The sequence below is a fragment of the Myotis nattereri genome (assembly GCF_964212035.1).
Source record: "Myotis nattereri genome assembly, chromosome: 12".
NCBI lineage: Eukaryota > Metazoa > Chordata > Mammalia > Chiroptera > Vespertilionidae > Myotis > Myotis nattereri.
The window spans coordinates 52,186,171-52,330,349 of NC_138087.1; the positions used below are offsets into that span (position 1 = coordinate 52,186,171).

At 41.8% G+C, this 144,179-nt stretch overlaps 4 protein-coding genes across 4 annotated transcripts; 1 reads left to right on the top strand and 3 right to left on the bottom strand.

The window, feature by feature from the left end:
• Nucleotides 1–4,266: 4,266 nt before the first annotated feature.
• On the bottom strand, nt 4,267–49,265 carry RIGI (RNA sensor RIG-I). Its single transcript, XM_081102915.1, has 18 exons — nt 49,012–49,265; nt 43,279–43,413; nt 37,910–38,091; nt 36,341–36,488; nt 34,915–35,034; nt 32,056–32,157; nt 31,497–31,650; nt 30,754–31,012; nt 28,263–28,425; nt 26,703–26,822; nt 23,917–24,074; nt 22,474–22,609; nt 21,477–21,625; nt 18,429–18,519; nt 15,588–15,758; nt 14,087–14,238; nt 5,621–5,764; nt 4,267–4,933 (listed from the first exon to the last, which is right to left on the bottom strand). The coding sequence occupies exons 1-18, from the start codon at nt 49,115–49,117 to the stop codon at nt 4,637–4,639; spliced, it is 2,787 nt and encodes a 928-aa protein (XP_080959041.1). The 5' UTR covers nt 49,118–49,265; the 3' UTR covers nt 4,267–4,636.
• Nucleotides 14,179–63,368, bottom strand: TOPORS (TOP1 binding arginine/serine rich protein, E3 ubiquitin ligase). The gene is made up of 17 exons (XM_081102914.1): nt 63,184–63,368; nt 61,173–61,367; nt 54,712–57,609; nt 43,279–43,413; nt 37,910–38,091; nt 34,915–35,034; nt 32,056–32,157; nt 31,497–31,650; nt 30,754–31,012; nt 28,263–28,425; nt 26,703–26,822; nt 23,917–24,074; nt 22,474–22,609; nt 21,477–21,625; nt 18,429–18,519; nt 15,588–15,758; nt 14,179–14,238 (listed from the first exon to the last, which is right to left on the bottom strand). Exons 1-4 carry the CDS (start codon nt 63,184–63,186, stop codon nt 43,369–43,371), a joined length of 3,141 nt encoding a protein of 1,046 aa, XP_080959040.1. The 5' UTR covers nt 63,187–63,368; the 3' UTR covers nt 14,179–14,238; nt 15,588–15,758; nt 18,429–18,519; nt 21,477–21,625; nt 22,474–22,609; nt 23,917–24,074; nt 26,703–26,822; nt 28,263–28,425; nt 30,754–31,012; nt 31,497–31,650; nt 32,056–32,157; nt 34,915–35,034; nt 37,910–38,091; nt 43,279–43,368.
• SMIM27 (small integral membrane protein 27) lies at nt 63,073–63,863 on the top strand. The gene is made up of 2 exons (XM_081102917.1): nt 63,073–63,229; nt 63,593–63,863. Exons 1-2 carry the CDS (start codon nt 63,185–63,187, stop codon nt 63,704–63,706), a joined length of 159 nt encoding a protein of 52 aa, XP_080959043.1. The 5' UTR covers nt 63,073–63,184; the 3' UTR covers nt 63,707–63,863.
• A 412-nt stretch (nt 63,864–64,275) lies between these two features.
• NDUFB6 (NADH:ubiquinone oxidoreductase subunit B6) lies at nt 64,276–77,205 on the bottom strand. Its single transcript, XM_081102916.1, has 4 exons — nt 76,909–77,205; nt 74,486–74,578; nt 68,064–68,108; nt 64,276–64,454 (listed from the first exon to the last, which is right to left on the bottom strand). Exons 1-4 carry the CDS (start codon nt 77,086–77,088, stop codon nt 64,386–64,388), a joined length of 387 nt encoding a protein of 128 aa, XP_080959042.1. The 5' UTR covers nt 77,089–77,205; the 3' UTR covers nt 64,276–64,385.
• Between the last annotated feature and the right edge of the window lie 66,974 nt (nt 77,206–144,179).

A 144,179-nucleotide genomic window follows, 5' to 3' on the forward strand; every position in this document is an offset into this window, starting at 1 on the left:
AAAAAAAAAAGTGTACCAGGGTCAGGCCCTGGTGGGGTAGCTCAGCTGGTTAGAGCTTCTGCTTAATATGCCAGGGCTGCAGGTTCGATCCCCAGTCAGGGCACATACAAGAAGCAACCAATGAACGCATGAATAAGTGGAATAACAAATCAGTGTTTTTCTCTCCCTTCCTCTCTCTGTGCCTTCCTCTATCTCTAAAATCAATATTTTTTTTAATTAAAAAAATAAATGAATAAAAGGGTTCCAGGGTCAGTGTACTTGGGAACTACTGGATTAAATGAGTCTTATTACCACAGAACTGACGCAGTGACACACAATCACACATCTGAGGGGAGAGGTGGCAGCATATAGAGACCTGCTTGACCACAGAGCGCTTGCTTTCTTTGGAGCAGCTCACAGCACCTGTGCTCCACAGGACACACTTGAGGAAATGCTGATGGTCTGATTATTTGCTTTTTAAATTCAAATAATATCAGATTTAAGGGCAAGGATCAAAATTCACTGACCTGTTGTACAAGCAGGTATTTGCTTGAAGGTGACTTTTCATTTCAGGTGAAAATATCGCAATGTCAGCACTGACAGGGACCACAGATAATAAGATCTGAGATTGTAAAATGAATTGTATAATAAACCACCTGAGGATTCTAATACCGTAATTTTGTGAACTAATATCTAGGCCCGTTGGCAATCTGGTCTCTGACCCTGCATGAGTAACTGGGCCATTTTCCAGTTTAACCTGTCTACCTGACCAACTGCATTCCCTGCATTGTTTATGCCACCACAAGACTTGCTTTATCAGTTTACTTTATAGACTCCAAGGGCAACTGAGGCACTGGCCGTATCTTGTGACTCTACCTGCTGATCATGAGTCAACTGAAACTACCCATTCATCTTATCTCACAACCCCACTAGCTGAGACCACTGGGCCAGGAGACCCTGGAGAGTCCAGTTGCCCGGGCAATCAGAAAATGGATGATGTAAGTTTATGGTCTTGTTTACCTAGCAACCCTCCCTTTGATTCTTGTTTTTAAAACCCTTGCCTATTCTTCCCACCTTAGAGAGTGTCTCTGGTTCATGCTGAAGGCTATGTTCTCTGATGTGCAAATCATGTAAGAATCAAACTCTCTTAACTCCTGTGGACTTTCAAGTCCTGAGGAACTTGAAGAAATACACACAGTTGGACACCCTGCCAGGATGTTCTAATGAGGGCTGGGCACATGCCCATGAAAAAGACTCCCAGTTGGTTCTGAAATGCAGCCTCTGATCCAGAAATCCAATGACTGCTATTGGGACATCAGTCAAGAGTTTTCTTTCTTAAAATCTTACGTACTGGTTTCTTTCATTCAATGAATATTAATCAAGTGCCTTCTCTGTTCCAGGCTCTATGCCTGGCAATGGCTTGACTCCATGCTAAAATCAAACAGGAAAGTTGTTCTTGTTTCAGCTTTAGTTTGTCTTCTGTTTGCGGAAGAGAAAAGAGACTATTCACCTTCATCTAGAAAGACTATTTAAAAAAAAAAGACATTATATATATACTAGAGGCCCGGTGCACAAAAATTTGTGCACTCGGGGGGGAGGGGGGGGGGTCCCTCAGCCTGGCCTGTGCCCTCTCACAGTCTGGGACCCCTCGGGAGATAACGACCTGCTGGCTTAGGCCTGCTCCCGGGTGGCAGAGGGCAGGCCCAATCCCTAGGTGCAGGCCCTGGTCGGGCTCAGAGCAGGGCTGATTGGGGAGTTGGGGCGCCGCCCCCTGTCATGCGCAGAGCAGGGCAGATTGGGAGGTTGTGATGCCACCCCTAGTCACGCTCAGGGTAGGGTCAATTGGGGGGTTGGGGCACCGTCCCCTGTCACACTCAAGGCAGGGTCGATGGGGAGGTTGCGGCGCCACCCCGTCACGCACAGAGCAGGGCCAATCAGGGGGTTGGGGCGCTGCCCCCGTCACACACAGAGCAGGGCTGATCAGGGGGTTGGGGCGCCGCCACTCTCACACTCAGGGCAGGGCCGATGGGGAGGTTATGGCTATACCCCATCACACACAGAGCAGGGCCCATGGGGGGGGGGGGGTGGTGGTTGGGGAGCTCCCCCCTATCAGGCACAGAGCAGGGCTGCTCAGGGGGTTGGGGCCCCGCCCCCTGTCACACACAGAGCCGCAGGGCAATCAGGGGGTTTGGGCGCTGCCCCCTGTCACGCTGATCCCGGTGCCGGGAGGCATATTACCCTTTTACTATATAGGGTAGAGGCCTGGTGCATGGGTGGGGCAGGCTGGTTTGCCCTGAAGGGTGTCCTGGATCAGGGTGGGGGTCCCCACTGGGGTGCCTGGCCAGTCTGGGTGAGGGGCTGAGGGCTGTTTTCAGGCTGGGAGTGACTGAAGTTCCCAACCGCTCCTTTTTTTCTTTTTTTTTTTTACTCTGGGCCAGCTTTACCTTGAGGCTTGGCTCCAGCTCTTAGGCCTCCCACCGCAGCTGAAAGTAGGTTTCTGGCCTTTGCTTACAATGTTGCAAATCTACTGGCTGAAGTCTGGTGGTATTTGTTACAATGTTTCTTTTTCTTTTTTTTTTTTAAATATATTTTATTGATATTTTACAGAGAGGAAGGGAGAGAGACAGAGAGTTAGAAACATCGACGAGAAACATCGATCAGCCGCCTCCTGCACATCTCCCACTGGGGATGTGCCCGCAACTCAGGCACATGCCCTTGACCGGAATCGAACCCGGGACCCTTGAGTCCGCAGGCCGACGCTCTATCCACTGAGCCAAACCGGTTTCGGCTGTTACAATGTTTCTTAAACTGCCCGCTCAGAGGCCTGCAGCCGCAGGCGGGGAACATTGGTTTCCTCCGTCACTGAGGCAAGCAAGCCTCATGTTAGTTTCAAGCTGCCTGGCTGCCTGCCGCCATCTTGGCTGTCAGTTAATTTGCATATCTCCCTGATTAGCCAATGAAAAGGGTAGCAGTCGTACGCCAATTACCATGTTTCTCTTTTATTAGTATATATATATATATATTTCAGAGAGGAAGGGAGAGGAAGAGAAACATTAATGATGAGAATCATTGATTGGCAGCCTTCTGCACACCACCTAATGGGGATCAAGCCCGCAACCCAGCATGTGCCCTTGACCGGAATTGAACTGGATCCTTCAGTCCACAGGCCAATGCTCTACCCACTGAGCCAAACCATCTAGGGCTAGAAAGACCCTTTGGAATCTTGAAAGAACTATTCTCAAACAGATTTCTAGCATATGTTTTATATGTCCTATTGGAGTTCTTGAACAGCAGCATCCAAAAAGGCAATTCTATAGTAAAAGAGATACTTGTGAGATTGTGGTTTATAATAATATGTATATTTGGTCTACACACACACACATACACACCTTTCTGGCAGAGTTCCTAAAACACTTGAACAAAGATGTCTCTTATTATGTTAATGAGATGATTTTTGGAACACCAACATGAATTACAACTAATCTGAATCTGTTTTAGGAAGAGCTTAAATTACTATAGAGCCTACCCTGAATTAAATACAAAATACTCTGGCCTGGATAGAAACAGCAAGACAGTTGTCTCCATGTCTGAAAAACCTCAAGCTAAGCTCTGGAGCAACAGCAAATCTTGTTAAATGGCAGGAGTGCCATTTGGATATGCACTCTGATTTTTTAAATAGAAACAAGAGCCAAATTAAACTGCTCATCAGTATCAGCCAAGGGAGCTAATTGAGAACAGAGTCCTGAAGTGATGACCATCAACTATTACTGGGAAATGGCTTGGGATGACCAATGAAAGGGAACAGTGGCACAGGTTATGAAAATAATAGGGCAAGATGTACAATAAACTAAAGAGAAATCAACTTTTCAAGAAATGCTGTATCATTTACATACCCCATTACTAACAGTTGCCTACTATAGAATTTTAAGGTTACATGCCATATATTGCTACATAGAGAACATGATTATATGTAACCATCATCAATGTACATATATGTGTGTGTGTGTGTTGAACCCTTGGAATTATCAACATTTAAGGAACTAGCAAAGAGGAACCAATTGAAAAGAGTGGGATAGAACTAGAAAAGACAGAAGCCAAGAAAGAGTTCCAAGAAAGGAATACTCAACAAGGCCCAAAGCAGCAAAGAGTTCAGAGAGAAGTACTAAGAAGTGGCCAATAAATTTGGCAACCAGAGTCTCTAGTGACCTTGACAAGAACAATTTCAGTAGATTGTTAAAGGCAAAAGCTGGTTTACAGTCGGTTAAGGAAAGAAAGGGAAGTATGGAAAACATTTCATCCATTCATTTATTTATTCTAATGTATACTGAGTGGCTACTGGGTATACACTGACAGTTGGTTCCAAAGGGAAGAATAGAAAGAGAACAAGGTGAGGCTTTAAAATTTGTTCCAAGTACTTAGAGCTCTATTGGCCTAGGAATCATTGAGGGTCTGATTCACCCCTATGTGCTTTACGTATATGATATCATACAAACTGTTGAAAACTATGAACAGAAGGTGAGTAAAGTGATAAATATTTAGTACAGTGCAAGCCTTAGGTAAATATCTTCATGTGGTACAAGCGATCTGCCTACTAGGGATAATTTCTTCTTCACTCACGATCACCCATTCGCTATAGTCGAAGCTTGTGGTCCTGAGGTCATTTGGGCATTTCTGCAGGATCAAATGGTAGCTTCTCAAAATGAAAGTCCCTCCACTTTGCATACAGTCTCTGCTCTCCAGTTGCAACATCCTCCACCACAAAACTTTCAATTTTTATGATTGGGATCTCAAATGTCTTATACTTCACTTGGATGCCCCAGTCATGGCTGCAGTTCTGTCTGGCACAGAATACCTTTGCTTTCTTCTCAAAAATCCCCACACTCTTTGGTCTGGGGTGTGCCTTAGTCACAAAGCACTCCTTGAAAGCATCTCCAACCACAGTGTAATGGCATTCCTATGGATAAAGGGATCAAACATAAAAAAAAAAAAAGAACAATAGAACCAGTTCACAGGACAGCGGTTTGCTGCTATTATTTCACACATTGATAATTATAGCATATTTATAATTTTGTATCCTGATTATTTTTCCGCTTTACCTTTAGTTTATAAGGAGCTTTTCATTATTCTATATAAATTTCATAATCATTTTGTTTAATAAACCTAACTTTAGAATAATTTCAGATTAACAGATAAGTTACAAATGTAGTCCAGAGAATTCCTGAATTCACCTTTCCTGAATGCTAACTAACACCTTACATAACATAGTACATTTGTCCAAATTAAGAAGTTAATGTCAGCAAATTACTATTAACTATAGATTTTACCTTTTTCCTAGTAAAACCTTTTATCTGTTCTCAGATTTAATCCAGGGAACCACACCGAATTTAGCATATCCATATTTCTAATGGCTACATAATATTTAATTAAGTGGCTAGACAGCAATTTTTAAAATGATTTCTTTATTGTTAAAATTAAGGTGTTGTGTGTGTGTGTTTTTAACTTTTTAGCTTTTGTAAAATACATGGACCATGACATTAGTTATAAAGAAAGTATGACATTCTTATAAATATCTCACCAGTAGTGAGTAAGTTTTAATTAGTGCTAAAAAATGACCCAGTATTCTTTGGAAAAGGCTGCTCACCTCTATCACCCTTATATCTGCTGTATGACAAGCAAAGGCTTTGCACTTTCTGCAGAGCAGTTTTTTATTTTTCTTATCAAGTGCAGGTTCCGCTTTTCCTTGACTATCCCTGATGAACTTTTCATGAATCTGGATCTGGTGAATCTACATGAGAAAAAAGAAATACCTCATAAGTGTAATTAAAGTATATATATATCATTCATTTTGCATACACTTCCATGAACATGTCGTGCCTGGTGACTTTGTAAAAATCCCATAGGTAATTTTATTGGCTCTCCTAACTCTTTGTTAGTCAATGTTTAACTGTGGCCCCCAATTAGTCTTTTAATTTCCTCATTGAAGTTGCCCATAGAGCACTAAAGATGTCCATAAAATAGTCATATGAACCATGCTTTCTACTTTAGTAGCCGGCAAAACTTAAAATGTCCTTCACAAATAGATATGTGATACACATGGACTGTTTCAGACATATTTACACCCACTTCCAAGGCATAAACCCAACTGAATGAAACAGCAGGCACAAGAGCCCTCACCATCCAAATTGGTTTTCTCCTCTTTTCTCTTCCAACCACAGAGAGCACTGTCAAATTACAGTAAAGTTAAATGTATGTATGGTATGACTGCATTGTATTTCAAAATTTAGGCCTTGGCTAAGTACAACTTATGTTTATTATTTTTTTAAAATATATTTTATTGATTTCTTACAGAGAGGAAGGGAGAGGGATAGAGAGCCAGAAACATCAATGAGAGAGAAACATTGATCAGCTGCCTCCTGCACGCCCCTCACTGGGGATGTGCCCGCAACCAAGGTACATGACCTTGACCGGAATCGAACCCGGGACCCTTGAGTCCGCAGGCCGATGCTCTATCCACTGAGCCAAACCGGTTCTGGCTATTTTTTAAAAAAATTTTTTAAAATATATTTTTATTGGTTTCAGAGAGGAAGGGAGAGGGAGAGAGAGATAGAAACATCAATGATGAGAGATAATCATTGATCAGCTGCCCCTTACTGGGGATCAAGCCTGCAACCTGGGCATGTGCCCATGGTTGGAACTGAACCTGGGATCCTTCAGTCCGCAGGCTAACGCTCTATCCACTGAGCCAAACCGGCTAGGGCCATGTTTATTTAAAATAAACATAAGGAGTTCAGCTGGCATGGCTCAGTGGTTAAGCTTCAACCTAGAACCAGGAGGTCATGGTTCAATTCCCGGTCAGGGCACATTCCCAAGTTGCAGGCTCGATCCCCAACATGGGGCATGCAGAAGGCAGCCTATCAGTGATTCTCTCTCATCACTGGTGTTTCTCTCTCTCCCTCTCCCTTCCTTTCTGAAGTCAATAAAAATATTTTAAAAATAAATAAATAAAATAAACATAAGGAGATTTAGATTTAAAATCTAAAGGGTGAAGAGAGGAAGGCAGACTAGCTAGGAACCTTGGGACCCTATGATAGTAAGTTCTCTGTTTGTTTGTTGTTGTTGTTTTTCACCTCATATATCCTAGACTGGAGCTGAAGAAACTGGCAACCAGAAATACCTATGGGCACAGGTAAAAAAAGTTTCAATGGCCAGACCAGTGTGGCTCAGTGGTTGAACATCAACCTATGAACCAGGAAGTCACGGTTCGAGTCCTGGTCAGGGCACATGCCCGGGTTGTGGGCTCAATCCCCAGTGGAGGTGTGCAGGAGGCAGCTGATCAAGAGTCTCTCTCATCATTGACGTTTCTGTCTCTCTCTCCTTCTCCCTTCTCTCTGAAATCAATAAAAAAATATATGTTTTTTAAAAGTCTCAACAAAAGCTTATTCTCTCAAGCCAAAAGGCTAGGAAAGGGGCAGCCTAGAAAGAAAGAAAACTTTTAGCCAAGAAATATTCTACTCCAGCCAAGTACCAAAGAATAAAACAAAACAAATAAAAAAAACTGTGACCCAATTTCCACCCATGGCAGCAAAGGCTGAGTGGGGAACCTAGATTTCCACTTTGTGGGGCTGTAATGAAATGCCCCAGCCCACTCACCTGGTGGTGTCAGAGAAGGCCAAGTAGGGAGCTAGGACTTTCATCCCTGCTTAATGGTAGCCGCCCCTCCCCCTTGCCTATGGTGTCACTGGAGACCATGTGGGAGCACGAACTCCCACCTCCACCCAGCAGTAACAAGAAGCCTCCCCCGCATTGGTATCAACAGAAGCTGAGTAGGGAACTGTAGAGAGCGCCTGGGAAGGCCCATGAGCTGATTGTTGGCTGAGTCCAGTGGTGTCAGCAGAGCCACATCCTGGAAATATATCTTGCCAGAGGCAGGTATGTTGTCAGCCTGACCTTTAGCTCAGGTGCCAGGGGGTGGGTTTCATTATCTAAGTTTAGCCAGGGCCAGGAACAGAGCAATTATCCGGGCTCAGCCAGGAATGACAATTACAAAGAAGCCAAAAGAATGAAGAATTGCAGCTTGATCTTTAACCATGACTTCACATAATTTCCTTTGTCTTAAACTCTAGTAAAACTTCCTGGTATCATGCTGTATATAGTAAACGCGTTGCTCTAGCTCTGGGTCACTGTCTCTCCATCTGAGGGCAGCGTCCCACCTGGCCCCAGCTTTACTTAAAGTCTTTGTGTCTGTTTCTTTTTTTCCTTTTCTCAATCCCCAGCCGCCCCTACTCAGGACTCGTTCGCTCTCTAGACGTGCTGGTCGAGGCCCAAGAGAGAAAACTTATAGGGAACCTGGACTTCTATTTCCACCTCGCAGTGATGAGATAATGTCCCTGTCTACTCTGCCAGGAAGGTGCCAGAAAAAGCCAGCTAACACAGAAGGTTAAATAAGATCCCAAACCTCTTAATATAATATGAAAATGTCTGGGTTTCAATAAAAAAATCACTCTTCATACCAAAAAACAGAAAAATCTCAAACTGAATGAAAAAAAAGTTAATCAATGGATACCACCACTTGAAGACAGAAGTTATCAGAGAAAGATTTTAAAGCAGCCACGATAAAAATGCTTCAATGAGTATTCAGAAACACTCTTGAAACGTGAGCAACTATAAAGGCTCAACGAAGAAATGGAAGTCATAAAAATCCAAATGGATGTATTAGAATTGAAAGATGTAATAACCAAAATAAAAAGCTCAGTGTATGGGCTCAACAGCAAAATAGAGGAGACAAAGGAAAGAATCAGTGAACTGGAACATAAAATGATAGAAATTACTCAATTGGAACAACAGAAATAATATAGAGCACAAAAAAAAAATAAATAAATAAAGAACAGAGCCCCAGGGACCTTTAGGAGAGTCCTGGAAGGAGAGGAGAAAGAGAGCAGAGCTAAAAAGTACTGGAAGAAATAATGGCTGAATACTCCCCAAATTGAACATAACATAATATAAACTTACAGATTCAAAAAGCTGAACAAAAACCAAACATGATAGGAGAAAAAAACCAAGATGGCGGCATAGGTAAACACCGGAGTTAGCTGCCTCGAACAACCATTTCACAAATACAAGTAAAAGACGGAACGGACATCACCCAGAAACACGGGAAAGCTGGCTGAGGGGAAATTCTTCAACTAGAAGGAAAGAGAACAGCGTACGAGACTCAGAGGAGGCGCAGTGCGGAAATACAAAGGTGTGGAGGTACTCGTGAAGCGGGCTGGCGGCGGAGGGCACGGTTGTCCGTTTCAACCGGGAGGGAGTCTCAGGTTCTGAGCTCCAGATCTGGGCGAGTCTCTAGGGACCCAGACTCAAACGGAAGAAGCGGGGCTGTCTAGCATCGGTCGGAACGCGAGGGCAGCTTTCTCTCTGAGGTTTGCAGCGGTTGCTGGGACTCTGAGAGGCAGAGCCTCTGGGTATGGGACTGAGAGCAGCCATAACTGCTCCCTCCGCACACTCTGTTGATCCCGTGCGACCCGTCCCACCCAAGCCCTGCACAGAGCCATTTGCCAGATAGCCTCAGGCAAAGGCTAGATTAGCACCTCCCTAGAGGACAGAAGTTCTCCCACTGCAGACACAGCTGATTCTCACAGCCAGTTGGCCTGGAGGTCAAATCCCCCTAGTATTAACTACAACAATCAAGGCTTAACTACAACAAGACTGCGAACAAAGACCACTAGGGGGTGCACCAAGAAAGCATAAAAATGTGGAGACAAAGAAACAGGACAAAACTGTCAATGGAGGATACTGAGTTCAGAACCACACTTTTAAGGTCTCTCAAGAACTGTCTAGAAGCCGCTGATAAACTTAATGAGATCCTCAAGAAATCGAATGAGACCCTCGATGTTATGATAAAGAACCAACTAGAAATTAAGCATATACGGACTGAAATAACGAATAATATACAGACTCCCAACAGCAGACCAGAGGAGCGCAAGAATCAAGGCAAAGATTTGAAATGCGAAGAAGCAAAAAACACCCAACCAGAAAAGCAAAATGAAAAAAGAATCCGAAAATACGAAGATAGTGTAAGGAGCCTCTGGGACAGCTTCAAGCGTACCAACATCAGAATTATAGGGGTGCCAGAAGATGAGAGAGAGCAAGATATTGAAAACCTATTTGAAGAAATAATGACAGAAAACTTCCCCCACCTGGTGAAAGAAATAGACTTACAAGTCCAGAAAGCACAGAGAACCCCAAACAAAAGGAATCCAAAGAGGACCACACCAAGACACATCATAATTAAAATGCCAAGGGCAAAAGACAAAGAGAGAATCTTAAAAGCAGCAAGAGAAAGAAACTCAGTTACCTACAAGGGAATACCCATACGACTGTCAGCTGATTTCTCAACAGAAACTTTGCAGGCCAGAAGGGAGTGGCAAGAAATATTCAAAGTGATGAATACCAAGAACCTACAACCAAGATTACTTTATCCAGCAAAGCTATCATTCAGAATTGAAGGTCAGATAAAGAGCTTCACAGATAAGGAAAAGCTAAAGGAGTTCATCACCACCAAACCAGTATTATATGAAATGCTGAAAGGTATCCTTTAAGAAGAGGAAGAAGAAAAAGGTAAAGATACTAATTATGAACAACAAATATGCATCTATCAACAAGTGAATCTAAGAATCAAGTGAATAAATAATCTGATGAACAGAATGAACTGGTGATTATAATAGAATCAGGGACATAGAAAGGGAATGGACTCACTATTCTTGGTGGGGAAAGGGGTGTGGGAGATGCGGGAAGAGACTGGACAAAAATTGTGCACCTAGGGATGAGGACTGTGGGGGGGTAAGGGCAGAGGGTGGGGTGGGAACTGGGTGGAGGGGAGTTATGGGGGGGAAAAAAGAGGAACAAATGTAATAATCTGAACAATAAAGATTTACTAAAATAAAAAATATATATATAATAGTATGTACGAAATGTTTTAATAAAAATTTCATTACTTAAAAAAAAACACAAAAAAACCCAAACATGATAAATCCAAAGAAATTCACACCAAAGCACATTATAATTAAAGTTCTGAAGACTAAAGACATAGAAAAAAAATCTTAAAAGTAGCCTGAAAAAAGTGACACCTTACTTATAGAAGAAAAACAATCTGAATGACAGCAGATTCCTCATCAGAGACCATGAAGGCCAATATGTTCTTCAAAAATAAAGGGGAGCTGTAGCTGGTTTGGCTCAGTGGATAGAGCTTCAACCTGCTGACTGAAGGGTCCCAGGCTCGATTCTGGTCAAGGGCACATGCTCAGGTTGCGGGTTCAATCTCCAGTGGTGGTAGGGGGGAGGGTGTGGGCAGGAGGCAGCCGATCAATGATTCTCTATCATCACTGATGGTTCTATCTCTCTCTCCTTCTCCTGAAATAAATAAGAATTAAAAATTAAATAAAAATAAAGGGAAATCAAGACGATCTGAGATGAACAGAAACTAAGAAATTTGTTTACCAGTGGAATTTCCCTAAAAAAAAAATGGTAAAAGGAAGTTCTCTCTAAACAGAAGGAAATGATAAAAGAAGGAGTCTTAGGACATCATGAAGAAAGAACATGGTGATTTCCACAATATCAGCTATAAAATCAAGCATCCAATTTTTAAAAATGCACTTATATCTAATTATACTCAGTTATATACTAAAATTCAGTTAAATACTAATAATCCCAAATATTTTAAATGTTACTATGGGCAATAAACCCCAGTAAGTTAAAACTATTACTGCTATACTTAAACTCAACAGGTAAAGAGGCTCAACCAATATCACAAATTAAGTTTATAGCTCACTGCCTCTCCCTCCCACCCGTTGTAGAAGAAGCTTAATTCCGTGCACTAAGGTGGAAAAAGCAAAACCATAAAACCCTGATTGTGTGCTGTCCTGGGTACACATCATGTTGGAAGTTCTTTTTGACATTTTATTCTCTACTCCATGAGGAAGAAAAGTGGGCTTCTCATTTTAATTTCAAACTAGCAACTGGGAAAAATGCCCTTTATACCTTATTTCTCCAGAATTAAACACTCCCAAATCCTGAAGCTTCCCCTCATGGAAATCAGTCCTTGGATACCTCTGGACCATCTACATGTTAAAATGGCTGCAGAGTCACCAGAGATTCCCTGGGGGCCACAGTGCTCTAAGGAAGGTCGGCCGAAGGCAGACAATGGACAAGGTAACTGTGGGACCAAGCTTACAGTCTCCATCTCCATCTACTTGGTGTCGCCCTAAGGAGTTTCTTCCCTCTCTTCTGCAGGGTTTCTTCCTCCACTAAAGCCAATATGCAGGGACCAGGGTGCTCAGATCCCAAGCCCTTATCAAAACAACACAAAATCTGTAATACTGTCAACAATAAAATAAAATAAAAAACAACACAGAAAGGGGCCTCACCTCAAGAAACATAATTCCTTTTAGTTTTAAGAATGTACGGTTGTTCCTACCTTGTTATACTTCCACTAAGCCTCTGAAAGTAAAGCCTTCCTCTAGGATAGCATAGGGGTGATGCCAAGACTCCATGCTCCTAGCTGCCACATAATGACTATCAGCTACATTTGTTCCGAATTCCCTCTCATTCTTTACCATCTCTGCCCATTTGCATTCTATGGGTGTTAGGCGGATCCCAAATGCTATGCAATAGCCCAATTCGACAGATATGTTGCCCGTTTTCTCCTTACTCCACTGCTTGACCTGATGTTCTGGCTACAAAAGAATGTTCATGCCTGGTCCAGCCTTCATCTTCCTTATTAGACTTTTACTCTACTGTTTCTGCCACATATGAATCTAATAAGTAGCTTGTCACCTGTGGGGGGGGATAAAAATTATTTCATATTAACGCTAATATGATTTTAAGGCCTTTATTGGCAACATCCTTATGTCCTACATAGGTGGCTCAGTTAAAAACCCCTATCTCTCAGTAAAATTATGGGAAAAAAATTAAGAGAAACTAAGAAATTTCCCTGTAATTCTTCCTGAAAATATGGAAGAGGGGTTTTTAAAATATCTTGGTTTCCAAACTTTAGGAATAAATGTTTATTAAAAATGAGTAAACACCAACATAAAATTGTATTTTTGTCCTAAAATAAGTGTTAATTTGCTTTACATCACTGATTCTCAGTACTTTTTGAGCATAGAGATTATGACTTTTTAAAAATTGTGGCCACTGTGCAGTTGGCCTACTGAAGTGGAAGGTTCATCTTTCTGAAGTTACAGTATGCCTTTCACCTGTGTCCAATGACTCATTTTTTAGCACTTATTTTATACTAGGCACTGTGCTAAGTAATGCATACATTTTATTTTAGCCCCAAAACTACTGTGAGTTTAATACTTTACAAATTTCCCCAACTTTAAAATGAGGAAACTGATGATTTTAAAAACAGAGTAATGACCTGAGGTTATACATCTTGGAAGTGGCAGAACTGGAACCGGAACCACTGATTCTAATGTGAAAGCTCTCCCCCGGCCCTGCAGTGCTTGATGCTTCCAGAGGTTCTGAGATGAAAATCTCTGCAGAGTCTGGAGAAAGTCTGAGTGTGCATGTGCATGTGTGTCTATTTTCCCTCATCTGGTTCCATGCTTCTGAGTTATAAAGGAAATTACAATAAAATGAAGGTTTCTACCAAGAGGCTGAACTGAACAGGTGATCCACTCCAAAGTATACATTATTATCCACCTCTACAATTAGGCACCCAACACTTGCACAGGGCAATGGGAGCTTTTCTCTGGGGACTCCAGATGTTGGAAAGAGATCTGAGAAAAAGACCAAGAAAGACTATGTCTTGCAGTGTTAGGTTATTGTCCTCAAGATAAACTCAAAGGAAGAACGATTCTAGCTCAGTTTGCCTTTTAGATTTAAAAGCACAACTTCGGGCATCAACATTAATAAAACATATTTTAATCTCATTGAGACTTAAAAGCAGAATAAACTAGATGTTCACTGCAGAACAAATTTTTAAGATTAAACTTATTGTTCTAATGCAACACTCAGCCATCTGATAAAAGGTACCAACCTTGCTCACCTTCTCTATCTGTTACTTATGGCCAGATTCTGAAAGAGTAGCACAGATGAAAAGACTTACCTTTTTTTTAAATACTGTTTCATCCCATGCCTGGAGGCTTAGAATGGAGTCATTCATCATTTTTTCTTTGTATATGTTTATTTTTTCTTTTTCAATTACATCATCATTACTAGTCAGAAGAAAGCATTTGCTACCTCTTGCTCTTCCTCTGCCTGTCAAAAATAAATATTTCATTCGGTGCCTTTCATTTAAAGCTCTGATAAATCTGAGCATAGGTAAGCTAGGGGGAAGGGATATTCCTAAAATGCAACTCTGGTTCACTGAATCCCGCTTTCCAGGGAAGCTGGGCCGTCAGAGCACAGACCGAGAGGCGGGTGTGCAGCAGCCCGCTAGGCCCGCAGGCGAACTGGGAGCCCGCCGCACACTGGCTTCCTCGCAGTCTCCATGCTGCAGTGTGATCAGACAGCCGCACTATCAGAAACACTGCTTGACAGAGAGTCCAACATGCACCCTCAGGATGACACTGTGAGGGCTCTAAGGTGAATAATAACAGATCCTCCCTCAGGAGCCTTCTAGGAAATGGGGAAATAAGCTATGTTCACAACCACAAGAATATAGGTGGAAAATGAGAAGTGCTGAAAGACATAGAGTTACGGATGTTCGAGAGAGATGACTGACAGCTGGGGGAACTTGGGACAGGTGACAGGGAGGTGGGGGAAGAGGTAAAACCATCATCAGTAGCAGTACATGAGCAATTCCTTCAACAAGGAGAGAACGATGAAGTCAGGTTGGCTGAAGTGAATCATGAATAAAGGGGAAGAATTGGAAAGATAAATGGGTGCTCGATTTGAAAATTCTGTAACGTCAAGCTTGGCTGGTGTGGCTAAGTGGTTGAGCGTCGACCTATGAACCAGGAGGTCACAGTTTGATTTCAAGTCAGGGGGCTCCAGTGGGGGTGTGAGGAGGAAGCCGATCATTGATTCTCTCTCATCATTGATGTTTCTATCTCTCTCTCCCTTCTCTGAAATAAAAAATATATATATTTTAAAAAACACAATTCTGTAACATCAAAAAATTGGGGAACCCCTGCAGTTTCTATACAGGGAAGTGACACATTCAGAGCTTTTTCCAGGAAAGGTAATGTGGCAGCTGCTGTTACAGACATTGAAAAAGGAAGCGAGACTAGTTAGGAGACTCTGGTGCAAGTGGGACAGAGGGCTCCTTGGACCCAGCGGGCCCAGCGGCACCACATGCACAGCCAGGAGCGGTGCGCATGCCGACTGCCAAAGCCCCAAACCAACGGGAATTATCCTAAAAACATGTCAATCAGTGTTGACCAAGTCCACAGTTTTCATTGTGAACAAGAATTAAAATAGTGGACAAAACCACAGCCACCTAATCCTCGCCCAGTAAGTCACCTTTCGGGCAGTGATACCAGAGTCCACTGTGCCACTGGCCACACACACAAGCAGACTCGGTAAAGGAGAAAGGCCGGAACGACGGGTACACTCACAAGTCAGACAAATTGGCTGACATTTAAAACAGCACCAAAGCTTCTCACCTCTGGTTTGGATCATTTTGATGACATTGCCCACGTACTCGTACAGAATGACCAGATTGCACTGCGCAATGTCGATGCCTTCATCAGCAACTGAGGTGGCGATCAGAATCTTCTTATCGCCACTGGCTCGGAATGCATCCAGTACACACTTCTGTGCTGGGAGGGTCATTCCTGTGCCAGAGACAGAGGGCATTACAACTCACCAAAGAGGGAATTTTACCCTTGAAGAAAAGCAGCTATTAACTATGGAATGCTTACTGCATGCCAGGGACTGTGATAAGTGCTTTGTATTCATGATCTCTCAACAACCCTAGGCTGTAGGGTCTATCCTATCATCGCTAGAGAGAGCACATGTAGGGTGGTGCAACTTGGACTCTGCCACAACACTGCCTGAGTTCAAATTCCAGCGGCGGCATTTACCAGCTGTGTGGCTTTAGTTGTGTTGTCTCAAAACAAATATTGATTAAAAAAATATATTAACTAATCGTAATACCTTTGGCAAGTGTAGAGGAGTTTACAGCTGACAAAACATTTTCATCTACTTACTCACGGGAGCCTCACAAAGCTCTTAGGTTGGCGTGGCAAGTGTCACCATTCTCCTTCACAGATGAGGACCTTGAGGCTTTTGGAAATATGATAACTGACAGGCTACCTTGCAGCAGAACCTGGCCTTGAATTTTTAAGTCTAGGATCCTAAGAGTGAGCAGTTCTCAGCCACTGATATAATGAGAGGAGAAAGAACTTCAGTGACCCCCACTTTAGAGTTAATAGAATTTAGGAAAGTTCCATTTCTTTCCTAGTATATCGGCTGTCAAAATCTTGAGATATACTTTGTGAAGGACAAAACAACTTCAAGACAGACACCATACTTCATTAATTTCATTCATTTGTTCATCAAACATTTATTTGGCATTATGGTTTGTCAGATAAGAATACAATGGTTAAAGGTCCACTTTTACCTACAAGGAGCTCGTAGTTTGAGGAAGAGGGGTACAATAGGAAGCTATAGTTCCCTGTGGCGAGCAATGAGGTGGAGGCAGAATGGATGCTGTGGGAATGTGGAAGGCTGTCTGGCAGAAGCACAATGACTGGCTAAGTTCTAAATAAATGTGGCTGGATGGATGAATAACTGAGGAAACAAATAAGAAAATATTTTCTGAGTGTTTATTTGTGGGGAAATAACAAAGGTGGAAAATCATATAGGACTCATGTTGGAGTCAGATGGGAAGGAACTTTGACCACAAGAATCTATGGTGTTCAGCTGGAGAAAGATAAATATCACATGATCACACTCATTTGTGGAATATAATGAACATAAGCGGATGAACAAAAATAGAGCCAGAGTCATAGAACCATCTAACAGATTATCCAACCTAAAAGGGAAAGCAGGGGCGTGGGGCGGGGTGAGAGATCAACCAAAGGACTTGTACTCACGAATATGAGCATAACCAATGGATAGAGACAGTAGGGGGGTGAGGGCGTGTGCTGGGGGGCTGGGAGTGGCTGGGGAGAGGTCAATGGGGGCGGGGGGGGGGGAGGAGACATATGTAATACTTTAAACAATAAAGAATTTTAAAAAAAGAATCTGTGGTGTTGGACTTCATTTGGTATGCCAAATTTTCAAAATCTGAATTTGCCCTTTAGAGTCACGGAATTTAAAATTTGTATAAGGGGGAAGTGCAAGGGTGATGATTGAGGACTGACAGGGTGGGAACTGCTTATCATAACACTAAAGAGGAGGAGCAGAGAGGAGCTGGCATTGCTGGTCACTGAGGCGTGGGGAGCACGGCTGTGAGAATGCCAGGGGAGGGCTGGCCACTGGCTCTTCCTGGACAACCACAGAGGCAGCCTTACCTCCTCTGACCACTCTCGCTAGAGTTCAGGCTTGTCTACTTGGACTATTTTTTTAAACTCAAAGTATATAATACACACAAAAGCATCTATAGTTTAAAGAATAATAAAGCAGAAACAGAGCATTTCTACTTCCAGTTAATCTACTGGTTGAGCAGAAGAGTGACATGCTCAAACAATATGTAAAAAAAAGAATGGGAGGAGGCAATGTCTGCAACTTTCTGGCATGTGAGCATGTGATGGCCTTTTGATATGTCAACTTGCCTAGGCTGAACTACAGTCCCCAGTGGGATTTGCAGTTGTAATTAAAGTTCTTAATCAGTTGACATTAAGGGAATCAACAGGGGCTTCACCCTAGGTGGGCCTAACCTAATCAATAATACTGATTAGGTATTAGTATTAGAAAAGGGCTTAGGTCAGTGATGGCGAACCTATGACACGCGTGTCAGAGGTGACACATGAACTGATTTTTTTTGTTAAATGGCATTTAAATATATAAAATAAATATCAAAAATATAAGTCTTTGTTTTACTATGGTTGCAAATATCAAAAAATTTAAATTTCTATATGTGACATGGCACCAGAGTTAAGTTAGGGTTTTTCAAAATGCTGACACGCCGAGCTCTAAAGGTTCGCCATCACTGGTTTAGGTATTTCCTGAGCTCAGGACTTCAAACAGCTCATGGCTATGGGGTTCCAGCCTGCTCCTGACCACCTACCCTGCAGACCTCAGACATGTTTTGCCAGTACAATTGTGTATGCCATACCTTGTAATAAACCCCTGTGTGTATGTATATGCACGTATCTGTGTGTGTGTGTGTGTGTGTGTGTGTGTGTGTGTATATATATATATATATATATATATATATATATATATATATATATAAAATCTCCTACTGGTTTTGTTTCTTTAGTTGAACCCTGATACAAACATAAAAAAGATTCAATAGGTTACATATATCTTATATATAGTATACCATATATAAATACCTATGTTCTGATTTGTTTTGCCACGTCCAGTCAATATGTCAGGTTTTAGAAAGCTGAGTTTAGAATTTTCCTCAATCCATTTCTTTAAAGCCTGAAAACGAAAAGCAATTTTCAGTTAGGCCCAATTTGTATGCCATCTGTATTAATTCAATACTGAAGTATATGCAAGAAGGAAAAAAACATGTTAAGTTAGTATACAGACAGTTTTCAGATTGATAAATCTAAGAAAACTGCTTCTTGGAATTGAATTCTATGCAATAATTAACCATAAAGGTACACATCTTTGTCATCAAAGATTTTTTTAAGTGATAAAAGCAAAGTTTAGATTGAAAGTGGGCATGTAAAACTAAAAAGTGAGTTTAGCAAGATCTAGGACACAAGATCAGTAGACAGAAATCAATTGTATTTCTATATACCAGCAACAGACAAAAGAACCATTTACAACAGCATTAAAAAGTAATACTAAGGTATAAGTCTAACAAAATACGTGCAGAATCTGTATGCTGAAAACAACAAAACACTGATAAAAGGAACCAAAGAAGATGTGGTAGGTGGCGTCGGAGGTAGCCCTCAACGATCTGTTTCCCCTGGTATTCAGATCCTTGTGTCCCTTCCCCTCAAGTGTGAACTGAACTTATTAACTTGCTTCTAATGAATAAAATAGGACAGATATGATGAGGTATCACTTCCCAGTTGAAGTTATAAAATGACTGTGACTCCATATTAGGCATTCTTCCTCAATCTCCCTTGAATCACGCACTCAGGGAAAGCCAGCTACCATGCAGCCTGTGGAGAGGCCCAAGTGAGTGAGCTTAGAAGCACATCTTCTGCCTGGCTGGCCATGGCTCAGTGGTTGAGTGTCAACCTATGAACCGGGAGGTCACGGTTCGATTCCTGGTCAGGGCATATGCCTGGGTTGCAGGCTCAGTCCCCAGTGTGGGACTAGAGGAGGCAGCTGATCAATAAGTCTTTCTCATTATTGATGTTTCTATCTCTCTCACTCTCCATTCCTATCTGAATGGAGATAAACCAATAAAAATGTATTTTAAAAAAAAGTAGCACATCTCCCGATGTTGCCAATAGACATCTCAGTGAGGTGGAAGTTGATCCTCCCAATTCAAGCCTTGAGATGACTGCAGCCATGGCCAACACCTCACTGCAGCCTCATGAGACGCTGAGCCAGAACCACCCAGTTAAGCTGTTTCCGCTTCCTGACCCATAGATATTGTAAGATAATAGATGTTTGTTGTTCCCAGTCACTAAGTTTTTTTTTTTTTGGGGGGGGGGGGCAATTTGTTGTCAGCAATAGGTAACTAATATAGAATCCCTATATAAATGAAAAAATATACTATGGTCATGGATTGGAAGACTCGATATTATTAAGATGTCGTTTCTCCCCAATATTGTTTGTAGATTCAATGCAATCCCAAAAGAGATCCCAAGTAGACTTTTTCATAGATGTGGACAAGGTGATTCTAAAATATAAATGGAAAGACAAAGAAAGACAGCTAAAACAATTTCAAAGAAAAGAAAAAGTTAGAGAACTCATACTAGCTGATTTCAAGACTTACTATAAAGCTATAGCAATCAAGACAGTGTGGGATGTATAACAATAAAAAATGGACAATTTACTTCTGTTTCAACATAGATAGATCTCAAAAACATTATGCAAAAGAATTAAGTAAAATGAAAACAGTCACAAAGGTCCACTCTTTTCCAGTTTTATCTACATGAAATGTCCAGAATAGGCAAATCTATAGAGACAGAAAGTGATAAATGATTACTTAGGATTCAGTAGAATTTTGATGAGTGATTGCAAATGAGTGGGGACTTTCTTTGTGGGGAGATTGAAATATTCTAAAATTAGATTTTGGTGATAGTTGTATTACTCTGTAAATATACTAAACAAAGTAGTATTATATAATTTATATGGATAAACTCTAAGGAATAAAGATTACCTATAAATAAATCTAGTATAAAAAAAGACAGTGTGGGATGGGTGAAAGGACAGACATATAGATAAATGGAGCAGAATAGAGAATCCAGAAATAGATCCACATAAATACAGTTAACTGATTTTTTTTAAAGTTACAAAGACAAGTCAATGGAGAAAGAATAGTCTTCTCAATATACAGTGCTGGAACAACTGGATGTTCACATACAAAAAGAAAAAAAAAGCATCTCAACCCATACCTCAAAGTGGATTGGAGAGCTAACCATAAAATGTAAAAGCTTCTAGAAGATAACACAGAGAAAACCTTTGTGGTTGTGGGTGAGCAAAGTGCTCTTAGATACAATACCAAAAGCTCAATCCACAAAAAGCAAACACTGATTAACTGGACCTCATCAAAAGTTAAAACTTTCCATCTATAAAAGATACTGTTAAGAGAATGAGAAGACCAGAAGACCAGAAGAAAACATTTCAAATCACATTCCCAACAGAGGACTTTTTGTCAGAATACAAGATCACTCAAAAATAACATGATAAGCCCTAGCCGCTTTAGCTCAGTGGATAGAGCGTTGACCTGCGAACTGAAAGGTCCCAGGTTCGATTCCAGTCAAGGGCACATGCCCAGGTTGTGGGCTCGATCCCCAGTGGGGGACTTGCAGGAGGCAGCCGATCCATGATTCTCTCTCATTATGTATGCTTCTATCTCTCTCCCCCTCTTCCTTCCTTTCTGAAATCAATAAATATATTTTTAAAAAAAATAACATGATAAACGATCCAGCTACACCCATTTTAAAATGGGCAAAAAATGTGAACAGACACTTCACCAAAAAAGATGTGTGGATAGCTAATAAGTATATGAAAATGTTAAACAGTATTAGTTATTATTTAAATGCAAATTAAAACCCTAGTGAGATATCACTACATACCCATAGAATGGTTAAAATTTTTTTAAATCAATGAAAAGAATAAAAAACATGTAAAGGTATCAAGACATCATTATAAACTAGAGTAATTACAACAGTGAAGTAAAGAAAAGACAATCTTTCCAATAAAATGGTACTGCTCAATTTGTTATCCACAAGGAGGAAGAAGCTTACATCCACAAGTGCTCTGGTTTTCACAAAGAGAATGGTTCTGGTCTCTGGGTTTAAGTGGTACTCCTCTTGCAAGATGAAGCAGAGGTCCTTCAGTTTAGGGTTCTCGTTGCTGGGATCCATAGAAATGCTCTCTAGTTCTTGCAACTTTTCTGCAAAAGGAGTACGTTTTGTAAACGACTTATAAATTCTAGAAATTTAGAACACACTGGGACTTTCAGCTATAGTTCTGTTAATCTCTTAATCTGACAGAATTGTATAAGTGAAAACCACCAATTGAATGCATACATTACTAGTAAATACACCAATAAATGCATATATTTTGTTTCCCTCCTGAAGAGCTGGTTGTTCAATGTTTAGCAGCACACCACTGGGTTACACATATGTGTAAGTAAATACTTCAGTATAGGCCCCCTCCAAATTTTTTTTTTTAATTTTATTTTACTGTTTAAAGTATTACAAATAGTAGTACATATGTCTCCTTTTTCCCCCCATTTCCCCAAAAATTATTAACAGCAATTATCTTTGGGGGGAAAACAGGGGAGAAGGAGAAGGAAGCCTTACTTTTCATTTACTATCTTCCAAAATTTTCTTAATATGAGGGAGATGGAATTATGAGCCATTTTGGTTTTCCTCTTTACATAGAAGTATATATAAATTACAGTATTTTTAATATCATTAAAACACTTTTTTTTGTAGTTTGTAATCTTTATAAAATTACTGAAAGTAAAATCAAAATATGCTACTATTAACTATTTCCATGAAATATATCCTTTGCAAGTCCTACTATTTTTCCTTCTTCAAAATTGGAACTAGGGTAAGCCACAGGTTCTTTCCTTTAGTACCAGACTTCACTGAAGCTCCATGGTCCAGCCATCTGCGTAAGCCCAGGACAACATTCTGCGTGAGCATCACCAAATGCTAAATACAATGCTGCACAATTATGCTATCACTGCAGTCACCAGGCTGCATGGCTTCCTCCTCCGGAAACACCACCCACCTTCAAATCTGCGAGTGAGATCTTGCTCTATCTCATCAAATCCTGCTGAGCGGACATTGCTGAAGAAGTCTTTCAAGTAATCCAGAGCATCTTTCGTCCGTGCATGCTCATTGATAAGGAGGGCATCATTAAATTTCTGTTTAAAATGAAAACGGAGTTTCAATGTATTTCTAACGTCCAACACATCTGCTGTACTGAAGTTGAATGAGCTGTCACTTGGCATGGAATTAATTTTAAGAATAAACTTTTCTCAAATATGTTCCAACTTAGTTTTTTTTTTAAATGAACAGTCCCTTATGGTACTTAGTGAAATCTTGGAATCAAATACTGTTTTCAAAAAATCTCATTTAGCTAGAATCAATAATTAATTAGGATCACTTTGGATTCTAGAGGTGTACCTTGGAAAAGAAAGAGAAAATTACAAGAAAAATGCATGTCAAAGACTAAAAGCAAATCAACTTCCATATCAATCTGCCTCAAAATTCAGACATTCAACTCAATCCCTTTATACATCTAAAGTCATCACTGAATGGTGATTGCGCCTGCTCAGAATGTTGGCGCTTGACCACCTACACCAAATATTACGTTCATTAAAATCCTATAAATGCATTCTGGTTGAGTGTATCCTAAAATATCCGTATCTTCCTGTGCACATGTGGCTCTATCTGAGGTAGGAATACATGCTCAGGATAGCGCAACAGGAGTCCCGTACTGACTTTAAGGATGGCTGTCACCAGTCACATATCTACAGTAATGTTCATCCTCACCCAGCTTTTCCTAATTGTGTCAATCATGGGCATGCTGGAGGCACAGCCTAGAGCAGTGACGGCGAACCTTCTGAGCTCGGCGTGTCAGCATTTTGAAAAACCCTAACTTAACTCTGGTGCAGTGTCACATATAGAAATATTTTGATATTTGCAACCATAGTAAAACAAAGATTTATATTTTTGATATATTTAAATGTCATTTAACAAAGAAAAATCAACCAAAAAAATGAGTTCACGTGTCATAGGTTCGCCATCACTGGCCTAGAGCCTCCCCTTGTCCATCCTATTGCCTCCAGTGTTAAGTTCAGAAAGCAGACAAAGACGATGCTGAATGGGGTAATTTTTGGAAGTCTGCTTCATAAGAATCTTCTGGAAAGTTCCTGTATGAGCTGTGGGGGCAGGATGAAAAATTGATGTTCCCTCCTTGGCTGCCACAGCACAGCTCCCAGTAGGTGCTACAACTAAAATATGCCTGACTAGCCCTGGCCGGGTAGCTTAGTTGGTTAGAGAATCATCCCAATATGCCAAGGTTGTGGGTTTGATCCCAGGTCAGGGCACATACAAGAATCGACCAAAGAATGCATAAATAAGTGGAACAACAACTCAATGTCTCTCTCTCTCTCTCTCTAATCAATAGATAAAAAATAAAATATGCCTTTCCAAAGAAGCAACGTACCCGCAGATGTGAAGTGTACAAAAACAGCGCTGTACAAATCCTGCTCTCCTTGTCTTTGTCAGGCAGGTGCAGCACTGCGCACTTTTTCTGAAGTGCAACGATCCACTGTTCATATTTCTGTGTTCCAAAATTCCTGTTTTGAATCTGAGATAAGTTTTCTGGAAAGAAAAAGTTTTTCATTGTGTCATATGTCAGTCATTTCAGGTTCTAAGCATGCCTTACCCTCTAATTTTCTTTCTTATTCTGTGCACAGAGTGGTCAGGGTTCAGCAGTCCGGGTTCTGTGCAGGTGCTGGGGCCTCGGTAAAGGAGGAGGGACACCCAGCCCTGTCCTCCAGTAGCTCAGTCTGCGAGTGACTCTAGGAAGAGTCAGTTCTCAGGGCTCTCGGGGAAGAGCACAGTGCAATAAAATTCACAGGAAGAGCTCTATTTCTGGGCTAAAATGTCCCTCTTTTTAAATAAAAGGAACAAAAGAGGTTTCTGAGACAAGTGGCCTTGATATGCTTCTTCCCCAGGCCAACTACAAACGAGGTGGCCAGCAGTAAACTACATGAATCAACAAGTATTTATTGAACTTGGGGAAGCATGAAAATAAGCAAGGCTGTGGTCACGGAGGTATATGGGAAATCTCTGTACATTCTGCTCAATTATGCTATGAACCTAAAACTGCTCTAAAAAAATAAAGTCTAGTAAAAAAATGAGCTAAGCAATCCAGAAATGAACAGTTGACAGGATTTGGACTGGCAAAAATGAGGAGGTACGATATTAGAGATGGAGGGAATAAGAAGGTAGAAATTCAAGCCCCCTCCCCAGGTCAGATCACGTCATAACACTCCTGGATGGTATCATGGCCTCCTACCTGGTCTCCCCACTTCTCCCCGGATTCCCTTCAACCCATTCCTCACTCAGCAGTTAGAGGGAGTTTCCAAACTGAAGGTGAGGAACTGCTATCCCACTGCTTCAGACAGGTCCTCTGTGACCCAGCCCTCCCTGCTTCTGATCCTCATCTCTATATACTCCCCTCCCTGCATTTATAGGACTGATGTGAGTCCCCACTCTCTACTCTCCCAGCCTCAGTCCATGCTGTTCCCCCGCCTGAAACACCCTTATCCCACCACCCACCCACCCCATCCCGTTGCTTTATTTTTATTGCTTCCTAATTCTGGTTTTACTGTTACACTGGAAGTGCCATGAAGGCAGGAGCTGTGTCTCAGGGTCCACTGTGTATTCCCATCACCCAGCACCTTGCCAACACTGAATGAACAAACGAATGAGTGAGCATGTTCAAGGCTAAATAAAAAAATTTAGTCGGGGAAGGAGTGGAAGGTAAAAGTGGAAAGAAGTAGAACCAGGTTGTGCAGGCAGGACTCAGACAGTCAAGGGAGAGACGTGGAGGGTTTTGCCTGTAAACAAAGGGATTCAAGCAGGACACTGATGCGGTAAGACTGGTACTTCAGGAAGACTAGCCAGGCAATGGGGGAGGGAATGGATGGAAAAGAGTGAAGGTGGGCACACCAGCTAGAAGGCTATCAGAAAAAGCCCTAAATCAAGCTGTAAAAGAAAAGAGAAGTAGAACAAGTATGAGAGAAGGTGAGGCACCACGAGATACCTTGCAGACATTAGAAATTCAATTGTCACCCAAACTCTCAACTCACCCTGTGCCTGCCAAAGCTGCTGCTCGTTCTAGAACCAGTACCACTCACAGGCATATGCACAGGTGCCCAAGCAAGAGCCTGTGGGGAAATCTCCCACTCCCTTCCTCCCTCCCACCCAAATCCAGTTAGCCATTAAGTCTGAACACTTCCTGTTTGCAGTGCTTTGCACAAGCCTCCTCCCTCACCACGCATCTCCACAGCCTCCGGCCCTCTTCCTTCACTGGTATCCTTATCACATCAAAATCTTCAGTTGCTTCCCATGCTTTTAGGGAACAATTTAAACTCAGGTTGGCCTACCAGGCCCTTCCCTGTCTACCCCCTGCCTCTCCCTTTAGCCTCACTCCTTACTCACATGTTAAAATTATCATGAAAAAATATGTAATATATAAATAAAATTACCATGAAAAGCTTGTACTTTTTAAAACTCACTGCACTCTCTCTTCCTTCCATGCCTAATGCCTTTCGATCTCACGTAGCTGTCTCTCCTTAACCTGGCTGACTTCTAGATCTGTCCCAGGAAGCCTTCCCCGCAGCCCAGTCCTGTTCCCATGTGCTCCCATGGCACCCAGCGTGTGACGCTGCCCGGTCCCAAGGAAACTACTCGCATCTGATTCTCACTGTTTCACTGTGAGCTCCCGGAGGGTGGGGACTATGTCTTTGATCTTGCTGTTTCCATCTCTACCACAGTGCCTGGCACAATAATCTCTGGTGAATGAATGAGTGGATAATGAGGAGAAGAAGAGAACTTGGTGACTTCATGAGAGAGCCTCAAAAGAAGAAGGATCAAAGGTCACCTCTAGGCTTGAATCTGAGCCATAGAAGAATGGTGGTTTCATTCCTGCAATAGGAAGTCAGGACAGAAAGCTAATTTGGAAGTCAAAAGAGCAATGAGCTGATTTACATGTAATATATTTCAGGTGTGTTGTCCTGCATTCACTTTGGATTTACAAAGGGACAAAAAGCAATAGAAAATAAAGGAGGACTTGGAAGGCTCTTGAATAACCTATAAACAAGAAAGTCAACCTCTGGATAGGTCTTGGCATTGTCTGAACTAAGGAAATTGCAAACAAATATTAGTAACAATATGTGGCTATTCCCAAATGGAGAGGACAAGAAATGAAATTTATCTCACCGAGACTTATGGTACCAAGTTCACCAAAGATGCTCTTTGCCAGACTCTCTGTCTCCTTCATCAGCTCAGAGATGATACATTTAAATCTGTTGGTGGTCCGTGATTTCACTTTCCTGAAAACTAGAGCCATCAAAGGAAAGTTAGTATTTTTCAGGAAGCTTATGTCAGATTTAAAGCAGGCATCCCCAAACCTTTCTCTACTGTTGTTACTTCCTCTGAGGCCCCAAGCTCACAGGTAACTCACTGAGGTGATCCAACAAACAGAAACCTTGCAACAGATCCCTCCTGTTAACATGTCTGCTGTGCTCTGGGTCTGGCCCAACTTCCCACTCTGGCCTTCCTGTTACTCCACACCGAGCCCCTGCTCTAAGGAGGTTGGTGTCCAGCTTGTCTCTGCAAATACCACTTTTTAAGCCTGTCTCTGTTCTTTGATTCCTTTCCACACAACCCTCAGGACTGTTTGCACTGTTCCTGACATTCGCTATTGCATTGTTTCAGCAGAAATGTATTAACAGATCACCATGTGCCATATTCTGGTGACAGAGAGTTGAACAGAACTCACTCTGTGTGTTCTTAGGGGACAAAAAGACACACTGCCAAGTAACCACAGCAGAGTGCGGTAATATAAGTACGCACAAGTGTCATGGAACACAGGGAGGAAAAAAAACCAAATTCTTCCGAGGGAGGCAGTGGTGTGGGATACGCAGGGGAAGAGGAAAAGAGGAAGCAAATGCAATCATGTACAAATAGAGCATGGACCAAAGTTAGAGAGAAAAGGCATTTGACACATTTGAGGAGCCCACAGGAATGCAATGATTGGGTTTATGGGAGTTGGGAGGAGAGGAAGCTCAGAGGGCAGGGGGGACCAGGTTATGAATAAATATGTACTTGATACTAAAAAGTTCAGAGTGTGTATCTTCTCTAAACCCCTACAGGCAGCTCCAGAAAGAAACGTAACTTCCTCCTCCCTGACTATTTCATGTCTGTCTGTTCTGCCTTGTACAGTCACATGCTGTTCAGACAAGCATGAAATCATATGTATTTCATCTCCCCGCTCCCTCTTGCTGAATTAGTATAGCACTGGTATCCAATAAACATTTGCTAGTCAATCTTATAAAAATCATATTCTCATCTTTTGAGGTATGATGAATTCAGATAATTTCAACCAAAATTATCAGATAAATACTGAAATGATGAATGACCACACAGTATCCTCCCCAGGCATGGACACCAGGAAGGACCGAGCCCGGGTCTTGGCCATTTACATGCTTAGATTTCCTCATCACCTCTCCCTCTCATGGTTCTCTGTATAAGAGTTTTATGGAAATGAAGAGTCAGATTGTTTGCTTCCTTCAGGCCATTGCTGAGGTTCATCCATTGCTTGGGGAGAGAGCTCCGTTGAGGAGAGAGCCAGAAAGGTGATTATTTTCCAAGTTTGGGGTTAAATAGTTTCTACTAAACAGAGAAAGTGTAAAAATTTAGTGTCCACTCAAATGGCTCTGAACTAGGAATAGCAGAGGATTACAGAGTCTAAAGGGCTTGTTACTGGATCTCACTTACACTTCTGGGGCTTATAAACAATCTCCTCCAGTTCCTCCAAGTTGTCTTTGACTGTTGCCACCACTGATGTGTCAAGAGAAGCGCACAGCTTGCAGATATACTCCGTGGCTTCCGTTGTGTTTTTGGCATCCCCAACGCCAACCGAGGCAGTCAGCCCAATGACCTGTGAAGAGCACTCCAAGCCATGAGATGTCCGGGGAAAGCATGGTATTTCCTCAGCCCCTCCTGTAACTCTCTCCTGCTACCGCAGGCTTCCCCCCAACTTCAAATAAAGAACATTTATTTGAAGTTGGGACATTCCCCCCCCCCCCCGAAACTCTCTATGACAGTGTAAATAGAAAGGTCCTCATTAAGTAAAGCACTGAATAAATGCAGAAGTCACAACGCATGAGTTGAACACAAATCAGCACAGATATGAAGAGAGGAAACCCTTTCAAGGCAGGGCTTCTTTCTTCTTTACCCGTGTGTCCCCCATTATGAGTAGAACAACATATTGAAAAGGAAAAGGGCTGCAATCGGACATACTTCCATTCCAAGCCCAGCCATGTCACACTGGCTGTGTGTCCTTGGACAAGCAGCTCCCACTCTGTAAAGCTGGGTAACAATAGCGATTTAAAATGGTAGCTGTGCAAATTTAGTAAGATAACATTTGTAAAGAATATAGGTTAACAGTCACCTAATAAATATTTGTTTCTTCCTCTAATAGCTTCTCAATAAATATTGAATATTGAACTACCAATTTCTGTTTCTAGAAGAAAAGGGTGTAAGAAATGTGATTGCAACTGAATTTCGTCTATGGGCACCATCCCGAATTTCTTCCCACCTGTGTTTCCTAAACAGGTAATTATTAGGGTTAGAGAACTGTACACGAATGTGAGATTACTATGCTACAAATTCATGATTCCCAACTTCATCTGAGCCCCCAATATAACCCGGCAATTCTTCTGTGGATTAGTTCTCTCTTCCATTTCAAATCCTCTCTATGCATCTTCCATTCCCATCTTCTACGTTCAAGAGAAAAGAGGGCTTATATCCAACTTCCCTTCCTTTCCTGCTCCATCTGAGAACTACTCTCTGTGATGACTCCTCTTACCCTCTCCCCTCTAATGACACCAAAAATAGCAAAAAATGGTTTTCCATCTGGTCTCCTATACTAATCCAGCTACTTGCCTACTTATCTAAAACCTCTGGTCTCCCCTGGCATCTTTTAAAAATAAAAAAGTTCTTATTGATTTGAGAGACAGAGGAAGGGAGAGGGGGAGAGAAATATTGGTGGGGGAGAAACATTGATCAGCTGCCTCTTGCATGCCCCCGACTGGGGGCCAAACCTGCAACCTGGGCATGTGCCCTGACCAGGAATGGAACCAGCAACCTCTCAGCACATGGGACACATGCAACCAACTGAGACACACTGGCCAGGGCTCTCCTGGCACCTTGTTCTATCAATCATTCCCTCTCTCCCATCCTTACTCACCTACTGCTATTCACTACTTCACGCTCTACACTCAAGTGATACTTAAAAGCTTCAAGATTCTTAAGCACACCATGTTCTTTCATCCCTCTGTGCCTCTGGACACACAGTAGCCTTTCCAGAAAACCACCCCGCTATCTACCTTGTAAACTCTTGTTAGTGTTTGCTTAACCTAACTTCTGTTAGGACTTGCCTTACCTTCACAGCACACTCAGGAGCTCTTTTACTTCTCTTGTGACTGCACCATGTACTCACCTCCATAGTGTGCCATCATGGTATACTATGACGTAATTCTAACATAACCGGCTCCCCATGAAACTTCAGCTGTTTGAAGGCAAGGAATATGTCTTTTTATATTTGCATCCCCAGTGCCTTGCACAGTGCATGGAGGCACCTGATACATATTTGTTAAGTGGATAAATTAACCAATGAGTCAAATTTAATCAATGAGTCATATAATATGGACTTAGAACCTGAGAAGGACATCTTCACTGTGGCCATAAGAGTAAGTCAAGCCTGGCCAGTGTGCTCAGTTGTTGAGCATCAGCCTATGAATCAAGAGGTCACTGGTTCGATTCCTGGTCAGAGCACATGTCCGGGTTGCAGGCTTGATCCTCAGTAGGGGATGTGTAGAGAAACGATGATGTTTCTCTCTCAACGATGTTTCTATCTCTCTATCCCTATCCCTTCCTCTCTCTCTAAAAGTCAACAGAAACATATATATATACGTAAGTCAAGCCTGGTATATGCAGCTCAGTGGTTGAGCGTCCATCATGAACCAGGTGGTCACAGTTCAATTCCTGGTCAGGGCACATGCCTGAGTTGCGTGCTCAATCCCCAGTGTGGAGCGTGCAGGAGGCAGTTGATCAATGATTCTCTCTCATCACTCATGTTTCTATCTCTCTCTTCCTCTCCCTACCTCTCTGAAATCAATAAAAAAATATTTTTTAAAAAGAGTAAATCAATACAATTTAGGAAGGTGACAGCTCTGCCGAGGAATCCATCTGATGTTGCAGATACCTGGGGCAGTGGGTCTGAAGATCCTCCAAGTTTCTGATCTAGATAATGAAACATGATCACATTGTAAGGATGGAGTTTGCTGGTGTTGTGGCATTCATCAAATATCATCAAAGTAAAGACAGACAGTGATGGAATAGTCCCATTTTTAAGGCTGTTCACAAGAATCTGTGGAGTTAAAATGATGATGTCATTGTTCTCAACAATCTGATCCACTGAGATATTCTCAACTGTGGCTCCAGAAATGCCTGCAATTTTGTACCTGGAAATGACAGAAACTGCCTATTACCAACCACGGTGTGAGTGAGAAACCACAAAGATATGAAACACTAGATCAGAACATTAATTGACTGCATTCTCCCTAAGTCAAAAAGGAGACAAGTGCTTAGCAACGTCTTACACATAGTAAGTGATCGATAAATGCAAGCTAGGTAAAACGGCTAGGAGTATATATTAAGTCACTAAGAAACTAGTACTTAAAAAGTCATAGTAAATAAATCATAAAATCATTAAAAAGTTAAATGTGCCAGTTAAAGGTAAAATGTATCTCTTAAGTCATTTACTTAGGATTTCAGGTATAGCTAACAAAACAGACTTGAATCCTGAAGGAATTACATCTGGATTCCATAAAAGCTGAATCTATTATGAATTTTTTGAATCATGGTTTCCCAAAACCAAAACAAAGCAGAAAGCACCCAGTTACATAAAGCTAGAGAAAAACAAGTTCGAACAACTGTTATACTTACCCATGTCTTTCAAAATATTGTAAGAAGACGGATTTCTGCTGTTCATACACTGGGAGTTGATTAGCAAAAAACACAATCTTCCCCTTTTGTCCTCGTGGAAATTTCTGAAGATGATGTTCACATATGAGAAGTGCAACAAGGGTTTTCCCACAACCTTTTAACATAAAGAAAAAGAATAGGTCACTAATATCCTATTGAAATATTTCTGTCGAATGGTAATTTTTTTTGGGTCTCCTAAAACCACTGGATGGACTAGTAAACCGGTAATGTGAATGGGTAAACAATGGCAGAATTACACCAGGACTAACAAATATTAACCTACTCCCTAGGTAATATGAACTCAAACAGTCAGGGCCTGCAGCAAGCGAAAAGATGGCATTTTTCTTTCCCCTCGGGTTCTTTAAAATACCTTGAGACTATATTAATAACATGGTTTTCTCAAAAGACAAATGGAACAAGGAAAAAACTAAAACTTGCCCATTTCATCCCAGTATTCAATAAAAGGGGGAAAAAAAGGAAGCAGAGAAACAAACCATCTAAGTTCTGGCAATCAGCTTACCAGTAGGAGCACATATTATTATGTTTTTCCCTTCTAAAGCAGGACGAGCGAGCTCTAGTTGGTAATTTCTTGGCTTAATTGGGCTCTGAATACAAGATGCTTCTGAAACACAAAAGGAACAAAATTACCAAGGAGTTTCTGCCTGAGGGATCAAGGCAATAGCTATCTATTGTCAGACAGACAGGAATGCTGACTCCAGTAAGAAGGGCCTCATGTCGGAAAGTTTACAATCCTTGTTTTTAACCTTCTAGCTTCTCCACTGATTTGAAGTGAAGAATTCTCCCTCAATGACAAAGTAGTGATGGCAAAAAGGGAAGAAAAAAATAAAATAACAAATGGCTTAATTCAGGGCAACACAGATGCCCACCGGTTAAAGGAAATGCTACATGGAACAAAACAGCAAGAAATCTTTGAAAAACACTAAACTGTGTAAATCTTGAATTCTCAAAGCAATCTCTTCTTGAAGAGCAGTCATGCTTTGTAATTCTGAAGGCTCTCACATGGGCTATTTTCCCTTAAAAGTGAAGGGGAAAATAAGACATTTGGGGGCTAGCTATCTGAATTCTGACGCACACTCTTGCTTGCAGATAAACTCCATTCTATCTGTGATGACTGTCCTGCCTTGCAGAACCTGTTTCCCAGAATACTCCCATTTACAGAGGCCATAAACCACGAACCATATACAACACCCTGAGGGGTTTGGCAGTGCTGGCACCAGACAGGCCTCTAAGTGTAATCTCACTTCCCCCATCCTAACTCACAGGGGGCTGCAAAGCCCATGAAAAGTCCAGAAGCCTGTACTATACTTGGGGGACAAAGAAACTAAAGGGTATAAAGGGAAAGCTTCATCCATATTCATCACTCAGGATTTGGAAACTGACTCCCCTGAGTCACGGCACGTGTGCATCTAGAAATAAAGGCTATCTTTTCTGAATACCCTCTGAGTGCCCAGCTGATTAATTCTTCTGCATTAATCTGGTGTGTTGGCGGGAAAATACCAGTCATGCTGTCTACTTAGGGCACCGCGGGTAAAGGCCAATGGCCGGCCCTTTTGCCCAGCTCCCTTCTGAAGATGGGAAAGGCATGCCTCCAGTGATTTACTGGATTCAGTCCTCATCGGACCCGGATGACCGGGACCCCCGCTTGCGCCCCAGTGGACTTCAAGCAGGACAGAAAAGCCCTTTCTGGAACCAGACGCCTGACTGGTAAGTTTTCCCCTGGGGGGAGCAGTCTGAGTTCAGGACTGTCTTTTGGGACAGAAGAAGTGGCTGATCACCACTTAGGCAAAATATTTGCCTCGGTTCAGGGAATTTCTGTTAGTGGAAGTCAAAGCTCAGACTGACTGTGAATTTAAGAGTCTGTGTGAAGCGAAAGTTACCTTGTGTTTGTCCTGTGTCTCTTTAACTGGGAGGTATTACATGGTTTAACTGCAAATATGGGAAGTAGTTCCTCCAAACCCACTGTTTTAGAATGTATGTTAAAGAATTTTAAGAAAGGTTTTCCTGGGGACTATGGGGTGAACCTAGTTCCCTGGAAGTTAAGAAAGATGTGTGACACAGACTGGCCATCTTTGGGTCAGGATGGCCAGAGGAGAGCACATTGGCCGTAATCAGGAATGTTTACAGAGTTATAAAGGGAGTTTTTTGTTGTTGTTGTTTTTAATATAAATTTTTATTAATTTCAGAGAGGAAGGGATAGGGAGATAGAAACATCAATGATGAGGAAAGAATCATTGACTGGCTGCCTCCTGCACCCCCCCCCCACTCCCCCCACTAAGGACTGAGCCCACAACCTGGGTATGTACCCTGACCAGAATCAAACTGTGATCTCTTGGTTCATAGGTCTACGCTCAACCCCTGAGCCATGCCAGCAGGCAAGAACCAGAAGTTTTAAAAAACAATCAGAGGCTTTATATCACTAATAGATAAGCAAATGGAAATATGTTAAAAGCCACAAATACCTTGAAAATCATCTATTGAGTCCAAACTATCCATTTGAAAGAAAAGGAGACTTTCTAAACGGTTTAGAGAGTTCACTAAGGACCTTTCACATGTCACAAAAGTTGAAAGCAACTTACATTCATTTATTTTATTTTGAAATGACCAAAAACTTGAATCATTCAGTTGCAGAAGTAATCTATAAATTTGCTTCTCATGGTGTTATCCCCAAATCACATCTTTCTTCTAACACTACTCATGTATATCATAATTTTCCCCCTGGTGCCCTTTGGTAAATAACTTTTTACTATGGCTTATTATGCAACTTTCTGGTCTCATGAAAAGAATAAGATGGGCCTTTTACAGCCACAGGTAACTCATACCGGGCCTTTGTATGAATTAGAAAAAGCTCTCTGCTCAGAGGACATAGCCCTTGTTTGACAAACAGCACAAGCTGGATCTCAATCCCCTCTCAACCCTCAGCCGCGTCCACATGGGCAGCGCACAAACTTCATCAATTTACACTGCAGCCCTGGGATCCTAGAAGGAAAGATAGCAAATGACTCTCAAATAGTAGGAATATTTCATTAGAAAGCAGGGCTGATTTTTAAAATCCTGTATGTGAAAGCAGGAGCTCATGGACATTGAGTTTCTGGGAGGACTATTTGCATTTTCATGTTAGAGATGCCTGTATTTTCTTAGTGATAAAAGAAGACCAAAAAAAGAAGATAGAAGAGGAAGAAGTTGACAACTGAATTCCTAACCATAGAAAAAAGTATTTCTTGTCATGTAAATTCTCTTTTCTTTATTACTTTCCCTTAAAAACCTTTTCATAAGACTGTGACTTTTGGTACTGAAAACATGTCCCCACACAAAATACTTGAAGGGCAACATATGGAAAAGAAAAAAGAGTGCTGGGTACCTGAAGGTGGACATGAATTCTGACTAAGATTCTGGCATTCTGGTTCTTCCTTGTAGAAAATCTGTACGTCGGAAGTTTCTATTTCTCCATCCTCAAGCTCTTTCGTTTCCTCTTTTGCACCTTTATGAGACCAAAAAGCATCTTAGAATCTTTACATAAACTAATTGATTGTGAAAGCCTCACAATGAGGTCATAATACTAAAATTGTAAACTCCCATTAAGATTTCTCACAAACATTCCTGTCACCTTTAAAACAATTAAAAGAATCTTTTCAAGTTTGCTATCTCAATTTGGAGTTTGAACTCCAAAGTCATTTCGGACTTTATTATTCAAAGTGTAGGACACAGATCAGCAATTTCAGGAACTTGTTAGAAATGCAGACTCCTGAACCCCTACAGCATCAGAATCTGCATTTGAACAAGATGCCCCGGTGGCTCATATGCACACTAAAGAAGATATTCCTGTCTTCCTTTCCTGGCCTCCCCACGAAACCAGATGTGTATTTCTGGAACAACTTGTGATCTAAAGAAGCCACAAAAAGCTAAGAGGGTTTACCAAACTCAACCTTTAAAACAGTAGTTCTCAACCTTCCTAATGCTGCAACCCTTTAATACAGTTCCTCATGTTGTGGTGACCCCCAACCATAAAATTATTTTCGTTGCTACTTCATAACTGTAATTTTGCTACTGTTATGAATCGTAATGTAAATACCTGATATGCAGGATGTATTTTCATTGTTACAAATTGAACATAATTAAAGCAGAGTGATTAATCACAAAAACATTATGAATAATATATGTGTTTTCCAATGGTCTTAGGCGACCCCTGTGAAAGGGTCGTTCAACCCGCAAAGGGGTTGCGACTCACAGGTTGAGAACCGCTGCTTTAAAATGATGCTTTGAGGTTAGCTTCAGGACTCAGATACTTAATCACAATAGATTATTTTTTTCAATCCTGCTCTGGTTCAGTTCCAGATGGCTTCCAGGCAGAGAACCAAGCAATGTCTATCATGAATCTACTGTGAAAAGGGATAAGTCCTGGTTTGGACCCTCTTAACTCTTGAATTTTCAAGAGATTTCTCTGATAATCTAAACCCAAATATAGTGAGCTCAGACCCTGCCTCCCCCAAGTCCTTTGGGCCAAATGGGCTAATTCTGGATGAGAACGGTTTGCCCTGGTCCATATTTAGGGGTTATATACACCCAAACTACTTCTGTAGGCAAGTAGCCCCTTGCCTTCCAGAATTCAATTTCATGCTGATCTCTCATTAGAGAGGTGGCGATGGGTATCAGAGGGGAAAAATGCCTCTGACAGCGAGTGAAAAACAGGTAGGAGTGAAGGAAGCCCTAAGGAGAACTATGAGGAAGCAGAGTATGCTTTCAGACGCTCCCCTCCCCCCTTCAGAACTGTTCCTTCAAAATCCTACCTTTCTCTATAATCCACAGTTCACTAAAATTGCTCTCTTCTTTCTCCAAAGCAAGTTTCAAATATTTGGGCCAGTTCTCCTTGTCTGATCTGAGAAGGCATTCAACCATTTTCTCTGCACCTGCCATCGGCCCCTTGTTGGAACAAACCTGAGCAAGACAACTGCAGTTGACTGATCAATTATTTCAAAGTTTTCCTTTTATGAGGTTTTATCGAAGAAATACCAACTTAAGTGCTATCTGATTTAAAATTATTGTTTGGTTCAATAGGTCTTATTCATGAACATTTTTGCCCCATCCTACACAATTTTTTAAAAAACCCTTCCTTTGCCCTAATCCCGTGGTCCGTAAACCGTGGCTCGCGAGCCACATGCGGCTCTTTGGCCCCTTGAGTGTGGATCTTCCACAAAATACCATGTGCGGGCGCGCACAAACAGTGCGATTGAAACTTCGTGGCCCATGCACAGAAGTCGGTATTTTGTGGAAGAGCCACACTCAAGGGGCCAAAGAGCCGCATGTGGCTCGCGAGCCGCGGTTTGCCGAGCTGCAGTTTGTCGACCACTGCCCGAACCGGTTTGGCTCGGTGGATAGAGCGTTGGCCTGCGGACTGAAGGGTCCCAGGTTTGATTCTGGTCAAGGGCATGTATCTTGGTTGCGGGCACATCCCCAGAAGGGGTTGTGCAGGAGGCAGCTGATCGGTGTTCCTCCCTCATCAACATTTCTAACTATCACTCTCTCTTCCTCTCTGTAAAAAATCAATAAAATATATATTTAAAAATAAATAAATAAATAGAATAAAAAACCCTTCCTTTGTCCTTGTCCTCTTCATAGTGTATCACTATGTCAAGTCAAGTATTCTCACCTCCTCTGAGATCTTATATTCAATCATCATCAGCAATATTAGGAAAACAACCCACATGCTAGCCATTCAAAATATGGGTATATTGGCATAGAGAGATATTTGAAAGGACATAACCAAATATTAACAAATGGGTTTTTCAAGGTGGTGAGATTTACATGACTTTTATTATTAATCATAATCATAATAACTAAAATTTATTGAGCACTTATTATGCACCAGGCGTATGTAAGCACTTTACATATATTATCTAATTTAGTATTTATAAAAATATAGCAATAAGACACCATTTTAAACATGAATAAACAGAGGCTTAGAGAAACTAAGTAACTTGCCTAAGATCATATCACTAGTAAGTGGTTGAGTTAGGATTCTAACAAAGTTTGTGTCTAGAGCCTGAATACTTAGCCACTAGATTATATGGCTTTTTTAAATTTGCTAAGCTGGTTGATTTTATTTAAATTTGCATAAAACATTATTCAGAAAGCAATAAAAATCTTTTTAACTGAAAATAGGACAAACCTGAAAAAATTTGTGACATAAAAATTACTCAATTCACAATTAAATTACTATTCTAGGTAATTAAGCCTGAGATTTGAAGAATTTTGTGGGTTGCAGGATCTTTCTTAGGTCTAAAGCATAATAGAAAACAGAAAACATTTTCCATGTTCAAATTATTTCCCAATTCAAAATTTTATTTTAATTAAATTACCTGTCTAATTTCTTCACATTCCTGATTAATTAAACATTCAGATAGTTCAGGAAGGATATCATTTGGATTAATTCTTGTTTTAAATTCTGGTTGCAAACGCCTTAAAAGTGATCTATGTTCCTCCAACTTTTCTATTTTGTGGAAATCCCAGCTTTCAATGGCTTCATAAAGCCCAGAATAACCTGAAAAAAAAAAAAAAGAGAGAGAGAGAAAGAGAATTGGGGGCTTTTATGAGACCAACTGAAAAATACTTTGAGATTATTTAATATCAAGAAATCATGTCTGAATGTACAGTGAGAGAACTCAAAAATATCTAAATCTCCTTGGTTATTATGAACTTTCAAAAAGAAAACTCGATATTCATTTTAGGTACACAACATTTTAGATCTTCTAACAATATTTATCATCTCTTGGGAGAAAATACAAAGGATATATGTGAGGTTTTACATTTGATCTTAGTATAAAATCTTCCTTCCAAAGTGCATCCATAGATCCCACCTACAACTCCTGATTTATCTTTCAATGAGCCAAGCCATCATGTTAAGTTTGTCAGTGCAAATTAGTAAAGGCAAACAGAAATATAGATTATAATTCCAGCCCCTTAGGAGATTACCTTCTGTGTTATTCCAAGAAAACAAAACTAAGTATAATGAGAAAATCTGAGGTGGAAAAAAATTACTTCCAATTGTAATAATCCAAGAATGCTTCACTCTAAAGTTCTCTAAAGAATTACCAGGCTTGTCCAATCTTAAGGCCCACAACCTTTTTATTAGTATACTAGTGGCCCAGTGCACAAAATTTGTGTGTGTGGGGGGGTGCCCCTCAGCCCGGCCTGCACCCTTTCCAATCTGGGACCCCACAAAGGATGTCCTACTGTCGGTTTACAGGGATCGGGCCTAAACTGGCAGTCGGACATCCCTCTCACAATCCGGGACTACTGGCTCCTAACCACTCACCTGCCTGCCTGCCTGCCTGATTGCCCCTAACCACTCTGCCTGCTGGCCTGCTCACCCCCAACTGTCCCCTGAGCCAGTGTGCTCACCCCCACCTTCCCTCCCCACTGGCCTGCTCACCCCCAACTGCCCCCCTGCTGGCCTGCTCACTCCAAATTGCGCCCCCCCGCTGTCCTGATCACCTCCAACTGACCCCCACTGATGGCCTCCTTGCCCCCAATTGGCCCCCCTGCTAGTCTGCTTACCCCCAACGGCCCCGCCCCCCATCAGCCTGATCACCCACAACTGCCCTCCTCTCTTGGCCTCTAACCGCCTCTACCTCGGCCCCGCCACCATGGCTCTGTCCAGAAGAATGTCTGGAAGGTCTCCTGGAAGGTCTCCCAGTCTAATTAGCATATTACCCTTTTATTAGTATAGATAGAGGCCTGGTGCACGGGTGGGGGCTGGCTGGTTTGCCCTGAAGGGTATCCTGGATCAGGGTGGGGGTCCTGTTGGGGTACCTGGCCAGCCTTGGTGAGAGGCTGATGGCTTTTTGCAGGGTGGCCACACCCCCTTCAGGATGGGAGTCCCCACTGGGATGCCTGGCCAGCCTGGATGAGGGGCTGATGGCTGTTTGCAGGCTGGCCACAGCCCCTTCAGGGTGGGGGGGTCCCGCTGGGGGGCCTGGCCAGCCTGCTTGAGGGGCTGAGGGCTGTTTTCAGGCTGGCCACGCCCCCCAGAGAGGACCCTCACCCCGTGGGGGTGTGGCCAGCCGGGGTGAGGGGCTGAGGGCCATTTTCAGGCTGCCCACAGCCCCTTCAGGGTTGGGTGGGGGGGTCCTGCTGGGGTGCCTGGCCAGCCTGAGTGAGGGGCTGATGGCCGTTTTCAGGCTGGGCACGCCCCCCGGCGACCCAAGCTCCCAGCCTCTCTCTTTTTCTTTTTTTCAGCGCCTCCTTGAGCAGAGGCCAGGGCGGGCTGGAAGCAGGTATCTGGGATTTATTTATCTTCTATACCTGAAACTTTGTAGCCTTGAACAGAGCTCAGGGCCGGCCAGGGCAGGCGGGAAGCTTGGCTTCCTCCATCGCTGGGGGCAACCCAAGCCTCCTGCTTGCTCCAGCTCTGTGGCTGCTGCCATCTTAGTTGGGTTAATTTGCATACTTGCTCATGATTGGCTGGTGAGTGTAGCAGAGTAATGGTTAATTTGCATGTTCCTCTTTTATTAGTGTAAATAAATAGCAGAACAACAAAATGAATACATGTAAATCCATTCACAACTTAAGAACTAGAATATTCCATTATATTGCAGGTGTGTGCCTCTTTTTCTCCCACCCTCCTATCTCCTTGCAAATATACTCCTACCCTGTATTTGATGTATCAATCCCTTAATTTTTTTGAGTAGTTGCATGACATATCTTTGATTCTCTAAACAATATGTTTTGTTTAGCTTGCGTGGAACTTTATAATTATATTCTACTAAAAGGAATTTTCTCTGATTTTTAAAACAGTTTAATATTACATTTCTAAGCTTCACCTGTGTTGTTGTCTGTAGCTTTGCTCATACTGAGGAGGAAACTGGTCTAGCAAGGCGTGTCAGGCCATAAAAACTGTGAACAATGCACTGCCCTGGGTGGGGGAGGGTTGTTATGCTGTGCCAGGATGTGGCCTGATACCTGGGGGCCTTTCTGCAGGGCCACGAAGGGGGCAGGGGGCCAGGGGCCTATCTGCAAGACAAAGACCCCAGTGGGATACATAGACAGGCTCTCTGCATGTTTCTTCACTCTGATTTGGAAATTATTCCCGGAGTCCACTAATGTTAATAAATGGGGTCCCTCCCTTTCTCTACGAAGCGAGCTTGGTATTTCTTTGGTCTTCTGTAACAATACCTTTTCATTGCAGTATATTCAACCATCACGTGAATATATATATTTTTTAATATATTTTTTTTTATTGATTTTTTACAGAGAGGAAGGAAGAGAGAGAGAGAGTTAGAAACATCGATCAGCTGCCTCCTGCACATCTCCTACTGGGGATGTGCCCGCAACCCAGGTACATGCCCTTGACCGGAATCGAACCTGGGACCTTTCAGTCCGCAGGCCGACGCTCTATCCACTGAGCCAAACCGGTTTCGGCTCGTGAATATTTTAAAAATTATTTTTCCATTCTCCTCTTCTCAAGGTTGCTTCTAGTTTTGTTTGCTTGCTTGCTTTTGTTAATACAAACAATTATACTGTGAACATTTATGTATGAATTTGGGAATATATGTGTAAGAATTTTTTTAGGGTACATACCTAAGAGTAACACTGTTCAACAGGATACATGGGAGTTGAACTATGCCACTGTTTTTCAAAATAGTTTTATCAAGTTACACTCTGTAGGGTGATTTTTTTTAAATTAAATATGTTTTTATTGATTTGAGAGAGAGAGGAAGGGACAGGCAGAGAGTGAGAAACATCCATTGGCTGCCTCCTGCACGCCAAGGATTGAACCCACAACCCAGGCATGTGCCTTGACCAGAAATCAAACTGGCAAGCTTTCGGTGCATGGGACAACGCACAACCAACTAGCCACACTGGCCAGGGCTGTAGGGTGATATCTAAGATTATCCGTTATTAAATGTCCTCTTCAAGCCTTAACACTGTTGGACTTATTAAGTTTGGCTATCTACTAGTTATAAAATGTTACCTCATTATGTTCCTAATTTATAATAAAAATTAATTAATTATTTTTATAATAATTATTTTTAGAGAGAGAGGAAGGGAGGATAAAGAGAGAAACATCAATGCGAGACAGAAACATTGATTGGTTGCCTCCCATACACACCCCAACTGGGGATAAAACCATGGGTTTGTGCCCTGACCAGGAATTGAATCTGCGACCCTTCAGTGCATAAGACATTACAACCAACTGAGCCACACTGGCCAGGGCTGAAGTTTTCTTTCTTTTCCTAATTGATTTTAAAGCCTTTTAAAAAACATTCTATATATTAATTCTTTCGTCATAATGTATTTTGCGGATATCTTCTCCCAATCTGCTTTTTTTCACTTTCTTTATAGTGTGTTTTGACAAACGAATGCTCTTAATATTAATGTCATGGAACTTTTCAATCTTTCTTTTATGGTTAATGCTTGAATATCTTGTTTCAGAAATCTTGCCATAATCCAAGGTCATAAAAATATGATCCTATATTCTCTTGTAAAATTGTTAAAATTTTACCTTTTAGAATTAAATCTTTAATTCTTTTGAATTCATATTGTGTGTGTATATATGAATGGAATGAATTAAGGAACACAAATTTATTTGTATCCGCTTGGATAGGAAAGTTAAGGTTTGTTTGGTTTTTAATCTTATCCTCTTTAAACTATCCTGTTTGTAATGGTCCACTGCAATTAATCAAAAAGCCCCTCCTTTCCTAATAATCCTCCTTTCCCAGAGATCTATAATATAACAGGTTTCCATAAATACATTAGCCTAGTTGAAGACTCTATTCTATTTCATTGGTCAGCTGGTTGGTTCTAGGAACAGAGTTGCACTGTCTCAATGCCTACAGCTTTACAATAAAACTTGATATCTCAAAGGGAAAACCCCAGACTATTTAATTCTTCTTTAGAGAGTTACTGATTGTCCTTGGGTCATAATTCTTTCAAATACATTTTAGAATCAGCTTGTCAAACTCATAAAAAAGCATGTAAGATTTTTACTAGAATTGTATTGAATATATAGGTCAATATAGGGAGAGATGATATTTTTATGATATCAAGTTGTCCTCTTCATACACATGGGTATGTATTTCCATTTAAATAGGACTTCTTTAATATCTTTCAATAACATTTTATCATGTTCTCCATTCAGACTTTACCCACCTTTTGCTGGGTTTATTTCTAAATACATGATAACTTTTGTTACTAATATAAATGATACTTCTATTTGCTTCCAGTGGGTGAAAATGCAACTAACTTTTGTATACTATCTTCTATGCAATGAAGATGCTAAATTCTACCATTACTTACAATACTCTGTAGACTCCTTTAGATATTTCAGGTAGACAATTATATTATCTGCCTGAAAATAGTCTTTACATTGCCTCAGATTAAAAGACATGAACTAGACCTGCTGGTATGGCTCAGCAGTTGAGTGTCAACCCAGGGACCAAAAGGTCACTGGTTTGATTCCTGGTCAAGGCGCATGCCTGGGTTGAGGACTCAATCCCTAGCAGGGGGCATGCAGAAGGCAGTCAATCGATGATGTTTCTCGTTCATCAATGTTTCTATCACTCTATCCTTCTCTTCTCCCTTCCTCTCTCTCTAAAAATCAATAAAAACATTTTTAAAAAGACTAATTATATGTGGACACCTCAAGATTAATAGCATTTCACTTTTACAGCATTTGGAAACAGTCAAGTAATATACTTTGATTTGTGAGGGAAAAGAATAAACAAACCTGCATGGTGAAGAGCATCCAAAAAGCCACGAAACCAGCCTTCCTCCTGGAGCTCCAATAGGAACTTGAGAAAAAGTGTAGCAGCCTCCATCACACCCTTGTTGTTTTTCTCAGCTTGAATATACTGCACCTCATCTACAGAGAGAAGCAAGAGTGATTCATCAAACTGTAGAGCCATTAACCATTGTGTTATTGGTGGCGTGCTCTCTGTGGCAGCCTCTGTAACCTGTGGAAGTGGAGTTCCTGGGATGTTGCAAGAAAATGAATTTTCTGAGACTCTTGAGGGAGGAGGAATGATCTTTATTTCTGTGGAATTGAACCCCTAGATTTCCAATGTCCCATTTCCCTCCTTCCCACCATGGAAAAAGTCCAATCTTGCCTTCAGCAGGCTAGAATTAAGGCCACTGCCCAGAGTTTCCACTTCATATTAAAGCACAGTCCAATCCAGCATCTGGCTAGCTTAGCTTGTGTTCCCAGCTCCAGTCCATTGCATGCTTACGGCCACATGGTGGGCAAGTGCAGGTCAAAGAGCAAGAGAGCTCAAGAGAGAGAGGAACTCTTTGGGGACTGTAGCCAGGCGCTTAACCAATGAACCCTTCAAGACCTCATGTGCTTGCAGTGGCTTCACCCCCTTAGCCAATTATCTTTTTCCCAGGGTAGACTGGCAAACAAGGACCTTCCCTATGACACCCAGACTTCACTGCACATGTGCTTATCTTCCTCTTTGTTGGGTTCCTTCCCCCAGTGATCTGCAGGGTATGGACAGGTGGTTCCCTGGGAAGCTTGAAGCTGTAGTTTCCTGGTGAAGCTGCCCAGATGACCATGCTTATTATGTCTGGCCTCCCCTTTGCTCTCTTCATATTATTAATATTAATAACTAGCTAATTATGACAATAACTGAAAGAAAAGCCTGAACAGGGTTGTCAAAATTTATGAAGTGGAGATGGACATTGTAACAAAACAGCAATAGAAGGCACAGCAGGAAGGCAGCAAATTCTCTGCTCATTCTTCACCAACCCCGCCATCCTTTCTGGAAATGCTCCTACTTTGGTATGAAGTCTAGGAGCACACTCTAAGGCAGTCCTAAAGAAAAGGAGTGTATTGGCTTCTGCTCAAGATGGCGGAGGAGGTAAACAATGTGCTCACCTCCTCCCTCGACCACATCAAAATTACAACTAAACTACAGAACCATCACTGAGAATCACCTGAAGTCTAGCTGAAAAGAAGTTCTATAACCAAGGATATACAGAAAAAGCCCCATCAAGGGAGTTGAGAAACAAAACGATTATTATAAAGAAAAGAAGTTTCTTACAGATATACGAAAAAGTCTCCCACAACAAGGGCAAAGTCATGGTAGTTCTGGTTTAGATGGAAGAAAGGCTTCTTCCAACATTTTCATAGTCTCTTGTTCAAAAGTCTGAATTAACTGCAGGACTAAGAGTGTGAGGATAGGACCACTCCACAGCATCAGTAACAATTACAGTGGATTCAGCAAGCAAAGTTAGAAATAAAGAGATATTTCCATGGTCCTTTTTCCAGGTTCTTGCTAAGACAGTAGGCAGTATGGCAGAAAAGAGAAAGCAAAAGGAGCTAAAGAGAAAAAAAGTGAGGCCAGGTAGCAGGAAAGTACCCACCAGCAGGTTGTCATACACACTTTGTACACTAACTCCTTGTCTGAGGTGGTAATCAAACCGTTGCCTTCATTATGACCTGACATTTGGTAATTTTCCACTTTTCCCCACATTGCCAATGGAATGTAAATCCCAAGGGAGTAAGCCAGATGTCTGGATGGTCAACCATCATATTCTCAGGGATTAGAAGAGAACACAGTAGGTAACAGATACTCAACAAAGGTATGCTGAATGAAAGGAAGGGATGCCTTCCTTCTCTGTCTTAGCAACAATAAAATTCAATGATTTTTAAGAGTTGTGAAACTATCACCATATCTAATTTGGGTACCATTGTAATTAACCTAGTATTAATAACAAGAACAAAGGAGCAAAGAAGGCCAGCTATTACAGGCATGTCATTTGGGCAGCTTCACCAGGAAGCTAAAGCTTTACATTCCCCAGGGGGCCACCGATCTGTTCCCCACAGATTGCAGGGGGAAGGGACTGGACAGGGAGAAGGATATACGGACGCATGCCCAGTAAAGTACCCGGGAAGGTACCTGTCTGTCAGTCACACCTGGGAACAGATCATTGGCCAGAGTGGGCATAGCCACTGCAAGAAGGAGGACATTTGGGATAGTTAATTCTCTAAACAAAGAAGCTCTTGTACTCTTGGTTCCTCTTATGCTTTAGGGACTCTGATTGCTCGAGGTGTGCTCCCCAGTATTTGCCCTCATTAGTGTTTCCACTCTCTGACTGAATCCTGACTGATAGAATATACTTGTCACAATTAAGGTTGACCCATAAAATCCACAGCTTCCAAGAGAAAAAACAGGAGATATAGAAACTTTATCAATCTAATAGAAAACAGAAAAAGATGGGGAGAAAACAAAAAGTTTATGGACCCATGTATATGCACTGTAGGGGTGGGAAAGAGATTAACCAGGACCTTATATGCACATATGCATAGCCCATGGACACAGACAGTAGCTGATGAAGGCCTAGGAGGGGCCGGTGTGGGGTGAAGGGGGTCAATGGGAAAAACAAAACAAAGGAAATATCTGTAATACTTTCAACAATAAAGATAAATTTAAAAAAAAGAAATGAACAGTAAAGATACAAACCAACTAAATGATAAAAGTTGCCTCTGGTGAGGGACTTGAAATAAAGCCTCTATGGTACCTTTAACATTCAAAATGAAGATAATATACATAGTGTTCTTCAGCTTGCTTTTTGTTTTACTTATTTTTAAAAAAGATTTTTTTTTTTTATTGATTTCAGAGAGGAAGGGAGAGGGAGAGATAGAAACATCAATGATGAGAGAAAATCATTGATCGGCTGCCTCCTGCAGGCCCCACGCTGGGGGGATTGAGCTTGCAACCCAGGCATGTGCCTTGACCAGGATTTGAACCATGCCCTCCTGGTTCATAGATCAATGCTTAACCACTGAGCCATACCAGTCAGACTAGAATTTTTAAAGACATTTTACTTATCTTTTGGTTATTTTTACTGTGGTTGCATTGTAACTGTAAATTAAATCTAACATATGCATTAAAAACTATCCTACCTATGCACTCCCACAGCATACTATGGTTTTCCATCAAAGCACTTGCCACACTTTATTATCTATTGTTTATTTAGTTACCTGCCTTCACATATGCACTCTAATCTCAATCAAGGCAGGGACCATTTCTATCTCGTTCACTATGAATTCCTTAGTCCTAACATGATGCTTCCTATTAGGTTATATATGCAGAAATATGGGTAAATTATCTCCAATGCTAGCATAAGGCCTGACACGTGAGTTGTTTATTGAATCAATATGAAAGAATGGAATTCACACCAGTTTGTTAGTGTTTCACCCATTCCAGGAAATTCTAAAAGAATGTCTTGCATGGGCTTACAGTCTTCAGGGGCGGAAGCTACTCTGTAGTCACTAGGATGTTATTTTGTGACTTCACTCTGAGCACAACTAGAAAGTGGAGGTTCACTGTTGGTGGTATACTCTCACTCCTCACTCCACAGCCTGTAGTCTGGTTTTGCAGACATTTAGCAGAAAAGTTATCCAACTGCTTTTTAAAAATATATATGTTTTATTGATTTTTTACAGAGAGGAAGGGAGAGGGATAGAGAGTTAGAAACATCAATGAGAGAGAAACATCGATCAGCTGCCTCCTGCACCCCCCCCCACTGGGGATGTGCCCGCAACTCAGGTACATGCCCTTGACCGGAATCGAACCTGGGATCCTTCAGTCCGCAGGCTGATGCTCCATCCACCCAGCCAAAGTGGTTAGGGCGGTTATCCAAATGCTTAAATGCAATTTCCAAAAACTGACTCACATCAGGAAAGGCATGTAGGCACTGGGAGTCTGAAAAGAAATTGCCAGATCCACTCACCTGAATTCCCTCCCAGTACCATCTCCCTTCTGTTTCCCAAAGTCTGCGCTTACCTCCAGCACAAAGCACTTCAATACGGGGGGGGGGGGGGGGGGGGAAATGGGGGGGATAACGACGCATATGTAATACCTTAATCAATAAAGAAAAAAAATCAGTAAAAAAACATTATTCACTGTAAAAATAAATAAAATATACCATGAAGTATATTAAAAAAAAGGCATTTCAATACAAATGTACCTAATGGCCATTATCCATCATCATATGCATCAAAAGCTGAATGGAAACACCTGAATTAAAGCCTAAAGTCATTCAGTCCAAGTCTCCTTCGCACATTTTCAGTTATTTTGGAAGTGACCTGCAGAGTCAGCATGAACTTTCTTGCAGCTCTGAGTGTTTTGTAATCATTTGTGTACATCTGTCCTCACCCCTGTCCCATCCCCAACACCGTGGGCTGTGAAGTATTTAAAGGCAGGGCCTGTATCTTATTTCTGAATCGCTGATGTCAGCACAAAACAGTAGCCATAACTACTAATAGAAATAAATGGACAGCGACTTGTTTCTTCAGCTTCGAATCTAAATAGATGTGTACCCCTAAGTAAGTCATTTCACCTCACTGAGACTCAGTTTCCCCAGTTGGGTCCTCAAGTGTCAGGGCCAGCCTGACAGGGTTGAGCCGGGCTGAGGCAGGGAGGTGGGAATTGAGAAAAGAAAGAAAGACAGGAAAGCGGGGTCGGGAGGACCCCAGTTCTCTTGATGACCTGAAGCGAGTTTATTAGCTATACAATCCTATTTATACACAACACACTGAATCGGAGGTCTGTCAAGAGGAATGTGTTCTTTGTTCCTCTTAATCTCTAAGGGAGAGATACAGCAGAAGGACAAGTTCTCAGTACAGCAGATCTCAGTAAATAGGTACAGACTTCTGGGCAAGCTATGAAAGGCTGTTCTCATTCTACAAATGTTACTCCCATTCTACTGATAATCGCCATCCACACAAGTCTGGGAAAACTGTGTGGATAAGGGTCCCAGCCTTGCTAGCCCCTGCAGGTGCAAGGACCTTGCCAGCTTACATCTGGCCCCCAACACTCAAGGTCAGCCTCAAACTCTGACAACCACTAGTCCAGTGGTTCCCAACCTTTTTTTGGCCATGCCCCACCTAAGCATCTCTAAAATCTTGATGCCCGCCCCCGCGACATATAATTCTTATTATTCAAAAAGTGAACTTCTATTCACGTGGAGGAAGCCTAAAAGGCCATTAACTTGGTCTAAACAAGCTTCCAAAGAACATGACATCCATGAAAGAGAAAAATAAAAGAACAAAAGGGCAGCTGCAGTACTGAGGAAGAAATTGTTAAAAAAAAATAATATGAAATGATATGAAAAAATAGCAAATAAAGTTTCAAAACTGGAATGCATAAATATATCACAATATATATTTACATACTGTATATGAGGCCCTTAGAACCACAAGAAATGCAAAAACTTCACTGTTAATAACTCATTCTTGAATTGCCCCCCTTCAAAATCAAATTGCCCCCCTGGGGGCGTGTGCCCCACGTTGGGAACCACTGCTCTAGTCTGAAATGCTGTGGGGATCTTGCCACAAACCCCGCGTTCCCAGCAGGCTACCCGTGTTGATTAAAAGAAGGGGTAATAAAACCAACGGGAAAACACGTCCTGAACAGGTTTCCTGTCCTAAGGGGGGGCGCCCCTGCCGACCACTCACCCTCCTTAAACCAGGGGGCCATGTAGCTCAGGATGTAGGTAGGGTCCAGAATCTTGGTGACATAGTCCTGGAAGGCGTGCAGATTCCGCCGCTCCTCGGCCGTCATGCCTGCAGCTGGGCTCCCGCAAAGGCCCTCCTCACCAGCGCCCCACTTTTAAAGCGCACAGCGAGCAGGAGGCGCTTTTTCAGGATGCCGGCGGGGAGAGGCAGAGCTGCCGGGGAAATCGAAACCGCAACTAGCGGAGAGGGGCAGGGCAACGCCAGGGCGCAGCCTCCCCGCCCCGCCTTCCCCACGCGGTTTCCTTTCCTCTCCAGCTCCCTGCTTTTCCCACCAGTGGGGACCCGTGGGGATTGCTTTTTTGATTTTCATTTTATCTTTTTTTTTTTGTTTTGCTAATATAGGGGTAAAGTTTAGATTAAATAAAGTGCACAGATTTGAAGGGTACAATCCTGAGTTTTCAGAAGCGTTTACAGTGGAACCGCTTCCCCCGGGTTGTGCGGGCGTATGTTTAACTTCACAGGAAACTGCCACCTGTTTTCCCAGATCCTTACCACTTGCATTCCCACCGGTAGAGTAAGAGGAAGGAACTAGATACACACCCAGTAAATACACACCCTGGCCAGTTTTCTTGTTTATGTAACTTGGTGTATTGTGGTTCTAATTTTTAACTCCTCGATAATTAATGATGTTGGGCACATCCTCATGTACTTATTGGCCACTTTTTTTTTTTTTTTTTGGTGTGTGAAGCATTTGCTCCTCGGTTTTGCCTGAGTGGTTTTTGTTAGTATTATGGGTTTACAGGTTTATTTATTTATTCTGGAAACAAGCCCATTGTCAAATATATGTATCTCAAATGTCTTCTCCTCGTCTGTGATTTACCGTTTAATTTTCTTAAAGGTGTCTTGAGCAAAAGTTTGTTTTGGTGAAATCAAAACTTCAGTTTTTTCTCTGTGCACTGCTTTTTGTGTCTTCTAATAAATCTTTGCCTACTCCTAGGTCATTAAGGTATTCTTTGTCTTTTATTTCTTTGACATTTAGGTCTATGATAATTTCAAATTAATTTTGTTGTGCTATGAGGCAGGGGGTCAATGTTTCATTTTTTACTTCTAATTGTTACAGCACAAAGTATTTCATTTGTTGAAAATTTTTTCTGCTCCCATTGAATAGCTTTGGCACCTTTGTAAAAAAAAAAATCAATTGACTGTATGTATGCAGGTGTATTTTTAACTCTAATTAGTTCCATTTATCTGTGCGCTGACACTGCTTTATTCTGCTTTGTAAAGATTATACTGGATCTCTGCATTTTGTTATGACATAAGAATAAATGTCAATTTCCCCCACTTGCCACACACAGGTGATTAGGGTTTTGACCAGGACGGCATTGAACCTATAGATAAACTTTGGGAGAATTGACATTTTAACAACATTGAATTCTAATCTATGAATTTGTTTTCTATACTTTCCCTCAGTAGTATTTTAAGTTTTAACAGTACAGGTTTTGCCCTGGCCAGTGTGGTTCAGTTGGTTGGGGTGCTGTCCTGTATACCAAAGGTGGCCAGTTTGATCCCCGGTGTCAGGGCACATACTGGGTTAGGGTGCATGAGGGAGGTAGCTGATCAATGTTTCTCTCCCTTAACTATTTTATGTTCTTTGATGCTACTCTAAATAAAATTGTTTCTAAGGTTTCATTTTCAAATTGTTTGTTGATAGTAGATAGAAATACAAGTTTGTTATTTTTTACCTTGTTTTATGCAACACTGCTAAATTCACTTAATTGGTTCTAGGAATTGTTCTGTAGATTCCTTAAATTTTCCTAGGTAAATAGTCATGTAACTTGTGAATACATGGTTTTTACTTCTTCCTTTCCAATCTTTTAAAAATTTTTTAAAATATTTTATTGATTTCAGAGAGGGAGAGGGAAACGGAAACATCAACAATGAGAATCAGTAATCAACTGCTTCCTGCACGCCCCCTACTGGGTATTGAGTCTGCGACCCGGGCATGTGCCCTTGACCAGAATAGAACCCCAGCACCCTCTGTCTGCAAGCCAACTCTATCCACTGAGCCAAATCAGCTAGGGCTCCTTTCCAATCTTTATGTCCTGTATTTTGTTCCCTCATTACACCACCCATGACCTCCAATAACAAGTTGAATTAAAGTGGTGAGGGGGTGACATCCTTATTACTAATTTCAGTGGGGAAATGATCTGTTTCACTTTAATTACAATGTTGGGCATAGGTTTTTCTCAGATGCCCTTTATCAGATTGATATTCTTTTATTCCAGGTTTACTCTGCTTTTATCATAAATGGGTGTTGAATTTTTCAAATTTTTTTAAAATGTATTTTTATTGATTTCAGGGAGGGAGAGATAGAAACATCAATGATGAGAATCATCCATCAGCCTCCTCCTGCACACTCCTTAATGGGGGTGGAGCCTGGAACCTGGGCATGTGCCCTTGACCAAAATCAAACACGGGACCCTTCAGTGTGCAGGCTGATGCTCTATCCACTAAGCCAAACCGGCTAGGGCCAAATGTGGTGTGTTTTTTTTTTTGCATCAATTGAGGTGATCATATATCAATTAACAAAGTGAATTTCATTGATTTTTAAAAAATATATATTGATTGATTTTAGAGAGGAAGGGAGAGGGAGACAGAAACATCAATGATGAGAGAGAATCATTGATAGGCTGCCTCCTGCATGCCCCCCACTGGGGATTAAGCCTGCAACCCAGGCATGTGCCCTTGACCAGAATCGAACCCAGGACCCTTCAGTCCTCAGGCCAATGCTCTATCCACTGAGACGAACCAACCAGGGCGAATTTCATTGATTCAACCTAATCTCTGGGATAAATCCCATTTGGTCATGATATAGCACTTTTAATTCAATTTGCTATTTTTTTGTGTGTTAATAAGAGATATTGGTCTATTTCTCTTATAATGTAAGGATTATGCTGGTCAAGAGTGTAATACGTCTTAAATGTTTAAAAGAATTCACAACGAAACTATTTGGCTTGGAGTTTTCTTTGAAGATACCTTGATTCAATTTCTTTACTAGATATACAGCAATTCTGATTTTAAATTTTATCAAGTCAGTTTTGGTAAGTTGTGCTTTTTAAGGAATTTGACCATTTCCTCTAAATTATTAAATTTACTGGCATAGTTATTTTTATATTCCTACTGATCAAAAAATCAGTGTTGCCAAGAATTTAATAATTTCTATTTTTTCAAAAAATCAACTTTGACTTTGATACTTTAAATTATTTTATTTTCTATTTAATACATTTCTAATCATTATTCTTTTCTCTTACTTCCTTTGGGTTTAATTTGCTTTTACTAGTTTGTTAAGGTGTAAGTTTAGATGACCAATTTTATACATTTTTCTTTCCAATATAAGTATTTGAGGCTATAAATTTCCTTTCTCAGCTGAGTTCTAGCATCCCCATCACTTGATATTATGCTGTTTTCAATGTCATTCCTTTTTAGTGTATATTATTCCTGTGATTTCTTCTTTAACCTATGAGTTAATTATAGAAGTGTGTTTATTTTTCAAATATTGGGAATTTCCTAAACATTTGAGGGTTATTGACTTCTGATTTTAGTGTTGAGATGTTCATTATGTTTTAAGACTTTGATCTTTTGAAATTTATTGAAACTTGTTTTATAGCCCAGCATATAGACTGGATCATCATTTAAGAATATTTATGTTGCAGTTCTTGGGTAATGCTTTATAAATATCAATTAGGTTAAGTTACAGTTGGCTCTAGTCGCCTACATTAATACTTACTTTTTGTCTACTTGTTCTGTCAAGTACTGACAGGGGGTGTTAAAATCTCCAACTATGGATATTTATTTGTCCATTTGTCCCTTTCGTCCTATTGGTTTTTGCACCATAATTTGATAGCTGTTATTAGATGTATAACATTTAAGGGTGTGATGGTACCATGTATTAAGATGGGGTTTCATTGTGTTTAACTGAAAACATCATGTAAAATCAGAATGTGGAAAAAAACTACAGTCATTTTATAATTTTAAAATATAGTCCTTGGTCAACTAGTCTTCCCATAATTTGTCATCAATTTCTGAACTTATTAAAAATTGTCAAATCAGAAAAGAACACAGTCCTGCAGATTCCGTGATTCGCCCCAATGAGAACAGGATTGTATTTCTGACCTCAAGACTGTAAAATAATATTATGTGGTTTAAGTCAATATCATGCCAGTAATCTGGCCCCCAAAACTTTGTATTAAATCAGTTTCTATTCACTCAAAAAAAAAAAAAAAATTGTCAAATCAATGTTAGATTCTTGTCATTTTAAACCAGTTTCCTACTGCCCTTAAGATAAACACAAACTCTAAACATGGCCTACAAAGCTTGGCCCCAAAGTCTTTGGCCTTTAGCTAACCCAGTCTTGGACTACTTCAGGCTTCCCTTCTGCCTTTGGACCTTTGCACATCTTTTCCTTTCATAACAACTCCATGTCTACCTATTTACTGGATTTCAGTTCAACCATCACTTCCACTTGAGAGTAGAGCCCTATTGTATGCTTTTAGAGCAAATTATACTTTCTCACCAGAGAACTTAGTTATATGTCATCTGTTTTGTTCTATCACTGAGTCCCTAGTACAGAACCCATCACACAGCAAGTATTCCAATTTCTGTTAACAATGAATGAACATGGTAGCAAGGTCAATTTGAAGGCTAAGTTTAGATTTAATCCAAGTTCTGCTGTTCACTGGCAATCCTACATCACACTACAGATGTAGAGCAATTTTTATCTCTAAAACTGGATAAAACAAACACAGTCACTTTGTGTAAAAGAACTACCAATGTAAAAGTCTGGCAAGGGTTTTTGTTTGTTTTTAGTAAGCTAAATGCCACATAACTGCATTTTTCTGTAGAAGGCAAATATTATACTTTTCACAATCAGGTTAAATAACTAAAATAAAATTGTGAAATGCACCTCACCTGAAATTCAGAATTTATAACACAAGTATATCCTTAATTATTTTTTAGTAAAATAGTTTGACTTAAAAATTTATCAGCCACTCACTATATAGGAAAATTTCTAGATTTTAAAGTGTTACTGTTTATTTTTTTCTTTCGTTGATTATACACTTTTTTACTGGCAGATCAGATAAACAAGTATATAAAAGAAATATTTAAACTATTCTTTTGGCAGAGGATAAACTGTGCAGATTAAATGTCTCAATTTAACCTTAAGTAATGGTTTGGAATCATACAAATTTTTAAGAAGAAAAATAAAGACTATCTAAACAGATTCTCTTAGTTTATAACACACTTCCAGAATAACTCTCAGAAAAAAAAATTCAAAAATACTCTACTTTAAAATTGTCAATACCATATGGCTTTATGAAATAACTTCTAAAATTATATATTTTTATTTAAAAAGGATCCCAAGTTTTAAATAAACTGCTAGCAATAACAATTTCTTCACTTAAAAGTGCATATTTGAGGGTGCGACATACTTTTTGAACAAATAATTTTTACAAATTTTTAACACATAAAAAAAAATAAATCACAAAATATTTTTAAGGGGGAAAAGTTTTCACCAAAACTCATCTTTATATAGATTGCAATAGATGACACTTATCCTTTTTCTTCTTTTTATAGCATCAGAATTCTCAATGAGGTGCTTTGGCAGTTTTAAGATATATCATAGTCTCCACCAAGACATACCGGCATTAATGATTTCCGTGGAGATGACAATTGCCTTGATGACTCAGTGTGAATAGACACATTTCTGGGCTGGTTCTCCAAATCAGCAGCAAAGGTGCTCTCTTCCCTTACATTGAGAGTTTGTTCAAGTGAAGCTGGCTGGAGTGGAATATTATCTACAGTTTTGTTGGCATTATTTAAGTCGTTAAGAGTGGTAATATCACACTCTTTGTCCAGAACACTGACTTCATCTTCTATTGTAACTATATCTTCAGTTTCAAATGTTTCCAAAGGAGCCAAAAATTCACTTTGTAGAGGGTCTTGAGGACCACTATTGTCACATTCTGTATCCTCCTTTACTTCAGAATCCTTATCACTATCGCTGTCAATGGTAATTACAACTGGGGAATGTGAAGCACTATCTCCATGGTGTTTCTTATGCTTCTTCTTATGTTTCTTCTTTTTCTTTTTATGATGTCTATTTGTATCAGTAGCTTTCCCTTCATAAATTATCTCTACACTTAGGCTCCGGGTCCTCCTTTTCCTCTTCTTGTGTTTTGTCTCTCTGTCTGATGATCGGCTATCTGAAAAACTATCACTCTCATTTTTATAATTTCCACCCAATTTTGATGAAGATTTTTGGCAATGACCTTCCTTTACTTTAGAAGTAAACTCACGAGATGGTTGAGCCACTTCGTTAGTACCCTCCAAATGTCGTGTTTTGTATTTTCGTTTCCCTCCAGGCTTTTCATTTCTTACCCGGTCCGGCCCTGTAGATGCAGTCTTTGATCTATTACTAGATAGGCTCCTTGACCTGTGCCTTTCATAGTAGTAATATTTTCTTTCACTGTGATTATTTTTTTTCCTAGCATTTGTTCTTTCAGAAAAGGATTGAATTCTAAATTCTGGACTTGAAGATTGTCTGGAATAATGAGCTCTAGACAGAGTTCTCCTCCTGTAAGATGACTCATAGCCATCTCTATCCTTGTTTCTACTATAGTAAGTATACTCCCACTTATATCTCCGTCCATAATTATTTTTTAAATAATAATGATCTCTAGTTCTGCTCTGTGATCTTCTTTTACTATGATCACTGCTACGAGATCTTGATCTGCTTGTGCTTTCACTACTTAGAGAAAGAGTTTGGCTTTTTCTCGACCAACTACTATCTCTAGTTCTTGATCTTTTTTTGTCTCTTCTACTTCTAGGTTTACTACTCTCCCTACTTCTGGATCGTTTTCTTTTCATTCTTTTCTTTCCATGATGCCTTCTACGATTCTTCTGATCATGCCCACTTCTACTCTGGGAACGTGAATCTGAACTTCTCGATCTTCCTCTCCTTCTGTGTCTATGGTTATATGGGGAATATACTCTGTCTCCTCTGACAGATGAGCTCAGGTCTCTGGGAGAGGACAATGATGTACATTGTTTCTCTTCCTTCTTTGACTTGATTCTTGTACTGGAATCACAATGACCTTTATTTATTTGCTCATCCTTTCCAAGGACATAGCGTGGAGATGAACATCTGCTAACATCACTATCACCAGAACTGTAAGATTGTTCTTGTTCTTGCGTCTTCACAGTCTCCATTTTCTCATAAGAGCCTAATTCCTCAGAATCCGAGGACAGTTCAACAAGTTCTGGAGTCCTCTCAGCTAGTGGCTTAACAAACCCAACAATGACACAATTATCTGAAGAAGAATCACTGTCATTATTTAGGTCCTCATTGGTTTGTACTTCCTGTATCTGAGATGTGGCTCTTTCTGTTACAAGTTCTTCATCTGAACTATCAGAAGTATTTAAAAGGGAAGACATGACAGCATGTACTTGCTCTGAGCTTGAGTAAGATGGCCCTGGCGTCTCGTCATCCCATGGTGCCCGACTGACAGTGGCCACATTAACATCCATCTCTCGGGTCTCAGCCTCATCTGGGGAGATTGTTATGACAGAAGAATCCGAATGGCTACCTTCTTCGTAGGAAGGAGCAGGGCAATCATAATTAGCATGCTGATCAAAGGCTGCCATGTTAAAAGGAGACCTAGCAAAACTGATGAACTCATGTATAAAATGCTCAGTCCGATTAAGTAAAAATGGCCTTAAATCAGACACAAATGCCTGACTCTCCAAGTCATAGCGAGTAACATTACTCATAATGATGTGCTGTACTATATTTACTAAAGATCCATGAGCTCCAAAAAGAACTGTAAGTTCGCGTTTTAACCAGGGGACTAATCTGTGAAGACAAGCTGGATTTCTGCGGAAAAATTCAGCTGAAATATCCCTGTAGCGACCACCATCTTCAATATTTCTAACACGAGCACCAGCTCGATAGAGAGTTCGCCTAAAATTAATAATATCTTGTTCTTGAATTTTCCGCAAAGATCTTTCATCTGTAGTAGTTGGCCTCCTTGGAATCTGTCTCATAAATTGAGAAATTTCACCATCTCTGGGTCTTGTAGAAATGCCTAACCCTTCAAATAATACTCCACTATCTGGTGGAGTTGTTGTTCTTCTATTCATGGTTCTACTGGGTGAATAAAAAGCATTTCGTTCTCTTGTCATAGTTGTACGATAGCGAAATCTTCGACCATCAGGGGTGGCAAAAGAACCATTACATGATGAAGGCCTTAGGACGTACTCTTTGAAGTCATCTTCTGCCCTCACAGAATGGAAAATAGAATCAAAGGGCTGTTTACATAGCGGACATTCAGCTTTGTTTTTAGACCACTCTTGTACACAGCGAAAACAGAACTTATGTAAACAGCGATCTAAGTAAGACACATTATCAAACCTATCCAAGCAAATAGGACACTTAGAATCTGGAGATGCATCAGCTGGTACTGTCTGCTGCAATTTGCTAGTGCCAGCTTTGGGTGAAAAGTTGTCCATTTTATATTCCTTAGCTGCTGATGCCATTACCTGTAAAAGGGAAAAATTTACATCAATAATCCTGTAAAAGAGAAATGACCAAACTTGCAAAAAAATACAAACATACTTTGGTGAAAATAGTTCAGTAGTTCATTATCTTTAAAGGGGCAGTGTAACCTACTAACATAATACTTAAGTACAAGTTCAAAAGACAAATTGTCTGGGTTTGAATCCTGATTCCACACTAGCAGTATGCCTGTACAAGTTACTATCTCTATGCTTTAATTTCATCTGTAGATTACTGCATCACAGGGTTTGTGAAGATGTAAAAAACCCTTAGAAAAGGTGCCTAGTACATAATAAGCTCTCAAAATATTATATAACACTCTGTTATTCTTTTAAAAAATAATTTAGCCCTAGCTGGTTTGGCTCAGTGGATAGTGTCAGCCTGCGGACTGAAAGATGCTGGGTTCAATTCCAATCAAGGGCACATGCCCAGGTTGCGGGCTCCGTCCCCAGTAGGAGACATGCAGGAGACAGCCGATCAATGAGTCTCTCTCATCATTGATGTTTCTATCACTCTCTCCGTTTCCCTTCCTCTCTGAAATCAATAAAAATATATTTTTAAAAAATAATGAGAAATATTTGATATATACAAAAAAGTACAAAGAAAAATATTCCAAGAATCCATGTATCTACCACTCAGATTTAACAGCATTTTCTCTGGTTAGTCCAGATTTCTAAAAAAATCTCCCTTATGTATCCTCCTATCCTCTGTAGAAAACAAAGACCCCAAAACATGAAAGTCCTCAGTTGGTGTTATTTCTATGTATAGTTTATATCTTTCATATACATACCGCAAATAATATAGACTACTGATTTATTTGTGGTGTTGTATATGCACCTTTAAAAATAGCTTTAGTAATAACTTTCTATGGTGACAGGTGGTTACTAGGCTTATTGCGGTAATCACATAGTAGATATATAAATGTTGAATTACTATATTGTACACCTGAAAAATAATATTGTATGTCAACTATACTTGAACTTAAAAAAAAAAAGCATTAGTGAGATAATTTGCATACCAGAAAGTTCACCTGTTTAAACCAATTCTGTGTTTTTTAGTGAAATATTCTTTTAAATACAAAAAGGACTTTTAGTGAAAATTAAATTAAATACTGAATGTAAAACCACCCAAGGGTAGTACATGGCTCACAGCAAATGCTCACTAAATATTATTATGCTGTGATTATTATTACTAAACTATTGTTACTATGCTATTATAGTCAGTTAATCACTGATTTCCTTTCAACCCCCTTAAACAGCCTTTCTTAGCCTTTTTATTTAATCAAAAGTCAGCCAAAATGTATCCTGAATTATGCTTTCAGTCCCTTTCCCTTATTATCTTTCCCACAAGGATCATTAGAATCTTAAAGATTAGTTTTGTTTATTTTAAATTCATCAGTTTATATTGTCTATAGCTTAACAAATGAATTTGCCAGAGCTGAAATCTAATTTGCATTACATTTTAGCCTTATTATCTTATAAAATTCATCTAGGTGCATTTTACACAAATCATTTTATATATGTTAAATATTAGTGTCTTCCTTTACGTTTTCCTGAGCCTATTATTAATCTTAAAAAAAAAATTTTTTTAATTGATTTTAGAGAAGAGTAAGGGAGAGGGATAAAGAGAGCAGCATCAATGATGAGAGAGAATCATTGATTGGTTGCCCTCTGCATGCCAGGAATTGAACCTTAACCACCTAATTCATAGGTCGATGCTCAATCACTGAGACAAGTGGCCTGGATTATTACTCATCTTTCTCTACTCCTCTATCACAGGAACTCCCACCAGTAGTCACTGTCAAGTTAGTCAAATAACAGAACTGTGATTTTCTAAACAATAGACTCATTGGTTACACCAAGTTCTAACAAAAACAAACAAACCCCACAACAAAACTCTGAAATTGTAAAGTATTTCATCATAGATTTCAAATTAAATGTGCTCATCTAGGGCATTTTAACTTTCTCAGAGCAGTAACTTAATAGGAACTCAGGGCTGAACAAGTTTCTTCAAGGGGTCCAACTATTTCTAGTTTTCTATTTTCTACAGTGGAAATGCAAAAATCACCATTGTCCTTAAGAGAATAGAATCATAAATATAGAACACCAATCGTTTTTCTGTCAACATATTTACATTCTGAAACCTTAATATTGCATACATTTCTCAGCATTTCCTCCTATGTCTATTTTTTATTCTCCTACTCAGGAAAAAAAGCAGACAACAAACCTTTAGGATAAGGCACAACTAAAAAAATTAGCCTGCTGTAATTGGTCAAACATTGAATTAACATACCCCTAATGCCTTGGCAGAGACAGACCAAATGATTTCGAGGGGCTTATACGAGAGGTTCCCCACCCCTGCTCTCTATATAATAAAGGGGTTATTAGACTTTTAAATACATTGTTTCTAATTTTTTATTTATTGATTTTAGAGAGAGAGGAAGGAAAAGAGAAGCATCTATTTGTTGTTCCACTTATTTATACATTCATTGGTTGATTCTTTTTTTAAAAGATTTTTAAAATTGACTTTTAGAGAGAGCAAGGGAGAGGAAGAAAGAAACATCGATCAGCTGCCAGGTTCGACCCGAAACCTGGGCATGTGCCCTGACTAGGAATCCAACTGGCAACCTTTCGGTGAACCAACTGAGCGACACCAGCCAGGGCCATTGGTTGACTATAGTTTTGCATGTCACTGATTAAAAACAAACGAATCTCACCCCCAATCTTCACCACAATTACCTACCAAAACTTCCATTCACTTTCCACTTCTATTCACTAAGTCACTATTTGCCTCATCTCAGTCCCGCCCCCTTCCAGTGTAGGAAACTGCGGGCCACGAGGAAAGCCACGCTGACTGACTGGGCGAGCCGGCCCACAGTGTCTAACACTGCACGGACACTCCATCAGGCACGGACTATGTCCACGCTTCCTGTGGTTGAGAACTGCCACCGGCCAGGAGCTAACACAATCACCACGTGCATTACATTAAAACAACGAACTAAAATACTGTTATTCCCATTTTACAGACAGGCTCAGAGAGGTTAGAGTGGTTCTCAACCTTCCTAATGCCGCGACCCTTTAATACAGTTCCTCATGTTGTGGTGACCCCCAATTTCATTGTTACAAATTGAACATAATTAAAGCAGAGTGATTAATCACAGAAACAATATGTAATTATATGTGTTTTCCGATGGTCTTAGGCGACCCCGGTGAAAGGGTCGCGACCCACAGGTTGAGAACCGCTGGTTAGAGAATCCATCCGTCACACCTCTGGGAGGGGAAACGCCACGGTTCAGACTCGAACATTTAGTGCTGGTGCCCCCATCCCTCAGAGACCAAGGTCTTTCCAGGACACGGCTCGGCTTGTCGCCCTCCCCACCCCAGCACCGACCCACAGGTGCGCTGCAGGTGTCCCGCCGTGCCCGCCGAGGCCCGGACGGCCTCTCAGCTCCCGAGTCTACGGAGTCTACCGGCCTCCCTCTGGAAGGGAGCTCCTGCTCGCCCTGCCCTTCCGACCCCCGCGCCCCATTGTTCCCGACCTCACTCACCTCGGAGAAGGTCGGCGAATGCCGGGCTGGGGCACTGGTGGCCAGCTCCCGACGGCCGAGGAAGCCAGGTCGGTGACGGCAGGATCCGCGAAGGCGTACCCGGCGACTTCTCCGCGGACCCTCCGGCGTCGGGGCGTGCGGGGGCGCTTCACCCTCCTCGCGAGACAGCGGAGACCCCGGCGGCTGTTGCGACCCCTGTGACGTAAAGCGCTCATCACCAATGGTAGCTGGGAGGCGGCGGCAAGAGCCCAGCCCACCCCAAGGCCCCCCGCGCGTCAAAACAAAACACCCGCCCGCGTGGCGCATGCGCAGTAGGAGGGCGCCGGCCCCGAGGGCGGAGCCAGGTGCGCTCGGCCCTTCCCCCCGACCCACCGCGGTCCTGAAGGGAGCCCGCCGCCGACCACCCGGCAGAAATCCCAAAGCTCCCTCCCCATCACCGACCTCGATGCTAATCTCTGGAGGTTACAAAGGCAGTAACTTAACGTTCGCTCCTAACTTAGCAGGGAAACACGATAACTAGCTGGTCTCCTCCAAACCTCACCAAACTTTTCGAGCAGTTACTAAAAGACTCTAGAGCAGCGGTTCTCAACCTGTGGGTCGGGACCCCTTTGGGGGTCAAAAGACCCTTTCACAGGGGTCGCCTAAGGCCATCGGGAAACAGATATATAATTACATATTGTTTTTGTGATTTATCACTATGCTTTAATTATGTTCAATTTGTAACAATGAAAATACATCCTGCATATCAGGTATTTACGATTCATAACAGTAGCAACATTACAGTTACGAAGTAGCAACGAAAAGTAACTTTATGGTTGGGGGGGGTCACCACCACGTGAGGAGCTGTATTAAAGGGTCGCGGCATTAGGAAGGTTGAGAACCACTGCTCTAGTGTGTAAAGGAACTGAGTGACAAGGAGGTGAGGTCACTTGACCTCCTAGGTCTAGGTCCTCCAGACTCTAGAAAATAACACGGAGATGTGACTGGAAGCCAAAGCCAGGGCCCAACCAGCAGCTACAGTCTTCAGACAGAAAGCGCCAGTCTAGTCGGGATACACAGGAGCCAGCTTGAGGACATGGCCTTGAAATCTCCGCCAAATAGACCGTTTATCAAGACGGCTTCCCCCTTTCCCCACCCCGGGTCAGGGTTAAGACCCCATTGTTTGATGAGCTCGGAGATGGACGAGAGAGAGCGCTGCGCTCAGCGCGGCCCGCGGCCCGGCCTACCCCGGCCCCGGCCGCGAGCGTCCCCGACGCCGTGGGGCCGCCCCGGTGCAGCCGCGCGGGCCAACCGCCGTCCTCCCGCCTCGTATGGGACACGCGCTCCCGTTCCAAGCGCAGCAAACACCGGCTGACTGGCAGGCAGTGTGCCGGGCACGGAGGCCACGCTACTTCTTCTGAGAAGTTGCCATTTACATTAAACCAGGCACTGCGTTACCAAAGACTTGTTTCTTGAAGAAGGGCTCAGTTAACAGGGATTCCCACAACGACCTGTCACTGTTATATACATGTGGGTGGTATTGTTTCCGCCAACGATAAATATACGACAGACTCTCAATATGAGGTGGGAACAGATGCAAGAGGAAACGTTAATCCTTCCAGAGTTAGACGCCGGTGTCGTGTTTGAAATACGTATTCGTTTTTCAAATACACGTTAAAATGCACAAGACGGTACATTACCTCGCATTAAACTGCACTGCAACGGAAAGAACCCGCCGACGAGGTGCGCCTAACTCTCTAAACGGCCAAAAAGGCCATGGAAATCATGTTCTCGTTGGTTTAATCGCGGCCGGAAAGGCGGGCGAGGCCCGCGGTCCGTAAGCCCGCCCCCGCTCCGGGCGGAAGGGCCGCCCCGCGCTCGGGAAAGGCCCCTGGAGGCGAGGGGGCGGGCGCTCGTGCCCGGATGTAGGATGGCCGCCGCCGCCGCCGCCGCCGCCCGACAGCCGCCGCCCCGGAGGTCACTCTAGGCCGGCAGGCCTGCCCGTCCCCGCGGATCGCCGTGGTCTCCTTACCATGAGGCCAGTGAGTCGCCGCACCCTGGACCGGATTTATTCCGTGGTAGGTCCCGGGTCTGGCGAGGCTCCACGGTGTCGGCTCCGTCGCCCCCGGGCGGAAGCCCCCGTATTCCTTCAGCGCCCAGAAACCCCAAAACCCATTCCTGAATTAAGCTTTCCACTCCCTCCCCGGACTCCGCCTCTTCCTGGAGGACACGCTCTTCCGCTTCTTACGTCAGGACAGTGGGTGGATTCGCCTCCGGAATTCCATTTATTCGTTGGTTACTGTAATTTCCACCTTAGCAACGTACATGGCAACCAATGGGGAGAGGGCAGCGAGGAAGTACTACCCACAGTGAAATTTTTGCTGTTACTCCCCCTCTTGCATTTTTATTTTTTTATTTATTCATTCATTTATATTTTTTAGTTGCTCCTCGCGATCGTATTACTTTCCTGGGGATATGTCATCTATGCATCGACAGTAGCCGCTCGACGACAACTAAGGAAGAAATACCCTGACAAGATATTGGGGAATGAATGAAATTTTTAATTCCTCTAGATTTTATTCTATGCAAATACTTCACTTTAAGCTTACCTGACACATGTCTATATTTAAAGTAAAATCCATAATATAAAGTTTTCAAATTTATTATTGCATACAGTCCTTTATAATAAACCATGAATGTGCTAACTTTTCCAATACGTGTACTTTTAAGTTCTCATATAACAAAGCAACCTAGATCTGACAGCCTTTTGAGTATCAGATCATAGATGAAATGACGTGATTTTCCATTTAGAGTTCCCAAAATACTTCTTTTAAAATGCCTCAGAAAGCCACCTTTAAAACAAGTGTGTGGAATTTCTAACCTTATATTTGTTTATTACATTTCATTCTGTTGCATACCTACACAACAGACTAAGTATCATGTAAGAAAAAAAATATCGTGTGACTAATTTTCTACATCTTATTTTCTGACTCAAGAATGGCCAGAAAAAGGTGATCGTTCATATCATTTTTTTAAGCAGGTCCAGTTTGTACTTACTGTTAAATAACTGAATAACTAAAAATATCAAATTGTACAGTGTTTGGGAAGAAACAGGCAACACATATCCGAGAGTAAACTTTATTAAAGTTCCTTTTCCAGAGAATATAGTCAGTAAATATGGTAATGTAGCAACAAAACTTAGGTTCATATGCCTTTGAAATTTTAAATTAATCTTCAATGATGTTGATCAGGAAATTCTTTCATTGGTGGAATTACTTCTCCAGTCTCCAGAATTATATCACCCTAGGAAAACAAACATGTATTAGTAGAAGGATCTTGTCTGCAAAGTATATCCACTCAGTCAGACCTCACACTGAAAATCTAGTTCAGCTTTGGCATTCACATTATAAAGGGACTCAGACAAAGCAGTGTCTGTCTAAAAATGAGAAACCAGTATTCAAAATCTTAAGGTATAAGTGAAAGAATAGGGGAAGTTTCACTCAAAACAAAATGACCAGAAAGAGCATAAAAGTGGTCTTCACAAAGTGACACAGGAATAATGTTTACTTGCAAGGCCCCAAGAAATAGAAGCCCTAGAAAAAAAGTTACACGGAAACACCTTCAGCTCAATCCTGGAAACTCCATTGACAAACTATATAATTAGTTAATATAATTTCAGGCAAATTACTTAGCTTTAGTTTCAGCTTTATGTTCAAGATAGCAGATTCTATCAACCTGACAGTCCATGAATGACTGGGTAGAGTAGAATTATTCCTCATCCCCACCCCAGCCTTTTCCTGACCTGGTACTGCTCAGGATTGTTATTTAATAAAAAAATAAACTTTATGTTTAAGCCATTATACATTTTGGGGATAATTTATTACCACAGCTAACATTACCCTAACACAGACATTAACATTCTGAAGTGGTACTAATGCTGCCATAATAAAAATTAAACCACATGGCGCTGGCTTAGCAGTCTGGAGGCAAGGACACTGGCATTGGAAGGTAAAAATAAAATGAAAGCCAGTAATAACTTGGAAGCAGACTATCTAAGGAGCTTGAGGTTCTAGGAGAGGAAGCTGGAAAAAAGTTAGGAGTTCAACTATTAGTTGCCTTGGAAAAGTACCTTAGGAAACATGAGCTCTGGCAAGAAGTAGATGATTTGAAAGCAGAAATAAAAAGATATCCAGGACCTTTCAGGATTGGAAAAACAAATTGCTTCTGAATCTTTAAATAGTAAGGGTTAACAATGAAGACATTCTGAGAAACAGAAGCCCAATAAAGCTCAGTAAACAGGGACGCAGCCCTTTGTCAGAGATCAGATTGAAGTGGAGTCTGTTTCAGATGGCCTCCGAATAGCTGCCACTGCGTTGAGAGGCAGCGGCATGAGGACAGCGAAAGGAGAGGGGCAGGCCGCCTCCTCCTCCCCGCCCGCCGCTGCGATCTCGGGAGCTTCTCGGGCAGCGCAGGAGCTGGAGGTTCGCTCCGCCGCCCCGAGCCGCAGGGCACCGGGTGGGCGGCAGTGGCCGGTAGCCCGGGGTTCTGCACCGCCCCCCCCGTAGAGTGGCGTGGCCGCCCTCGCCCCTCGCCATCTCTGCCGCTCACGCCCGCTCGGGGACTGGCGCGCTGCCGGCCCTGCCCTGCCCTCCGGGTGTAGCGGGCAGTCATGCCGCGCCCCACGCCCGTCAGCGCGCGTCCAGCCCGCTGGCCTTCCCTTAGGGCAGCCCAGCCTCGGAGAGCCCAGCGTGCCCGGCCGGCGGCGAGATGAGCTTCTTCGGCTTCAGGAAGAGCGTGGAGGTGGAGATCGTGCTCAACGATGCGGAGAGTAGGAAGCGGGCGGAGCGCAAGACGGAGGACGAGAAGAACTATTTCCCCTTCTACGACGGCGAGATGGTCTCCGGGAAGGTGAGCCTCGCGCTCAAGCACCCCAACAAGCTGGAGCACCAGGGCATCAAGATCGAGTTCATCGGGCAGATCGGTCAGGAGCAGATGTCACAGTGAACACCCCCGTGTGGGTTGAAAACCTCTGGCAGAGAATTCATGCCCTATACCACATGCTGCATGTTTAACTCCGTTTTTAGGCACTTCCTGGGAAAGCTTGTTAGATGCTCTCTCAGGTCCTCAGGGTTCAGCGAAGAATATCTGTTCTCCCCTTTTGCAAAGGCCAGAAGCACTGACCCCAGGTAGGAGGGGCCTGGGGAAGGGGAGTCCCTGCAGGCAGTGAGCCTGAACTGTTCACCTCTGGCATTTCAGAGAATGAAATCAGGTGGAAGACCAGCTGATCCCGCAGGAACCTCTGTCGTTTCGTCAAATCCAGAATGAGTGTGGCCTTTTATGTATCGGAAATAGGTCTAAAGAATGAGTTTCATACCCTCTGCTCTCCGGCTTCCAGCTTAGATAGGATTTCTCAACAGCATGCTGTTGACATTTGGGGCCCGGTCATTCCTTTTGGTGTAAAATGTTTAGCAATGCCCCCGTTTCTACCCACCCAATACCAGAAGTACCCCCCAGCTGTAACCTCAAAAATGTCTTGAGATACTGCCTTACCTACCCTACAGGGTAAAAATCCCCCTAATAAAGACCCACTGAGTAGATAGGATGAATCCAAAATATTTTCAGCTGAGTGTAACATGTGAGGTAGCGAAGTCCTTGCCTGCTTCACATTAGGATTTTCAAGTAGCAGCTTTAACACTGTTGCATGGATTCTTTGGCTCTGTCATAGCAGTGTAGACAGGCAGGGTTAGCCTATGTCTGAACCACCGTTCCAGGTGGCCATACCTTGTCAATACAGGAAGATAACCACAATGTCTGCTGCCCCAGCGGGATTGACTGAGCTGCCCCAGCTGGGGAGGGGGGCTGGGTGTCAAGATTTAGTCTGAACGAAGAGGCTGATTGCTGTACCTGCCCTGACTGGTTTCTGGTCTAACTCCTTGGATCCCAGAATAGTGTCACTGCTGAGTTTTCTCAGTATGTTTTATTGCTTCCATTGATAACTCTTCCTGGGCCCCTGAGCACTCTGGGCTGACTTGACCTTGTGCCTTTCTCTGGGCTGCTTTCTTCCCTGTAAGACGAGGATAACAAAATCACCCCGTGAGAATGTTGTGATGTCCAAGGGTTGTGCTTCATGCAGCGCGTGGCGTACCTGTGCCATATACCTAAGACAGTGTGCCTGCTGACTGACCGCAGGGCACCAGGGTGAGGCCAGTAATTTTGTTGAAGTTGTGGTCTTGTGGTTTTCTCCTTCATTGCACTCTTTGGCTATGTATGAAGTGGGTGGGACTCGGTCAGATTCTTTCTGAGATCTGGCTGTATGGTAAGAAAGTTGATTGATATCATTGTGCTCTGTCCCCTTCCTCATTGATTTCCATTTTAACTCAAATTTTTTCTTATAAATAGTAGTCTCTTTGACTTGGTTCTTTTCTTCTCTCTCTCTCTCCTTTCCCTTCCTTCCTTCCTTCCTCCCTCCCTCAGAAGAGTTAGTTCTGTATTTTGAAAATGAAGTGCTTTATGTAATTAACCTTATCCTTATGACTAATTTATTTTTCCTCCTGATGAAAGTGTATTTGTCACTGGCTGGGGGGGGGGGGGGGGGAAGGGGGGGGGAGAAGGGGACATATGTAATACTTTCAACAATAAAGAATTATTTTTTTAAAAAAAGAAAAAAGAAAGAAAGGAGAGAACTTGGTAACTGTATAGAAAGGTGGCCACCTCCCATTTTCAACTGGAACTACTACCTTACACTATTACACTATTTCCTCCTCTTTTTCTTTATTTTTGTATAAGAATATACAAAATAGGCACTTGAAGTGACAGTGAAAAAAAAGGAACATTTTAGTCAATCACTTAGCAAGGGAAAGGAGAAAGAAAAATAGTGAAAAAAAAGGAAAAATCAGGTGTTTTAAGACTTACTGGGAATATTCTGGGCTTCCTTTCAACAATGCCATATGGTTTTGTCTGCAATGAAAGTAATGCTCTGTTAATTATGGTTTTAGAGTTTCTTCTAAAGAAATAGATCATATACCAAATGTTTAACTTAGTCCCAAATTTCCACCGAACTCCAGACTCATACAACTGTATACTCAATATCGCTACCAGTATTTGGCTGTCAAGCAGGCACCTCAAACTTAACCATGTCCAACACTTAAGTTTCCCCAGTCCCTAACTTACCCCTGTCTTGGTACAAGACCCTTTCATTCTCCCAAGTAAGTAGGGCAAAAACTTTGACTTCTCAGCAGATCCTGTTGGTTCTACCTTGAGATTATTTTCTGAATGTGCTGCTCACCACCTCTAGTACTACTATCCTTGTCCAAGTCTATCATTTTTCACTTGCGTGCCGTCCTACAGTCTAAGCTCTACACTGCAGGCAGAGTCAAGTAATTCTTTTATCATGTATCATTCCTCTGCTCAAAGTTTCTTAATTCTTTGAGACAAAGCCAAAGTCCTTGCAGTGATCTCTAAGACCCTGCACAATCTGGCCCTTGACTACCTCTCTGAACTCCTACCTTCCTCTCCTGTACTATAGTACTTACACTAAGGTAGCTCCTTTGCTATTGGTCCAATCAGTTGGGCCAGCTTGAGCCTCAGAGCGATTATACTTAACTAGAGGCCTGGTGCACGAAATTCGTGCACTGGGGGTGGGGGAGGGTGTCCCCTCAGCCCAGCCTGCGCCCTCTCACAGTCCGGGACCCCTCACTCCTTACCACTCGCCTGCTCACTGCTCCTTACCACTTGGCTCGCTGCTCCTTAGCACTGCCATGGAGGCAGGAGAGGCTCCCACCACCGCCACTGCACTCACCAGCCATGAGCTCAGCTTCTGGCTGAGCAGTGCTCCCCTTGTGGGAGCGCACTGACCACCAGGGAGCAGCTCCTGCATGGAGCACCAGCCACCTGGTGATCAGTGTGTATCATAGCAACCAGTCATTCTGGCCGTTGCACTGTAAAGGTCCCTTAGGCTTTTACTATATAGATGATTCCTCTACCTGAAATGCTCTCCTAGTTATTTGCTTGGTCCATGCCCTCAAGTCATTTATGTTTCTCTTCAAATAACACTTCCTTAGAGAGGTCTAATTTAAAAAAAAACCCAGCTCCTATCATTCTCTAGTCTTTTACCCTGCTTAGTTTTTCTTCTACAGACTTATCACCTCCTTTTATACCTCTTTGTTTATCTATTTATTACCAGTCTCCAAGACCAGAATAAACATTTCACGAGGGCAGGGATTCATCTGATTTGTTCACTGCTGTATCCCTGTTTAGAACAGTGCGTGAACATAGGAAGAACTAAATAAATATTTGTAGAGTAAATGTATTGATTAAGCATATACATCTTCATGAAATACCAAACCAAAAAATGTATGGCATGATATAAAATTCAGAGAAACTGAAGCCAAAAGCAGGAAACTTAGAATACAATTAGAGGACATTAAAGTGTTTTTAAAAACATTTTACATAATACAATGTGAAAACATTAAAAATGTCTTTAAGAACTCTAGTCTGGCTGGTGTGGCTCAGTGGTTAAGCATTGACCTATAAACCAGGAGGTTATGGTTCAATTCTCCAACATGCCCTGGTTGCAGAGCACATCCCCATTAGGGGGCATGCAGGAGGCAGCCGATCAGTGATTTTCTCTCATCATTAATGTTTCTCCCTTCCTCTCTGAAATCAATTAAAAAATATTTTTTAAAAGAACTCTGACCAGAAGTAATAAGACATTGAAATGTCATCAGAGAGAGATGGTAAAATTCAAATAGGCAGTAAAGGTGTTAGCAAAGTGGCTGCAAGGGTTATTAAGAATGCAGTCCTGCCCAAATCAAGAGAAAATAAGGTAAGAGAGAGGCCTTCAGACCTCTACTGACACATAACCTTTAACTAATTATGTCCATCTTTGACCCAGGAAAAAATCACCTGGAAGTACTAATCCCTCAAATAAGCAACCATATTAATGTCTTGAATTGTTGATCCAATAGCTGCAGCTTGTTAAATTCACTTCTTTTAGGATATAAGTGTCTTTTCAATCCTAGAAAAATTGTTAAATACAGATATTACAAAGTAAATCAAATCCAGAGTATAAACCGGTGAATGTCAAATTTAATAAGTTCCAAAAACAACAGACAATCCATATATTGTTTACAGTATTTGTAATGTGTAAGGTAATCTGGCTATTAGAGGTTTTAAAATACTAATTCTAGAATTCTAGAATTAAAGAGCATAATTTATTTAGACTTGTGATTTTAAGTTTTAAATGATTTTGTTTCTTAAGGTCATTAATTTGCCCTATAAATACTTAAAAATAAAATGTATAAATGTAGTCTGAAACATTTAAGAGAATTTGATTATGTTTGTAGGTAGAATTGTTTTAGGAAAGTTCAACTTGAATTAATCCAAAAATAATGAGAGCAAAGAAAGGAGACTGTTCATATTTTCCTAGCTATATAAGTATTTTAACAGAATTTAGAAAACAAATTTAAAGAATTAGAAAAACGTTTTTTTTTAAATTTGAAATTAACAAACTGAGTATTAATTTATATTCCAATAACTGTGAACAGTTCTTTCTGCACATAAAAACCACTCTTGGATGTTAAAAACAAAACTGACAGAAAATAATATATTTTCTTTTCTAGGGTCTTGCATGTTAAGGAAAAAATACAGACCTATAATCATATGAAGTGGCCTGTGTACTTGTAGGTGAACATAAACACAAAAACTTTAAGCCCATCAACAATAAACATTTAAAATATTCTCTGAACCTTAGATATATAAATTGTTAGTACCCTTTAATGGTTGCAGAAAAATTTTTGTAAGGGTTTGTGTGTGTGTGTGTATGTGTGCGTGTGCATGTAGTGAAAACACTAAATCCCATCTCTAATTTCTACATTAACCTCAGATTTCTAAACCTAAGACACACCCTGCCCACTGGGACATCCAGAGAAACAGATGTGATAGCTCATGTTCCTAAACAATTTTACTTTCTCCCCAGGACCAGAAAGCCCTCCTTTCCAAGGCTAGAAATTTTAGAATCATAAATGACTCTGAACCTTGGTTTCATCCCTAACTTAACTTGGCCTGTTTCTTCCTTTGAAAGTATCTCCTGGTTTCACTTTTCTCTTCTATTCCTGCTTCTTTGCCCTAAACATATTCTCATCAACAAACACCTACTAAACCATGACAACGTCCAGCTGATTTGCTTGATGTTAGGACTTTCCTCCCTCCAATTCACCCCACATTTTATGTTTTCCTAAATCTATCACTTTTATAAAGTCACTTTCCTACTTAAAAGTGGAAAGCTTCCCACTGCCTACCACATAAAGTTCAACCTCCTCTGCCTAGTTTTCAAGACCTTCCATTAATTGGTCCCAGTCTACTGAGCCAAGAGTCTTGGGTAGATATGGCTATGCTCATTAGTGACTCCATATCTTTCTTTGTCACTGGAATAACTTGTCTCCAACATACTCCTACTAGAATCACCTATCTTCCAACTGTACTATAAACTCCTTGAGGTCAGGAATTTTGTCTTATATATTTTCTACAGCAATAAAGGTAGAGAACATAGTAGGTACTCCATAGTTGTTGATCAATGGATATAATCTGCTTAGTTAAGAGAACAAAGATGATGTCAGCAATCAGAATTTTAAAGAGACCACACAATCAACAGAGAACGAGTCATGTTAGAAGGAATTTTTTGAGAACCCCAGTTATTTGTTTCATTCTCCTTTTAACAAACTAACTTCAATGAGATTATCTAAAATTTGTTAGGCAATCCCTAACTTTTATTTTACCTTGAAATAATAGTTGCAAGAATTATAAAAATAATTTTTTTTTTACCCAGTTATTTCATAGTAAATTGCCAACTAGTTTACTTTAGGTTATTTCCTACAAATAAGGACAATATTCTTTTGTTTTAAGGAACATATTCTTAAAATAATCGCAATAGAGTCATCAAAATCAGGAATTTAACATTGCTATATTACTGCCTCCTGCCTAAAGAACCCATTCAGTCCTAACCGGTTTGGCTCAGCGGATAGAGTGTCAGCCTGCGGACTGAAGGGTCCCAGGTTCGATTCCGGTCAAGGGCATGTGCCTTGGTTGCAGGCACATCCCCAGTGGGGGGGGTGTGCAGAAGGCAGCTGATCAATGTTTCTCTCTCATCGATGTTTCTAGCTCTCTATCCCTCTCCCTTCCTCTCTGTAGAAAATCAATAAAATATATATTAAAAAAAAAGAACCCATTCAAATTTTACCAATTGTCTCCATAATTGTTTGAAATTCTCAGAAAATTCCCTTAGATGACTTGTTCTTCATTGTTTAGACTGCTTAAAAATTTGACTGTTAAAACCATTTTTTTTCTTTTGACTAAACAGATTATGCCTATTAATCAAGAACTGCATTTAGTTGACATGTCTATTTAGTTTTTTTCAATCTAGAAAGAATCTTCCGTTAATCTTTAGCTTTTACGATCTTGACACTTTTGAAGTTGAATAAGGCTGAAAAGTCCCTCAATTTGGGTTTGTCTTATGTATCCTCACAATTAGATTCAGGTTATGCATTTTTGGCAGGAATATTGCAAAATTGATGCTGTTTTCTTTTTATTGTATCCTATCAGGTAGTACATTTCTGTTTGTCCCATTATTAGTAATGTTAATTTACATTTCTTAATTTAGGTGGTATCTGTCAGGTTTCTCCACCACAAAATTACCCTTTTTCTCTTTGAAACAAATAAGTACGTTTAAGATCGGTATTTTGAGATAAATCTTAGTATCTTTTGATGTTCCCTGCATGAAAAAAATATTACTCTGATGATCCTCAAATTATGACTTTTCTATCATTCCTTGTCCATTTATTATTTAGCAATCTATTATACAAAAAAAAGCTTTCTCTTTTACCCATTTATTATTTACTTATCTATGAGTATCGGCTCATGGATTTACATTTTTATTCAGTTGTCTATCATCTATTACCATCATTTATTTTGATGCTCAAACTGTCCCAATGAGAGTTCTTTCAAGCTGACTCTGTGTCCTTTTGATATAGCTCCATCATTCTTTGAACAATTCTTTACCTTCTGGAACAACAAGCTCATCTTGTATTTTCCCTGCCTCAGCCCTGGACCTGGCCATATCTCCAAAGAGCTCTGGATCCTTTCAGTGAAGAATTTTATTTAGAAAGTAAGACCAGGCTTCTGGATGTGCTAATTACCATGAGGTAGCTCTGCCACCAGGCACTGTCAGTGGACAGAGCTAGAGAATATCCACACTTACATCTACATTTACTTCTATATTTATCAATCATTATTAAAAACCATGAGTTCACAGCCATACTCCCAATTCCATTCTAGTAGCACAGGGTTTTTCTCCCTTCCCATATGTGTAGCTCCCTTTTCCAACAATGGGAATCCTGATCCCACTATCATCAATTTTTGTACTTATCTGACCAATGTTCCTGTATATAATCAATCTCCTGTCATGATCACCACACTCCAATATAAATAACATCCTCACCTCATTCAGGTTCTGACATCTTACTCTGTGCTGCCACCTCCATCACTGCCCCAAACTACCCTTCTTCTAATATCCTACACCAGGTTGCTGCCACTGCTTCTTTCCAAACAGGTCTACTCACCAATACTTTCCCTCTACCCCCCATGCAGCAACCTACCCGGGATCTAACACTCCTCAATGGGTACAAGAATGCCCTCCTACTCTGTTTGGGTTATAACACTCCACACTGGGTAGCCACCACTGTTCTCCCTTCCATGCCACTCCCCAAATGCACTCCTCCCTCACCCTGCCTGGGCTCCAACACCCTACACCAGGCTATCCTTAGCCTTTAAACCACCACCTGCAAGATCTTTCAGTGAAAAAGTTCAAGCTTTTGAACATCCTGGATTCTAAAGAAAAAAAGTTGTGAAAAATCAAATAGAATGAAAAAGAGGGAAATGGAACGATGACAAAGATAACCTTTGACTATTTTGAATTTTACCTTATACCAGATCTATGCTCAAAAAGAGAAACAGAAATTCCTTTCTCCCTTCCTACTCATGATCCTGAATTTACACTAGTATTATTAGGTCAATTACATTCTGATCACTTAAATACTGTTTCTAGGAGGAAATGCATTTTAAGTTGTAAGCAATTAATATAAAGATTAACTTTTTGAAAAGCCATATATTACTTATATTTAAACTTTTTACCTAAAAGGATTCAAAGGTGTTCACAATCAGTTACAAGAGGCACATTATTTCCACTAAGTAAAAGCAGGGTAAGGCATACCCACATAGGAAATAATTTTGTACCATACTAAAAATAAATTCTGAAAAACACATATTTAAAACATACTTACAGCCACATGATATTTTAAATGATAATGAATAATCCAGGCAGGTATAAGTACATGAGTAAAAATAAGGAAACTGTGTCGGTACGTCTTATAGACCTAGGGAGAAAAAACCATACACAAAATAAAACAGATATCCCATCTTTTACATTTGTGGCAGAAAAAAACAAAACATCAATAATACAACAATGTCATGATTATTTTAAAATCTCTAAATGCTACAAATTCCTTATAGTCTGTAGCTAACCTCACCCATTTAAATATTTTTACTAAACATAGGGCCTGCTAGGGGATAGATATCTAGAGTGCAGGGCAAGTTGCATTAAGACAAGTAGCATTTTGCAAAACTATAGTAAGGCATTTATAGATTTCAAAAAAATATTACTTCTAGCCCTGGCCGGGTAGCTCAGTTGATTAGAGTGTCATCTCGATACACCAAGATTGTGGGTTCAATCCTCAATCGAGGCACATACAAGAATCAACCAATGAATGCATAAATAGATGGAACAACAAACAAATTGATGTTTCTCTCCCACCCCCTCCCCCACTCCCTTCCTCTCTCTCTAAAAAAATTAATTAATTAAAAAAATACTTCCTTATTATCTTTATTATAAGTTTGTTAAAGATAAAGCATGGCATAAATAATGAAAGAATAATTTTAATCAATTTAACCAGAATGATCAAACCTACATCATTTTTCAGGTAAAATCATCTCCCTAATTTATCCATTTCAGATACCCACAAACACCACTTGCATTATTCTAAGTGTGAGGTGACAATCTGAGCACACCAATGCTGGAAAAAGTGTTTTACGTACTGGGATAGAAGGGTTCCAAGCTTACTTTCAGATGCCTTTATACTATTTTGAGAAAGGCAAAAGAGAACTAAAAAAAATGGAACTTTTCCAAGGCAGCCAATTTGACTGAAACATACCTATCCTTTCAGGGAAAAGATTCTAAGTGTTGTAATATGATTGTGGGAAAAAAATTAACTCAAAGTAAGGTAGGATGGATTTCAATAAATGATTATTTACTTCTTTACATCATGGGAGGGATGTCTACTTTCAACCAGTGGCTGCCCAAATCAACAAGTAATGCCAATGATACAAAGGGTGAGAGAGAAGTTGAATTAGAGTTTCATTTTACCATCATAAAAAAAGTATCTAAGCCCTAGCTGGTTTGGCTTGGTGGATAGAGTTAGCCTGTGGACTGAAAGGTCTCGGGTTTGATTCTGGTCAAGGGCATATGCCTGGGGTTTCCGGCTTGATCCCCAGTAGAGGGCGTGCAGGAGGCAGCCAATCAATGATTCTCTCTCCCTCTCTCTTCCTCTCTGAAATCAATAAAAATATATTTAAAGAGAGAAAAAAATATCTAAGACCACTTTTTCAGAAAAATTTGCACCAGACTTCGTAGCACTGTAAGAAAGCAGATACACATAGATTTCAATGTGAACTCCTTTAATTCCTAGCTCTATGGCCAAGGGTAAATCACTGAGCTTTTGTAGGCCTCAATTTCCATTAAGAACAGTTTTCTATCTTATAGGAGAAAAGAATTACATAAAGTAACACATGTAAAACCATCAGCAGAGCGCCATGCACAACGTAAGCACTCGTGTTACGTATTAGTCGTATTCCATTATTATTCCATTATTATCAGCCAATGTCGTAGCGAAGTGAAAGCAATTCTGAGATATAGTGCTTATCACTCATAACGGATGTGATTTAATGAACGACCTCAAGAAAATGTTCAGAGGCCCTGAAAATAAAGACAGCTCCTTGAACGAGTGACTTTCTGCAGAGTACAGTGCAGGAATGGCATTTTTAAGTGACAAAGTGTATTTCACGCACATGGTGGTCGTTCAGAAAGGTGGCTCTTGAATATGACTCACTACGCAGGGCAAGAGGATTCTGTCCGTTCTGGTGACCACATGGGCCCGTACCATCATCAGCCAGAGACTCGTTGTGCCTTGGGATAGTGGGCTGCAGCGTTAGTTGGGTCTCTATAGCGTCAACCTTACACAAGTGTTCTCAAATACTAAAATCGTGGAATTCTAACCGGTGGACCCTTGGCTCTCCGTCTGGGGGAAGATCTGTACAATCAAAAGAGACCCAAACGTTTTGTAAAACCCAAGCAAGGATTCGCCTCCTCATCACACTACACAGCAAAGGGGCATGACTCTCCCAAAGTCACACATGCCCTTGGACTCCTGACGCCCAGGCCAGGACTCGTGGGACAGACAGGGCTGCGATCTGGCTACGCCTACGTCTCGGTAGAACCTAATGCTCCCTCTTTCGGGAGGAACCACCGGGCTTGCGGGCGCAGAGCGACGTCCGTGTCCTGGGTTTGGCCACAGGAGCAGGCATCCCAGCAGACAAGTCTGGGGGTCGTGGAAGGTGGTGGTACGGCGGGCGAGGGAGGCCGGTCACTCACCAGGTTCTTCCAGGGGGTCGGGTGCTGCAGAAACTTGTTCCAGAATCTCTTCACAGGCCACATCCTCTGCGGGGGCAGCACCGGCTCCCGGGGGCTCAGCTCCTGGTCCTTCAGCCATCGCCGCCTCAGTTCTCGCAGCTGCTGCAGCCGCAGTTTCTCATCGGGCGTGTACCCCGTCATGTCGCCGCTGGTACCCCGGGAGGAAACGGCGCGCCCCCCGGACCTGGGACCGGTCACTGACGCGCGCTCCTTCCGGGCAGAGCGACCTTGCGAGGACGCCCGGGAGCGGCGCGCCGTGATGACGCCGCTCTGGTCTGCAGACGCTCCAATCGCCGCGCACGGGCCGGGCATGCGCAGAGCCTGCGCCCACCGCTCTTCGGGTGGGTCCTGAGGACCAGCGGGAGGATGGGAGGGGCGCTGTAGTTACGGGATAAGGGGCGCGGGGAGACATAGGAAGTGTGAGGTCGCGGTAGAGGCTCTGACCGCGAAGAACTGGAGAGCTGGGAGTCGGAAGGATGCGAGGATGCGATTCACTGAACGTGATGTCCAATGTAAAATTCTTGACTTGCCTCTCCCACCTTGGAATTCCTCTTCTTATGACTTCGAGTCTGTGGATTCGACTCAACAATTCCACTTTTAGGACTCTGCCCCGAAAATACGGTGGTAAAAATATGAAAGGAATATGTACGACTATTCACTGCAGCACCATTTATAATAAATACTGGAAATTACCCCAAAACTCCTCAATAGAGAACTGGTTGAAGAAATTATGGTACAACGACACAATGACGTGTTCTATATACAACTGGATTAATCTCTAAAATAGATTGTAAAGTGAAAACAGTTAAGGGGAGAGATAATAGTAATACTAAATATATAAAATGTTTGATTAAATTTTAAAAATAATGGAAAGGAAACTTGATTTAAAAAATATTACCTATTTTTTTTTTTTTAGGACAGAGGAGAAATAGGATAGAGGAGACAGGGATAGAAGCTAAACTTCTTAGAATATATCCTATTTAGCCCTATCCGGTTTGGCTCAGCGGATAGAGTGTCGGCCTGCGGACTGAAGGGTCCCAGGTTAGATTCTGGTCAAGGGCATGTACCTTGGTTGCGGGCACATCCCCAGTGGGGAGTGTGCAGGAGGCAGCTGATTGATGTTTCTCTCTCGTTGATGTTTCTAACTCTCTATCCCTCTCCTTCCTCTCTGTAAAAAATTAAAAACATTTTTAAAAAAGAGAATATATCTTATTTAATAAAACTGACTCTAGAACCATGTAAACATTTCATATTATTACAAACCTAAATTTACAAAAAGAAGCCTCTGAAAATGAAAAACTCAACGGATCTAACTGATCTGCTTAGTGGCATAATCTCAAAAACACACACCATTTCAAGTAACTTTATTTTTTCCATTATTTTCCTTCATTCTACTAAAAGTTAACACAGACATAACAAAAATACAAATAAATATCAGTATATATAGACTAATTATAGTAAAATATGTTTAATTTTATAGAACTTTGTTACTTCAGGACCAAAAATCTACATTTTAAGTACCTTTAAACCATCAAATTATTGTACATCTAAAGAGAGATATACCTCAAGGACAAAAACTCAAGCTGTTTTAAGTAATCATATTGTTGGTAGTGATGGTGGTGGAGGTATTGTTAATCTGACACTGAAATGAAATGATTTTGCTGGGATTTCTGTAATGGGAAAAAGGAGATACAAACGTAAACTTTATGAGTTTAAGTAAAAACTCTATAGTCCTGAATTTGCATCAAAAGCATCATAATCAATTTTAAGCTCATTGAATGGCCAACCTAGTAACCATGAACATCTCTAGTTCCTAGATTGTGACCTCTAATTATCATTTTTCATTCAAAGAAACTAAGACTTTTTGGAGTGGCAGTTCTCAAATATTTTGCTCCCCAAACTTCTTAAACTCTTAAAAATTGTTGAGGACTCCAAAGAGCTTTGTTTATGTGGGCTACATATATAATTAGAATAACACTAGAAATTAAAACGGATTTTAAAATAAACTATCCATTAACAATTATTTAGTGAGAAGAGTGCCATTGTTTTTACACTTTTGTAAATTTCTTGAATGCCTGGCTTAAGTAGTAACAGCAGAATTCTTATAACCGCTTCTGCATTCAATCATATCATACAACATCACACATCATGTAGCCTTTGGGAAACTTCATACCCATTTGTGAGAGAATGAGAGTTTAAAAGGGCAAATAGCAATTCAGTATTATTATAAAAAGAATTTTGATCTCCCAGACCCCGTGAAAGGATCATAGGAACTTCCAGGGAAGAGAATGGTCCCCAGATTGCACTTTGAGGACCACTGCCTTAGAGAAATAGCTAATTCCAGGTCTGAGTTAGGAAATGTAAAAGAAGCTTGTCTTAGCAAAAAGCAGGGAAGTTTTTAAAGACTAGTAAAGTCATGTCAAAAGGATTCAGGAGCCAAGCTGAATAGACTTCCATTCGTCAAAGATTGAACAACGTGATTAAAGCATTAATAAGTATAATGATGTCAGTGGATTGAAAAATGTAAAATACATTCACATACATAAGTTTATAATGATTTTTAAAAACTCATTGGTCACCCTAACCGGTTTGGCTCAGTGGATAGAGCGTCAGCCTGCAGACTGAAAGGTCCCAGGTTTGATTCCAGTCAAGGGCATGTACCTTGGTTGCAGGCACATCCCCTGTAGGAGGTGTGCAGGAGGCAGCTGATCGATGTTCCTCTCTCATCTATGTTTCTAACTCTCTATCCCTCTCCCTTCCTCTCTCTAAGAAATCAATAAAATATATTTTAAAAAACCCCAACTCATTGGTCACTTTTAAATGGTGGTAGGGAATCAATTCCTCATTTGGAAAACTGTTAAGTAGAAGAAAAATTACGCATTTTTCTGGTCTCTATAAATTGCACCTTAAAGTAACAGAAGTTGATGAGAGGAAATTTCTTCAAAGAAGAAAAAGAACTAATAGAAGGAGGAGGGATGGCAGTTAGAATATCACTGTTTTGCAACCATTAGTTCGTTAATGAATCAATGCAGTGATCAATAACTTCTGATATCTCAAAAATAGAGCAACTCCGCCTCCTAGTGGAAGCCTACCTCATTGCCTGTGAAGTAACCTTGCCAAACAAAAAACTGAACCTGAGTCTGATCAAATTTCTAAATCTAACTACTCATTGAATGGAAATACAGAGGAACTCCTATACAACACTGAAAGGACGTTCAGAAAAATCCAGATTGTAGACGCTGCAGAGAAGCGACTGTTTCTTAAAACAAACAAACAAACAAAAAAATCGAGCCCTAGCTGGTTTGGCTGTGGATAGAGCATCGTCCTTCGGACTGAAGGGTCCCGGGTTCAATTCTGGTCAAGGGCATATGCTCAGTTTGCAGGCTCAATCCCCAGTAGGCAGCCAATCAATGATTCTCTCTCATCATTGATCTCTCTCTCTCTCTCTCTCTCTCTCTCTCTCTCTCTCTTCCTCTCTGAAATCAATAAAAACATATTTAAAAAATATATGTCAAGGGAAAAAAGAGAGCGAACCCATAGATTAAAAGAGAAAATCATAACTCAATAATAACAACCTGATTTAAAAATGGGCCAAAGGCCTTAACAGATACCTCACCAAAGGAGATATGATGAGAAATAAGCATATGAAAAGATGCTCCACATCATATGTCTCCAGGGAAATGCAAATTAAAACAATGAGATACCACTACACACCTATCAGAATGCCCAAAATCTGAAATACTGACCCCACCAAATGCTGGTGAGGATGTGGAGCACCAGGAACCCTCATACATTGCTGATGGGAATGCAAAATGGTACAAATACTTTGGAATACTGTGTGGCAGTTTCTTATAAAATTAAACATTCTCGCCCTAGCTGGTTTGGCTCACTGGATAGAGCATCAGCCTGGGGACTGAAGGGTCCCAGGTTCGATTCCGGTCAAGGGCATGTACCTTGATTGCAAGCACATCCCCAGTAGGGGGTGTGCAGGAGGCAGCTGATTGATGTTTCTAACTCTCTATCCCTCTCCCTTCCTCTCTGTAAAAAACCAATAAAGTTATTTTTAAAAAGTTAAATTAAATTAAACATTCTCTTACTGTACAATCCAGCAATTTCATTCTTTGGTATTTACCCAAAGGAACTGACAACTTATGTTCACACACACACAAAAACTGCACACAAATGTTTAGAGCAACTTTATTTGTAATTTCCCAAACTTGGAAACAAACAGTACGTCCTTCAATAGATGAGTGAATAAGTAAACTATAGTACATCCAGACAATGAAATATTATTCAATGCCAAAAAGAAATGAGCTATCAAGTCGTGAAAAGACATGGAGGTATTTTAAATGCATATTACTAAGTGAAAGAAACCAATGTGATAAGGTTATATACTATATAAATTTAACTGTATGACATTCTGGAAAAGGCAAAACTTTACAGACAATAAAAAGGTCAGTGGTCACCAGGGCTGCTGGTGGTGAGGAGATTAATAGGCAGAGCACAGAGGATATTTAGAGCAGTGAAAATATTCTGTATGATATTGTAATGATGGCTATATGGTGTCATATATTTGTCTAAAGCCATTGAATGTGCAACACAGAGTAAACCCTTAGGTAAACTAAGAACTTTGGGTGATTATAACATGTTGGTATAGGTTCATCTTTTTTTTTTTAAGTACTATTCTGGAGAGTGATGTTGATAATGGGAGGGGCTATGCATGTTTGAGAATAGCGGGTATACAGGAAATGCCTGTACCTTCAGCTCAATTTTATTGTAAATCTAAAACTGCTCTTAAAAAAAAGGCTTTTAAAAGGAGAGAGAGGCAATGAGGGAAATTTGAACACTACCTCAATCTTTTATGATATTAAGGGATTATTGTTCATTTTTTAAAAAATATATATTTTATTGATTTTTTACAGAGAGGAAGGGAGAGAGATAGAGAGTTAGAAACATCGATGAGAGAGAAACATCGATTAGCTGCCTCCTGCACATCTCCTACTGGGGATGTGCCCACAACCCAGGTACATGCCCTTGACCGGAATCGAACCTGGGACCTTTCAGTCCGCAGGCCGACGCTCTATCCACTGAGCCAAACCGGTTTCGGCTATTGTTCATTTTTGTATGTGATAATGTGTGATTGCATTTTAAAAATATATATTTTTATGGATTTCAGAGTGGGAGGGAGATAGAGAGAAACATCAATGATGGGAATCATTGATTGGTTGCCTCCTGCACACCCCACACTGGGGATCAAGCCCACAACTGGGGCATGTGCCTTGACTGGGAATTGAACTGTGATTACTGGATCATAGGTCGACACTCAACCACTGAGCCATGCCAGACAGGTGTGTGATTGTATTTTTAAAGGGAGCGTTATCTCTTAGAGATACCTTCTGAAGTATTTATGGATGAAAGGATGTGATATCTGGAATTTACTTCTTAGAAACTGGAGAGGGAGAAAGCAGTATGGTGGAAATAGATTAGTGATGAATTGGTAATTGTTTTTTTTTTTTCTTAAAAAATATATATATTTTATTGATTTTTTTTAATTGCTTAAAGTATTACAAAGGGTATTACATATGTGTCCATTTTATCACCCCGCCCTAGACAGTCCCCCAGCCTCCCCTATGCCCCAGTGTCTTATGTCCATTGGTTATGCTTATATGCATGCATACAAGTCCTTTAGTTGATCTCTTACCCCCCTACCTCCTGCCCCCCAACCCTCCCCGGCCTTCCCGCTGCAGTTTGGCAATCTGTTTGAGGCAGCTCTGCCTCTGTATCTATTATTGTTCAAAAGTTTATAATGGTCTCTATTATCCATGAATGAGTGAGATCATGTGGTATGTTTCCTTCATTGACTGGCTTATTTCACTTAGCATAATGGTCTCCAGTTCCATCCATGACGTTGCAAATGGTAAGAGTTCCTTCCTTTTTAGAGAAGCATAGTATTCCATCGTGTAGATGTACCACAGTTTTCTAATCCATTCATCTACTGATGGGCACTTAGGCTGTTTCCAGATCTTAGCTATGGTGAATTGTGCTGCTATGAACATAGGGGTGCATATATCCTTTCTGATTGGTGTTTCTGGTTTCTTGGGATATATTCCTAGAAGTGGGATCACAGGGTCAAATGGGAGTTCCATTTTCAGTTTTTTAAGGAAACGCCATACTGTCTTCCATAGTGGCTGCACCAGTCTGCATTCCCACCAGCAGTGCACAAGTGTTCCTTTTTCTCCACATCCTCTCCAGCACTTGTCGTTTGTTGATTTGTTGATGATAGCCAGTCTGACAGGTGTGAGATGGTACCTCATTGTTGTTTTGATTTGCATCTCTCGGATGATTAGTGACTTTGAGCATGTTTTCATATGTCTCTTGGCTTTCTGAATGTCCTCTTTTGAAAGGTGTCTATTTAGGTCCTTTGCCCATTTTTTGATTGGATTGTTTATCTTCCTTTTGTTAAGTTGTATGAGTTCCCTATAAATTTTGGAGATTAGGCCCTTATCAGATATGACATTGGCAAATATGTTTTCCCACACAGTGGGTTTTCTCATTGTTTTGTTGATGGTTTCTTTTGCTGTGCAGAAGCTTTTTATTTTGATGTAGTCCCATTTGTTCATTTTCTCTTTAGTTTCAAGTGCCCTAGGAGCTGTATCAGTGAAGAAATTGCTTCGGCATATGTCTGAGATTTTGTTGCCTTTGGATTCTTCTAGAATTTTTATGGTTTCCTGTCGTACATTTAAGTCCTTTATCCATTTTGAGTTTATTTTTGTGTATGGTGTAAGTTGGTGGTCTAGTTTCATTTTCTTGCATATATCTGTCCAATTTTCCCAACACCATTTATTGAAGAGACTATCTTGGCTCCATTGAATGTTCTTGCCTCCTTTGTCAAATATTAATTGAGCATACTGGTTCGGGCCGATTTCTGGGCTCTCTATTCTATTCCATTGATCTATATGCCTATTCTTGTGCCAGTACCAGGCAGTTTTGAGAACAGTGGCTTTGTAATACAACTTGATATCTGGTATTGAGATCCCACCTACTTTGTTCTTTTTCAGGATTGCTGCAGCTATTCGGGGTCTTTTTTTATTCCAGATGAATTTTTGGAGAGTTTGTTCTAGATCTATGAAGTATGCCGTTGGTATTTTAATGGGAAGTGCGTTGAATTTATAGATTGCTTTGGGTAGTATGGACATTTTAATGATGTTGATTCTACCAATCCACGAACACGGTATGTTCTTCCATCTGTTTATGTCTTCCTCTATATCTTTTTTCAACGTCCTGTAGTTTTCTGAGTAGAGGTCTTTTACCTCTTTAGTTAAGTTTATTCCTAGGTAGCTTAATTTTTTTGGTGCGATGGTAAACGGGATTGTTTTTATAATCTCTCTTTCTGAAAGTTCACTATTGGTGTATAGAAATGCCTCAGATTTCTTGGGGTTAATTTTGTATCCTGCTACATTGCCAAATTCATGTATTAAGTCTAGTAGCTTTTTGATGGAGTCTCTAGGGTTTTGTATGTATAATATCATGTCATCTGCAAATAAGGACAGTTTTACTTCCTCTTTTCCAATTTGGATGCCTTTTATTTCTTCTTCTTGCCGAATTGCAATGGCTAACACTTCCAGTACTATGTTGAACAGGAGTGGTGAGAGGGGGCATCCCTGTCTTGTTCCTGTTCTTAGGGGAAATGGTGTTAGTTTTTGTCCATTGAGTATGATGTTGGCTGTGGGCCTGTCATATATGGCTTTTATTATGTTGAGGTATGATCCATCTACTCCCACCTTGCTGAGAGTTTTTATCAAAAATGGGTGTTGAATTTTGTCAAATGCTTTTTCTGCATCAATTGATATGACCATGTGGTTTTTTTCTTTCAATTTGTTTATGTGATGTATCACGTTTATTGATTTGCGGATATTGTACCATCCTTGCATCCCTGGGATAAATCCTACTTGGTCATGGTGTATGATCTTTCTGATGTACTGCTGGATCCGATTTGCTAAGATTTTGTTGAGGATTTTGGCATCTATGTTCATGAGGGATATTGGCCTGTAATTCTCTTTCATTGTGTTGTCTTTACCTGGTTTTGGTATTAGGGTGATGCTGGCTTCATAGAATGAGCTTGGAAGTGTTCCTTCCTCTTGAATTTTCTTTAGTAGTCTGAGGAGGATAGGTTTTAGTTCTTCCTTGAATGTTTGGTAAAACTCCCCTGTGAAGCCGTCTGGTCCTGGGCTTTTGTTTGATGGAAGCTTTTTGATGACTGCTTCAATTTCTTCCATAGTTATTGGCCTGTTGAGATTTTTAGATTCTTCCTGATTGAGTTTTGGAATGTTGTATTTTTCTAGGAATTTGTCCATTTCCTCCAGGTTGTCTAGTTTGTTGGAGTAGAGCTGACCATAGTATTTTTTAACAATCATTTGTATTTCTGTGGGGTCTGTTGTTATTTCGCCTCTATCGTTTCTGATTTTGTTTATTTGGGTCCTCTCTCTTTGCTTCTTGGTGAGTCTGGCTAGAGGTTTGTCAATCTTGTTTATCCTTTCAAAGAACCAGCTCTTGGTTTCATTGATTTTCTGTATTGTTTTTTTGGTCTCTATGTCATTTATTTCTGCTTTAATCTTTATTATCTCCTTCCTTCTGCTCACTCTGGGGTTTTCTTGTTGCTCTCTTTCTAATTCTTTGAGTTGTAGAGTTAGCTGATTTACTACCATTTTTTCTTGTTTTTTGAGATAGGCCTGTAGAGCTATAAACTTCCCTCTCAGGACTGCTTTCATTGTGTCCCATAGGTTTTGGATTGTTGTGTTTTCATTGTCATTAGTTTCCAGGATGTTTTGAATTTCTTCTTTGATTTCATTGGTAATCCAATCAATATTTAATAGCATGCTATTCAGCTTCCAGGTGTTTGAGTATTTTGGGTTGTTTTTATTGTAGTTTATTTCTAATATTATGCCATCGTGGTCTGAGAAGATGCTTTTTATGATTTCAATCTTCTTGAATTTGGGGATACTTTGCTTGTGACCCAATATATGGTCTATTTTTGAATATGTGTCATGAGCACTTGAGTAGAATGTATATTCCGTGGCACTGGGGTGAAGTGTTCTGAAGATGTCTATTAAGTCCATCTGATCTAGTGAGTCATTTAGTATTGCTGTATCTTTGCTGATTGTTTGTCTAGAGGACTTATCCAGTGCTGTCAGTGGTGTATTAAAGTCCCCTACTATGATTGTATTGTTGTTGATCTCTCCTTTGATATCTTCCAGGAGTTTTTTTATAAATTTGGATGCTCCTGCATTGGGTGCATATATGTTTACCAGGGTTATATCTTCTTGTTGAATTGATCCCTTTAGTATTATGAAGTGGCCTTCCTTATCTCTTGTTATGGCCTTCACTTTGAGGTCTATTTTGTCCGATATAAGTATTGCTACCCCAGCTTTCTTTTCCTTTCCATTTGCCTGAAAGATATTTTTCCATCCTTTCACTTTCAGTCTGTGTGAGTCCCTTCTAATGAGGTGGGTTTCTTGTAGACAGCAGATGTATGGGTCATGTTTTTTTATCCATTCAGCCACTCGATGTCTTTTGGTTGGAGCATTTAGTCCGTTTACGTTTAAAGTTATTATTGAAAGGTACTTATTTGTAGCCATTTCTTTTTTTGTGTGTGTGGCTGCTTTCTTTCTGAGCTTTTTATTATTTTTATACCAGTCCCTTTAGCATTCCTTGCATTGCTGGCTTGGTGGTGATAAACTCCCTTAGCCTTTTTTTGTCTGTGAAGCTTCTTATTTCCCCTTCAAGTTTGAATGATAGCCTTGCTGGATAGAGTATTCTTGGATTCAGTCCTTTGCTTTGCATCACTTTGTAAATTTCTGTCCATTCTTTTCTGGCCTGATGTGTTTCTGTTGAGAAATCATTTGACAATCTAATGGGAGATCCCTTGTATGTAACTTTCCGTCTCTCTCTTGCAGCCTGTAAGATTCTCTCTTTGTCCTGAACATTTGCCATGGTAATTATGATGTGTCTTGGTGTGGGTCTTTTCGGGTTCACCTTGTTTGGGACTCTCTGGGCTTGTGTGACTTTTTTCTTCCCCACCTCAGGGAAGTTTTCTGATATTATTTCTTCTAATAGGTTTTCTAATCCTTGTTCATCCTTCTGTTGTTCTGGTACCCCTATTATTCGTATGTTGTTTCGTTTCATGTTGTCCCAAAGCTCCCTTAGGCTCTCCTCCTGTCTTTTAATTTTTTTCTCCAATTGCAGTACATTTTGGGTGTGTTTTGCTTCCTTGTCTTCTAATTCACTAATTCGGTCCTCCGCTTCTCCTAGTCTACTGTTGATACTTTCAATGGAGTTTTTCATTGCAGCTATATCACTCTTCATTTCTTCTTGGGTCTTACTTAAGTTGTTGATTTTTTCATCTGTTTCTTCTAGCTTCTTCCATATGTTATCGATTTTTTCATCTGTTTCTTCTTGCTTCTTGCAGAGGATGTCGATTTTTTCCTCCATCCGGTTTATGCACTCTAGGACCCTTATTCTGAATTCTTTGTCTGTCATGTTGCATGCCTCTGTATTACTTAGCTGCTTTTCTGGAGAGTCCTCCTTCTCTTTCCTTTGGGGGTTTCTTTGTCTACCCATGTTTGATCTCACTGACATATCTAGACGTTGAGTCGTTCAGTGGTTGCTCCCTTGGTGGCAGTGACTCCTTGGTCTGTGGTTGCTCTTCGGGCGGTTGCGGTAGCAGCTGCTCTTCAGTTGGCAGCAGCTCCTCTGGTGTGTGCTGTTCACAGCTGAGGTGGCTCTTCTGGCTGGTGGGGCGAGGCTTCACATACAGCTGCTGTTCCTCAGCAGAGGGTGTGGTGCTCTGGAGGTTGCTGTAGCTTCGATCTGCTGCGTTGATTTAAAGGCACAAAATACAACACAACAAGGCACCACGTACCCGGCAGTATACACAAATATATTCACGATATTAATAACCCCAAATAAAGGTGACCACCCGAATTAAGAGAATTAGGGGATAAGGAGGATGGAAGGGAAAAAGATAAAAGAGAAAAAAGAAAAGAAAAGTAGGGACCAAAAAAAGGAGTGCAAAAATGAAATTGGGAGAAAGGAGGGGGGGAAAAAAGCGAGAAAAGAAAAGACAAGAAAAAAAAGGAGAAAAAAGAAAAAAAAAAGAAAATAAAAGAGCGAAAAGAGAGAATGAAGTGGAAGAGGGGAAGAGACTTTTAATATGAGGAGAATACTCCTATAGAACCGCCATTAATCCCAACAGATTCCAGCAACAGCTCCCTGGAGATGAATGCAAACTAGAAACAACCAATAATATGACGATGAAAATAGAATGGAGAACACTAATCCCAAAATAAAATAAAGAGAAAATAAAATGGCACTTTAAAAAATGGTAAAATGGTAGCAGTAATAATACTGGTTAAAAATAAGAAGGTAGTAGTTAAAAGGGTAAAATGAGGTGATGGAAAAAGAAGAAAAAAAAAAAGAAGAAGAAAAAAATTGGTTTCTTAGTTAAAAGGTGAAAAAAGAAAAAAAAAGAATTGCAGTAGTGAAGGTCCTTTGGTTCTTCTATTCTTCAGTGTGGCTCGCCTTAGACCTGCCAGGTATTCAGGAGAGTGTTGGGTTTCCCTGCGATACACTGTTCCTCTGTGTTGTAAACCACAGTCCTTATTTTAAAGCAGGCCGCATTTGTATCCCAGACTGCCTTATTTTGTGTTTAGCAAAGAGTCAGTTTGTGGGTCAGCCTCTGGGTGGCAGTGTTCTGGGGTTGGCCTCTGAGGCTATAGGGCCTCTCTGTCCAGTGGAAGTTCACTGCCCAGAGCTGGCTGCGTAATAGTTAGTTACCAGCGCTGTGTTGTTGCTGGGATTGAATTGGTAATTGTTGAAGCTGTCTAATAGGTAAATGGAAATTATTTATACCCCTTTTATATGATTTTGTATATGTTTGAAAGTCTTCCAAATAAAAAATTTTAAAGATCTATGCCTTGAAGTAGTAAAGCATTTAAACTATTTTTAATCCTCATTCTGTTTTATAACAGCTACATTTCAGATTAAAATTCTGCAGTCTACTTAGGCTAACTCTCAACTCTGCTATGAGGAAATCCAAACAATTGGTACTCAAGTGAGAGTAAGTCCCTGAGTGCTTACTCCTTCTGAAAAGGACTGTATTTAAGTCCTCAATGAATCATTTGATAACCCAAATAAATATTTCCTTTGTGATAGAGATAAAGACATCTAGTAATTTCTTGAATTTAGGGTTGGCTTTCTGACTAATTCTGGAAAATTACTACTCTTTTCCCACCTCCCACCACCACCACATTTAAAAAGAAAAAGAAAGAAAATCAATATTGTTTTGGAAGATTTCTCTTATACCACTGGCTGCTGCCTACCATATTTCCACCCCTTCCCATGTATCTATGGCTGTGAAACCATGAAGATGAGTGGAATAAAGCGCAGTAGGGAGCATGTTCAATTTAGCACCCCTGGGAAATGTGCACTCACAAAATCAGATGGTCTTGCAGTATCTGGATAACTACTGAATATTCCCACAAGGGGGCACTCTGGCTCACTGAAAAATTAATGTAATTAAATTGTTTTTTTTTGTTTTTATATTTTATTGAGTTTTTACAGAGAGGAAAGGAGAGAGATAGTTAGAAACATCGACGAGAGAGAAACGTCGACCAGCTGCCTCCTGCACACTCCCCACTGGGGATGTGCCCACAACCAAGGTACATGCCCTTGACCGGAATCGAACCTGGGACCCTTCAGTCCGCAAGCCGACGCTCTATCCACTGAGCCAAACCGGTCTCGGCCAAATTGGGTTTTAAATAAGGTTCATTAACCAGCCCACAAAACTTGGAAAGGGCAAGGTTGGCATGACTACAGCTATCTTAGTATTCTTTTGACATTAATATAGCAGAATAAGTTGGCTTCTCAAGCACTTAGGAGTAGAAGGCAATGTTCATCTGCTCAAGTTTTTACTTCTAGTTGGATCCCTGCACATTCCATGGCAAGCGATACCAATCAGACACTCTAGAAAGAGTCATTGATTAAAATTACTAACTCTAATTCAGAAGGCAACATTGCCTTGAGTACTCTATAAGAATTTCTAAATTTTTTGTTTTCATTTCAACGATAATTTAAAACATGTAATGTGAGCATATTCTAGATCATTTGGATAACCACCTTATTATAACCAAGTACCCACATTTGCATGTGCATTTACAATTGCACGGGAGCCTAGTGGAGGCCATGTGATGATATGACACATGATATGAATAAAGTTTCACACCATTCAGAGGGAGGGATGAAATCTTATATATATGGACTAGAAACAGTTCATTCAGTGAGATAATAAATACGCAAAATGAAAAAAATTTTAATTGTGCCTTCTTATTGTTATAATATTTTGTTACTATTGCAATTTGGAGGGTGCTATTAAGCAGATCAGCCCAATAAAACAATGAATTGGTTAACTTTAATGTCATTGCTTAAAAGGAACAATAAAAACAATGCTCAATGACTCAAATAATATTACAGGTTGTTAAAAATAAAAGCAATACACAACAAAGCAGAAAATTCCAAATGCATCTTTCTGCTATTCAATCTGACATTATTCTTTTTGTTTTGTTAAAACAAATCCATTATGTGAATTTTATTAGTATTAGATTTTTGTTCGTATTTAGTCTGAAATTTTTGATTTTGTAGTTTAAAAAGAATATAGAAATTATATGTGCTTGTGAATATTAAAGGAAAGTTATAATAAAAATTATTTTATTCTAGGAATATGCAAGAATTTGTTTGCCCTCCTTTAAAAGAGATTATTACAATTGCTTAAACTTTAAAACACTTGATATATTTCACAGAACATCAAGGCAAAGTGTTTAAACCTTACATTTTCTGAAATTTGCCAGAAAGACAATTTTTCTTTTCTTCCTTCCTTTTCCCCCCCTCTTTTTTCTTTGCCCTACCCCTCCCCGCCCCATGAGCAACTAATTTCGTCTTCTTTCCTTCTTAATTTTAATTGGTTTTCTTGGATGAAAGAGATGGCTTTTGGATTATAACACAAATTTACATAATCATTGATAAACTTTGCTTTCACTTTTTACTTATTAAATCTAAGAGTCTTAAAGTCCTTAGTACAAGTGAAAAGGAAACACATTGTTTAAAAAATTTAATTAACATCAAAACCCTTTATCATTATGAAATGCAGGTGTTCTTTGTTTGTGTTTTTGAAATAACATTTTGTTTCTTTGCTGCTCTTAAGTTGCCTTTGATCTCCACACACCTGCTTTGATGTATTCACGGGTTTCTGTAATGATGAGTGATGGGAACATTTGAATGGCTTCTTTGTTCTCTTTTCTGTACTTATGCATTTCATTAGCATGGTGATGCAGTGGCCATCATCCGGAAGCGTTATTGTTATTCTCTCCACTTTCTTGTTCACACACACACACACACACACACACACACACACACTCTGCCTACTTCAGATAACACCATAGCTACTATCATCAACTTATTTACCTGGCAAATTTAAATTAAGAAGCAGTATATCTAGACTGGGCCCAATGAAATGGAGAGCTGAGACACAAAACTAGATAAAACCCTTTCCTTAATATCTATTTTAGCCAGAATTATACCAATGCTTGTTAGCATTGCTCAATTCATTGAACGTTACTTGAACTTTTTATCTGCATCTTTAGGGAAAGAATATTTCATTCATTGATTATACCAATATTTGTTCAGTGAAAACAACATGTGTTTGTGGATAAATCCGAATTGCAATACCTATTATTGGCATAGAGTTGTTTTCCAGTTTATAAAGTACTTTCATATACAAGGTCACGCAAGGTCACATTGGGTTCCAAAGTATCATCTGAACTAGTAGGATGTACCTTTCAACAGCCCTGCCATGGCTGGCCTCAGTGCACCCATCAGATGGAGGTCAGCTCCTCACTGGCCCAGATCCCCAAGGCTACATCATCAGAAACATGACTTACTTTTTTATTGGCCTATTTACTCAGGAGAACTACTCAGAGAAGCAACAGACTAACTACAATGGGCTCAATTTGGTTATCTTATGCAGGGAGAAAAGGTTACAATATCAAACCCCAAAACATTCCTGTGGCCAAGTAAAAAGGTCTCTGTAATTTGCTTACTTCAAACAATATATCATAATAATATTCCAAATATGCTCCACTCCCAAGTCTGTGTCTTATCATGTGTGAATATGTAAGCACTCTTCTAGCAACTATTTACTTATATCATTTTTTAAGTCAAGTTTCTTCCAAGATCCCATACCACCAAATCTGTGTAATTTGTCAGTGCTTACAGCAGGAATCATCCATGCTTCCATTCATCCCATAAACATTTTACTGTGTTTTTTATACAAGCCAGACACAGAACTGTGCTGAGGATAAATTTATGAACCAGACTCAAGGAGACTTATAATCTAATAAAGGAAGACAAGTATGTAGACAGATAACTATACATAATGGCTGTGGTGGATGTGTGAATGAAGTCTCTGGACTCAGGAAAATAAACCCATCAACTTTTATTCACCCATCCATCTGTGCATTAATCATATATTAATCTTGAGTACCTAGCGGATGGCAGTCCTTGCCGTCAGTGTCAGGGATATCGAGTTAAATGAGACATCGCTCCTGCCTTCATGGAACCCACAGTTTAGTGTGAGAGCCAGATAAGTAGTAAGTACTTGCAATAAGCAGGAGACCGTAGAGGCATGTACCGTGCCAGGGCTGCACAAGGAAGCCACCTGGGGAGGCATCACAGGAGGGAAGGCGATAGAACTGGATCTAGAAGCAGGAGACACTGTCATTGGGCAGACAAGCAGGTACTCCACGAGGAAGCCCAGATTGGTATGTTTCATGATCTCTGCAAGTTTAGATTGAGGAGCAGGGTGTTCAGTCAGACCCTCTCCCAGCTTGATGTGCCTATGAGTGTGCCCCCGGGGAGAAGTGAATGATGGCAGGCACCAGAACGAATGACTGGGTACGTCCAGCTTGTCTAGTATTCATATTCGATTGGCCTGGGAGCTCTGGCCTGCAGTTTCAAATCCAAGTCCCAGTGATGACTTTTAGGCTCTTAGTAACTTGCCTTCATTTTGTCTGTGGTGCTTAACTTCGCCCTTCTCTGCTACATCAGTCACACATTATAGGACCAATCGCCTTTCTACCCCTCGACAGCATCTCCTTATTTACTCCCCTCTTTGCTTTCTGCCACCAGTCACCCCTCCTTCCTCTCTGCCAGGCGACAGTTTTGCTCAATTCCTACCTCCTCTGCAGAACGTTGACTCTGTGGTGCACTGATTTCTATTTCTTTTGCACATTTAAAGACTCCTCGTGTGTTAAAGCTGTGCTAAGAATGACTTCCACAAACGGCTCAGATGAACAATTTTGCTAGCATCCCACTCTGCCTTGCCTGAATATACCTGGAGCTGTTACAGGGAAAGGGCACATGCCTTATCATGCAGGAGGACATCTTGGAATAGAGTTAACAGAGAAGTTTAATTAGTGTGAAACAATTCGTAAACACTTCACACTGTGCTCACCACAACTGAGCTGTGGGAAGCATCTCCGCCCACAGCTTGCCTCCCTCACCCCATCAGCTCAAACCTGTCAGACAGCGCGCCGTGGTCCCACTTCCCGCTGCCCTGCTCGGTGTTTTCAGAGTTTATCAACCCCATGCTTACTCTGAAACCCGGAGTCAGAATGCTCACCAAAGCCTCTGAAGGAAACGTAGACCTGACTGCCTTTCTCTTACATCCTCCTCTCTCCTTTCTTCTGGTTGTTTCTTCTCTCCTGCATTAATCATGGCAATTCCCAAACAACCCCCAAATCTCACTGGCTTAAAATGATGAAAGCATGTTTCCTGTCCACGTTACAGTCCGGTGTAGGCTGTGGGGTTTGGAGGGCAGGGGTAGGCTCCACACAGGCAAGGAAGGACCCAGGCTGATAAAGGCTCCTGCGTCCCCGGCATTGACATCTACTGGATGAAGGGTGAGGAGGGAAGATGGAAAAAAGCATGGAGGGTGATGCAGGTATTGTAGGAGCCAGGACTGGAAGGGGAGTACGTCTCTTCCATCCGCATTCCACTTGAAACAACTCAGCCACAGGGCCGCACCTAACTTCAGGGGATGCTGTGACATGTAATTCAGCGATGTTTCCAGGAGGAGAACGAGGTGAGTTTGGTGAACAAACCTTCCATCCCATTTGCTTAGGGAGAACTTTTTATGCCTTTCCACAGAGGATTGTTTTCTCCAACCCGTCCAAGGAAACACCCCATTTGACAGGTCACACAATTCCAACAACGTGTTTGATGGGCCGTGGAAAGTCTAGGTACATTTGTAACAAACATCTGGATCCTGTGCTAGTATCGTACACTATCTTCTATAATTCTCAGATTGCCTCACATATACATTCTTCATTCTTCAGTGTGATTTCATGGTGTGAGAGGAGGCAGGCTAAAAGGACTGCTTTTCATAGGAAGAAGGAAAAAGTAAACAACTTTAAACTTTTAGAAACTTAATTGAATGTGTATCCACAGATTAAGGTATTGTCAAATGATTCAGTACAGGAGTTTGAGTGGAAAGGTATTTATTTTTTGCAGACTCTTTAAAACAGGAACAGTTGCCAAAACCGGTTTGGCTCAGTGGATAGAGCGTCGGCCCGCGGACTGAAGGGTCCCAGGTTCGATTCCGGTCAAGGGCATGTACCTGGGTTGCGGGCACATCCCCAGTGGGAGATGTGCTGGAGGCAGCTGATCGATGTTTCTCTCTCATCGATGTTTCTAACTCTCTATCTCTCTCCCTTCCTCTCTGTAAAAAATCAATAAAATATATTTTAAAAAAAACAACAGCCAGGAACAGTTAATTTGGACTTAGAAGCATCACAAAGTTAAAAACTTGGATGTAAGAGCTGAGATGCACTCATGGCTGCATAGGTAGGGGACTCCACTAGATGGCCCTGTTTGAAAATGTTACAAAGATGGAGATGAGAGGAACAGCTTTCTGATCAGTTGCAACTCCCATACCTTTTCAAGGATATAGGGCACTTCATTATCAGTTATAGGTTTTCTTAAAATACCATTGATGTGGCAAATTTCATCTTTTCATATGACATGAAACTGTTTTGGTAAAAGAATTTGGTCCAAAGTTTTCTTAACGGAGAGTATTTTGTTCTGAACAGATCATTTAAAATGAACAACCGGCAACATTGAAATGACAACCTGTCTTCCAAAGTGCAGAATCAGCAGTGGTGTCTGGAGAGTCCAGAAGGCAGCTCGGGCTGTAAATTTTCCTTGCTCCAAGGGGATTTTAAAACAAACACAGGTTCCACTCCTCCTTTTGTTCCAGCTCTATTTTGAGATACACATTTCAAAAACCCAAAGGTTATTCTGTTATGTTGTATGGATTCTGACTACCCCAAATAAGTCAAAACCACCAATTAAAATTTGCTTTGAAACTGAAATGGGATGATTATAATCAAAAGCTGCAAACCCAGTAGTTAGCAACCAGAGCCTGGTAGATGGTATGATAAGGCATCTCCAGAACTGCTGATGAGGGAGAGCAGAGGACACCAGCATCTCTTTTTCCTATCGGTGCGTCCGTTAATACTGGCACCTTCTGTATCAGTGCTAGCTCTCAATGCAAGAGAGCTTATCTGATGAAAAATAAAGAAAATCAAGGAAATGGATAGTGGGCCATGAATCTATCCTTCCTTCCCTCAGTCCTGCTCAAAGGAGACCAATGGTGGGATCTCCTACCCCTTCTGCTCTCATCATCTCTCGCAAATCTGATCATACCAACACTGGTTTATTCCTAGAAACAAAGGAAGTCAACATCAGAGCCTTCTGCCTCCACTTCGGCTGTCCTCCCAGATTCTTCCTGTATTTCAATGGAGCCCTCACACTACACTCAACATTACGCAACTTTTCTAATACACATCCACAATTGTAGACAAGAAGTCAAAGTACTACAGTCAGGCTAAAAGGGTCTCCCACCGGTACTGTGGCCATCCGTATCATCTTAGATATTACATTGAAAACATTTCTCATCCTGGTTCTTCCCAACGTATACAGCCATATATTTCCTTATCCATTAAATTGCAGGCCACAAAAAATTGCACATTTGTGTGTCCAGGGAGTTGAGGGATTAAGTTTGGCCAAGTTAATGTGTATGTAATTCCCCCTCTGGCCATGATAAAGTAACAGGGACCTTTTGGCCTTTAACAATTAGAAAATCAGACACAGTTGGAGCATCTACCATGAGTCAGCGTGGGGTGTCAGTCCCTTTGCAAAATACAAAGATGGAGGGTGATCTATCTACTCATCTAAAATACCTTATTTGGTTTCTAACTGTTTCAATTTCTTTGTAACTTTCTGTTGTGTTCGTAGTGATTATTTTAAGTCTTTCTTCAATGCCAGTAATTCTTCAGTTGTGTCTAGACCCGTGGTCAGCAAACCAGCTCTCAAGCCACATGCAACTTTTTGGCCCCCTGAGTGTGGCTCTTCCTAAGCCTTAGGAGCACCCTAATTAAGTTAATAACAATGTACCTACCTATATAGTTTAAGTTTAAAAAATTTGGCTCTCAAAAGAAATTTCAATCGTTGTACTGTTGATATTTGGCTCTGTTGATTAATGAGTTTGCCGACCACTGGTCTAGTGCATCAGAAAGTCTTCTGGGCTCTGCCTTCAAGCGCTGGGAATGTGACTCCTCCTGCCACCGCCCCCGCCTCCGCTCAGGTCTGAGCTGCTGTCCCCTCTGCAGTGGCTTCCTGGCATCTCCCTGTTCCTGCAGGGCCCCGTTTCATCAGCCTCTTCTCCCGGGGGCCAGGGCCCTGCACAGCTCTCCACTGAGGAGCTCCTTGGGCTCCCATCACCCTCGGGGGGAGCAGGTGTCCTACCTCAGCCCATCACACCCACAAGATGCCCTCTGACCTCTCTCCCTGCCCCTCCTGCTTCCCCGGGGTCCTTGCCGTGCACACTCTTCCCCGGGGTCCCTGCTGTGTATACTCCGCCAGGAGAGCACGCAGGGCTCCTGCACTTGCTGTTCCCTCTGCCTGGAACAAGCCTCCCTTCACTTCCCACACATCCCACCCAGAAATCAGCCCTTCACAGACTTCCTGGCTGCACGACCCGGTCCCCACCTGCATTCTCTACTCCCCTCACCCTGCCTTGTTTATACCCTCGGCACTCACACCAGCTGATACAGCCTCATCTTTATTTACTTACTTAGGTAGTTCAGTGTCTAGTTTCCCTCTAGAACAGTGGTTCTCAACCTTCCTAATGCCGCGACCCATTAATACAGTTCCCCATGTTGTGGTGACCCCCAATTTCATTGTTACAAATTGAACATAATTAAATAATAGTGATTAATCACACAAAAAATATGTATTATATATGTGTTTTCCAATGGTCTTAGGCGACCCCTGTGAAAGGGTCGTTCGACCTCCAAAGGGGTCGCGACCCACAGGTTGAGAACCGCTGCTCTAGAATGTGAGCTCTAAGAGACTAAGATTTGTTCTGTTTGCTGACATCTTCAGTGTGGACAGCAATGCCTGGCTCAGGAAACACTTATCGAATGAATGAGTGAATGAATGAAGCGCACCTGTCATTTGACAGAGACGGTGGGCAGAACTCCCCAAGAGGTTCTGGGGTGTCCCTTTGGGGGCCATGGAGCCAGCCCCACGTTTCCTCCTGCATGGAATCTGCTGTCCAGGTTCGGATGTTCCGGCACAGCTGGCAGCTCTTGTCACTCAGTAGGGCTGGTTTTCCTTTTGTGCAAACACCACCTCTTCCTGGGAGCCCTCCCAGAGCCTTCCCAGCCGTTAGGGAAAGTCCGTCCTGCCCCTCCCTGCCTGACACCGCCCTCCTGAGATCTGTACTGGGTGTCTGTGAGCTCCCCTGCGGCCCTGCGTCATGCCCAGAGAACACCCGGAGACCTGCCCCCGGCCCCTGTGGCCTCAGCCACGCCCCTTCCCTTAGTTAAGCCTCACAACAACCGTCTGAGGTAGTCATTACTGTCCCCACTTTACAGATGAGGAAACTGTGGTCAGAGGCCGCAGAAGTGACTTGCCCAGGTCCCACGGCTGGCGTCACAAGGTGGCCTCCCGGGCCTCATGGCAGCTCAGCTGTGTTCACAGTCGATGCTCAGGGTTTTGGCGAATGAATGAAAGGGCATGCCTCAGTCCTCCAGAGGGAGTGATAGAGATGCTGTAATCACAGCATGTGCCAGTCGCTGCCGGGTGATCAGTGTGGCCCATCCATGCTCAGCTGCCCAGGAGATTCCGGCGTTGCTGGTGTTCTGTGCGGAGAAAAAAAAAGGCAGTCTCCCTTCCAGAGTCCCAGGGACCCACCTGTGGGATGTGAGGAAGTCACATGACCATGCCCATCCCTGGTCCTAGAAGGGTTGAACTATGAGCCAGAAATTAGGAACAGAGCTGGGACCAGGGCCCCCCGCCTCTTGACATCAGTCCTACCTTTGTTCTCTGCCTACTACATTCATAATGGCTATATCCCTAGGACCTGTCTCAGCTTCCTCATCTGTAAAGTCGGGGTAATTGTGGCTGTCAAAAGGATCCAAGATTAAATGAGATAGTACAAGAAAAGTGCCTGGCAGAATGGAAAGTGAAGCATATAATTATTAACTGGCTCCAGGAGAGGTATATATATATATATATATATATATATATATATATATATATCAACTGATTCTATCACGTTTGAAAATGAAATGTATTTTAATTAAACACCACCTTTGCAATTATTCAATATATATATATATATATATATATATATATATATATAAAATAATAATTGGGACACCCTGTATATATATTTTATATTTATATATGACATTGCTTCCTCCTTCCCTGCCTTACAAATGCATCTCCCAGGCCTGGAATGCAAACTTGGTCATTAGAAGAGACGTATCTGTTTAGGAAAAAAAGTAATAATAATAGTGCTCAGTGGAGGAGATGGTGTGGCAAAACCAGCACAGTGTGGCAGCATTTTGTGAGCATTTTAAACATGCCAGGTAAATATTTTATCAAATGTTAAATATTAATACATTCTCATTTTATCTGAATCCTCATAACTTTTAAAATGTATGTCAAGAAAGAAATAATTTCAAAGCTGTCCATTTAAGTGAGCTACAAACTGGATTTACAATACTGCTAAATAGGGTGTTTTAAAAAGTGGTAAATAAATATAAGTATCTCCTCCTGCCTTTTTTCAGGATTAGTCTTTTTTTTTGTTATTGTTACTCCTTGCCTAAAGATATTTTTCCATTGATTTTTAAAGAGAGAGTGAAAGGGATGGAGAGAGGGATAGAAGGAGGGAGGGAGAGAGGGAGAGGGAGAGGGAGAGGGAGAGGGAGAGGGAGAGGGAGAGGGAGAGGGAGAGAGAAACATCAATGTGAGAGAGAACATCCATTGGTTGCGTCCCACATGTGCCCCAGGGTGGGGATCAAACCTGCAACCAGGTACCTGCCCTTGACCGGGAATTGAACCCAAGACCCTTCGGCATGTGGGCTGATGCTCTAACCACTTAGTCCCATGGCCAGGGCAGGATTAATCTTGGATTCCATCTATTCCTCAGCAGGATATTGGTGCTCAGGTTTTTGGAAAATGAATGAAAGGGCAGACCTGAGTTTAGCAATATTCCTGGTGGGAGGTGCAGGATCCTGACACACCTGCATGTCACGAGGGCCAACCCCTTGGTAGACAGCGATCTGACAGAACATATCAAGAGCCATAGAAACCATCTGTACACTTTGACCAGTTGTTTCCTCTGAAGTTTGCCCTCGTGAAGCAAAGCAAAGCAGAAATGGAAGCCCATAGGATGCTGATGGCCGTGCTGGTCACAGCGGGGGAGGAGGGCGAGCACACCCAGCCGTAACAATGGAGACCACAGAGTGAGTGATGCTTGCATCCTTGGCTCGTCAGTCAGCAAAAATTATCATTTTGGGGAGACAACGTAGGTAATACTTATGTTCAAAGGTTTCCTTCAAAGGGGAAATTTCAATTGTTGTACTGTTGATATTTGGCTGTGTTGACTAATGAGTTTGCCGACCACTGGTCTAGACTGTTGTTTGATTTCTAATTTGTTTGTAGACCTATAATTGTATTATTTTCCTTAGCCTTGCGATTCTTCTTTCATCTCTTTCTGTTGTTTCAGCATTTTGTCTTTGAGCTCTTATTTTATTGATAGCATATTTTTGTTGTTTTACTTTAGCACAAGGCAATCTGAGGTAGTTTTCTTCTGTGTTTTCTTTTTTCTTCCATATTGTCTGGCATTCTCTCTCTCTCTCTCTCTCTCTCTCTCTCTCTCTCTCTCTCTCTCTTTCCTCTTTCCTCTCTGGCACATTTACAAGGTTGACATGCCATTTATTTTCATTTTCTTCAAACTACAGTTGGGCAGTCCTGTATAACTCTTCAGTTTCTCGACTGAATGTAATTCTTCTTGACCTTCTTCTGACCTTCCCTGGAAACTATCACCCCTGCGGGCAACAGCTTGGGGGCTGGATGTCATTTTCTATTCACTGCTGTAGCTGAGATGTGAGAGTGGGGAGAAGAGCGCCTCCGGAGCTGCCTGCAGTGCTGGCTGGGACCCTGGACCACATTCTCTCTTCTGCGTCCCAGCGAATGTCCTTCACCAGGTCAGCCTTCCCAGCGAAGGCAGGCATTTCCTGCTCCATGGGCTCTGGTTGTTCCTCCCACTCAGCGACAGCCTTGGAGCACAGCTGGCCGTCAGCCCCTCCTGCCTCAATAGGATCTGCAGTAGTTTCCCCACCCATCACCCTTCTGGCCACTTCTCTTCAAGTCAACGTGTATTCAGGATATCAGGCTTTTGTTGACTCACCTTTCCTCAGTTCTCTTTCTGGGGAGCAGGTGTGGTAGGCAAGGTTTAGAGCCAATTTTCAAACTTTACTACATGAAGTTTTACCCTTTTTCAATTTTTGATAACTACCGACAAATTCTTGGCCTTTTGAAAAATAACATTTTTGTCAATTTCAGTGGGTACTGAGGAAGAAATTTTCTCTGATCTGACTTCCTTTACCCCAGACTTTCAGAACAACATTTAAACAAGCACTTCTGGTGATTTCAAGTGGGTGGTTCATGGAACACACTTATACAAAAGAAAAAAAAAAGGCAAGAAATTCAGAGGCAAGGTAAAAATAATATTAAGGATGGGGGTGAATAGTAGAGAGCCTTATTTCATATTGGCTTTAAATGTTGAAATGATTCCTAATTTTATATTTACTTAAATATAAATATTTACTTAAATATCATGTATGCTTCTAAGAGCTAAAAGAAAAGAAAAACATGGCCAAGGCACTTATAAGTTTTTACCTTTTCCAGTGATCAAAAGCAAAGAAGGTGAATAGTTCTGTTGTGCCCAGATTTCAAGGTTCCCAAAAAGCCCACCAGGGAGCCAGCGAGTCCGATGCAAAAGCAAAGAGTCCTTCATTTCGAAATAGTTCGGCTCCCCGACCACACTCACCGATGCAACGGTAAGCCCAGTGGCCGAGAGAGCGAGGCCTGATGGGATTGTGGGTTTTATAGTAAGGGCAGGGGAGGGGACTGTGGGCCCCACCGATTGGCCACGCGAGTCGGGTCTTGTTACACAGGATGTGGTCATCTCTATGGTGCGCACGTCCCTTGATTGTAAAGAAATTCCGGGCGTGGCCAGCAGGGGCCTGGGCTTCCGGGAAGAAGGTACTCTCTGAGCACATGGCGGCTGCCCCAAAAATGGAGGACCCAGGGCAAGATGGAGGGCGCAGTCCTAGCCCCCCTCAGGGCGAGCTGAGCCCAGGCTCCAGGGGCCAGTCTGGTTGCCGGGGGTCCAGCAGATCGACCAGTTCCAGCCCAGACAGGAAGTCCACATCCTCCGTCTTGTCCCCGGGGGCGCCGGGGATCGCCGCCTCCTCCTCCATCTCCTGGGCAAGGGCACGCGCCCCGCCCCACCGCCGCCGCAGCCGAGTGGGTCTGGTCCGGGGGCGGCGGGCGGGTGGCGGCCTGCGCCAGGCTCCCGCCGTGGGCTGGGGAGTCAGTGCCCGTGGCCGCCAGCAGCGTGGTCAGGCTGTGCCTCATGGGGCCCGGCGGCCGGCCCACGTAGGCCCCGCGACGACTCGCCCTTTCAGTTCCAGGTTAAAAAATTCTCACACATTAAATATATTTAAAAGAAGAAACCCAATGTACCATAATCACCTAAGATATCAGAGTGGCGTTGAAATGTGTCCCAAGTATACAATACCCTCCCCCAACACGTCTACTGCTAACAGCTGCTGAGCTGAACATCTCTGACTTTCCCAGGCTTTGCATTTATTTATCTTACAGAGTGAAACCAATTCTTTCGTTACTTTCAGGGATTAATTCTGTGTGCTGACTTCAACAAGACTTGACGTTTTCCATTTGTGCTCAGCCACATTTTAAGCAACACCCCGGGAGACAGAGTCAGTGCTGTGTATAAGGATTTCACTGCACAGTTCACACCGAGATCAGCAAAAGGGTGGATAAATCCCTACGCACAGTTTTAATTTTGTTGCGGGGGTGGGGGTGGGGGTGGGGGTGGGGCCGGAAACAACAACAACAACCAGTATTCAGAGTCATCAGGCCTACCTTCCCTGATGCGCCTCTGTGAGGTGCAATAGGCAGGAAACAGCACATCTTGGAGCCTGACGCCCCTTGAATCACAGCTGCCAGCCAAGCCCGGGCAGCTTGGTCCTGGAGTCCGGCAATCACACTGCCCGCGTTGCAGGTCACGGGCTCTTGAGGGCTGCTTATCTTCTTTGCAGCATTTGCCAGGGGTGCTTCACCACTGGCTGAATTCTCTCTGTTCCTTGGCTGATTCACAATGATTGCTTCACATGTCACCTTAACCTAGTGAGCAAATTTGCAAGGGTTGTTTATTCATTTGAAAGTGCGGTAATGATGCTTCCCAGTCACAATGGCTGAAGAGGCCATGTGCGAATCGCCTTTACCATGGATTTCCTGGTTGGTATGCTTCACAATGACTAGTTAGATACAGTAGTTATGGGGGCAGGGTAAGCAGCGATTACACACCTATGTTCTGGACTCAGAAATCTAAATCCTGGCTGGACCACCAATTAACTGCATGACAGGGCCAGGGACTTATCCCCATTGAATCTCAAGTTCCTTTTCAGTAAAATGGGAGTAATAATGGCACCCACTGTGAGGAATGCTTAGCCCTGTGTAAATGATGCAGCTTCTGAAGATGGTTATCATATTATTTTATTGGAGAAGGCCAGGACCAAAGGTTTGCTTTTATATATTTCAAATTTTTACTGAGGTTTTTTGTTGTTGCTGTTTAACCAATGAAAATGAACATAGTGAAGTACTTCTAAAATCAGATGCTTTTTAATTCAAGTTTTAAAAATTTATTTTTAACTGTATAAAACCACCTTGTTTCATGGATAAGGGCACAGAGAAATATAGAGACTTGCAGAGGTCACAAAACTGACTGGAGGTAAAGTTGATACTAAACCTCCAGTAGCCTTATTCTGGAGATACCAGATGAAAATCTTCATTCTCTGCTCGCAAAGGGCTCACATCTTAGCGAATGCAAAGGAAAATGTCACTGAAAGGTTACATTTTTTTTGTTGTTAATCCTCATCCAAGGATCTTTTTTCATTGATTTTTTAGAGATAATGGAAAGGAGGGGGAGAGACAAAGAGAGAAACATGGATGAGAGACATTGATTGGTTGCCTCCTGTACACACTCCGACCAGGGCTGGGGATCAAGCTTGCAACTGAGGTATGTGCCCTTGATTGGAATCTAATCTAGGACCCTTTGGTCCGCAGGCCAATGCTCTATCTACAAACTGGCTAGGGTTGAAAGGAAATTTTGATTGCATATAGTGGACTGGATAAATTAAACAGACATTTAAGATTTCATGGTTTTAAATGTTCAACCAAAACCCCACTGACATTTATTCTCTTATTTGATAGGCTGTGATTATTTACATCTCATGTATGCATCCTCAGAGCACAACTGCCTTCTAATCTGGTAACTTTACCTCAAATGGTGTCTTTTGGTTTCTGATAACCACACTCAGGCCTCTTGAAAAATACTTTTAAATGAATCTTGCCTCTGCCATCATGATGCTCAGCAGTGTCCTCAACCTATGAAAGGAATGAGATCAGTGTCACCAGATGCCCTATAACATCTTGTAGATGTAGCCTTTCATGAGTGTAAGTGTGCCCTTCATTTGTGGTGTAGCCTGAGAAAATCCAGAATTTGAGGACACACCTGATTAGTAGCTGGGGAAATTAAATGGTTAAAAAAGCCGTGGCCTGTGCAATACTCAGGGATGAGAAAAGGTAAACCAGGAGAGTGGCAGCAGGCAGTAGAGAAAGAGAAAGAGAAAAGCCAAGATCAATCACGCCAGACTTTTGGGCGGAGAATAAACATGATGAGTTAGGGTATATGGAGGAGAGTGAGCCAAGCATGCAATAAAAGCAGCATCCAGAGTACATTCCAAAGTCTCTGAGGGCCAGCTCAATCTCCTGCAGTTTCCATGAGATCAAACCATACTGTGAAAACTGATGTTTCTATTCATTCCTTCATCCATCCATTCATCCACTCTAAGGAAATAACCTATTAAGGGCACAGTGATCTAGGTATAAATATATTTTCTGTAGAGTGATATATAACAGAAAAATTGGTAACAGTCTAAATGCTCATCAGCATTGGAATGGTTAAATAAAATATGCACATACCTCCAATGACATTTTATGCATCTATTAAAAGGGATGTCTGGAAGATATAAACCAAATTGGTATGGGTATGATTATCTCTGAGGCCTAGAATTATGGGGCATTTTCAATTTCTGCTTTACATCCCCCCTCCTCCACTGTATATTACTTTTATGAAAGAATAAGAGTATTTAAATTAAAAGAACAAAGATACAGTATTTAAAAGGAGCCCTCCATACAGTTCAGTCTAACTGGACTTCTGCTCTGGGTGGAGCTTGGGGCCCACCTTCAGAGTAATGAAAACTCCCCATTTGCCTGACTGGTCCTCTGTGTACATATGCTGTTTCCTCTCGGATCGTGTAAGCTAAAGGTGCTTCCATCGTGCCTAATGACTAGTAATTACTTCTTAGAGAATGAGGCTCTTGAGCTCAACTTATCTTGATTTGGAAAAATAATTAACTGAATACAAAACATTCTCCCAAATGATCCAAAGTCACCACTTAGCATGAATAAGTATGAACATGATTCAACTGCACATATGCAAGTCTCCAGATGCTGGTAGATGTTTTAGTTCTGTTTCTTCCCACCAATAATTTATAAAAATCAGTGCCACTCCCCCAAACTAACCATGAGGCTCTGTACTTGGGGATGATGAGTCACTAGACCAGTGATGGTGAACCTATGACACGCGTGTCAGAAGTGACATGCGAACTCATTTTTTTGGTTGATTTTTCTTTGTTAAATGGCATTTAAATATATAAAATAAATATCAAAAATATAAGTCTTTGTTTTACTATGGTTGCAAATATCAAAAAATTTCTACATGTGACACGGCACCAGAGTTAAGTTAGGGTTTTTCAAAATGCTGACACGCCGAGCTCAAAAGGTTCGCCATCACTGCACTATAGGAAACACAAAACAAGGTCCTGCCCTCAAGTTACAAGTCTATTTCTCCCTCCTGCTCCAGGGGATATAAAACACCAGTGGAATTAGTGAGGCAGCTGCGCCCACAGCAAATGCCCTTCCTGTGCAAACATCCTTGGCTGTCTGGCCCTATCACAGGGGCCGTGAGCCCAACCACATGCGACAGCAGGAATGAAGGAAGGAGCACAAAGTCAGATGGGGAACCAAGAGAGCCAAACAGAAGGGAGACATGTGAAGTGATAGGGCTGCCTGTCCTTCCCTGAGTTAAAGGATTATCACCCTTCTGCTCTCGTGAGTTCCAGTATGCTCCAGGGGCCATTCACAGAGGTGACTGAAATATCAGACCTGTCTGAAAGGGTCAACATGGCCTTTGAAAAGCGGTTCTCCTACCAACTGTTACCGGGTCGTATTTCACAGTATATTCAGAGCAGTTTTTACAATCCATTTACCAATTTTTTATTGCTATTTATATTTTTTACTTATATTTTTTATTGCTTTCCTAGAGGAAGGAAGAGGAAGAGAGAGATAGAAACATCAATGATGAGAGAGAATCATTGATCGGCTGCCTCCTGCATGCCCCCATACTGGGAATTGAGCCCACAACCCAGGCATGTACCCTGGCTGGGTTTCCCACCATGCTCTCCTGGTTCATATGTTGACACTCAAGCAACAAGCCACACTGGCTGGGCCATTTACCAATTTTAAATATTTCAATTTTTTACAATTATAAATGAAGCCACTATAAACATTTGTGGAAAAGGTTTTTGTGTGGATACACATCTTCATTTCTCTTGTATAAATATCTAGAAGTGGGATTGCTGGGTCATATGATAAGTGTATGTTTAACTTTTTAATAACTGCCAAAATGTTTTCCAAAGTGGCTGTACCACTTTACATGCCCACCAGTGATGCATGTGAGGTGAGAGAGGGAGCTGAGGTTCAAGGTCATGTAGGGCCTTGCAGGACATATTGTCTTTGGATTTTACTCTGAATGAGATGAGGAGCCATTAAAAGTTTTGAGCAAAAGAGTGACTTGCTCTTACCTGTAATTTAAATAGGTCCCTCCATGTTGAGAACAGATTGTAGAGGGGGAAAGGAAGAAGAGGGCCCAGTTGGGAAGTTATTAAAATAATTCAACTGAGGGGGTGAAATATGATAGAAGCTTGGAGAAGGAAAATAGCAGTGGAGTGTTCAGATTTTGGATATATAGTATTTTGAAAGTAACGCCAACAGAATTTACTGATGGATGTGGGGTGTCAGAGGAAGACAGGTAAGAAAGAAACAGCCTTTCTTGAGATGTAGTACGCTGTACAGGGAGAATATTGTCAGTGGAGGGATGGAGCATGTTGCTGGAGAATCAGGAGTTTGATTTTGGACAGGTTAAGTTTGAGATCCCTATTAGATACTCAAGTGAAGATTTGAGTAGATGGTTGAATGTGAGCCTGTAATTTAGGAAAGGGGTCAGGACTAGAAATGTAAATTTGAGAATCATTTGGTGTACAGATGCCTTTAAATGCTAAGAGACTGGGTATGGTATATTACTAGAGGAATAAATAAAGACAAAGAAATAACAAGGTTGCAGTGCTAAGCCCCGAAATGTTTTAACACTTAACAGTCAGTAGATAAAGAGGACCTGACCAGTGGAGTAGAAGGAGAACCAGAGGAAGTGATGTCTCAAGCCAAATGAAGGACATGTTTCAAGAAAGAAGCATAAGCCACAGTCCTTAGAGATGCAAGTAAAGCCATGTCCCAGTCACTGGTAACTTTGGCAGGAGCTGCTTCAGTGGAATAACAAGATTGACAAAGTGGAAACAATTCCTGCTTTTCTTTAAAAAAGAGCCTTTATCAAGCTAACAGAAAAGATGCTATTAATTGTACCAATATGAGATTTACTGATTTTCCTCTGAGACAGCTCATGTGAATTACATCAACAAGCCAATCTTTTAAAGACGCTTTTCTTATTCTGAATAATCTCATCATTAGTTAAATTAGGGCTTTTCATATTCTAGAAAGACATACCTTTACTTAAGAAGGAGAAGGAAAATTTTAGAAAAGTAAATCTAAGCAATAAATGGCACTTGATAATACTGGCATTAGAATGACATTTGTTCTTTTAAGCAAAACCCAAGAAAAGCAATTCTAATAGGGCCTCTGGACAGCAGCAAATAATGGCTTTGTATGGTGTCAACTTGACCTATGAAAGTGCCTCCCCACTTCCACCATGAAAACTATTCAGTGGTTTGCCCTTTATTAAGTTATTTCTTTGGCCTTGAAATAGCTTTGTTTATTTTAATTTCTAGATTGTTCCTGATTTTTCATATTCTCCAGTCTCATATTTATCCAATATTATCATATTTTGTGATATGGGAGCAGGTGGGTATTACATAAATTTTGAACTCTTATAGAAAACAAAAGTAACATTTAGAATCTTAAAAGAATACAAACCAGCTTTCATGTCTCCAAATTCTCAAACATTTTCATGAATAATAAAACATTAATAATAAAACCTTAGGTACTACAATTTTTTCTAAATTGTGTATATCTCTACAATTAGTTCTTTCAGACTTGAGTTTAAACACAATTTATTTCCTTTTTTTCCATGCAGTATATTTATTCTCTAAATTTCCACACAGAATTTAAAAATCAATATATTTTCATCAAATGATTTTCTGACTGTCTTTCAATTAAAATTTTTTTTTATTTTATATTTTATTGATTTTTTACAGAGAGGAAGGGAGAGGGACAGAGAGTTAGAAACATCGATGAGAGAGAAACATCGATCAGCTGCCTCCTGCACATCCACTGGGGATGTGCCCGCAACCCAGGTACATGCCCCTGACCGGAATCGAACCTGGGACCTTTCAGTCCGCAGGCCGACGCTCTATCCACTGAGCCAAACCGGTTTCGGCTCAATTAAAATTTTTGTTTCAACAAAATACTAAATACCTTTAAACTATTTAACATATTTAAAATTGGTAATGGTTCATTCTTAAAGCACATTTTTATAAGTCTTCTAGACAGAAAATCTTTTGGTTTGGGGAAGAATAAGATGAACTAATAGCTTAGATAGCATATAACATAATGGTTAAGAATTATTGTTTTGGGGTCAATCACACCTGGGTTTAAATTCCAGGTCTTCTACTCCTAGTTTCACAACCTTGAGCAAGCCACTAATCTTTCTCAGTGTCATTCCCCATCTATAAGTGGGAAAATAGTACCTGCCTCCCAGTGTAATTATAATGATTTTATGAGATAATACATGAAAAGCACTTAATACAGGGTTAAGCCTCAGGTAAATGTTGAATAAAATGTAAGTATTCATCATCATCATCACGATTATCATCAGAACTGAACAATCTCCAAGGCCAAGTAGTTTTTAAAAAAGAAACTAGAGTGACGGAAAGAGACTTTGCTTTGGGCGATGGGTGCACAATGCAGTGTGCAGATGATGTTTTGTTGAGTTGTATACTTGAAACCTGTGTATTTTGTGAACCAATGTTACCCCAATAAATTCAATTTAAAAAGATGCTATTTGGTTTCACCTTGGAGATGTCTATTTATATTATGGCATTAACAATAAAATACACTAACGAGGAAAGGTCAGGATGACTCATTGCGTTCCTTGTGATGGGTGCCAGGTGTTTTTACAGACACATCTCAATTAAGCCTATCAACAACCCCAGAAGGGAGGTAGAATATAATCATTTTACGGGTGTGGACATTGAAATTTAAAGGACTGAAGTGATTTGGCCAAGATCATGCCGCTATTAACTTGCAGAATCACTAGTCAACTGCAATTCAAAGCCCTGTTTCAACCAAACTTCCAAATTAGAGAGAGTCCCTTTGTGGACTATTTAAACTGGACACTCACCCTCACCCAGAAATAGATCTGATATGAAAGCACGAGCTTGTGGACAGCACAGGCTTTATGAACCCTCAACTTTTATTCTCTCTCTCATTCATAATCTAATCCCACCAAAGGAACCCCGAATTCAGAGGGCTGGTAACCATGCCTGCGGCCTGCATATAGCCTGACTCTGCCAGCTCTTCAGTGCATGGACTTGGGGTGCATCAGTACCCAGGAGAGTGTCCTTCCTTACTGAGCTAATCTGATGGAGCTGGGTCTGGGCTGACTGCACCTCCTGTGGTCCCATGAACATAGTCACGATAATTACCAGTCAACTTTGGGATGAAGAAGTTGCCTGACTCAGCAAGACTGGCATTTCCTCCTACACAGTTCTTTCCAGCTCATTGGCAATGGTATCCAGGGGTGGCTGGAGAATTCTGATAACAGCTTGCTGGTTGGAGTCCAGAGGAATAGCTCAGATTCTGCTGAAGACTCAAAGGAAAGTGGAGAAATACTGACAAAGGAAATTAATGATGACCACTCTGGAAACTTTGACTACCTCCAAGGATGACCTCACAACTATTTAAAGCATCCCCTTAGAGTTAACTGAGACACCAGAAAATGAAACAAACCCCATGAATGGAAATTAGCAATCAGGCTGTGACCCACTTAAGTAGGTGTTATACTTCTTGCCAGAGGCCTGCCAGAGAGAGCACCCTGGGTTAATGACTTGGTGCCTTTATTTTCACCACTTTTAGATGGAAATTACACAATTGTCTCTTTATCCCCTTGCAGAACCATGACCTCTTCCTTCCTCTCCTCCATTCTTGGTAACTTTTTCTAACTATTTAACCACTTTCATAAAACAACCAACAAAGAACTGGAAAAGGTGGCTGGTCAAATAATTGTGGATATGGTCATATTAAAGTTATAATATGCAATATTAAGGCCATGACTCTTGCGTGAAGACATTGTGTATTTCTGTAAGTTGTGGGCAATATTTGGCACACTCGGAGTGATTTGTAACGTTCTTCACTGCCTCACAGAGTACATGGGATATGACAGCAGTATAGAAGAAGACAAAACAGAAATTAGATACTTGTTGCACTGCTTGCCGTTCTTTTGTTAAATTTTAACCCCAGTTCACATGCTGGCTAGCTTAGGTTTGACTGGTTCTGGGAGTGCCCCTGAGGCCCAGATTTAGTCTTTCTATAGCCTGTGGCAAGAAAGGCAGGAAGGATTGTTGTAGCTGTGACTGGATCCCACTTCCTTCCGTCCCTGACTGACAACAAATACATATATAAGTAAACAAGTAAATACATACATAAATAATAAAAAATAGAAAAATTTAAAAGATTCTTCCCAGAATCAACTATTCCACAAGAGCATTAGTGGGCAAGTTCTGCCTTTGCTGCTGGCGCTCCTGCAGTAACCATTCACTTCTCATGGCAGCAGCACGGCACAGCCATAGGATAGACCCAGCATTCGTTCACCTGGGCCGTCAGGTGTTAGTTACCCGGCCTTGAGCAACTTCCTCTGAGCTCCAATTATTATTATTATTTAACAATAACAAAATCATAATAAACAAGTATAATACTTCAGGGTTTACTATGTGAGTATTTTACAAAGCACAGAATATGAATTATCTCATTTAATTCTCATCATCACTGAATATGAGGTAGGTACTGTTTATCCTCATTTTACAGAAGACAAAGCCTGCCTGACGTCACACAGCTTATAAGTAGCAGCAATAGGAATTGAATCCGGGTCTAGCTGACTGCAAAGCCCAAGGAGCTTGAAGGCTACATAGAAGGGCTTACGACAACGGGCTGAGCACCTTGAACCATAGGGACTCCTGATGTCTAATTTCCCTGCTAGTCTGTGTCAATATTGGTCCTGAATATCTGTATTGGCCCCTGTGTTGTCCAGTTAACTCTTCTCTGTGCGTATATACAACTTTTCAACAAGTCCCGCATTTATTCTGACAAAAGCACTTGGACCTGTAACTATGACTTATCACTTTCCATTTGGCCCCATATTGGGGCTGGGAGTCACGTCACTGCAAGCTCCCCCTAGATCTGGAGACAGATGCCTGCCGGTGACCGCCTGCGGCAACATACCTGAAAGCCAGTGACAACCTGGGCAGGCTCCCAGCTGCTGACATTAGCCTGCAGGATCCTTGTAGGCAAAGGTATATTTTAGGACAGCAGTGCCGATCAGCATCACAGAATGGCAAGGGATCAGAACACAGCCCCTTCCCCGTCTCTTTAATGTCCAAATCGCTCCTGCTCATGTTTGACCCTATTGCATAGGTTGTATGGAGTGCAAGAATCTAATTATTGGGTAAATCATCACATATTCATGCACATACAATTCAGGAAGTGATTAATAGTGAATTTTTAAAATCTATATTATTGAAAGTATTACATAAAATAATGACTTTAAAAATAAATATTAATTATAATAAAACAAATTCTCTTCTTCATAGGACTGCACCACATTTTAGATAGCAAATCCATTTGTTGTAAATTATTTCATTAGTTGCTAAATTCTTCCACAGAAAACATTTAGAGTTATGACTGCTAATAATGGTTCTTAATGAATTATCATGAGCAAAGGTATGGCTCAATAGCCCAATAGGGAAAGAACTTTCTGACCTAGATTGGGTATATGCAAGACAAAAGAAAACTTAGAATGTATTTATTTTACACCATCATTCACACTTTGAGCATAATTTACAAACCAGGAAGCAGGCTCAGAGTCAATATCATTTCAAGGTCACTCAGTGGGCGATAGGTACAGCCAGGGGTCTTGACGTCCAGAGCACTTCACCACACTTCCCTGTTCACATTCTGTCATAGAACTATGGCAGTAACTGTGAACAGGTCATTCATTGCTTCCCATTTTTGGGATAGAACTTAGAGGTCATTACACAGGTTATATTCATAGGAAGAATACAAAATATTTGTTGAATAGAAAGTAGAGATGTTCTAGGAATCCAAATTCAGAAGGAATTCATTGGATCTTCACCATGCCAGACCCCTAGCACCTCATCTCACCTGTACAACAATCCACGAGATTGATCTAATGGCCCCATTTCACAGTCAAGGAAACGGGGCTTAGTGGGGTATGAGGTGACCCCATTCACACAGCTATTAGCGGATCTGGGATTTGATATAGAACTGTGTGACTCCAGTTCCTTTCTACTTCCTCATAGGAACAGTTTATTAAAGCTTCCACAAACATCCCCAAGGGGGATGAACTAAGGATCCCCTTGGCTCTGTAAAGTCCAGATATTGCATCATGCCATATTTCCAGTGCTCTTTTAAGGTAAACTTAGGTTTATGACCCTTCCCTTAGGAATTATTCTTCCTCCTGGCTGATGAACTAAAATTATTCAGAAAGATCTTGGGTAAAGTGTGACTGTTGGCTTGAAATAAAATGTTAAGTGGAATAATAATAAATTACAAACTCAAGCATCTTCCCTTCTGTTCCAGCTTTGAGAGCTTATTACCATATCCTCCAATTAGCTTAGGAAAAATATAAACGTTAGCTCCTGCATTTTACCCATATTGGTAGCTGGTCACTTGCTGAATGGGTTTGCAATTTAGTATACGCAATATTAAAACCTCTAAATCCATCATCTTTGGCTTGCATCTGATTCCTTCCAAATGCTCAAAGGCTCCACCATTTATCTCATGCCAGCTGGGAATTTGTAACTGTTCATTAATCTCTCCGACCTCTTACAGATCAGCTTCTCCTCCTCCTCCTCCTCCTCCTCCTCCTCCTCCTCCTCCTCCTCCTCTTCTTCCTCCTCCTCCTCCTCCTCCTCCTCCTCCTCCTCCTCCTTCTTTGCATTTATTGCATCAGCTTGCTATATATACTGAAAACGTTTAAATATTTAAAGTTGTAATTTAGCAAACTACAAAGAAGCCAGAAATAGAAGTTTGTATTTTTAACTTTTTTTAAAAAAAGAAAAGATTGGGAAATGCACTAATCCAAAGAGGAAAAAGACTGGCAGGGGTGGGAAGTTGCTGGGTAGACTGTCTTTTTAAAGTGGCACTCTGTTACCCATTGCATGTAGAAGCAAAAGCATATAATAGATATTATCTAATTCTCTCCCCTTCACAGTTTTTCCTGCTGGAGCCAATGCCCTCTCTTTCTGCTTTCTCTTCCCAACTTCCTATTTCCTCTGCACCCCGACTGCAGTGCAGCTACAGCATCACCCCACCCATTGGTAGAGTTCTTAGCATGATCATCAGTGACCTCCCAGCTGTTAAATCTATTGAATTTTTTTCCAGTCCTTATCATACTTGGCCTTTATGCCATACTATTTATTTTTCCCTTCTTCTCGAAACTTCCCTTTTTTAGGTCAATAATAGTAATTATTGTCATTATTATTACCAGTTTGCATTAATACAGTACTTACTATATATAAAGTGGTGTGTTGAATATTTTACATGCATTTTGCTCTTGAATACTTATAACCCTACGGGGTAGATATTATTATTCCTATGTTACCAATGCAGAAATTGAGGCACAAAAGGTTAACTAATTTGTCCAAGGCGACACAGCTTGAAGAGGGCAGAGCCAGGTTTTGAACCCGTGTTTCTAAGCAGTCATTGCTTTAAAAACTTTTCAAGGGAGTGATTATGGAGATGCCAGAGCCACTAAAGCTAGATCTAGATTGCAATTAGTGTTTCCATGTTTGAGCTGGAGCAATGTTTGAAACATGGAATCTTTTTTTATGGAAGGAAAATGGAACAATGCTGTATCAAAAACGATAAAAAGTGAGAGTGAAAATGTACCATCAAAAAAATTCTAGTCTTTTAGAAGCTCATTAAGGTAAAATGGAAAAGAGTTTGATTATCTACAAAGTTTCCCCCACATCTTGTTTGAAGTAGTTTTGGTTTGTAGCCGATGGCAGACTCCGGAGGCCCCTCATGATCCTCGCCTCTTGGTGTTTAGTTCCTTGGTGGATAATCGTCTCCACTGAGTGTGAGCAGCACCTGGACCTGCTTCTAACCAATAGAACATGGCAAAGGTGATGGGATGTCGCCTCTGGGAGCAGGTTATCTTTTATAAGGCTCCGCCTTGCTAGCACACTCGTTCTAGAATCTGCCTGTTGGGCTGGTGGAATAAGTGACTACTAGTATGTTGTGGAAGCCCCTGTAGAAAGAAATTGAGGGTGACCATTAGATGCTGTGTACACCCTCCAGGCAAAAGCCAACTAGAAGCTGAAGCCTTCAGTCCTACAACCACAAGGAAATAAATTCTGTCCAAAACCTGCCTGAGCCATGTGCAGTCCAAGGCTTCATCATGAAGTTGGCAGGGAGGTCTGCCAGGGCCAGGACCAGCCGATAGACACAGTGGTGACACATGTGGCCCTATGGCCAAGGACTCAGTGGGATGAAGGATGGATCTCAGCAGATGACTTTGTGGACAAATAACATAGAGGACAGATACCTCCTTTATACCCATTTCCTTGGTCCTAGGTAGGTACTCCAGTCCTAGAACTGAGACACAACCTCCTGGGGCGGACAGGAAAATAGAAAATCCCAAACATAAAGAGTAAGTCTCTGCCACATGAATGGGATGGGAGTGCAAAATAGAAATTAATTTGAGTTTTGGAAAAGTAAAAGAAATGTATAGTTTCCACTTGCCCCAGTTTGGGACTTAGGTATCCATTATAAAAGTAGGATTTTACTTATATACTTGTTTTCTATGTGCACACACTCTTTTATTTTTATTATTTTTATTTTTAAAATATTTTGTATTATTTATTTGAGAGAGAGAGGAAGAGGAGAAGAGAGGAAGAGAGATAGATAGGTAGGTAGGTGAGATAGATAAGTAGGTAGGTAGATAGATAGATAGATAAATATTGATTGTTTCATTGTTCTGTATCAGGATGATGCTCTACCCAGCTGAGCTACCCGGCCTGGGCCTGCACACACCCTTTTTAAAATCACATCAGGTAAGGGTGAAAAGGGTGGTGAGAGAAAACAATTGTGACTGAATCTTCTCTTCCAGAGGGAAATGAAAAATTTTGGTTCATTCTGGAGAGTTTAGAAATGGATTGATCTTTATACCAGGGGTTCTTGACATGTTTGGGTCATCGACTCCTTTGAGGAGCTGATAAAAAATAGAGACAATTTGCTCCAAAAAATACACAAACACAACACTTGTATATATAATTCAAGGGGTTTCAGAATTCATGCCTTTTTGGAAGCCCATCCATGGATCCCAGGATACAAAGGCTCCCGGCAGGGCTGCCTCTGCCTGCCACTCTTCCTGCCCCCGTTTCCTTCTAGGAGATTTCAATGAAAAGAAGAAAATCCTCAGCCTATTTGGAATACAAATAAAACTGCCACCCACAGTCTCCCACCCCAGCAGACTCGCCATCTGCAGCCTTTCAAAACCCTGCCCATTCCCATCCCCGTGGAGCTGTCCGGGCAAGTGATGAGTTCTGCCCCAGCACCCTCTTCAGAACTGCCTGTCGCTGAAGCATGTTATAAATAGAAGGGATGAGACCCCGAGTGCTCAGGGCACTTCTAGTCAGAGACACTTACATTTGCTGTGTGTCAGGAAACTCACCCTAGACACAGCAATATCCTGGGCAAGAGATGCTCATCCAGAAAGGGTGCAGAGTGTGTGGCTGAAGGTGAGGCAGAAAGCATGCCCCGCCAACTGGAAGCCATAGCACACGGTTCAGTCGCTTCAACTAAAGCAGGAGTCCATCCAGCCCCAGCCACATGATGGAGCTTCCTTTGTGTGCATTGGGCTCTAGAGTGCATCAGGCTCTGTGCCAGGCACTGTGGAGTCCCAACACCTCCCTGCTCTCCAGGAGCATGTGTCCTGCAAGAGAATGGGACCAGGCAATGCCTACCTGGAACTCAGAGTAGTGAAGAGTGCTTTTGGCTCGTGACCTACGGTGAGGCTTTCAGCAACTCGTTTTCCCCATCTGGAGTCTCATTTGTAACGTGAGGGTGTTGGGCATGAAGATCCAGAGTTTCTCTTCCAGGTCATAAACATTGTCTGATTCCTTTGACCTACATACAAAACTTTTGCAGGAAATTTTATTGCTGTCTTTGAGCCACTAGATGGCGATTGTACTTAGTTTAGGAGGAATGCTGACTAAGAAGAATTGCTGGTAAAAAAAGAAATAAAATAAAATAAATGGGTGCTCAAAGCAGTGAGAAATTATGTAGAGTTAAATGGACAAAACTTAAATGCAAAGCAGCTAATGGTGTCTGCTAAAGCCTGTGTGATAAAATATGTTTGAACAGTTACCAAACCAACACATCTAGCTTATCTGTGCTGATTCAGCAGGCGCTTGTCTAGTGGTTGTGGTTGGGTGCAGGCAGCAGGGTGCTCTGCTAGTCCCAGCTCTGCCTCTAAGAGGCTGCTGGACTTTGGTGAATCATCTGCCCTCCCCCTGCCTCAGTTTTACATCTTTAAAATGAGGAGGGGCTCTGCTATAATCTGTGGATTCGTCCTAGGTCTAGCAATCTATGATTCTCTGAGAAAGATTGCCAAGTGCTAGTTAATAAAGATTTCCAGCACTACCTATGGATGACAAATTCCAATATTGTCGTCTTCTAGGACAAGAGAAAGAAGCCCTATTGCCACATCCACATTTACAACACATCATGCTGCTGCCATTATTTGAAGTGGCCTGAGGGAGTCTCTGCCCTTTGCCAAAGTAGCCTTTGCCAAATCAAAGTAAACATGTTTTTAAACCTGAAATCAGCTTCTGTGCAAGGGAGTGTGGCAACAGGTCCAACTTGTCAGGCAAACCAAACTGTCTCACCCATAGCCAGAACCAGACTGTCAGGCAGGCAGCTTGAGTTCCTGTGAAAAGTCTCGAGGTCATTCCAGGACTACCACCAGTACTTCCTCTCCTTTGTTACTCCACACGGGCGTCAGAGCCCCCACTTCCCTTCCTTGGGGTGCATCAGACTTCACTCTGGTGGAGGGAGGAACCTCTGGCTCTCAGAAGCAGAAAAGGTCCCTTGCTAGAGCCCATAGCCACAGAGGAGCCTGCACCCTGACCTACAGCCATTTTTCAAAGTGTGGTGTTGACTCTATGTATGGGAATCAGTTATGCTAAGAGTGCAGACTCTGGGTCCCACCTGGGTCTACTAAGGCAGGATCTCTATGGGGAAGCCTGGAATATGCATTTTCACAAACACTCCCGATGAGACAGGTTTGAGCCCCACTTCTTCATAATGAGGCTCCTCATCAAGGTCAAGGTTACTTTAGTTTACAGGCAACTTTGTGGAATTCTAGGCACTGACACTGGAAAGAAGGCATACATGGCATTTGTTGAAACAGAAAATGTCAAAGAGAGGTTTACAGCTCACATGGGGCTCCTCTGAGTGAGTGCTTTGTAGAATCCAAATCTGTTCATCTCCTTTAAAGGTAGAGAAATTTACATTTTCTTTCCCAAATTCATCAGAACCAGGGGCAGCAACTTGCCCTAATTAGCCTTTCACAATATGTAAATAAACTAGAATGCTATTTCATTAATTACAAGGAAAGATAAAACTGCCAAGCAAACTGGAATATTCATGTCAGCATGCCCGGGGAGGCAAATTGCCCTTAGCAGGTGGTTTGATGAACACAGACTAAGAGCATGGAAAATAGATGATGTTAATGTCATGAGATACAACAATTAGTGACGCAATCTCCACCAAGGGGAGGGAGAGGAGAGTAGACCTGCCATTTAATTAAAAACTGACTGTGGACCAGATGCTGTCCCTGTTTTTAATTCTATAGGAATATACTCCACAAGAAACAAGGAACTTCTTGCTAGCTTGTCTGAGCACCCTGTGTGTGGAGACCCAGTGACAAATCTTTGCCCTTTTTTTCTTTTGCTGTTTTTTTCTGTACACCCTGGTGGCCATTACACATGGCCAACTCTATCGTTATTCTGTCCACTTACAAAACAATTGAATAGGATTCTAGAGAAGCACCCTAGTCCTATTGACTAATAACATCTCTTACGTTTTTTTCCTCTGTAAATGAGATTCCAATCCATTACCCATAATTCTGTTTGTATCTTCACCTAATCTGCATACCTGCTAAACACATACTTTAACAGAATGAGGCATACCAAATGAATTATTTGTGTTCCTACTGAAACATTTTCAAATTATATACACATTTAATTGTTCACCCCTCTTCCGAAAGCACAGCTAAAGCAGCCCTAGAGGGATTTGAGGGGGCCGGTACCTTATTTACGTGCAATGCACATCTAACCTGCATGAATCTGACTGGCTTTCAGGCTTAGCTTCCAATCTAGGTCACAGTGGTGCGAACTGCCTCACCGACATTCCCCATCATCCCATGGGTCCACTTTGTTACCATTAGTCACTTGTCATGTGGACTCTATTGATGTGATCTGTCCTCTTGAGATTTACAGGTTAAATTTTTCCTAAAACCAACTTAAATTTTGGGAAAAGGACAAAGCAGAGAAGGCTGGCTTAAACTTATAAACTGCTGGAACTGTTGAAATAGAAAACACTGGCTTCTTTCCCAAGAGCTTATATTTAACATAAAAATGTAATAATAAAAATATCATCATACAATATACTGACAATGTATTATGTAATTGTATACCTGAAACTTATATAATTGTATTAACCAATGTTACCCCAACAAATTGAATAAAAAAGAAAAAAAATAATAATACCATCATACATAAAAAGTGGTCAAAGCATTAGCAAAATAATGCTCTTAAGACTTTGTCCACATTTTCTTATTTCAATGAAAATAGAATGGAATTATCACATGGAAGAGAGCCAAAGGCATAGATAATACAAAATAACAAATAATTTACCAGACATTTATCCTTTCATTTGCAATGCACTTTAAGATTTTACAGTGTAATGTGGAAATAGAGGCAAAGTGCTTTGGAAAACACATTTTAGCGTAGGCATTTTCTGACCACACTATCCTGTCTTTTCAGACCTTCCCAGCCCTCCTTTGAACTTGCTTGTTCTTTGATCTTTACAAGATCTTCAGCAACTTGAGGGCTCCATTCTATCTCAGTCTTTCACTTGGCATCAATCTTTTCCTGCTTCTTTTTTCCTCTCCCATGGTTCATCTTTTCAACTACTCTACCTAGAGAACTCAGCTTCCTCATCCCTGCTATTATTCCTATCTTATAAATCCCCATCCCTAGATTAATCCAAACATATCTATCTTCTCCAGCTCTACACACTGGTAGCCAAGCATTAGAGAAATACACACAACTGGGTGTATTAGTGCTACCATCCATTTAGGATTTCCAGTCTCCTTTGGGCCCATAGTGCTTCTTAGCTAACCTCATCTGTTTCCCTGTCTGTTTCCTTTCCCCTGTTCTCCATGGTAGATCCAAGCTTTTGCCACTTCTCTCATGTTCCTTAGCCTACCTCAACTATCCCTGCTTTCCTTAACTGATAAAATTGAGATGACCAGGTATGAACTCCCTCAGTTCCCCACACCTCATTCACAAGTTTAACTTATCCTTCCTTCCTTGATGTCTTGGAAAGGGCTTCAAGGCCAGTCTCACCATAGTGCTCTTGATTTACTCTTCCTCATTTCCCCCCACGAATTTGTTCTATCAATGATTCCTTTGTTCTCCTGATTCTTCAGCTTCTCCCTCCTCATCACCATGGAATCATCTTCAAGTCTCTTCAAACCTAAAAACAATAATAAACAAAACTCCCACTATACTGCATGCCTCCCAGTTATCACTCTATATTATTTTCTCTTTTATCCAGGCTTCTGGAATCATCCTCATTCAGCTTTGCCATTTCTTTGCTGTTCATTCAATCCTCCATCAAATATGATTTGGCTTCTGCTCCTATAAATCCACAGAAACTGCTTATCCTAAAGTCATAAATGACTTCCTCAATGCTAAAGCCAGAGGACAGTTGGTTCTTTCTTACTTGACTTCTCTGAAATATTGTCTTGCTCTCCTTTTTGAAATCCTCTTCTTAACTTCCTATATTTGACTAGGCTGTAGCTTTTCTGATGGCTTTCAAATTGTATCTCTTGCCCAAACCTCTGCTTGGAGCTTCAGATCCTCATATTGCACTGCACATCAAATTCTTCACCTGGACCCAAATGTAACATATCCAAAATGTGTCCCATTTATTTCTGCCCAAAGCTCTTCCTTCTGTGTGTTCCAACAGCCAAGTCAGAAGCCTGGGAGTCATCCTTAACTTCTCCCTGATCCCTGCCCTTACAGATCATGGTTGCCAAGTTCTTTCTAGTCTACCTCTTAATAAGAAAGCCTCATTTCTGACCTACCTATGAAAAGAATCAACTGACTTTTCTCCTGTTTTCCATCTCAACCCAGAGAACTCTTATGTAGAAACTAGAGGCTCAGTGCACGAATTCATGCATGGGTGGGGTGCCTCGACCTGACCAGTGATCGGGGCTGATGGGGGGGGGGGGGCAACCAGTAGAGGGGAGGGATCACGGGAGGTTGGCCAGTGGCTGGGGGGATGTTGGCTGTGGGAGCACACTGGCCACCAGGGGGCAGCTCCTGCATTGAGCTTCTGCCCCCTGGTGGTCAGTGTGCATCATAGCAACCCGTTGACCAGTCGTTCGGTCGTTTGGTTGCTTAAGCTTTTATATATATAGAAGATTAGAATTCTGTAGTTTTCTTACCCGGCTCTTCATATATAATTTCCATTCCCTGATTGGAAACACTGGACTTGGGAAGAGTGAACACAGCTGCCATGAAGGGTATCCAGAGTCCAGCTGATTTATTTTTTCAATATTTGTGTTGAACAAATGAGATTTTTTTTCAAACTATAATAATTTTGAATTATATAAACTTGGGCTGCTTTAAACAGAAAAGTAAAAGAAATAAATGTGTAAATGTTCAGAGGAAGATTGGGCCATGAAAATCATCACAGTGAAGTCATTTGGTGGGACCGTGCCAGATTCTTCTAATAAGAATGGATCCCATCAGTTCCCTCTGAAAGGGAGGACGTGAGAGGACAGACGTGTGCCTGCCGCCCCCTCACCTTCGGACACATCTGGGAGAATAATCATCCCACCTCTCCAGCCCCTAATCTGGGTCATCGTGATGCACTTTCCACGAACCATCTGGAAGGGGTTTTGGGAAGAGAAAGGTCTAGAGGACTTCGATGTTTAGGAAACATTTCAGGTTAGTCAGACTCAACATTTTGTATCAGAAAAATTAAAATTCCTTTCAGCTCAAAATTCTGTGACCTCTTTAAGTCACTGTTTTTTTAACTTTGGTGACAGTGGGGCTGGGATAGGTGTTGCAGACTTTAAGAATCCAGTTGAAGCCCTAGCCAGTTTGGCTGAGTAGATAGAGCGTCGGCCTGTGGAATGAAGGGTCCCAGGTTCAATTCTGGTCAAGGGCATGTAACTCAGTTGCAAGATCTTAGCCCTGGTTGGGGGCATGCAGGATGCAAGCAATCGATGTGTCTCATATCGGTGTTTCTCTTCCTCTCCCTTCCACTCTCTAAAAATCAATGGGAAAAAATATCCTTGGGTGAGGATTAAAAACAAAAAAAGGAATCCAGTGGAAAAGATGGGTGCTTTTTTAATGAAAAATTTTAAATAAACAAGCCACACACACACAACACAACACAGAGCTTTATGAATAATTTCAGAGACTTCATGCATCCCAGTTTAAGACTGGGCATGACAAAAGCCTTTGGAGGACTTGATCCTTCTCTGCTCTTTCTTCCCACATCTGCGGACTGGCTGCACCAGGAAGGCCAGGCCAGATGTTAGCTCTCCCAGTGGGCTTTCCTCTCTAGCTGGACCCTCGGATTATTTTCAAAGTGACCCCAGTTGTAAAAGCTGGTTCAGAGGTGGGATAGAGATGAGCAGGATCAGTCAAGCTGCTCCTTTCCTGGAGAGACAAGAAAAAACTGGTCTGGCTCCTCCAGAGGTCTGAGTAAGGGATGGATGCCAGATAAGGAGAGAATTGGTGCCATTAAGACAAAGAAGCTTTTAAGGGCTTTGGAGGTGCTGGTAGTTGGGCCGAGTGGGACATATAGAACTGGAGTCTGTATTAGGAGGCTAATGCTGCAGTTAAACATTTCTCTCTCTCAAATGTTCCCAGTGCTCAGATCACTCCCCATCTCTGAACACGTGTTGGGGGAAGCATTATTCTCTTTTATTACCACCATTGGCATGTGCGCTCCAATCTCTCTGTTGCTAATAACCACTCCAGTTTTCCCACGTCCTTCACTTCTGCAAAGTCCCCTCTATATAATGTTCTAATGGCTGTTCATTTGCTACCTGCATTTCCCTACAATTCAAGGGCTTTTTCAATAATTACCCAACAAGTAGTCAAAATTTCTTCTAACTCCCTTATAATTCCAAGCCATGAGGAAATATTTTGCAGGTCATAACAACCAGATAAACACAAGTTACAACTTCTCCAACTGATGAGAAAGTCCAATCTTGTTTCATGTTATTTTGGCAGAATTGCAGAAAATAAAATGTTGGCAGAATTCCATGGGGAAAATGAGAATTTCAGCAATTTCACCTAATCCCATTAAATCATTATTTCCCAGACTCACCAGTTGTCATACCATATTGCAAAATGTCACCAGCAATTTCCCTATTTTATGTACTATGGAGAAAAGAGAATTTTGTTGGATGCCTGGAGAGAAAGCAGAAGAGGAACTTGTACAAGAGAAATGTCACATACAGTCACTGTGTGCATTTGCCTCCTACAAATTCTGATAGGTGCAGAGAAAAGATTTTGACAGTATTTTCATTCATGATGTTTATTTTTTTAAAGAACAGAACTGCCAACTTTAGTTTGCATCATTGAGCTACCACAGAGTGCTCAGCACAAATGACTGTAAGCCCTATGTGGGTGGAGAAGAGGCTCCACAACTGAGGACGCGGTGCCAAACTGCTTGTAAAAAAAGGAGGAATGGTGGGGAGTTAGTGAGCGTAAGTTTTCAATGGAAACTGTCACTCTCTTCCAGCTCCAATCCCCCAGGCACTGCAAGAGTGAATGCAGCCTCAGCCCCAGGCCCGGGGAAGACTAAACCATCATCACGTATGTAAGCAGCAAAGCCATACAGTTGTTAAGAGCACCGAATGCCTGGATTTACTCCTAATTCCAGCAGTTACTCTCTATTTGATGCCACAGATTTCAGGTAAATTGCTGAATCTCTTTTTGTCTCAGTTTCCTCACTGGTAAAGGGAGATGAATAATCTTCATCATCTCTGAGGAATAAATAGGATGCATAGGAAACAAATGAGTTGCTATACGAGAGGCAGCTTGAGCCTAGCACACAGGATGCACTATTTAAGTACTTGCTATTATTGTCCCAATTGTTTAAACTATTTTACTGGAACAGAACAATTTTTTGAATTACAATCACTGTCTTTTAGCAGGCCCACAACTACACTTCATTCTAATCTGGGACCCTTTTCCCTTTCACTCACTGGGCAACCATTGTCAAGAAGAGACGTTACATTGGGCCTGATCCCTTGGGAAGAACATTTGCAGAATCAGCTTTCTCCCCCTGATGCCTGAGAAAAGGTTAAAAAGTTTCTCTGAGAAACAGCGATCAGGCTATCAATCCCCAGAAGGAAAGTAAGGGAGGGCGGGGGTAAGGGGAAGAGATCAACCGAAGGACTTGTATACATGCATATAAGCCAAACCAATGGACATGGACAACAGGGGGACGGGAGCATGAGGGTGCGGGGGGGGGGGAGGGGGGGAGGGGGAGGAGGTTGGGGGTTAATGGGGGGGATGAGGACACATTTGTAATACCTTAACTAATAATAATAATAATAATAAAAAAAGAATGAGAAAAGAGGAAAAAATAAGTTTCTCTGAGCTTCGAGGGGACAGTCAGAAGGGAAGCAAAGAGAAGAGGCTGGTGATGGTCTCTGAGGAGGATCCTTGAGCTCTGACATGATCCTACCAGCCAAGACTTGGTACGTATGAAGAAACAGTAAGATCTCCAAATGAAAGAGGGGAGCTGAGACGAGAAGAAATCTCTGCCCCACGTCCCAGCCAGACCTAAGTAGTGTCAGCAACACAGAAACTCCTGCCTCACTGCAGAATGGCAGTAGTTGGGCACAAATGGTTGCAGATGGTGTTGAAGCAGAGAAGACTTGAAACTCCCACGGGGTTTGCCACTGATCCAAAAGGTCAGGGAGCAATAAACCTCCCCTGTTCCCTGGAGGAGGATGGGAAAATTTCACTGGGGAAAGGAGAAAGCCAACCTATAGGGATATTACAGTCCTGATACAGGGACACCCCAGTAGAAGGGAGAGGATTACATGGCTAGAGGCCAGTTGGGAACCTGGTGTTTCACTAGATGTCAGTGTGGCTGGATAGCAGGGCCTGGACGCACAGAGAAGTTCTGTACATCTCAGTAGATACCAGTATGGAAAGGTGCCAACAACCAGGGCCCGATCCCCTCCCCATTGATGCTATGATACTACATAAGGCCCCTGAGTCCTAGGTGCCAACTTTGGGTGTGTAGGTATCAAATCAGAGATCAGGGAGGACAAACTCCTGGATCAATTCAAGTATAGAAGCATATAAGCCTGCCATGAATGCCTTTCCCTGAAAGTAAACAAAATTAATTTTTCTGCCAGGAAGCAAAATGGAGTTTGAAAGAGAGAATAATTTGATTCACAGAAAAACAGACAAAACAAAAAAACACAGGGACTGAAAATTCATAGTTGCTAACTTCTCAGAGAGTGGGAGTGGCTGGGACCCATGTTCAAGAGTCCTCTGTGAACTGAGTCACCAATGCCCCTCAGAACCTCAGCTGCCTCTTCCAAAAGTGATCTTGCCAGATTAACATTCAATGAGGGTAAGTCTCATGTGGCCAGACCCGTGGTAGATGCTCAGTGAGTATCTGCTGAAGAAAAAAACTCTTCCTCTAGCTCCTTTACTTCCAAACCTGGACTGGCTTCTTCCCTCCAGTTAACCATCCTGCTCACCACACATACTTCCATCTCTGGCTGGGGTCTTGCCCTGAATGGACAGATGACCCAGAACCACGATGCTGCCCCTGACTAATTCAAGTGTTATTTGACCTTTGGATTCTGGCAGAACCTGCTGGCTGGCTGCCCTGACCTTTGACCCCCCCAATCCCAACCCCAACACCACCTACACATCCCCCCGCCCACACACACACACACACACACATACCCATTCCTTACCAACCTGTGCCAGGTACCAGCACACTAGGGACAAAACCTACCCTATGTGGCTGGAGCAACTACAGCTGTCTCACCCCAGAGATGTCTTAAAATAGCTCGTTAAAATAAACAGACGGCTCTGGCTTTGTAATTAAACCAGAGCAAAATTGTGCAGCAATATCCCAGGGTCCGATTTAAGCCATGTTCAGGCCCAGGTGGCTTAAGGGGCTCTTGGTGAATGAAGCAGAGATGAACTCAGCCCCCGTAATGAAAGCAGCGGTTTAAAAGGAGTGACTCTTAAAAAACTTCCTGTTGGTTGGCAGAAAGGAAAGGGGGTGCACAGGGAAAGAGATGGAGAGGGGCCCTAAGGGCTTTCCCAGTTGGAAGTCTGCCTGCCTCCCTGACAGCCTGATGTTTCAGTGCCAAAACTGCTGACCATGTCCTTTCTGTGTAAGTTAGCACATTTTGTTGGCTCCTTGTTGTAGGCATCGAGTTATTCTTTCCCAGCTTCCTGTCTATATTCACTTTTCCCCTGTAGCACACTTATGTCTGGGTCCACATTCTTAATAATGAAGTCAAAATGTCCCATTGTCAAAGCTCCCAGAAATAAATAAAAACACTAAAAACAACAACCAACGGACTAGAAGGAAACAGTAAAGGCAGCTGCATTTGCACCCAGAAGGAGGGATAAATAAATGCAAGCTGCACTCAATGAAACCTGAAAACTCCATCAGCTTTTCTAGTCTCTCCAGCCTGCATGTCCCCAAGGACGTCATCGTCCCTAAAGAAGCTGCTAGTGTGCACAGGCTAATGAGACCCTCCAGTCATCAGAACCAGAGACTCATAGGCCGTCTGTTTCTGCCCACTTGGCAATTGGCTGCTGGAGACACCTGATCCTCTTATCCTGCTGGGCCCCCTAGATTGCCTTGAGCTTTTTTCTCTTCACTCGCCCAACCTAGTGCCCTTCCTCTGGGGCCCAGGAAAAAAGCTCCCTCTGCTGGCGTCTGATGTTGACACCATCTTCCTAAACTGGGTTCTTCCATTCCAGAAGGCTTTATTGCTCCCCCTGCCCCCTGCACACACAAAAGGGGTCTGGATGTAGCCATTCAGGGTTGTATGACACTTCATTCATTCCTGCCTCTGTTCATTCATTCACTCATCAAATGTTATGGGGTTCTGATACTTAGAAGCAGAGCAGTCTTAGTAGAAATTAGACCACAGACTCAGAAATGCTTGACACTGGCTTTTTCTTTTTCATTCTTTTCTTTACAAATATATTTTATTGATTTTTTTACAGAGAGGAAGGGAGAGGGATAGAGAGTCAGAAACATTGATGAGAGAGAAACAACGATCAGCTGCCTCCTGCACACTCCTTACTGGGGATGTGCCGGCAACCAAGGTACATGCCTTTGACTGGAATCGAACCTGGGACCCTTGAGTCCGCAGGCCGACGCTCTACCCACTGAGCCAAACCGGTTAGGGCTTGACACTGGCTTTTGACTGAAATGGCTAAAAGACGTGAGAGGAGCTCGTGCCAGCCCAAAGCTGGCTGACCGCTTCACCTCAGGTCAGTTCTGGACACCTCAGTTCTCTGATACTGTGCAGTACCCCAAATCCTCCCCTCTCCTTTCCAGAAATGGTCTGGGGACACACAGGGGAGAGAGGCCCTTGTATCCACAAGTAAACAAACTTACATGTTGCGTTTGAGAAGGGACTCAAGGGTACATTTTGAAAACCAGGGAATTAACAGGAAAAAAAGATAAAATATACATCTGAAAAGAGAGTCAGATACACATTTGGAAAGAAAGGCAGTAAAACACTACAGATATGAGTGTTTAACCTTGAGTGACATGGAGTTCTTCTGAATTCAGGAGTGTTGGGTTGTCGCAGCGTGGGAGGCAGCCTAGGAGGAGACGCAGCCCTGGACTTGGGGTCAGGCTGCACACGGCTGCAATAATGACGCTGAGCATAGAGAGCAAGCGAGACCATACCATCAAGGGGCTTACAGCTCAGAAGGAAAAACACTCTAACACAGAAGCACAAATGTCTGCCAGGAGACTCGCCCCTGTCTGTGCATCAGAATCTCTGCAGACGTAGAAAAACAGTTATGCTCGAGTCCCAGCCAGCCTTCTGAATCCAAATCTCTAACTCAGATACCACCTTTACTGTCAAGCTTTCCTGAAGCCCCCAGACAACGTGACTCACTCACCTGGGTACCTGTGCAGACGTCCATGCTGGGTTTTTATCCCCCACCTCCTTCCTTATGTGTCCACCTGCCCTCCGGGTCCCACTGGGCTCTGAGCCTGGTGAGTCAGAGAAAGACCCATCATACTGCTAAAGGCTCCCTCTAGCCCCCAGAAAGTGGCTGGATTTTCTAAATTAAAGTTCACAGTTCAGTGTTTACATTAATGATTAGGACCCTATGTGGAATTTCCTCTTTAATTGGGAGCTGACATCCTATATAGCGTTCTAGGACTTAGAAGTAAATTTCCTCAGATTGCTGTTCTATACCCCGAGATGGACTCATTAGTCTAGGCTGTGACCATGGCCTAAATCTTTTCTAGCAGCAGGACAGAAAGGTGAGCCTGGGGAAAGGGACAGCTGCCAGGCTCTGACTTCCTCTCCGTGCCAGTGACTCACCTGCAGCTGCCGTGTGACAGGAGGGCCCAGGCAGTAGGTGGGACACTGTGTCACCCCATTGCCAACTTTCACATTTCAGAAAGACCAAGACAGGAGGAAACAGACTATGATAAGTCCTAAAACCATATCACATCTCCTCTCTCCATACAGTTTATTTTCATTTGCTAGTGTCATCAGCTGTGTCAATCAGTAGTGATGTATATGCTGCTTCTCCTCAAAACCCCTCCGGTAGCAAATGTCCCCTGAGGTCACCTTCTCAGTCAGCTGAGTCAGAATCACAGGATTCTGGAACTGTGAGCTGACAGAGACGTTCCTAATAACGGGGAGCTGTTACCATTTCTTGAGTGCCTACTATGGGCCAGCCACTTAATATATTTTACTTTGTTTAATCCTCACACTAACCCTGCCACATAGGTTCCATGGATCTCACATTTTAGATGAAAAAACTGAGGCTTGGGAAGGTGAAGTGATCTGCCCAAGTTGACCTATCTAGTAGCCCAGGTCTGTGTAACGCAAAAGCCTGTTTCTCAGAGCGGGGCCATGTACAAGGCAGCATGCCCAGGGTCACAAGAAGCCACATTACACAGCACACCCTCTGAAGTGCCAACTTAATTCAATAACCTAGAACACTGTTTTTATTAAGGAAAACTTGCATTTATTATGAAGGGGGAATCCAAATTTGCACAAAATTTAAAGACAAAACATGAATTTAAGAAATTTATAGTGGTGGCAAGCTACTTCTGGCTTTGCCTTCTAGACCCCCAGGGGTCCACCACATTTCTCTGCCATGAGTAGTATTCTGGCAGAAAGATTTAAATTAGAGCCATAAATCCAAACAAAACTCAGGAATGATGCCCCCAAGTGGAAGGAGGAATGTTTTGTCATCAAAGAGCAAAAAAAGCAGTGATTGCATTTTGCTGTGAGGCTCAATTTCAATATCCATCTCTGGAGGAATATAAATTGTATGAGTCCATGGGTAGCCAAGACTCTTCCCACCTGACTGATGCTCTCGGAGGTTTCTGAAGCTGTCCAGTGTGGAGTTTAGAATCTATCACTGAATGAATGAGCCAGTGGCTAGCCTAACCTCCCCCCTTCCCTCCCCCCCCCTAACCCCCCCCCCCCCGCCCCTACACACACACATCCAGGATCATCTTTGAGGTGGTTGCAATCATCAGGGACCTGATTCTAACCTAGGTAGGCCAGCCTATACTCTGCTGATGCTTGAATTCCTCCAGAGAAATTAATGAATGGATTCTGAAAGGGATGAAAGGACAGGCTATAGCCAGATGCTTGGCCCAACTGAGGCAGGCACAACATCGTCTGGTATCTTAACATCATCTGAAGTTCATAGGTATTGCCAAGAAAACCACCGAATACAGTGGACAAGAGCATGGCCTGGTTGGGTTGTGGAATGGAGACTCTGACCCAGAAGAAGCAGCAGTGGCAGCACATCTACAAGCACGCGGCCGCCAGTCTGCACCAGGCCCACCTCCCCAAAGACACCTGCTCCCTCTTCCCATTACTCCACTGCCATTCCCTTTTCTTAAACTTTTTTACTTATTTCTTAATTTTTAAAATGTTTTTCAATTACACTTTACATTCTGTATTATTTTGTATTAGTTTCATGTATACACCGCATCAGTTACACATCATATACTTTATAAAATGTTCTCCCTGATGTTTCCAGTACCCACCTGGCACCACACATAGTCATTACAACATCACTGACTATTTTCTCTAACCTGTACTTTACATCCCCATGGCTCTTTTGTAACCACCAATCTGCACTTCTCAATCGCTTCACCTTTTTCATGCAGGCCCTCACTCCCCTCCCATATGGCAACCTGATATGAATCTGTTCTCTGTATCATTGAGTCTGTTTCTATTTTGTTTATCATTTACATTGTTCTTTAGATTCCACACATAAGTGAAATCATATGGTATTTGTCTTTCTCTAACTGAATTATTTCACTTAGCATAATACCCTCTAGGTCTATCCATGTTGTTGCAAATGGTAAGATTTCATTCTTTTTTTATGGCTAAGTAATATTCCATTGTATATATGTACCACAGCTTCTTTATCCACTTGTCTACTGATGGGCACTTGGTTGCTTCAAAGAGAGCCTTCCTGTCAAAGGGAATGGCAATTGCTCATTGCAGTGTTTTTACAATTGCCATTCTCTTTGACTGGGAGACTCTCTTCCTTGCTCATTGCCTGGCTAATCTTTTTTAAAAATATGTTTTTATTGATTTTAGAGAGAGAGCAAGTGAGAGAAGAGAGAGAGAGAAACATTGACGGTTGCCCCCTGCACGCCCCCTCTGAGGATTGAGCAGACACCTGGGTATCTGCCCTGACCAGGAATTGAACCGGTGACCCATTGGTGCATGGGATGACACTCAGTCAACTGAGCCACACCGTCCAGAGCTGCCTGGATAATCTTACCCTTTAGGCCTTAGCTTTGATGCTACTTCTTCCTGGAAGAGTTTTCTGATTCGGCCTAGCAACTTCCTGTTTACTCTCATAACACCCTACATTTCCCCTATCCTAGCACTTACTAGACTGCATTACGATTGCCTATGTACTTATCTGTGAGTGCCACAAGAGTGTGAATCTCAGAGACAATAGCCAGCACATAGTTGGTCCTCTATGAATATCTTCTGAATGAATGAAAATTAAAGACACACTACAAGTCCCCAAGGATGTCCCCTGGGCCACAGGGATACACTTTCCTGGCAGCTCAGCCACCTAAAAGTCCACAGAAGTAAAGGGCTGCTTCTGAGAGGGCTGAGAGGGGAGAGGAGCCCATCCAAACAACTGAGCACACTTATGTGCCCTAAGGACACAGAGATGAAGCAGAAAAGGTCTTTGCACTGGAGAAACTCAGTCTAATGAGGGAGCTTATTAGGGACAAATAGCAAGGACAGATTGCTTCAGTACAAAGCCGAAATGGAGACAAATGTGAAAAACAAACTCGGTGAATAATTCCATTGTTTATATACTAATCTTATTGCTCTAGAAATTCCCAGGAGACAAAAGTTTTAGGGGAAATAGTCATGAGAACTTTGATATATATACCATGCTGTTCATTTATAAGATAACTAAGAGTCAACAAAACTCTTATATATATACCATTTTATTTCATTTTGCTTAGGTATCAAATATTTTGGGGGTGTTTTTTTTATACTGCACTAGTATCAAATATTAGGCTATTTGGGAGGGTTCGAAGATGACTGTCTTCAAGGAGCTTGGAGTCAGGTAGAGGAGATACTGATAACAATAGTTAAAGGCAGATAGATGTAAGTGTTGGGTAAGTCCGGATTGTTTCTGTAGTAAGTGATGCATGCTGGCTCAACTAACAAAGGAAATGTGTCTCTCACAGATCTGAAATGCCCAGGGGCATTGTTCAAACCAGGAGTAGCTTTATCCAGGGGCTTTAACAATGCACACCAGTCACTTCTCTCAATCTCTTGGCTTTGCCTTCTGTGCAGCTGGCATCACTTTCAGGTTCTGCCATGGTACCCACACATAGTGTTAGGTTCGTATCTTTCTTGGCCAAGATTTAACTGAGAATAGGGCTTCTCTTCTCCCACAAGATTTAATAAAAATGAGAAGTTGGTCTTCCCTGGCCTGAGTGATGATCATATACTTCCCATGACCCAGTTGCTGAGCCATAAGCGCAGGACAAGATGACTGGTAACCCTAAATCACATCCCCCACCCCCTGCTGGTGTGGGGTCAGATTTTCCTGATTCAGACTAGCAACTTCCTGTTTATTCCCACAACACCCTACATTTCCCTGATCTTAGCACTTCCTAGACTGCAAACCACCCAGGTAAGAGGAGAATGAATCTTGAGTAGTCACATGTCAGAAAAGACAATCTGATTAAATGCTTTAGATTTAGTCCTCACCACAGTTTTGTGCTTTTACCCATTTTACAAATGAGAAAAATGAGACTAGTAAGAGCAAGAAGAGAACTAAAATTTGGTCCTGATTTAGTGCTGTGTTTCCTCCATTTGTGTTTGTTTGTCAGGGGCACTGCTGGAATTTGGGATTGTCTGAGACTGTCCCAAGCACTACGAAACATGTCACCGCCACAGCTCTAATACCAGTGACACCTGCCTCCCATCATTGTGACAAATGCTCACACACATTTTCAAAGGTCCACTTGGGGGTTGGGGGGAGGCAGCACCTTCCTCATTTAAGAAAAACTGAATATTACATAAATGAACCTTATTATCAGGAGTCTCCCACTTCTCAGAGTTCCTCAATGTATGCTCTAATATTTGGCTTTAGAGATAGACTGAACTTTTGATTGGACATACCTTAGGGATCATCTCGTCCAATCCTTTGGGCCGGCAGTTCTGGCCGGGATGAGAAAAGATAAGTGAGGGAGGAAGGAAAAGATGGGTGGGATCACTCTCCTAAGGTGAGTGTGAAGGGTGGGAGGTGGGAGGGCTCAGTTTCTTATTGATGCCCCTCTTCTTCAGACAGTGAAACCACAGAATTAACACATTTTTTAGTCCCAACTGAAGCTGTTTCTTAGGGAAGACAGTATTATCCTTTCTTACTTAAGTAGGATAAGAAATTATGGGCTTGTGAAAGAATGTTGAATTCTGGACACTGCTCACTAAGAGAGATATTGCCAAACTAGTCTGCACACTGATGATGCAAACAGGATAGGTGAGGATTTGAGACCAGCTCATCACATGAAGAACATAGAAACAGGCAAAGTTGCACTTGGGAAATATTCAAAACGAGACAAGAAACTGATCTCCTAAGAGACTGAAAACGGTAATCTAGGAGTATATTTGAATTACTCTCTATGGCCCGAAGGGGCAAGCCATGTCTGATAGAGGGGCAGAAAACACTTGAACAATGAGAGATGTCTAATAACAGAAGGAGGCATCTCATGAAGTAGTAAGCTCCCCACTGCTGGAGGTATCCAAGCACACCCTGAGATGTCGAAGTGAGCTTGAAGCTCAGTCTCTCAAACATTCTGAAGCAACACAAAATGAATGAAGTTTTAGTGCCCCTCCCCCCACACACACATTGCCAACAGAGACTACATAGAGAGCGTGGCTTGTGAGTTATGCTTAGTTTCTGTTAAAATGACTGTAGAGTAAGAGCCCCTTCTTCCCTGCCCCAAAAGCTGATCAGAGTAGGAGAGACATTAATGTAGGCTAAGTTTAAATTTGTTTTTATTTACAAAGAAAAAAAGGAAATATTTAACCAACTTTCATACTTTATTGATAATGCAGTACTTTCGTCAAAAGAAGGAATCTTTTGGTAAAGAACTGCTGTCCTAAAGGGTTACACTAGATGATCACTAAAGTTTGGCCAACTGAGAGTTGAGTTTCAGTTAAAACTCCATGAACGACAGTGCCTAGAGAGTGTTTGGTAATTGACTGAAAGGAATTCCGGCAGGTATGGCAAATACGGTGCTTCTGACTATCTCATGGCCCACAAATGGAGGCCCACAACACTCTACAGTCTAAAATGAAATGGACTTTACACGTCACACTAAACTGCCTGAAGAAGCAGTGGCCAGTTTCACAAAGCAATTGTGACCTTGTTATGTCTCTCCCTTGTCTGAAGAAGTACCGGCTGTGGCAGCTCTCTTTGTAAAGGTCCATCTCTGTTGGGAGGACTCTGAGCTAGAGAAGGTATTTGGCATTACCAGCCTCTAGCAACAAAGCTATTTAAAATCAGAAATGCAGCCCTAGTTGGTTTGGCTCAGTGGATAGAGTGTTGGCCTGTGGACTGAAGGGTCCTGGGTTCGATTCTGGTCAAGGGCACATGCCTGGGTTTCGGGCTTGATTCCCAGTAAGGGGCATGCAGGGGGCAGCCGATCGGTGGTTCTCTCATCATTGATCTCTCTCTCTCTCTCTCTCTCTCTCTCTCTCTCTCTCTCTCCCTCTCTCTCTCTCTTCCTGTCTGAAATCAATAAACATATAAAAAAATAAAATAAGAAATGCTGTGACATCATGAGATGCCAGGTCAGGTATTTCAGAGGCTGGAAAACTCCCATCTGGCCTGGAAATGCCACTGGAAGGACCGCTCCAGTCTGTGCTCTCCAAAGCCTCTGGGGCTGAGCTAGAGGGCCGTGGCGTATTTTCATGACATCAAGCCCCTGTGAGTGGAAATGTTATTCTATTTTATCCTGTAGGTCTTGCCAGGAATTCTAGGACACTGATTTGGTTAAATTATAAAAAAGCAATGTTTCTGTGGGACACCAGGGGCATTTGAGATTGTTGGGATCAATGTATAGAAATGTGGAAAAGTGGGTCTTGGTCTTTGTCAAGAGACCCAGAGAGTGGCTGTGCCTTATTCTTTTTCTCATCAAAAAACACATGCAGCCCTAGCTGGTTTGGCTCAGTGGATAGAGCGTTGGCCTGTGGACTGAAGGGTTCCCGTTTCGATTCCAGTCAAGGGCACATGCTTGGGATGTGGGTTCAATCCCCAGTGGGGGGGAGGGGGTGCATGAGGAGAATCAATGATTCTCTCTCATCATTGATGTTTCTATCTCTCTCTCTCTCTCGTACTTCCTCTCTGAAATCAATAAAAATATATTATAAAAACAAACAAAAACAAATGCATACCTGTCACCACTATCCCTTCCTTCACATCATCAAGGTCATCCTTTCACTATTTGAAATGAATGAAGCAATGTCCTTGCTCCTTAGTTGCAAGGCCTCATGGGAGCAAACATTCTTCCTTGGAGATTTATAACCTTCTGGGTGGTGCTACCCCCACCTTGTTGCTATGGTTAGAGTAGGTGCTGCTCTTCTCTTTTCAGTTTCTGCTGCAGCACCGCAATCATCAGCACTTGTTTGTGCTATTCACCCTCATGCAAATCAAAGCAGAGGTATTGTCCTACTCTCACAGTGCTGACTTACCACAGTAAAATAAATATTCACCCTCATGCATTCAAAAAATAGTTATTGAGCGCTAATATGTGCGTGCTTGGTCTCTCGGGTTGATTGTACCATCTTGTTTGCATATGGATTGCTTTTCTGTTATAGTTACCAAATATTCCTAATAAACATAGAGGCAGAGACTTCATAAGAATCATGAAAATGGAATTCGACAATCAACCTAAATTCTACATCATCAGTCCATGTATCACTGCTGGATTTCAGACCTGTATGTCAACTACTAACCAGTCATCTTCAGAAGTCTGGCAAGAAGCCAGATTCATGATGTTCCCAGACTGGCGCTCATCATTTGACACCCCTGACCCTTTTTCTTGGCTTCCTCCCAACCCCTTCCCCAAACAGCAAACCCGTTTTCCTCCATGTCCTCCCAGACTTAGCTGGTGGCACCATCTGCCCATCAGAAACACTGCTATCCCATGGGACTTCTTTTCCTTCACCCTCCACATTAATTCATAGAACAGATCACATTGATTGAACCTCCCACAGAGGCCTCTCAACTCTTTTTCCCTGTAGTTCCCACAGCCACCACGGGTCTCAGCTCCTCTCACCTGCACCATTTCTCTGATTGGTATCTTGGCTTCCAGCTAAACTCCTCTGTGTGATCTTCCTAAAACACCAATCTGATTGTGTCACCTTCCACCCATCCCAACCCCCACCTCCCCTACATGCTTCAAGCTTCCCTCCTCGCCTGTGGAGTAAAACCCAGGAGGGTCTGACCCCCTGGACTTCCTCCCACTCCGCCTGCATTTAATCTGTGTTTCAGGTTTGCCCATCTTTAATAACCCCCATATGGCACACTTGCTCTTGTCGCCATATCATTGCCCTTGTTTCCGCTGCTTGAAATCTTTCCCCACTTCATCCATCTGGTAAATTCTTATTTGTGCTTCAAAACCCACTGCCATGCATCCTTTCTGGGAGCCTTTCCGGGAGCCTTTCCTGCCTCTGCTGCTCCTTTCTGCCTCTGCATCTCTTTGCCTCCCGGTTCTGGGTACTGTGCCTGGCACACAGTGGGAGCAGATGACTTACAAAGTGTAGAGGGGATGCTCTTGACTAGACTCCAAATGGGAGGAAAAGAAAAGAAGCAAGACATTCTTTTTTTGTTAACCTTCAACAATTTCTCAAGTCCTTTACAGATGGAGGCTTGGGTTCACCTGTGAGCGCACACTTTGTTCCTTTGTTTCTGGAACACTTCAATGATCCTTTCTGAAAATGTGAAGTTCTGATCCCCAGTTGCAATGGAGAGCTTCTAGAGACAGTGGGGAGTGACACTGTTTCACACAAACATATAAAAGGTAGTTTTTATCGATGGAGAGCCAGGCCCAGGATGATGATGCTATTGAGAAACTGGTTATAGTCTAAAAGTGAGGGGGAAACGGGTATTTCCCTGGGTGCTGGGGGAGTAGGGGTCTGGATCAGAAAGGCAGAAACTCGGCAAGAGCACTCATTTACAGGGATGCAAACTGGCCCCGCAGAGGCCATGGGTTGCAGTAAGGGAGGGGTGGCCGGGAGGGGATCCCTGGGGAAGAACATGAGAAAAGACACATTTGAAGTCCAGCTGTGAGGCTCCTGAATCCCCATGTCATCCTCTCCATGACCCTGTCCTTCAGTAAAGCTTATGAAATGCCACAGCCCCATCTTAGTTGAACTCTGGGGAATAATACAGCAGCTGGCGTGCACTGTCACAGAATCAGCACAAAGACCACCAAAACCCTCTAAAAAGGAAGCAGTTTTTACCCCCAGGCAAAGGAGAACCATGCTCCTTAAGAAAAGTCAGCGCCCCTAAGCCAGGGGTTCTCAACCTGTGGGTCGCGACCCCTTGGGCAGTCGAACGACCCTTTCACAGTGGTCTCCTAAGACCATCCTGCTTATCAGTTATTTACATTACGATTCATAACAGTAGCAACATTACAGTTATGAAGTAGCAACGAAAATAATTTTATGGTTGGGTCACAACATGAGGAACTGTATTTAAAGGGCCAGAAGGTTGAGAACCACTGCCCTAAGCGGAAAGTGAGGGGCAGATACACTATGGAGAAGGGGACATTTTCCCATACTTATTGCTTCAAAAGTGGATTGTGAAGTCTCCTTGAGACTGCTTACTTTTCTGGTATAGAATCACTGAGGCGCAGATGCAGTTTGCCAACAGGTATGGAGTGGGCATTAGGCTGGCGAGGTCTCAGTGGGCGAATTCGAATGGGCATGCTCAAGACTTGGTTGAATTTTTTGTAACATTTTCGTTGGAATAAGACAGTACAGAGGAACTTGTCACAGTCTGCATGTTGCTACAGATAGAAAGTGGCCACGGTTCAAGGTCAAGATGACAAGCAGCAACCAGGATGGATTTTGAAATGTGTCCATGTTCCTGAGAGATTCCCAGGGCACCTGGTAGAATGTTAGGGCTCAGATGACAGATATTTGGCTATAAAAGAAGGACTCCTGAACCTGGGACAACGAGGGCCACCAGGGTTATGTGAGTGTCACCACACACCCCAAAATAAAATTACCTTTCAACCCAGTTCTCCCTACAGTTAGTATAACTTTTACCTTCATATTAATTGAACTCAGGGAAAACATCGCATCGGAGTTAGAGGTGGGAAATTGGGCCTATTCTGCATAAAGACAATCATCCCCTGCATTAAACAGGTGCTGGTTTTGTCTAGTTAAGCAATGCAAGGCTTCCATGCCTTTTTTAGAAATCATTACCATTTCCTTTGTATGAAAAATTACCACAGAGGCATGTGTTCATTTTTTTTATCAATGCAACTGAAATTGTACATGGTAGGAAAGTTTTTAATTAGTTCATTCCAAGCAGGAACTCTGTGTGCTCTGTAGTAGGAGCCTAATAAATTACTTCATCGTCGCAACTGGAGTCTTTGTGTTGGAAAATACTCATTAGTTTGCACCGGCAGCCAGCGGCTTCCCGAGAGCGGTCTGAGAAGCAGGCTGCAGGAGGTGTAGCCCAAGTTGCTCGCAGCGGAACTTCTGGGGCAGTGGAGATAAACAGACCTGGGTGGTGAGGGAAGCCACGTGGATCGGTGTCTGAGGACAAAAGGACTCTTGGAAACTCCATGCCAGCCCCTTCTGTCCACTTTCCTGATCATAAAGCTCTTCTCCCACCCCTACTCCCAATAAAACTCCCCCCAATCATCCCAATGTCATATTTTTAGTGTGAAGAAATCAAATGCTTGGAAATGCTTGTCCCAGACTAGTAAGAAAATGTTTACATGTTCTATTTAGATTGATAGATACATGTACACATACATACAAGCACATACAGATAGATATATGAAATGTGTGGGCTCAATGTTATTAGCTCAATGGCAAGGTAGTTCTTCTGAGAGGAAGCATAGGATTTGATATGTAGGTAAGTCACTTGGAGTAAAGGGTGAGACCCCCCAAGAGACATGCTCTTATTATAAAAGATGTTCCCTCAATTGTTTTCTAAGGAGACAGTGTCTTGCTGATTTCGGGCTTCTAATATTGTTGCACCCTGATGGTTTGGTAAATAAGTTTGGGTGATGGCTGAGTTATAATTGTTCTGCAAAATAAAGAGATGAGAATTTGAAATGGGGGATGGAAGATCCAGGAAGAAAGGTGGAACCAATAAAGCCAGGCTTTGTGTACAGACAGGAAAGAAGGAAAAACATACTTCTTAACGGAGCCGGAGAGGTGAGACGTCTAAGGGGGATTTTGAAATCATTTGCTGTAGGATGAACGTGGTAAACGTCTCCCTCCTTCTGCCCTAGAAAACTGTTTCCCAGAAGCAGACCCTGAGGCTAGGCTTCCTGTGCAAGGGACTTATTAAGGGGGTGCTCTCATGGGAGACCAGCCAGGGAGCAGGGGAAAGGAGGCAGAGATGAGGGAGAGTCATAGCTAAAGCGCCATCGGGCAGTCCTTCAGTCTGACACACAGGGGGACCCTGGAGTATAAATAAGTACAGCTCAGGGTTGTCCCCACCAGAGGCAAGGGGGCTGGGTTTCCACACTCCTGCACCGCTCAGCCATTGGTCACGGGTGGGTGACGGAAGGGGATACATTCCCAAGCATTTCCAGCTCTGTTCTGCAGGTGAAGTGGCCCAGTGGCCTGAGGGCAGTCTCTTAGAGAACTTACAGTGTTCTCTGAGGAGGAGCTGTGCAAGGTGCCAAGTGTTAGAAGCCAAAGGGGTGGAGGGCAGGGCAGAGCACAACATTGCAAAGGGCGTTCAAGGAGACCTGAGGTTGCGCTGATATTGTCCACCACAAAAATCTCTACTAACGCCCGCCTCTGCTCACCAGTGCTTCATGGTATGAGTCAATTCTTCATGGTAGTAAAAGGAAAAACTGACATCTGCATCCAAGTCAGATCTTCAGGGAGTAAAAGCTGATACTGTACTTGTAGGTGAAGAGAATGGGGACCACCTGACACCTGGGTCCATACGTCTTTGCAATCAATTGCACAATTACATCTAAATATACTGTATATTCTCATGAAGCTATACTATGGATGCCATATTAAAATGAAGTTCCTGTTATCAAAATACAATTTAAATATGGGAGCTACATGTATTCACAACTCTGACCATTTCTGTTAGGAAAATGGCCAGGATTCCTCCTTGCCCACCTATCACAGGCAGTCATTCCAGGCTCGCCACAACCCAGCTCAGCCCCCTGTTCCAGCTCCATCTCAGCCGAAGTCCTGCCACACGTTGGTCCCCATCCACACTCCATGCTGTCCTTGCACAGTAGCCACAACTAAACCCAACATTCACCAGGCCCCGGTTAATATAGGTTATGGTGTCACTCCATGTAACAGTAACTCCACACCTTAGGGGCCATGGTCTTTACTGAGGTGAGGAAAGGGCAGCTTGATGAGGTAAAGTCCAAGTTCTCTGTCTAAGGGGGGAGGCGCATGTGGACCCAGGACTGGGTGGTGGAGAGTGCTTTCAGAAGCCATGCTCCTCCTCTCCACAGATGTTTATTCCAAAGCCCCATCTGCACTTCATAATGTCAATACCCTCCCATCTTCCTCCCCAGAGCCTTTTAAATCAGGCAAAGCCCTTGGAGAAAAGGAAGAGAAATTCAATATACAAGAAAGGCAAGTTATTGGTTTGAGTGCTGGGAAGAGTACTGGGGCGGCCTTTATGTTCAAAGGGATTACCACAGGAACTAAGGCTATAAAAGGGACCATCTTTCACCATATACCCTCCTCCCAGACCAATTACCTCAGCAGTATGAGACACCTCTCCCTCTCTCTTTGTCCATTTCTCAATCCCTGATTGGCCCTATTTGGGTCACGTGCTTACCTCTGCCTTAATCTCAGAATCCAAGAGAATGGAGTATTGGATCAACCAGACTAAGGAGTCTGGCTTGCTACATAAGGAAGGGTGTGGGAGAAAAACACTCTGGGCTGTTCACCGCAGTAGCTCCTACAGTTCCTTACACCATCTATGTAGACCCAGACAGAATTACTCTGTTCCAGTTTCTCTGGCATAAACAACCATGTATCATGCTCACAGATTCTGTGGGTTAGGAATTTGGATGGGACCCTGTGGGGATGGCGTGTCTCTGCTCCACCCTGTCTGGGGCTTGAGATGAAAGACTCTAAGCCAGGGGCTAGATTCATCTGAAGGCTCATTCATCTGAAGGCTCATTCATGTCCATGTCTGGCAGTTGATGTTGGCTATCAGTGTGAGGGCTTGCTTTTCACATGGGTCTCTCTGTGTGAGATCATTTAGGCTTTCTCACAGCAACATGGCTGGATTCCAAAGCTGAGCATCCTGAGAGATGGTGGGATTGCATTGCCTTTTCTGACCTAGCTTCAAAGTTCTGCCGACTTAATTTGTCAGAGCCTCGTGTGCCTAGTTCAAGGAAATAGGAGACAGACTCCATTTCTTGATGGGCTGAATCTCAATCCCGTCAGTGTTAACCACCGTAGGATCTGATGTCTTTGACAAAGGATGTTAGTCCAACATCTCAGGATCCAGAGGAGTTTTGGAGCTGAGTTACTACCTAATAGAGTTGGACTTTGCCTCTGCATGATGCCATCTATACTCATTTTCCTGTACTTATTTCAGAGAGATTTCATGTGAGAGGAAGATTACCACCAGAGATGATTTTTAAAATGATATTTAAATAGGAACTCCTGCTCTTTCCCCATGCTTTTCATAAGTTATCTTTGTGTCTTTTCTATTTGCAAATGATATCGCTGAAACATTTGTATTTTAAATGGAGTCCCTACCACTTGCAGGAACTCCTCTCTCCTTTTTTCCTGCTGCTTTGTCCTGCCTGGAGTCAGACTCCATTATGTCACAGTCATTTTCAGGAGTACAGATACTGCTGCCAGAAGCCCAGATCATAATCGTCTCATACAAAACAAGATTGCTTACAGAGCAATTGTTCATAGAAGTATACACCCCCAAGTGATATGAGGAGGTGATGAGGAGTCAAAGAAGGGATCTAGAGGCTCAGCTTCAAGGGCATGGTGTAGAGGCCCCTCTCACTCATGAAACGGGACCAGGCAGGGCCCAGCACATAGTAGAAATGAATGAATGAATGAATGAATGAATGAATGAATGAATCACCCAAAGGGTGGCGTGAAATATACAATTTCATTCCATTTAGTGAATTCACATAAGAGCCCAATAGTAGAAGGAGAAATATTATTTGACTGTTGTTGTTGTGGGATACACTTGAGGATTCAAAAATAATTTACTGCCTGGCTAGTATGGCTCAGTGGTTGAGTTTCAACCTATGAACCAGGAGGTCATGGTTCAATTCCCAGTCAGAGAACATGCCCAGGTTGTGGGCTTGATCCCCAGTAGGGGGTGTGAAGGAGGCAGGCAATCAATGATTCTCTCTCATCATTGATGTTTCTATGTCTCTTTCCCTCTCCCTTTCTCTCTGAAATCAATAAAAACATATTAAATTTAAAAAAATAATTTAATAAAGATTATTTTCCTAGATCCATACCAGCACTGGAAAGAAGCTTACATGCAGGAAATTTCTTTTAAATATCTACAATTGGCCCTGAGGTTCTCCAAACTGAATTTTTCTGAGTGTATTGTGGAATATTAAGAAGTATTATTTGAAGATAGGATTCCATGTTGAAACAAGTTTGGGAAGCAACATGGTAAACAGAAGTAAACAGGCATCTTATTGGAGGACTTCTCATAGCCTTTATTGGCTATTGTTCATTGTAAACCTCCAAGGAGCAATATAGTGGACAATGTTTATAAAATATTTTTAACAGAATCCCCCCCCCACCTTTTTTTAGGTTTCTCCTATTACCATTCCAAGGATCTTTGATGCACACTTTTAGAAAGGCTGCCCTAAAACAAAGTCCTGATTGTATTTATTTTTATTTCTCCTAAGGATATATTTAGAACAAGGGAGAATCTACTCTCTTTCCCTATTTTATCAAGTTCTTTTCTTCCTTAATAATATAGTCCTAAGGCTGTATAAAAATATTCTGGTTCTGCCCTAGCCGGCTTGGCTCAGTGGATAGAGCGTCAGCCTGTGGACTGAAGGGGTGAAGGTTTGATTCAGGCCAAGGGCATATGCCTGGGTTGCAGGCTTGATCCCCAGTTGGGGGCGTGCAGGAGGCAGCTGATCAATGATTCTCTCTCATCATTGATGTTTCCATCTCTCCCTCTCCCTTCCTCTCTGAAATCAATAAAAATACATTTTAAAAAATATTCTGGTTCTAAACAAAGCAAACAAACTCACAGACAGAGATAACTGGTCACCAGAGTGGAAAGGGTTGAGCGGAGAATGAACACGGTAAAGGGGCTCAAATTTATGGTGAGTACACAATGCAATATATATATAATTATATACATATAAATATATATATATACATATAAATATATATACTTAAAGCTTATATAAATTATTAACCAATGTCACCCCAGTAAATTTAATAAATAATGTTAATTCTCCCTAAGTTATTTAATGAAATGTGAATAAAAATACCTATACAATTTTTTAAGTAGTCAAGATTATTCTAATGTTTAGATGGAAGGACAAGCAAAAATAATGATGAGATTTAAAAATGGATAGAAGTTGTCACCATCAGATGTCAAAACATATTATAAAAATATAATTGAAAAAATATATAATAGTTAAAATTGTGTAATACTGGCACTTCACTGCATCAACAGACCAATGGAACAGAATAGAAAGCCCAAAAATGCACCCAATGTGTCCAGGCACCTGAAATCAGTGGGGGAAAAGGTGAGTCATGCACTATATAGAATTAGGACACTAGCTAGCCATTGAGACAAAAATAAAATGAGATCCATACTTAACATCTTATGCCAGAATAAATTCCAATGGTTTTTAATGGACAAAAGATTTAAGTGTAACAACTGAAATCATAACAGTGGTAGGGCGTCAACCCACGCACCAAAGGGTTTGGGTTTAATTCTCAGTCAAGGGCATGTACTTGGGTTGCGGGTTCTCTCCCCTATCCCTCGTCAGGGCAAGTGCAGGAGGCAACCAGTCAATGTGTCTCTCCCATATCCTCTCCCCCTCCCTCCCTCCTTTTTACTCTCTCTGAAAAGCAATGGAAAAAATATTTTCAGGTGAATATTATTAACAAAACAAAACAAAAATTATGGAGGAATTGTTTTATAATCTTAGAGTAGGGCAATTTTATTATGTTGCAATTCATGTCACAAAGGAAGGTTCAATTCCCTAGTATAAAGGAGCTCCTGCTGGTCAATAAGAAAAAAGACTAAAACTGCAATAGAAAAAAATGAACAAAGGATATGATCACTCCACAGAAAAGAAAATACGTGTCTTAAAACATCAGAAATCATAATCACAGCTCTCATTCATAATAGGAGAGCTACATTTAAAACTATACTGAGCTATCAGTTACCATAGTTTATATAGTAAATATTCTATATAGAGAGAAGCATAGTAAGTGCTGATATGCATTAAATACACCTGCAGGTTTGCCCAAGAAAAGTCTAACACTGTTGTTTGTGGGGAAATGGGGTGGTTAAGAAACT

Bases quoted from the DNA above. Each gene is read 5' to 3' on its own strand.
- RIGI (XM_081102915.1), bottom strand. From the start codon at position 49,117: ATGACGGCCGAGGAGCGGCGGAATCTGCACGCCTTCCAGGACTATGTC. The intron at 35,035-36,340 runs GTAGGATTTTGA...GGTCTCATAAAG, and splicing joins ACTGTGGATTATAGAGAAAG to GTGCAAAAGAGGAAACGAAA. The intron at 32,158-34,914 runs GTACCCAGCACT...TTTGTGTTTCAG, and splicing joins GAATTCATGTCCACCTTCAG to AAGCATCTTGTATTCAGAGC.
- SMIM27 (XM_081102917.1), top strand. From the start codon at position 63,185: ATGAGGCCAGTGAGTCGCCGCACCCTGGACCGGATTTATTCCGTG. The intron at 63,230-63,592 runs GTAGGTCCCGGG...TATATTTTTTAG, and splicing joins TGGACCGGATTTATTCCGTG to TTGCTCCTCGCGATCGTATT.
- TOPORS (XM_081102914.1), bottom strand. The intron at 57,610-61,172 runs GTGAGTGAGGTC...TCCCTTTTACAG, and splicing joins ATTCGCCGACCTTCTCCGAG to GTAATGGCATCAGCAGCTAA. The intron at 43,414-54,711 runs GTATGTCTTGGT...TTCTCTCTGTAG, and splicing joins CACGGAAATCATTAATGCCG to ATGAGGTGCAGTATATTCAA.
- NDUFB6 (XM_081102916.1), bottom strand. From the start codon at position 77,088: ATGACGGGGTACACGCCCGATGAGAAACTGCGGCTGCAGCAGCTGCGA. The intron at 74,579-76,908 runs GTGAGTGACCGG...TTTTCTCCCTAG, and splicing joins CGACCCCCTGGAAGAACCTG to GTCTATAAGACGTACCGACA. The intron at 64,455-68,063 runs GTAAGTCTTAAA...TTGTTTTCCTAG, and splicing joins GGAAGCCCAGAATATTCCCA to GGTGATATAATTCTGGAGAC.